The 111,551-nt window shown below is 38.1% G+C and overlaps 2 protein-coding genes across 3 annotated transcripts; one reads left to right on the forward strand and one right to left on the reverse strand.

The window, feature by feature from the left end:
* Positions 1–2,624: 2,624 nt before the first annotated feature.
* memo1 (mediator of cell motility 1) lies at positions 2,625–13,175 on the reverse strand. The gene is made up of 9 exons (XM_067421789.1): positions 12,814–13,175; positions 9,596–9,677; positions 9,442–9,510; positions 9,222–9,334; positions 8,726–8,837; positions 7,790–7,932; positions 5,387–5,463; positions 4,679–4,783; positions 2,625–4,405 (listed from the first exon to the last, which is right to left on the reverse strand). The coding sequence occupies exons 1-9, from the start codon at positions 12,872–12,874 to the stop codon at positions 4,274–4,276; spliced, it is 894 nt and encodes a 297-aa protein (XP_067277890.1). The 5' UTR covers positions 12,875–13,175; the 3' UTR covers positions 2,625–4,273.
* Positions 13,176–14,297: 1,122 nt separating this feature from the next.
* wdr27 (WD repeat domain 27) lies at positions 14,298–104,331 on the forward strand. 2 transcript variants are annotated; one of them, XM_067421907.1, is made up of 26 exons: positions 14,298–14,415; positions 15,474–15,647; positions 16,321–16,465; positions 16,651–16,775; positions 17,285–17,398; positions 18,627–18,678; positions 18,790–18,860; positions 18,957–19,083; positions 19,206–19,308; positions 20,597–20,685; positions 36,733–36,791; positions 37,227–37,360; positions 37,651–37,724; positions 41,255–41,339; positions 47,794–47,865; positions 47,967–48,076; positions 48,506–48,595; positions 49,633–49,754; positions 50,923–51,044; positions 52,427–52,524; positions 53,520–53,641; positions 60,934–61,031; positions 68,405–68,507; positions 70,073–70,074; positions 76,546–76,642; positions 103,448–104,331. In XM_067421907.1, exons 2-26 carry the CDS (start codon positions 15,492–15,494, stop codon positions 103,511–103,513), a joined length of 2,436 nt encoding a protein of 811 aa, XP_067278008.1. In that variant the 5' UTR covers positions 14,298–14,415; positions 15,474–15,491; the 3' UTR covers positions 103,514–104,331. The 2 variants fall into 2 exon arrangements, with proteins under 2 accessions (XP_067278008.1, XP_067278007.1); XM_067421906.1 differs by lacking the exons at positions 68,405–68,507; positions 70,073–70,074; positions 76,546–76,642; positions 103,448–104,331 and adding an exon at positions 55,786–55,852 and having other exon boundaries at positions 60,934–61,032.
* The last annotated feature ends 7,220 nt before the right edge of the window (positions 104,332–111,551 follow it).

The following is a 111,551-nucleotide window of genomic DNA, read 5'->3' on the forward strand; positions in this document are numbered from 1 at the left end:
GGTCTACTAAATTTTGCATACAGATGACAAGATCACCAAGATAAACTGGCTTAATCCCTTAGTTTTGTGCAATAGGCCCCTGGGGAATTTAGAGACCAAGTCAACACCCTAAACTTTCTATCAGAACCAACATTAGTTTCATGAGCAATTTGAGCTACTGTAGCTCATCTGTAACTTGTAAATATACACAAATTTTGAATTTCATGGCTGTAACACACTCATAAAAGTGAAAAGATTAATCAAGTCTGCAATAATTAGGTGTACTGGTAATAGGTGAGGGTTTTGTGATTGGGTATAAAAAAGGAGCCTCTGCAGTCTTTGCAAGAAAAGATGGGTCAAGGCTCATCACTTTGTGCAACATTTCACAAAACATCAAATCAAATAGAGAACAGATTATGTTTTTTTTGGCATGCTGTCCAGGGGATGGCTCCCGGCTCTGATTGGGATTTTATCCCAAACCCAGAGTATTCCCCCCTGATGTGATAGACATAGACTAGAAAAAGATTGCATTGTATTATGGATTGTATTGATGTCCGACTAGCAATTATTAAACTGAAGTGAGCCGATGAAGAGGTGAAGGTATACTGAAACTCAACAAACAGGTAAGTCTGCAGTATATATATTTTTTGTCTTTGAGTTGATTAACTAAATGTGCTCCACTAGTGTTTAATTGGGTTTAATTATCAGAATGAGCCCCACTTGTGTTTTATGAGGTTTAATTATCTGAATGTGCTCCTAACAAACTTTGTTAATATATATATAAAAAAAAAAAAAAATCTAATTTCTCAATGCAAGATTGCAAAGAATTTAGCTCATGATAAAATAAATCTCAGTCTGCATAGGGAAAGGCAGAAAACATCTGTTGATGTGCAAAACTTCAAGCCCTCAGATGCCACTGCATGAGAAACCATCGTTGCTACTCTGTTAAATATTGCCACATGGGCTCGGGAGTTCTTTGAAAAACCGTTGTCCCTTAATACAATCTGTTGCAGCATCAATAAATGCTACTTGAATCTCTGTTATGCAAGGAGAGAGCGATACACCTGTTCAGTGCATATATGGCTATGGGTTTTCTGTGCCCGAGCTTATTTAGATGATCCAAAACACAGTGGAAATGTGTGCTGGGGGCAGATGAGTTCATGTTTCAGGTTGTTTTTGGAAAAAACAAAAATCGAGTTCTTAGTCCTAAAGACAAAAGGGACCATCCAGACTTTCATCAGCAACAGGTACAAAAGCAAACATCTGTCGTGGTATGAGGTGCATCAATGCAAATGGCATTTGTGAAGACGCCATTGATGTGGAGTCATATTTGGATTGTACAGATATATACTTCCATGGAGATGACATCTTTCCTGGGAAGCAAGACGATGCCAGTCCTCATTCTGCATGTGCTAAAACACAGTGGTTTCATAGACACTATACCTGCAGAAGGGATATGCTTGACTGCCTGCAGCCCAGATTTGCCTCCTATTGTAAATATGACCCATCATGAAATGGAGAATCAGACAGTGACGACCACAGACTGTTGAACAGCTGTCTTGAATCAGGCAAGATTGGGCAAACAATCTTGCCTAAAACTGCAGTTAGTATCCTCAATTAGTTAGTATCCTCAATTCCCAAATGATTAATAACTTAATTTGGAGTGTGCTGAAGCCATCAAAAATAATTAAGTTGGCCAGTGAAAACTTTGAAAATCTTTTCTCTGTACTTTTGTTGGTTAAAGAGAATTGACAAATCAAAGATTCTTGATTTTATTGCATTTTACAAAATGTTCCAACTCTTCTGGAAATGGAGTTGGATATTACGACATTATTTATTCTTCAGATGTTCTTGAATTGTTTTGATTGAGATATCTTTACTAATAGGAACCTGGGATTATTTAATGGCCATTGATATCGAAGCAGTAAACATCTATCTAAAGAATAAATAAACAGGAAGTTCTTTTTCCACCGGAATTTAGCTATACAGCACACACAATTAAAAGGTAAAGTGGTCTGCCATGCAGATGCGCTACACTGCGTGCTCTTCTCATTTAAAATAACTTCACAACAATGTAACAAAAGCACGACGCTGGCAAAGCAGGTCTGTTTGCAATATAAGTGGTGTGCTTTTTTCATGGTTGTTTGATGAACAGAATGTTCAAAAGAACATATTTTGAAATAAATTATCTTTTGATATTCAATGTCCTTCATGAATAAAAGTATTAATTTACTTCTTTCCAAAAAAACTAAACAAAAAAACCTTTTGAACAGCAGTGTTTCTACATTAAACAAGTTTCAGGATTAGTAAATGGTTACATTAACAGATGTGTTGCAAAAAACAAAAACAAAAAAATCTATAATAAATACAAAATGCGAAACTCATATCCACAGCAAATATACTCTCAACATGCTCATGATGACTGTGAAAACTTTTACAGCACACAAATCATTTAATTATTTAACTTAACACTAAGTATAATGTGGTTTAAATTCATGCATCCGCTAACTTTCGATAAAAAAAGGAAATTCAGAGAAATTAAATCTTGGCAGAGAAGCACATAACTCAAATGAATCTTGCCCTTCTCTGACTTCAATAACAAATTCACAAACACCAAGACGTGTAAAAGAACCACCACAGCATAGTAACTTTTGTCAATACACTTTATTGTTTCTTTGCAACATCAGCCATGACCCTTGTCATATCTGGCGAGAGTTCTGTAATGCTTCAATGTAACCTGAGATTCAAAAATGACTCCGCTAAGGAGCACTTCAATTAATCCTGACATAGATTTGACAACGTGTGAACTGTTATTTTCTCCGCAATAATAGTTAGAATAATAATAAACGGCACTAACATAAAAAATTCTAACAGTACAAGAACAGGTATAGTGATGGCTGAAGCTGATAATTATCTTCCCCTACTTTGAAAACAGTGAAAACTGATTAAAAAAAATAAAGACTAAATCAAGTGTAGATGAAGGGTTGACAAGGGTGGAGAGCAAAGGACAAAAAAAAAAAAAAAAAAAAAAAAACATGTTTAACACTGACCCAAGGCACATCTGCATGATATGACATGCTTTGTCTGTTTTCTGTTTTTGAGATTCTGGTTTGAGACATAAACCATGGTGGGGATGTTGCCGTTTTCCTTCCGATGGTTTCCCAGGAAAAATCTTGCTGCATTGTGCTCTTTGGGAGGCTTGGAGTAGACGCGTTAAAGAGGAAAGCCAGACAAAAGGCCTACGCCGCTCAGAAAATTCACCTGTGGCGGTTCCTCATACGGGTGTGCATCACTAACTAGTAGTCAGCTGTTAAACATGGCTTCTAACTTGCATGAAAAAAATAAAAAATAAAATCTGCCTTACCATTTAAAAGGTTGAAGGGAAAGAGGTTGAACCCTTAGAGGCTGAACGGGGTCAACCTGAACCAACATTAAATCAAACATGTACTGCACTTCTGTAGACTTCATACACTACTAAATGTTTCCACACAGTTTGAGATTATATGTCCAACGCATAGTAAAACTATAAAGCTAAATAATGGTAAATCACAAAGGGAAAATAAACAGAACAAAATATAAGAATCAGACTTTAATTTGACTACAATAAATGATTAGATGAAAGAAAAAATATGTTTTTGGTATATCCAGTACAGTGGAGGGTTAGTGGGAATTGTGTAGCCCTTTAAAAACTACAACAGGACCAATGCAGTAGCTGTTACTACAATTCTCAGGGTGTACATGGGCATGTTGCAGTCTGTCAGCTTCCTTTTTCAAATGATTTATCATTAGGCGAGACATATCATTTGTCATGTAGATTATGCAGACTTGCCAAAAGAGTGAAATGTTTTATTTATTTTACTTTATTTAAACTTTAAGTGTGTCTTGCTTTTAAATTACACAAGGGCTCATTGGATACCTAAAGTCCCCGGAGGGTCAAAAGCAGATTTTGCCTCATTAAGACCCCCCCCAACAAACAACAACAACATAAACAAAACCAACCAAAAATCTGACCTTGCAACACCCAAAAAAACTGCGGCTGAACTTCAAGCTATAGCATCATCCGAGTTGCCTCACGTAGAAAACAGGATACAGGGAAAGCTGTAGGAAGAGGAAGTTAGTATCTAATGTTACATCTGGATTCAGGGTGTGTATGAGGATTCCCAGCTGGGACAAGCTTTGCATGTCCTTCCTATAAGTAGAGGTGGGAAGGGATGGGCATATGCGGTCAGGGACAGGATAGGTAGTAGGGGATGGGGTCTTCTAGGAGGCTCCGCGGCTCCTTGGAGAGTTCACCTCAATGAACGATGAGAGCTCCAGCAGCGTAACTCACAGAGCTGTCCGACCAGTTTCGGCACTGGCTCGACTGCGCATAGTTTAGGAAAGAGAAGTTCATGTCTATGCCGTTCTTTTTCAGTTCCGCCACGGCCTGGTGAAGTGAGGAGAATCATTGGAGAGTCAACACTAAAGAGATACTTAACGGCAATCTTAAAAGCTTCATGATGAAAGACTAGAAAGCTGGCAAGACATTAGTCAAGGGGGAAAAAAAACATTAATAAAAGCTCTGCGAACGTTAAGTGCTAGACTAATTACCATGCTCACGGACTAGCCATTATTCACATTATTTTGCGTCTGCTTAATTAAGTCAACAATGGTTTGCTAAATAAAATGTGCCAGGGGAAATTCATTAGCTGGTACTTACATTTAGAAGAACGCCGATGGGATGGCGACCACAAATAGTATTATGATATTTCTTCAAGTAATTACTAAAGGAGATGGGGTCCAATTGTTCTATAATTCCCATTCCCTAAAAAAAGAAATGAACATGCATGTATTTCACTGAAAAACAAAACTGCCATTAATAATGTGGCCATTTTTATTTTATTTAGTTTTGATTACTCTCTAATGATGAAATATTGCATTAAACATCTGATGTAGCTTAATTGCACAACACACATCATAATCTGAAAATTTCAACTTTCAAAAATGAAGATGGATTTTCTAGGTTTTGTGTGCTCTATAGCTAAGGTAACTAGGTAATGAATGGATATTTCCTTAAAGGAGCTCCAGATCAAACAAGATCTTTGTCCTGCAAAAGACCCTACCGAGGCAAAAGTACTTTGCCCAGTTGGTAGGCCCTTAATGAGGTTTGGGTTGCTAAGAACATTTGCTATTTGACAGACTGTCATGGGTGGAAAGTATTAAAGTCAGTCTTTGAGTCACCGACTTCCACGTCAAAGTAACCATAACAATAACTCTAGCTTGGAGAAAAATTCCTCATCTTTTTTTTCAAGAACCACCAATAGGATTAGCACATTGTGTATCCCCAGAATGGGCCACTTGCATGTAACCCTCATATGTCAGACATTAAGCGAGTTACCAGAAGGAAAGGGCATAGAAATACATTTACCATTTTGTCAAGGTGCTCGATGGATCTGTAGATCTCTCCTTGACTTTCATCGTAGTAGGTGTAACGGAAACGTTGACCTGCAGAATAGATGATAAAAGTTCAAATTAATAATTTACCCGAATGAGACAGCTAAAAACAATCCACATCGGGGATATTTCTACGAGTTCCTACCCATGTAGATCTTTTCAAAACATTGATGCATTGGTGTATTTCCGTTCTGCCAAGTCTATGTAGGAAAAAGTCTAGCACATTGACGGAGAACGAGAGTTGAGAGAATGTCTGTGCTTCTGAGATGATGTGGGTGAGAAATGAAAGCATGCATATCTTCCTGACCAGATTCATGGCGCTTTCGTTATCATTCATTTGAGCTATACTTGATTTAGGGTGGTTCGCATTAATTTTTCCTTGAATAAATGAGCACAGACCATCTCAGATGCCTGTGGTGTTGTTGCTTATAACATGCTTTGTGCTTTTGGTGTATTTTAATTTCTGCATAATTCCAAGTACATTTAGTCATAAAAGTTTGCTTTACCAAACTAATTTCATGCCCACTTCTCTTCACTTTTGGGATTATAATTTCAATTTTTATTTTGTATTTCTATATTTTTGTTCTCTAAGGCCTTAAAGATTATAACGTTTCATATAAAGTTTGTGCTAAAGAATTAGTTTTACACTTTATATATGAAAATTTAACCCCATGGTTTACACACCCTCAAGCCACCCTAGATGTATATGCCTTTCTTCTTTCTGATGAACACAGTCAGAGTTATATTAAAACGTTGCTTCAGAGATTAGCATATTGCTTTGTATCAGTAGAAACCCTGGAGTATATTCAAATGATTGTGCTTTCCCCTCTCATATCCCCCTGAGACAAGAGATTTATGCATTTTATTTCTGGAAAAGTTCGTCCTATGATGCAAATTGACAATGTTTGGCCAAAGGCTAAAGACTACAGCCAGCAGAGGGAGCCATTTCCGCATGTTTTGAATCCGTGCATGGGGGATGGAGATCACACTCAGAGCTCAGCTCGCAGCTACAGGCACTCATTTAAACGGAGATATGGTGAGCAATGTAAGTCTTTTAACTTCTCAAATTAATTTCTATGAAAGTTAAGCTTGCAAAGGCATGAACTGAAACGCGCCAGACTGAACTGGCGTTGTGAATGTATGCCGCGAGTGTAGTCGCGATACCTCAGCTCTCATCACGAGAGCTCAGCTCATTTATCTGACTCCTGCAGTTAGTTGCTCAGTGCTGTGATACTCGCGCGGTGACTCACTCATTATATTGAACAGACACGTTCAGTTTTTAATTGTAGTGTCTTCTCTAACTCAGTCACAGTAATCAAGTTGGTGGCTTTGGGAATGGCCTCACAGGGCAGCGAAGCATTCTGGGAACTGTAGTCTTTCATTCCCATGGGACAAAAATAAATTTTCTGTCTTTTCTCAGTCTAGAAGGCACCAAATTCAAAAATAATTTCACATTTCTACTACATTGATGACCCAGTTTAAATACAGATTCATCTTCCCAGCGCTGAAGTACCCCTTTAATAAATATCCTGATGCTTCCAAGCTTTATAATGGCAGTGAATGGTTTTGAGTTTGAAGCTCATAAAAAGTGTATCCCTCCATCATAAATGTACTCCACACAGCTCCTGGGGGTTAATAAAGTCCTTCGGAAGCAAATCGATTCAATTTACGAACTTAAATTACGAGCATAACTTGCACAATGCATGACGTTGGATGTAGCGTAAGTTTAAACTGGGAGAGGTGTTACACTTTCTTCGTAAGTTGAATATGCAAGGCAGTCTGGCGGAAGATTTATAATTTACTTAATAAAGATTTGAATATGTATATTTTTCTTACACTTCGCTTCAGAAAGCCTTTATTAACTCCCCAAAGCCGTGTGGAGTATGTTTATGATGGATGGATGCACTATTTTGAGCTTCAAACTTGTTGGCCCCATTCATTGCCATTATAAAGCTTGGAAGTGTCAGGATATTTATTAATATAACTTGTGTTCATCAGAAAAAAGAATGTTATATACACCTAGGATGGCTTGAGGGTGAGTAAATCATGGGAGTTATTTTCATTTTAAAGTGAACTAATCCTTTAAGTGCTGCTTTTCATATTATATGCATATATAAGCACATATGTTACGGTTACATGCATGTTGCATATAACAAAATTGGTGTGTACAATTGAATAATGCTTTTTTTTTTTACAACAACAAAAAATTGAGAATTAGCAAAATCACTAATCGACTGACTGGTCGGTGTAAACCCTAGTAGATTTACTGCTCATTTTAACAAATAGGAATTCTTCACGGATTACTGACTGTGATTGATATTGACTAGTTTCTGTTTTTTTGCCAGTTAAAAATTAAAGTGTGTGAGCGGACACAAACCCCAGTGGCAAAAGTCAGAGGAGATGATGAAGAGATTGGAGGGGTCAGCCAGGTATTTGCTTAGCAGCTTGCCATATTCCTGCTCTTTAGATTCACTCAGAGCTCCCACCAGCACAGGGACGATGCTGAATTCATCTTTATGGCTGTTTTGAAACAAAGTACAGCAGAGAATCATTTGTCAAGTCCCAGATGGAGATTTGACATTAGCATGTTTAATAATATTCATTTGCTAATGAGTTTTGCATCACTCATTGAAACACTCTGGCCATGTCAAATCAATAGCCCAAAAAGGGTTTTCAGTTACACAAATTTCAGAGGTGTGAGTATAATGTGGGGATTTTTTTAAAATATATTATTACTGTTGCTCAGCAACTAATTGCTCTGCTTGGAAAAAATACCCAAATGTCTAATCAAACAAATTGAGGGGATGTTAGCTTTTCTATTCCCACATACTGTAATGTTTTAATGGCATAATGAAAGCGGGTGGTGGCTTCTGCATTAATAATAAAAAAAGTCACACACAAAAATAACAGAACATCCATCACAGCCAACTAATTAGGAGGTGCAGTACTATGTAAACAGATCCTGACAACATAATTAAAGGATCTGGCAGAGATGAATGTGCATTAGTGTGGGACTATAGGTCAATAATGCTGTGCATGGCTTCTGCAAAGATATGCAGTAAAACCTTGATAGATCCTTGCCAAATATAACAACCAGGTACTTGTGGAAACCACAAAGAGCTAAATCAATAGTCACGCATTTGTGTTGCTAGAACACAACACACAATGTTAAAAAGCAAAGGGTGAGACTTTGCATGTAAAAGGATGAATATGTTAAATATGCTACTATGTCCAGTACCACTTATACTCTTGGTTCCTTCAACCAAAAATTCTGTCAGGTGTAATGACAGAATGTTCACTGTCTGGTTGTTACCTCTCCATGGCTTTAGCAGTATAAGGCAGGTGCATCTCAATGCTGTGTTCATCTTCGTCTGTCTGCAGACTCATCCTCTCAAACATGCCCGTTTTCCAAAGATCAGCATAAACTGTGAGAGAGAAATGGGGGAGGATTTAAACCTCTTGTGTGTAAACTCATTGGCTTTCATTGAGGAGTTACGAACTGTATGCTGATTACACAAACCCAACATGAACACAATCAAATAAAAGATCATTGCTCATATTTCTATCGCACATTTGTCTTGCTAATAGCCAAAGACAACAGCTATTAGAAAACTATTGCATAACAAACATAGCCATTTACAAGTTGAAAATGTTGCAATCTCTTCTGCAAAGCTCCGTTTGAGAGCAAATGAGCCAGAAGTAAAAACAATCTGGGTGAACACCTTTCTTTGCATTGTTATTCAATCAGAATTTAATCCTGCCAGGGTTTCCGTTTTGAGAGTGGGCAGGGAGGAAATGAGATTCCTTACCCTTCTGGTCGATCCTCAGGTCATACAGTGGCGTTCTGTAGACCTCGGCGGGGGAGAGGGCACAGCGAGACAGCGGCACATGGTGAGAGGGGCCGAGAATGAACACCCTCCGACTGATGAATAAGAGAGCGCTGCGGTTACCTCTCTCCCCACAGCAAACTCAACATTACGGCTACTTCAAGAGAATTTAAAGAAGCTCTGATGACAGGGGGACACTTACGTGATTGAGGGGTCCACCTGCTTGTAGGCGTAAGCTGCACAAGCGCCACAGTAGGTGTAGCCAGCGTGCCTGCAAAGGACAGTCGTTTAAGAATGCAAAAACACTACAGAAACAGGAGCAAAAAAGAGGTTTGTCTGGTTTCACCCCCACATACGGTGCTATTATGGCTCTAGCTGGACCTGCTGTAGATTGTGCTTGAGATAACCAGCCCTCAAGTTGTGCGTTAAGCTGGGATCCTAAACGCAAAGATAGAGAAAAATCTCATTAGCAAATATGAGATTACAGACGTCATTTTACAGGTAGTTTGTATCACTGTGTATAAATGTTTTTATTCAATCAATGGCAGTTTTACAAGTCTTTCTTTATAATCTACATCATACAATACAAAGGATCAAGCTCAAAAAATCTGTCAAGACAATGTTCAAGCTGCATCACTACAATATTAACATTTTTGACCACAGAGACATCGATCTTGGCACCTATTAGCTGGGAGAGTTTCGATTGATTTCAAGAAATAAAAAAAATTAAGCCTATTTTACAACAATTGTGATTTTTATGCATTGTTTTCATGACAAACATTGTGTAGAATAAGTGATCATGTAGAAAATAAAACATTGAATTAATTCCGTTGCCATAAAAAAAAAAAAAAAAAAACAATGCAGTAAAAAAAAAAATTATATAATATTTATTCATCATAGTATCACCTCAGTACCCCAACTTGCTAAACAATCCAGCATTCAGCTATGGATTCCTCCCCATCCCTTCAATCATTCAAACAAAAAGTCAATAGGTGAAACTGCTGTCCATGTGTATGTTGATTTCAGCAATATTTCAGGCTCAGGCAGTGCCATTGTCCCAATTCTAATGACTTTCTTATCAGAGTCCGACAGGACAAGATAACAGTTATGAAGGCGGTGAACAGATGAACTTCAGCTGATACTGTGAAAGGAATAGCAACAATACAACCAATTTTGTCAAATTATAACAACTGTTAATCAAATCTCTAAATAATGAATTGTAATGAATCATACTATTACACCACTAATAATATTCCCAAGAGCAGCCAGGTGTACCAAATGTATTCATTTTAGTGTTGGACTGATATGGATTTTTAATGGCTGATGTGGACAGTAATCTCTACAGAGCTGTTCTAATTTATTAGAATGGAATGACATTGAAAAATTGTAGTTAGTAGTGTAATCCATTAGATTACACAATATAATCTGACTACTTTGATTACTTTTAACCCAACCTCATGTATCACATTTAACTAAATAGGAAAATATTGTGCCATATTGATATAAAAATACAAAGAGAAATATATTCTTTACATTTTTTTTTTAAATCGACAACATCAAGTGCATTAAACCGTACTTCAGGTTTCCCAAACTGATTTTTTTTATTTTATGGAACTGTAGGGGGTCTGTGAGTTTACTGAAAAACGAATAATTAAACAAATCATAAAAATGTAAAAGAAATAAGAAATTATTTTAAAATACAAATTATAATATAATTTGAAAGACAAACACCTTCCAAAGACATAGTAATACATGGTTAAATTACCTCCTGGGTGATAATTCAAATAATAACTAATATTTTCGTTTGCTATGCAATGTTACAATGTTGAGAAAACACTCCTTCAAAGTGAAATTATTTCTGTGAATCCAGTGGTCAAATACTTTGTGGCCTTTCAATTTGCCATGTAATAATAGCCACCTGACCAGTGGGCTGGTCTGTGTGTGTAATTTCACAAAACTAGGAGACTTTCTGAATGCATTTAAGGTATATGCTTGTGTATGCTATGCTTTTTTTGTTTGTTTAGAAATTAAACAGAAAAAAAAAACAAGATTAGCTGCAACCTGGCCAATATATCAATTTAGTACAAATGAAGAATACCAGTAAAAATTACCAACTGTAGTAATTGTATTGTTCGAAAGCTATGAATGATGCCTACAATGTTTTGAGAGAGAGAGAGAGAGAGAGAGAGAGAGAGAGAGAGAGAGAGAGAGAGAGAGAGAGAGAGAGAGAGAGAGAGAGAGAGAGAAATTATAATTTTTTATAAAAATAATTTTTAAAAAAATATTTTAATATATATATTATTTGATAGAAATGGATCTTCTAGAATACACAAGACAAGTTTTTTGTTTCACAAAACAAGATCTCTAAATATGGTGGCAGCATGCAGGGCACAGGTTATCATGTAAAGTAAAGGCCAGCAGACCGATATCTGTACACTGCAAAAATGTGTGATCTAGTGTGTGTGTGTGTAGCACTGAGCTTTTGTCATGCTTCCTTTGTTACTGCATGAGCAACAGAAAGAAAGAAAGAAAAAAAACCACCAACGGCCATCTAAAGACTTTCATGTGCTGACTGTGCTTACTGTATTTGCTGGAATGGAACTGGACAAATGAATGCTGACGATATAACAATAAACAGCATTTCTTGACATGTAACATATGGTTTGATTCTCCATGAAAACACAACTGTCACGTACAGCTGTTATATGAACTTCATCAAATAGCTTTAGCCGTTAGCAGGGTAAATCCAGTCTTCAGAATTGCGGCAGAGGTTTGCCTATCTGGATTTACCGATCAGGCAAAGTAGGGCTGGGTAAAGTTGGTGTGGATGGTATATTAATCTGTGGTATTAGTTGGTGTAGTTGGTGTGCATAAAAGATGATTCACACACACCGGCTATAGGCTAACCCGCTAACTGCTGGCCTGTTTTTGTTCTCAGCTGCTGATACACACAGAGAAGCCACACATATACAACAGACACACACAAATAAACCAACAATAGGCATATATGAGAGGAACACGAGAGTCTGGTCGTTTTTTTTTTTAAATAATGGCCCATGGATTTAAATGCAAGTGGTTCTAGTTTACTCAATGAAAAGCAGAAATAATCATTCAAAAGCATTTCTAACATATAAACTAATTCACGAAATTCTAATTTAAACGCCAGGACCAAGTAAATGCTTTTGTTTACAGAATAAGATAGCAGAATGAAATCTATTTAAGTATATTTTCACTAAATTAAGCTGACATGTTTTGGTTTGCATTTAAAACAAAGGTGGTTCTCTTTAAACAGGATGACAGCTCAGAAAAAAAGGGTATAAATGTAAAGAAACACGCTCTTAAACCATTTTAACCTCGGCTATTTAATAATTCCCAGCTGATCACACAGGCTGTGTCAAAAAAATATATCAATGAGCTGCCTACCTAGGCAGCATTTTGGCTATCATGGTGCTGACCGTTCCAGAAATGCTGTCTAAGTAGGCAGCTCACTGGGTTTTGAGACACCACCAGGCTCACACACATTGGTGTTAAGCAGGACACCGGACCTCAGGCCCGGGCCGCTCTCTGGCTCTACCTGAGGCCGTGTACCAGCTGCCGGCGTGGCTCGCTTCTCTGCACACCATCCGGTTCGACATCTTGGTGCCCGCGCCGCCTATCTTGGTCCAATAAAACCTCGTCGGTGGGGGGAAGAATGAACTAAAACACTAGGAAAAATGCTAGCCCAAAAAGTATCTGCCTGTGTTGAAGCTGCGTGACTTAAGAAGGAGTATTTTATATCTTGATATAAAGGTGATACATACAAATGACAATACGCAAAAATATAAAGAGGTTGATAGTCTAGCAGTGAAGAACAAAGATCCAACCAGTTCATCCGCTCGCTGCCAAGTTTGTCTCTGTTATCCGGATGGGCAGGTTTGGCCCTTCTCGGTTTCCGTTCCGTCAGAAAATCTGGGTGGGGAGAGTTGATTGACCGACTACAACAATAGACTGATTGGTCGATGGAGATTTAAGGCGTGTCCATGAGCCTGCATATGTAGCTAACGCTTAGATTATTGGATAGCTCAGTGTGTTTGGCTGAGACTCATTGGCGGAAAACATTATGTGGGCGTGGACTCGCAGACCGTTGTGTTGCAAAAAACATCATTTCAGCATTTGTACACATAGGATTAAATACACTTTTGGTGTTAAAGAAATGAGTTTTTCTCCCTTGCAACGATATTTTTTTTGTGATTGTACTAACTGTACTAAATTGTACCAAAATAATCATATCTCTTTTCTATAATTGTGATAAAGACGTGAATGTGATAAAGATGTGAATATGAGGATATTGACAACATGCTAACATTTATAATTTTATATTCACAAATGTTTAATATCTAAATGTATTCCATTTTATAAAGATTTTTGTAGTGAGCTTGGATTAAGAGCTTGAATATATGCATTAACCAAACTATCCTAAATCTATGTTTCATATTTTATTGTACAAAATATAACCTGCTGTTCCTCTTTGACGTCTTACTATTGATGTTTCCTTTTTGCTTTAATTTTTTTATTCTTTTATAATTGTTCATTGCAACTCAATTTGTAACACAACCATAGACTGACTGCAGTCACCACCAGAGGGCATTGTTGCATAGAAGATTAATTCCCTGTCTTTTAAAATTGATTCTGTTTTTCCTACAAGTTTGTGTAGTTAGTTGGGCAGTTTGTGTAAATAATTAAAAATCAGAGGCAACAGATCAGCTGCTCTACGAAAAAAAATCGTATCCAAAAAAATGTATCCAATCAATCCGTCAACTGATCAGTTTGGTATTCATATTAGACTTAAACAGCGTCGTCAATTGTTATTATAGACATTAAATAATATTTGGAATAAACAAGACACAAAACTCCCACAAATCTACTGTGTCCTATCAGCATGTATTTTGTCACTGTACTGTATATACTCACAAATGATTTAATTATTAAAAATTGCCTAATCCTTCAAGCCAATATTGCAATTGTCCCTTCTGGTGTGCCGTCCTGAGAGGTTCCCGTTTCCAAAGCAACACGACGCAATTACAGGCCAAAAACTGAAACGCACAAACGTTTGAACGCCAGTCAGTTAACTTACTATTTACACATATATGAGTAAACCGTTTGTAAATACTTAACCAGCAACACAATTTCCTTTCAGGTGCGTGATGAACATAATAAACGTTTAACGTTAAAGCTGATGTCATTGGCACTTTCTGCGAATCCATTGTAACGTTACAAAAAACGGCCTATAACTCAAAAAAACGTAGAGCTAGTTTTCAACAAAAGCCAGGTCAGTGAAAGCAGGTGCGTAACCTTCAGAGGATGACAGTTGAGTTTTTAAAGCTTTCTCTAGCTAACCTTAGTTTGGGACCAGTTTGCTAATTTATAGTTTTTAATTAGCACATTTCTCATTAAATATATTTTTCTGTACAGTAACCAGTAACTTGGTTAGTATGAGTTTGATAAATACAGTCGAAATTACAAATTGTGAAAATTAAAATTTGCTGAAATTATTTACTTCCCGACATTTTCTAAATGGGTCGAATTATGTTTGTTTTTTGTTGTTGTTTTTTTTACGTTATTCTTACAGCTGAATATTACACTGTGTTAATTAAAGTTAATAGCTACATATTCCATTCATGTTTCAATGAATTTAACAGATTATGTTAAAATTATGATGTTGGAAGCTACATTAAATAATGATGGGACAAAACAAATCCCTGTTTTAAGAGAGGGATTTCTGAGTTTCAACAATGTCTGCTTTTCATGCTTGATGAATTTATTGTTATATGAATGTTTATCAAACATGGCAAATAGGTCTAAAAAACAAAAACATGTTTTCTTACCCACTGATGCTTTATAAATATCTCATGGGACGACGGAGATTAAGGTCTTAACAGTAGGCCTACCTGTTTTTGAAAAGGAAAACAAGCAATGGTAACAGGTGTCCCCTACCAGATTATTACCCCCAAATCCCAGGTAGGGTTAGGTACAGTAGAGTTAAGAGCTCATCAATTGGCTGTTTACAACCTCCATCTATAATTACTAGTACTGTATAAAATAGATTAATCAGAAAATATTTACAATAAACCCTTATTGCATGGGCCCCTAGGTTATAGCCTGGGTTATTTTATGCGTTTATCCACCCCTGCTAACCATGTTGTACTGTATTCGTACTGTTTTCTATTCAGACTTTCCCATTGTGTGTTGTTACAGGTGACTATTGGGGACTCCATGGCTGCTGTGACCTCGGAGCAGTATTTTGAAGAGAAGTTTGCTGTAACTTGCAATAAGCCAGTGTCCCACCTGCAGCTGGCCTGCTGCCCTTCCCACTTTGCTGTCCCATGGCAGGACAAGAATATAAGGATTTATGAAAACCATAACCTGGAGGTCTTTATGCACTTATATCTGTTTTAAACAAATACCACAATGAAACGTAATGTTTTTGAAAGAAGTCTTTTATTATTTGATAAAAAATTCCAGTACAAATAATAATGTGCAATATTATTACAATTTATAATAATAAAGTTCTAAAATATGTTGGTTTATATATTTAAATATTTTTTTAAATGTACTTTATTCATGTGATGGAAAGTTGTCATCTAATATACTGATTTGCTGCTCAAGAAACATTTCTTATTATTAGCAATGCTGAAAACAGTTTTTTTTTTTTTTGAAATTGTGATACTCTAAGAAGTTTGGGTTTAGTAATTTTTCAAATGTATTTTTAAAAAAAGACACGTTTATACAGAAAGAATGCATTCAATTGACCAAACAATCAAATCTTACAAAATATGTCAAATAAATGCTGTTATTTTAAGCTTTATATTCATCAAACAATCCTGAAAAATGTATTACAATTTCCACCAAAATATTAAGCAGCAACAACTGTTTTCTCATCATGTGACACAGTACATCTGTGTATAAATTACATTTTTAAAATAGAATAAAATAAAGTTATGATCATTTGTAATAATATTTCATGTTATTATAATGTTTACTGTATTTTTATAACATATATTTAGGATTAAATGTATAAAACTGATTTGAATGTTTCCTCTAGTCTCCCTTGGAACTTACTGGTCACCATTGCGATGTGTCTGCCATGGTGTTTGGGACAGTGAGTGATCGTTTCATCTTCTGTAGTGCTTCTGAAGATTATGTTATTGTCTGGGACATCCATCGCTGCTACAGACAAATCAAAGAAGGTAATAAGTGCCTGTAGGTTTAAAAAATAAATAATAAAAAATATAAAATAGATTTTATAAATAAATAAAAACAGAATAAAAAAATCTGAAATCATACAGAAATATAAATGGTTGCTCTCAAGAATGTCTTTTTTTCCTTCTTTTTCTTTTTGCCTTATCTCACAGCCATGACATCTGTGTTCCAGGTTTAATTGCCTCAGGTAGAGTTGTTGGCACATTGCTCGGCAGGGTGGTGCATCTGTCACTATGTCCACTGAGTGCAAAAGTGGCAGCTTGCTCAGGCTCCAGAGTTGTTCTATTGAATGTAGAGGTATGAAATAAGATGCACACCATTTTTGTTCAGTGAATTGAAAACAAAAGCAGTTGTGATGAAACAGTAAAAGCGAAAAAATGCCTTTTTGACCCATATCCAGATGAAACGCTGAACAAAGCTTGCATGCAGAACATTCCATTACTCAGACTGTGATTGACCAGCCCATAAAGATGAGAGATAACATTGAAACACTCAGTAAAAACAGCAGTAAATCAGTATCAAAAAAATCTGAAAAAGCCCCTCGTCGACTTCTGATTTGTATAATAGTATTAACTTAAAAATGATAGTCTGTGCTGTATGTAGTAAAACACCTTTCAATGAAATGATACAACAATATAAATATTTTTCATTAAGATAAACAAAGGCACAAAACTGAGGCTACTATATATATATGTGTGTGTGTGTGTGTGTGTGTGTGTGTGTGTGTGTGTGTGTGTGTGTGTGTGTGTGTGTGTGTGTGTGTGTGTGTGTGTGTGTGTGTGTGTGTGTGTGTGTGTTTTCTATAGAAAGAGGAAGTGCTTGGAGTGTTGAAAGCTCATCTTGGTCCTGTGACTGCATCAGAGTTCTGTCCATGGGACGCTAATCTTCTCATCTCAGTCTCAGAAGACAGAACATTCAAGGTACAGATACGATACAAACCAGAACAGCATGACTGTACCTGTACTAAATATGGATTTTGTACATTTTTGTTATATGCACACATTACTTAAATGTGTGTGTGTGTGTGTGTGTGTGTGTGTGTGTGTGTGTGTGTGTGTGTGTGTGTGTGTGTGTGTGTGTGTGTATACACCGATTAGGCATTACATTATGACCACTGACAGGTGATGTGAATAACACTGATTATCTCTTCATCACGGCACCTGTTAATGAGTGGGATATATTCGGCAGCAAGTGACCATTTTGTACTCAGAGTTGATGTGTTGGAAGCAAGACATTTGGGCAAGCGTAAGGATTTGAGTGAGACAAAATAAGGCAGAAAGGTGTCAGAATACACAGTGCATCGCAGTTTGTTGCGTATGAGGAGATCAGTCAAGGTCACCGTGCTGACCCCTGTCCACTGCCGAAAGTGCCAACACTTGAGCATCAGAACTGGACCAATGGAACAAAGTGGCCTGGTCTGATGAATCACTTTTTCTTGTACATTACGTGGATGGCAGGGTGCATGTTCCCTGCTTACCTGGGGAACACATGGCATCAGGATGCACTATGGGAAAAATACAATGATGCTTTGGACAATGTTCTGCAGGGAAACCTTGGGTCCTGCCATCCTTGTGGATGTTACTTTGACACGTACCACCTGCATAAGCATTATTACAGACCATGTACACCCTTTCATGAAAACGACTTCCTGATGGCTGTGGCCTATTTCACCAGGATAATGTGCCCTGCCACAAAGCAAAAATGGTTCAGGAATGGTTTCAGGAGCACAACAAGTTTGAGGTGTTGACTTGGCCTCCAAATTCCCCAAATCTCAATCCAATCAAGCATGTTCCTCGCTTTTACTGGACTTAAAGGATCTGCTGCTAACATATTGGTGACAGATACCACATCACACCTTCAGGGTTATTGGAGTCCATGCCTTGACGGGTCAGGGCTATTTTGGCAGCAAAAGGGGGACCAACGCACTATTAAAAAGGTGGTCATAATGTTGTGCCTGATATATATATATATATATATATATATATATATATATATATATATATATATATATATATATATATATATATATATATAATTTTTTTTTTTTTTACAGACCTTGCCTGTAAAACTGGGAGAATGTCCCCATCAAATTTTAGCATAAAAATATATATAATTATTATATATAAAATTATTTATTTTTTGTTTCAGATATGGGATGTGAGGAAGGGAGATATTTTCTTTGAATCTGCTGTTCTATCAGGTCAGTATAGTTTCTGACACCAATATTTATACAACAGAAATGGAAGTTCTTCAATCATGTAATAGCCTGTAAATGTAGAGAATATGTACTGAAGATATTTCTGTTTCACAGCGTTTCCACTGCTTAGTCTGTTCTTCATGGAGCAAAACAGTCAGTTTATCACAGGGTCTGGTGATGGACAGGTCAGTCATATACACACACACACACACACACACACTCGGCCTCTTTTGTACAATCCACATATCACTTATTTCATGCTGAAATCTCTGTGATTCAAGCTTTGGTGCTACACTCTCCCTGTGGACCACAAATGCCGCTTGGTGACAAAACTGGACATTTCGAAGCTTGAACAGAAGCATGAGAGAAACCTCAAGAAAATCAACCCACCTGAAATTAGAACAGATGGTAAGAAAAAAAACCACAAGCCACAATTCAGACTGCGTATGACTACTGTTTTTATGTGCCTACCTCACTGTGGAAAACGATACATCTGTTTCAGTGTAAGCTTTATCTGTGTGCTTTGCTAGGAACAACTCATAATGATGTGAGAGGAACAGTGGAGACAGCAAAGCCTGTTCTGAGAATCTGGGCACAGAGACCACAGTCCAGCCATGCTAGCCTGCAGCAGAGGTCTGTCTTTTGCCTGTTTTAGTTGTTCACCACTATCTGGTTGTACAGTTGTGGAATTTTTGGGGTGAGAAATGATGCAAGGCAGACATGGGAAGGTTAGATTGCACGTACCACAATTTGTTGAATTGTAGTTGCCCTATTTTCAATGTTGTTCATTTAAAACTGCTTACTGTGGCATATTATTAGTCAGATCTTTATTAGGTGGCTAAAATGAATTTCAAAAGTATAGCGTATGTATTAACAGTCAATACTGTTGATGTCACAACATTGTAAAGTTTTGGCAGCGATATAGAGCATGCTATTCCTTTCTTCAGTGGTGTACAAAATCATTAATGCAGATATTTCGACAGCCACGGCAGGAAACTTCCGAATAGGAAGTCATTATACCCCTGTTACTGGTTTAATGCTGTCCAAACAACAGTTAGAGCTATGACAAATTGGTTGGAAGCACAAGACAGCTGTGGGGTGTAGGTTATGTCATGATTTTAGCCCTGCCTTTCAGGGCCAGCCCGAGGCAATAAAAGCAAGCATCCTCAAGTTAAAGCAAGAGCACCCTCAGTTTATACTGTAATAATTGGGAAACGCGCGAGTGCGTTTGTGGGTTTGCATCAAAGGGTTTCAATTTACAACATGTTTTTGCAGCGTTGAGAAATGAAGCCATTCACAGACATGTCAGTTTATCATGAATCTTGTCATTATATGTTAATTGTAATATTATATATTAAAGGAATGTCTGCAGACACTAATAATCTTCACTATCATATGCAAGGTCACAACAACAACTTTGTTTTCCACAATATTAATACTAACCACTTTAATTTTATTGCAATATAAAATAAATAGAATTTCTACTTTTACACACTCATGTTTAGCTGTAACTGCATCGATTCTTCACATTGCCCCAGTGATTCATAGAAAACAACATGTTAACCCAACAACTCTAGTTTATTGGACTGGAAAGATGACCCTTGACCCCTGCCACTTCATGATTTGCAATGCAATAAGACAGGTCTGAATCCCAACTTAAATCAAGTTTTTCAATGCTTTAGTGCAGTTTTCCTTTAGAACAAGCTTGTGCAATATCTAATCATAGTCTGCCACTCTATTTTCGAATGAATATTACAGGCTTTCATAGATGTTCTCAATTTGAAAGACTACAGTAGGCCTATACACAATAGAGATAGTTTTCTTTTTTTCTTTTTTCTCTTGTACTCAGTGACATTAACCAGGCCTAATTTCATTGTAGTGTCTTTTGTCAAACAGTCCCTTCTTTGTACTTTTTCCATAGAGGAATTTGTTTGTGGATCGGAAGTACTGATGGGCTGTATCTGCTTGACCTGGATACTTCAGAGCTTCTCATGATTCTTCCACTCAAAGGCATAATAAGTATTCACTTAACTCTTGGAGATACTTGTTTTAAGTTTAGATTGACCAATTTGTCAATTTGTGTATTTTTTTTAAAGGGGGGGTGAAACACTCAGTTTCAGTCAATCTCATGTCAATCTTGAGTACCTATAGAGTAGTATTGCATCCTTCATATCTCCAAAAGTCTTTAGTTTTATTATATTTATAAAAGAAATATAGGCTGTACCGAGTCTCTCCAGAAAAAACCGAGCGCCTGGAGGCGTATCGTGTGGGCGGAGCTAAAGAATGACCAGCGCGCAAAGCGGTGACGTCCTCAAGCGTGGAGAAACTCATGGCTATCGAGCTCAGCTAATAGATATATGATCCAGAATCATTCGGAGGCTGAAATAAATTGAACAGGAGAAACAGCAGCAGCAGGACGTCCGTATCTGTAGTATGTACTGTATTTAGTAGCCTGTCAACATTTGTGTCTTTACTCGCAGTTTATGAGGACATGATTCGGTTTATGGACTATTGTATGCAACTAAACCTCAGCAGTAGCAAGCAAAACGGTTTTGCACATCAGACTAGTGTAACGTTATACATAGAACAACAATGGAGTCCGTTAGCGCATTTGAATGACGAAGCACGCAATCGTGTCGTTTACTGATGTTTACTCACGCAACGAGCCAACAGCATAGACATTTGAAGCAGTTTTACTCACCGGCTGCTTCCAAAGCAGGATCGAACCTTTATCGCTGGGACCGCTCCGTCAAAAACACACTTCTTTGGTATGATTTGGTGAAGTCCTGACTAGGCAGGTGCCGATATCAATTTTTCATGTTGCGATTAATTGCTGAAGTTTTATCACGATATACGTTATTATCACGATATTCAAATAAGTTGCAAAAAAAAGTGTTGCCATAGCATAACAGCTTTAAGAACTATTTTTGTAATAACAAAAATAACTGAATGTTTAAATACAATAGTGCACCAAAAATATATACAGCTCTGGAAAAAAAATTGATTTTTTTCAGAGCTGTAAAAGTACAATTTTCAAACAGATTAAAGTGCAAAAGAATTAGGCTATAAAGAAAAACAGGTAACAAATTACAACAAGGTCTCATTATTTAATGCATTAACTAAGACTGAGCAATAGCTACATTTGGTACAGAAAGTATGTTTTTGGTAATGTTAGTTAAGAAATACTGATCGTTGTTAGTTTTATCTTAGGTCCATAAAAAGTTATTTTGATTTGATTGTAATGTTATTAAACAGTAACTAAGAAATTAACATTACTTAGAATGATTCATTCTTTGTAAGCATTTTTCATTGTCAGTTTGGTAATAATGAAGTCGTATCTCAAAGTTTTACTGAACAATAACAAATAATTAGAACAGTTCTAATTATTAGGGCATGTTGTAGTCCAGATTAAAACATAAAAATGTTTAAGTTTAAAAAAATAGCCTATTAAGTCTTTAAGTATTTGTTGCTGTGATGAACAACATTGAGATTACAAAAAACGAATGGCTCTTTTAAAAACTATAGGCGTTTTGTTTTGTTTGCGGGGTTTCCAGGGTAACCGCTGCATTCTGCAGTTCATCAGCGCCCTCTGCTGTCATTGAGCGGCACTTCAGCAGCGCGTCTCCTTCACCGGTTCAGTCCCTATGGTTCAGTCATGGGCTTGTTGGGCTTGTTTATATCTGAGCGCTTCCCTTTGACGCAGAATACAGCGGTGTTGAGCATTTATACGGTTGATGGGCAAAGTATTCTTGCGTGCATTATAAAAAAAATTATAAATTGGGAATAAATTATTATTTACGATATTTTAAAGTGCCCACGATAGCAATATCGTGCATATTCATTATCGTGAAAATCGGCACATGTCTAGTCCTGACAGCAGTGAACGGTGGAGATCCACTTTTGCGATGCGACTGAAGCGATGTTGTGAAGCTTCCCGTCATTTCTGCGTTCAAATCGGGTCAAATGCAGCGCTGCCTTCCCGGAATGCTGTGCTGAAGCGTTGAAGTCACCCATAGGAATAAAGTGGAGCGCGGCGCCTAGATCGACTGGATCTGCACCTGAGTGTTTATGGGCGTGCATTTCCTCTCTCGCTCTAGTCACGCGTGCGCGCACCCTACCGGGAGAAGAGCCCGTACGGCCCATACAAGGACCTTCCGATCTATTAACGTCAAGCAGACCCATACTCGAAAAAAACTCTCCGAAACTTGTGAGAAACCGGAAGGAGTATTTTTAACACAGAAATACTCCATCAAACGTCCAACGTTAGTTTTTGAAACTTTGTCTATGTTTAGGATGGGAATCCAAGTCTTTAACAGTGTAAAAAGCTCAGTATGCATGAAACAGCATTTCACCCCCCTTTAATCTCAGTTCCTGGTATGTTTATTAGTAGAAAATGGCAACATATTAAAAATGTACACTTAAATAGCATAAATATAATACATAAATACAACAGTGGGTCATATTGATCCACTATTTTAATGCCATGCAGTGTACAACAGGGTTAACAATGATGACATCAGTAAAATATTGCTGCCTCAAAACAAAATTCACCCCAAAAATATGCATAAACATCATGGGTTTTTTTGTATAAGAAGTGGCTTCCGAGAAATACTTTTAAACAGTGAAAAAGACACCATCAATATAAATGCTTGGGTTTCTGAGGGTTAAGAATGACTGTCTTCTTTCAAACACAGTAATTTATCCTGTGGCTGTTTGCAAAAACTGCTAAGACTATTCTTACAAGTTAGTCATCAAATATTTATCTTAAAGGGATACTCCACAGCTTTCATATTAAACTATGTTATTCCCTTAACTAAAACGAGTTGATACATACCTCTCTCGTCTCAGTGCGTGCACTTAATCTCTCTGATGCGCAGTGACATTCTGATAGCATTTAGCTTAGCCCACTAAGCTCAGTCTATTTCGAACTTAATTTAGTATCAATTTATATGTAGTACTATATAGCTTATTGTACATAATAAGGGAAAAATAGTTTGTCTTAGCACTATTTTAAACGTTTCATGGGTCAAATTAAACGTTTTCGCATTCATTAATATTCACTTGTGTGTTCACTTGTATCATTATTCATTAAAAATATTAGGATACTAAGTCCTAATATGATCCATAAGTTATTAACGTTTTAAAGTTTCACATTTAAAGAAATCTAGTGTTTGATCATATCTAAATACTTATACAAATGGAAGACTGTTTTTGAGCAACTAGATTAGATATGTATATTTATTAAAGAGCCATAAAGCACCTACTGGGTAATGGCATTACAAATTAACATTATTATTATTTTATAAGCAACAAAATAACCAATTTGCCTCTTTAAATGGGAATTCTCTATTTTAACCTTAATTACTACACAAATTGAAATATAAATAATACAAATATTAGAAGAAATATATTTTAAGTGGTCATTAATTGACAATAATTATTGCAAAAAATTGTATTTTAGTAGCCTACCAAAAGATCTCTTCAAAATATTCAATAAACATTATTGAACTTTATTACACGGCTCTGTGAAATACTTGATTCTGATTGGTCAATCGCGCATTCCAGCGGTAAGTTATTTCCAGATAACACCCACCCGCTCATACGGGTACTACGGTACTACGAGTTATCTTGACCGGTCCGGTACTATTTCTATGCTTAACGCTGGCGCCATCTTGTGGTTTAAACAGCCGTGGTGGGTTACAATGGAAGACTTCAAGGCAGGTTTCCTTTATAACGTTTTTAATATAGATCTTTTTCTTACACAAACGCATCGATTCGAATCAGAAGGCTCCATTAACCCATCGGAGTCGTGTGGAGCACGTTATTTGATGGACAGCTGCATTTTTTATGGACTTTAAACACAACTACAACAACTGCTGGGATTAACGTTAGCCTGGACTTTTAAATATAACTCCGATTGTATTTGTCTGAAAGAAGAATGTCATATACACCTACGATAACTTGAGGGTGAGTAAATCATAGGCTTGGTTTCATTTTTGGGTGAACTAACCCTTTCAGCATTCATTTTCAACATTTAGCAAGGGCATATGGCAAATCTTTAGCAATAGATAAAGGCTTAAAGCAGGTTGGAACTGTTTTCCCTCGCGGAAGCTTTGCGTAAGAGCTAATAAAATATTTAATCTCGAGACAATATTTTGTGTCTAATAATTATTTATTTGAGACTAGTAGCCGTGTAATAAGCGGGATAATGTACACCCAGCCGGTTGTTATCGCAGAATAAACCCCGACAGAGTGATCAGGTCCCCGACGCGAAGCGGAGGTAACGTTATCCCTTACAAAATATAGAACACTTATTTAATTGAAAAATAGTTACGTGTATGGTCACATTTGACCATCAATGAGTATGAGTGTGACCAATTAGTTAGGAATACCTGAGGGCTAAATACAAGAATAAAATTAATGTTAACATGCTACATCTCTATCACTCTCCATAATAAAACGATCTTGTGAATATGGCTGACTTAATAATCAATGCACACTACTAAGCTGTACTGTTTAACAAAACTGGCTGCAAACATCTGTATAGTGTAAACTGTTGTATATCCGCTTAAGCCATTCAAATGCATTGACACAGCGCTAGACGTATTGAGCGCTCCCCACTTGACTGCGCGCGCGCCGGGAGATGAGAGTATGTTGCAACTCCGCTTTTCAACACCTCTGGCTTTAACATTAGCGCCTAAACGCTATTTATTGTTTGAATTTCGAATTAAAACGTAATAATATTAACAAAAAAGCTATAGGCCTAGCTTTGTTTAATATAAAAAGCAGGTTTGGCAATTTGGCGTGAGATTAAGTTGGGCAGCGTGAGAGAGTGACACAGAGCCTGAAAGATTAGGCGTTTCTCAATGTCAAGGAAGGATCCTCGGAAGCCAGAATTCCAAGGATGCTACGTCATCGACATCCGACGAAGGACTGTTCCAATGTCGAGGATCTGTCACTACTCGATCCGTACCGGCAACACGATTTGTTCTGCGCATGCGCGAAAACGTACTTTTGACGTCACTTCCTGTCATCGCCAAAGTTTTTTGCGACAACGGTGTCACTTTTTAAAAATATATATTATTATAATTTTTTTTTTTTGAACAAATACAAAAGCAAACAGCCACCGTTCAAAAAGGATTCAACAACAACAACAACAAAACAAATATAAACAAAAGACCGACAGCAAAATGAATTAAACAAACAAACAAACAAATACATAATTAAATAATAAAAAAGAACACTATATATATATATATATATATATATATATATATATATATATATATATATATATATATATATAAGGAAACTATTAAAAAAAAGCACAAAAAAAAAAAAAAATTGAGCAAGGGGTGACATGCAATTTATAGTAGCCTCTTCAAGAGAGAGAGACAGTGAAAAATATGCCAATGCCTTTTTTTCCCTTTTTACATTATAAAAAGGTATATATACTTCTTGCACCACATAGAGGACTTTAAAGCTTTGGCATTGCTGGAAGAAAAGACAGTATCTAAATTACATTTCAGATCTTTACAAAAAATAATAAAGAAAGGTTTAACAGACAAAAAAAATGCACTTGTGTATAAAAAAAACGTAGCTAAAAAAAATAGATTTATAAGAAAAGAAAAAACTTGTTTTTAAGACTTTTGTCAGAGTTATACAAAAAATACAAATGGGACATCCTTAAACTCCAAATAAAAATTGTCTAAGAGAGAAAAACATACAAACAAACTAAATTTCTTCCAAAAAAAAAAAAAAAAAGTAACTACATGAAAACAATCCCAAAAAGGTGAGGGACAGACTCATCTTCCACTCCACAAAAGGAGCAAAGGCGATCCATCCCAGCGAACATTTTTTTGATATAAATAAATTGTCCCGTGTGTTTCTTAAATGCAGACATATGTATTCTTTATATTGTAGACAAGTATGTTGAAGTAGAAAAAATTAACTTTTTCATTTTAAAAAATTAAATATTGAATGCAAACAAAAACATCTGAATTTCCCAAATGGGGTCAAGCAAGTCTAAACTTAATCAATGTAATTAGTGCCACATAATAATAAACTTGGAATATATAGTCTACATTTGTATTTTCCAAGTGAGGTCTCGTAAATATGGAGACTTAGATTCTTATAAAGATTTTATTTAACTAGGCTATATGGTATAAACGCATCAAAACAACTACTTTAAGCTTACAGACTTGCTGCTTATTTGTTGTTTTTTGGTTACATCTTATAAAGCAAATTGTAGTTTGCATTTGAATATCCCTCTACTAGTTTTACAAGGGTTTGATATCCTAGATGTTAAATGTAGCCTACAAATCAGTTTTTAAGGAACTTCATCACTGTTAGTGATTATTCAATTAAGGTTTATGGGAAATTATTAGCACTTGTATTTCACCAACTGTGTAATATTTCTGTCACTAAGGAAAGTAAAGAGCTGGATGATGTCTTAAATTTTATTTGTATGATGGGTAAATATTATATTGACAAAGCAAGATAGGCCTACCTACCTTAATTTCAAACCTAGCTGCAAAGTATTTGCTTATGATTAATGTTATGTTTAAATCCAGGTAAGCATGAGAACAAGAAATTTCCCAATTCTCAAAGTTTTATTCAGTCCACAAGCAGGACAAACAAACCAACAGTGCCAGATGGTTACGTTGACAGCAAGTGCAACAACTCTTACATTCTTACGATACCTTTTTATAGGTAACAACATGTGAACTATAGCGCCATCTCCTGACAAATACACAAACACAACAATTAACATTTATTATCAACTCTGCAAAAATCACATATTCATTGTTCTTTATTGTTTATTTTGTATTGATTTATAGTTATGCAATAAATAAAAAACTATCGCGGTACGGATCGAGTGGTAGTAATTCAAAAAACTGCCGTAAATAGCTTTGCATGTCAAACCGGAAGTAGAAACATTTTCGCGCATGCGCAGAACAAATCGTGTTGCCGGTACGGATCGAGTAGTGACAGGATCCTCAGAATTTCAACTAAGGACTGAGTCCTTCGTTCGAAAAATATGTCATATACAGGAAAGGATGCACATGAGTAGCCTTCACGCTCTTCGCGTTCTCAAATCACCCACAATCCTATGCGGGCAGCTTTGCTATCTTCAGACGTTCCCGGAGTCGGAGCGTGAATGGGGCAAATATGCTTGTATCGGGGTTTGTAGATGGGAAGGAAAGAGACGGGAACCGGCGAACGTTCAACAACTTTATAATAAAATAATAAACAAAACGAAAGTAACGCACATAATAAAACATAATAAACAAAACGAAAGTAACACACATAATAAAACATAAACTGTCCTCTGTTGTCTTCCACGCTCCTCCAATTATACTCCCGTCACTGCCGTGAGCCGAGACCGGTGTGGCGGCGATCAGCTGCCGCTCATTATCACTCCACCGGCCCGCTCTCACGGTCCCTCACCTCGCTGCTTGCCACAATGCTTTTATTTACGTTACCAAACATTTGTTATAACCATAGTAAATATAAGTAAAGTTTAATGTTTAAATGCCGGTACAAATTACTACTGTATTGATATAAAAAAATAATAATACAAATAACGTTACACATAACGTTATTGATGGCCAACGGACCTTTTCACTGACGTAATGACGCAATGAAGTGCACTTGCTAGCCTGTTCCATTTACGTGTTCTCCAAATGCTAAAGAGAAGCCTCGCCTAGCCTCTGAAGGAAGTGACTTGGAAGGATCAGTCCTTCCAAGGAAGCATCCTTGACATTGAGAAACACCTAGTGTGTGTCACGCCCATAGGTCACGCCCAAGCCTGCAGTCTCCCTCTCATTTACTCAAGGGGGTAATCTAGCACTCGGAAAGCGTTCCACCCATAGGGGCTGCCATTGCTAACCAAGCCATCACCTGCTGTTAGCATCCCATTGACTCCCATTCATTTTTGAGTCACTTTGACAGTGAATAACTTTACATCTGAGACGTTTAAAGACTCCATTTGTCCATTGTTTATTTATAAAGAAACACGACAATGCATAAAAGACTCCATTACCTTGTATCTTACACTATCGGCCCGCAGAAGCTGTTTTTGTAAAAATAGGCTAACGATTGCGTCATAACCAACGCGACTCTGTCGCACAGTTGAGAAATTACCGTATAGACCTGAGGAGACGCTCGCAGGCAATCTTTTACTGTCTATGAGGCAGTCGGGGGGACGTGGAGACATAAAGTCTGATAAAGTCAAGGGGGAAGAATGGGGAGAAGCCCATAGTGAGCCAAAAGCAACGGGAGAAAATATTTAAACAACGTGATTCAGCTTTCACTTTCCACATCTACTAGAAGACCTACCTACAGCTGTCAGACAGGAGGCTCACGTCACATCTACGTCCTCAAGCTCAGTCTGAGCCTGCGCAGTTCGCTCAGCCATCAGGAAGTGAGTGCTCCTATACTGACATCACTTAATGCCGTAGAAGTCAATGGGAACGCTCCGTCCATTTCTTTTACTGTCTATGCATTTACTGAAGCTTTCGCGCCTCGATCGCCCCCCGGTGACCGGTCCCAGTATATCCATAGACAGTAAAAGAAATGGACGGAGCGATCCCATTGCCTTCTACCATAGACAGTAAAAGAAATGGACGGAGGGATCCCATTGCCTTCTACGGCGTTAAGTGATGTCAGTATAGGAGCACTCACTTCCTGATGGCTGAGCGAGCTGCGCAGACTCAGACTGAGCTTGACGACGTAGATGTGACGTGAGCCTCCTGTCTGACAGCTATAGGTCTTCTAGTAGTTGTGGAAAGTGAAAGCTGAATCACGTTGTTTAAATATTTTCTCCCGTTGCTTTTGGCTCACTACGGGCTTCTCCCCATTCTTCCCCCTTGACTTTATCAGACTTTATGTCTACACGTCCCCCCGACTGTCTCATAGACAGTAGAAGATTGCCTGCGAGCGTCTCCTCAGGTCTATACGGTAATTTCTCAACTGTGCGACAGAGTCGCGTTGGTTATCACACAATCGTTAGCCTATTTTTACAAAAACAGCTTCTACGGGGCGATAGTGTAAGATACAAGGTAACGGAGCCTTTTATGCATTGTCGTGTTTCTTTAGAAATAAACAATGGACAAATGGAGTCTTTAAACGTCTCAGATGTAAAGTTATTCACTGTCAAAGTGACTCAAAAATGAATGGGAGTCAATGGGATGCTAACAGCAGGTGATGGCTTGGTTAGCAATGGCAGCCCCTAGGGGTGGAACGCTTTCCGAGTGCTAGATTACCCCCTTGAGTATATCCGCCAAGCCTGCAGTCTCCCTCTCATTTACTGAAGCTTTCGTGCCTCGATCGCCCCCCGGTGACCGGTCCCAGTATAGCCGCCCCTCTGTGTTTTCTAATGGACGCGAGGCAAACTAAATAATAAAATTACGCTTCAAAAAATTTTCCCCAAAGTTAGTTTATGTCACTGAAGGCAGTTATCATCACGATGATTTCATTTCAGGTGTACGTTTTAAAAATAAGTTTATTTTTAGTCAGTTATTTGATGCTATAAAAACGGGGGGTGTGACGTCATGATTGACAGCTGAGACTGGCGGCTTCTCTGAGTGAAGTTGTCACTGAGGCACTAACAGACTTTTTTCGAAATTTTTGGGAGCAGATTAGAGCTTTAGCTTTAATTTCTACATTTCCATAACTGTTTATTTCACACCAACATAATTAATTGTTCTGCATCTGCAAGAGTGTGGGCGGGCTTTTGATATAGCAGCTGTACTTTCTGCTCTACTTCCTGCACTCTACTGCGCAACTCCGGTCCCGAAATCGCTACTGCACAGTAGACATGTGCCGATTTTCGATAATGCGATTTATCACGATAATGAATATGCACGATATTGTTATCGTGGGCACTTTAAAATATCGTAAATAATAATTTATTAACAATTTATAATTTTTTTATAATCCATTCAAGAATACTTTGCCCATCAACCGTATAAATGCTCAACACCGCTGTATTCTGCGTCAAAGGGACATGCGCTCAGATATAAACAAGCCCAACGTGCGTTTGCACATGACTGAACCATAGACAGTAAAAGAAATGGACTGAGCGATCCCATTGACGTCAACGGCGAAATAATGAAGTCAACCTAGGGGCACTCACTTCCTGATGGCTGAGCGAACTGCGCAGGCTCAGACTGAGCTTGACGACGTAGATGTGACGTGAGCCTCCTGTCTGACAGCTGTAGGTCTTCTAGTAGATGTGGAAAGTGAAAGCTGAATCACGTTGTTTAAATATTTTCTCCCGTTGCTTTTGGCTCACTATGGGCTTCTCCCCATTCTTCCCCCTTGACTTTATCAGACTTTATGTCTCCACGTCCCCCCGACTGCCTCATAGACAGTAAAAGATTGCCTCCTCAGAGCGTCTCCTCAGGTCTATACGGTAATTTCTCAACTGTGCGACAGAGTCGCGTTGGTTATGACGCAATCGTTAGCCTATTTTTACAAAAACAGCTTCTGCGGGGAGATAGTGTAAGATACAAGGTAACGGAGCCTTTTATGCATTGTCGTGTTTCTTTAGAAATAAACAATGCACAAATGGAGTCTTTAAACGTCTCAGATGTAAAGTTATTCACTGTCAAACTGACTCAAAAATGAATGGGAGTCAATGGGATGCTAACAGCAGGTGATGGCTTTGTTAGCAATGGCAGCCCCTAGGGGTGGAACGCTTTCTGAGCGCTAGATTACCCCCTTGGACTGAACCGGTGAAGGAGACGCGCTGCTGAAGTGCCGCTCAGTGACAGCAGAGGGCGCTGATGAACTGCAGAATGCGGCTGTTACCCCGGGAACCAGCAAACAAACAAAAACCGCATGTAGTTTTTAAAACAGCCATTCGTTTTTGTAATCAGTTTGTTCAGTAAAACTTTGAGACATACGACTTCATTAGTTAACATGTTAATTCATTATTACCAAACTGACAATGAAAAATACTTATAAAGAATGAATCATTCTATGTTAATTTCTTAGTTACTGTTTAATAACATTAAAATCAAAATAACTTTGTTAATGGACCTAAGATAAAACTAACAATGATCAGTATTTCTTAACAAAAACATTATTTTCTGTACCAAATGTAGCTATTGCTCAATCTTAGTTAATGCATTAAATAATGAGACCTTATTGTAATTTATAAGCCTACCTGTTGTTCTTTATAGCCTAATTTTTTTTGCAATTTAATCTGTTTGAAAATTGTACTTTTACAGCTCTGAAAAATATCAAGAGACCACTTAACATTGATTTCTCAATGAGGGGTCTCTTAATTTTTTTCCAGAGCTGTATATATTTTTGGTGCATTATTGTATTTAAACATTCAGTTATTTTTGTTCTTACAAAAATAGTTCTTAAAGCTGTTATGCTATGGCAACACTTTTTTTTGCAACTTATTTCAATATCGTGATAATATCGTATATCGTGATAAAACTTCATCAATTAATCGCAACATGAAAAATTGATATCGGCACATGCCTACTGCGCAGACTCGGTCCCAAGATGTCAGCGCCGTGCAAGGCCGCCTGAAAGCTTCAAATCTTCCAAGCGGAAACGGATGATGTCGAGTCGTCCATATTTTTTTACGGTCTATGATATCCGCCCCTCTGTGTTTTCTAATGGACGCGAGGCAAAGTAAATAATAAAATTACACTTTAAATTTTTTTCCCCAAAGTTAGTTTATGTCACTGAAGGCAGATCACGATGAAATCATGATGATTTCATTTCAGGTGTTCGTTTTAAAAATAAGTTTAGTTTGAGTTAGTTATTTGATGCTATACACAAATCCGCCGCGAACTTTATGGGCGCCGCCATCTTGCCTGCCGCCATTACTGCGTGCCTGCGAAGTGCGTGACGGTGTGACACTTGCCGGTGTCCTCTAATGACATTTCAATGAAAGCGGATCCTGCACATTAAATAAAATGTCTGGTGAAAGGGAACATTGGGTAGATGATGTCAGGCATTGGCCAAAACTTACAGAAAGGTAATTTATTGACAACAGGATGTATGTATAAATGCGTCTGCCAAATGTAATGTAATTAAGACAGCAATAAAACTGAACACTGTCATTGTGAGCTGTGTTGCTAATATTAGGGCCCTGCTTTCCGTGATCACGGAATTGTTTTACACAAACACGTTTTAAGAACATGAAATAACGAACAGTTATGAGGACTTATGCTGCACTTAGAGCAGCGCGCGGCAGTAATGTACGACGCGCTGTAAATGATAACAGAAAATAAATACATACGTGCCTGTTACAAAGGGACTTTAAGTCACAATTACAAAAATGTAACTTCGTAGTTTTCTCTATTGTTACTGACATATTATGGTACGAGTCCACTGCCTGAAAACCTCACGACACTGTGATTCATACGGAGCGGCTGATCTGTGATGTAGGATGCAGTATCTGGCCAATCCATCCCGAACTCATGCCCTGTAGTTTAGGTTCTGACGCTTATCGCATGCCAGATGATTAATAAAATAATCTTATGCCTGAAGGAACATGTATTCTATTGCTACAACTGGTCGTGGCTATTTATTGCAGCTTGTGAACATATGCATGAGCACATCGGTAGGTCACGCAAGTTTACGTGCTGATTTAATAAGGCCATATTTTTTGTAACTGATCATTTCATATATGTCTAACGTTAATTGTGACTAGGTCCGTTTGTAATGGAGACGTATGCTTTAATTATTCTCTGTCTTTAAGTGGTTTTCTTTACGTTCATCACAGCGCGCCGTGCATTACTGCCGCGCGCTGCTATTTATTTATATATTAATCAATTAATTGTATTATTATTGAAAGTATCAAGATTTACAAACAAATATCTCTGCATAAAATCAACTTCTTCGAATTCGAAATAGGATACAGAAAAGATATAGCCTGAGGGAGCAGCTCTTAATATCCTGAATACAAACAGGGGGGAAAATAATAATAGTATGCATTCGTAACAAAAATAAAATTAATTTATAAGGGAAAAAAGGTAGGCTATTATAACATGACATGAGGGGAGAATCAGTCATTGTTAAGCTATTAACCTCATTTGAGAAGTGTTTTCGTGTACGCACTGCTCTAAGTCCTTAGCAGCAAGGCACGCAGTAATGGCGGCGATGCTTTACTTCCGTGTTTCGCCGGATTTGTGTATAAAAACGGGGGGTGTGACGTCATGATTGACAGCTGAGACTGACGTCTTCGCTGAGTGATGTTGTCACTGAGGCACTAACGGACTTTTTTGGAAATTTTTGGGAGCAGATTAGAGCTTAAGCTTTAATTTCTACATTTCCATAACTGTTTATTTCACACCAACATAATTAATTGTTCTGCATCTGCGAGAGTGTGGGCGGGCTTTTGGTATAGCAGCTGTACTTCCTGCTCTACTTCCTGCGCTCTACTGTGCAACTCCGGTCCCGAAATCGCTACTGCGCAGACTCGGTCCCAAGATGTCAGCGCCGTGCACCCTCGCCTGAAAGCTTCAAATATGGCAAGCGGAAACGGATGATGTCGAGTCGTCCATATTTTTTTACTGTCTATGGTCACGCCAAATGCGTGAGAGTTGGCAACCCTGCATATATGATCCAGAATCAGATCCGGAGGGTGAAATAAATTGAACAGGAAAAGCAACAACAGCAGGACGTCCGTCTCTGTGGTATGTACTGTATTTAGTGGCCTGTCAACATTTGTGTGGGTTTACTCGCAGTTTATGAGGACATGATTCGGTTTATGGACTATTGTATTCGACTAAACATTAGCAGTAGCAAGCAAAACGGTTTTGCACGTCAGACTAGTGTAACGTTATACAACAATGGAGTAACCGTTAGCGCATTTGAATGACGAAGCACACTTTGTGAGAACCTCCCCTAGGTTTATGGTTGGGTGGTTTTACAATAAACAAACTGACACCTATATTGGTCAGCTAAACAAATGTATTTAAACACACACCATAGATCGCATGCTCCATTGATAAATTAACTAATGTTATACACGATCGTGTTGTTTTCTGATGTTTACGACGATAGCCAACAACACAGACATTTGAAGCAGTTTTACTCACCACGCATCGTTACTCACCGCGCATCAACCTTTATCGTTGAGACCGCTCCGTCAAAAACACACTTCTTTGGTAACGGTTGATTTCGTGAAGTCCTGTGACAGCAGTGACCATGGAGATCCACTTTTGCAACGAGACTGAAGCGTGATGTGACGCTTCTCGTCATTTCTGCATTCAAATGGGTTCAAATTAGGGCTGTAACGATATGAAATCGAAATCGCAATACGCAGGTCCACGAACCTGTATCGCGATGTGAGAAGGCAGAATCACGACACACCCCTTCCAACTCCCAGAATTATCCTTCCTGTCCAGGTCCAACTTTTAAGTCAGCAGTATGGCAACATTTCAGCTAACCGGTGGAGAACAAGGATGGCAATCGTGTTAGTTGACAAGACCCACACAATTTGCCGTAAGTGTTTCAAGAAGCTTCCCCAACCGGCTGGCAACGTGGTGTGAGCGTGGTGTTTCTGTTGCTTGTCATCCGCGGGGCAGCTGCGTGGCGTTTTCTCTTTCTTTGCACACCAGAAGCGTGTCTGACGCGCCGCTTCTGTTGGTATTGATGTACAGGAGGCCCTATACTTCATGTTAAATATATATTGCCTATTGGTACCGCAAAGAAAACGTCGGCAGTAGCCTATTGACCATACAGATATCTGGTATTGACGGCAAAATAGGCTACAGAATACTGTACAGAATAAAACTGTTTTGTCCCCCCCATATCGAGGTTTGTATCGTACCGTGGGTCAAAAATCGTGATACGAACCAAATCGTGGGTTTGGTGTATCGTTACAGCCCTAGTTCAAATGCAGCGCTGCCTTCCCGGAATGCTGGGCTGAAGCGTTGAAGTCGCTTGATGTCACCCATAGGAATAAAGTGGAGCGCGGTGCCACAGAAGTGTTAATCAGATGACTGGATCTGCACCTGAGAGCAGTGTTTATGGGCGTGCATTTCCTCTCTCGCTCTAGTCACGCGCGCGCGCACCCTTTCCGGGAGAAGAGCCCGTACGGCCCATACAAGGACCTTCTGCTCTGTCGACGTCAAGCGGACCCATACTCGGAAAAAACTCTCCGAAACTTGTGAGAAACCGGAAGGAGTATTTTTAACACAGAAATACTCCATCAAACGTCCAACATTAGTTTTTGAAAATGTGTCTATGTTTAGGATGGGAATCCAAGTCTTTAACAGTGTAAAGAGCTCAGTATGCATGAAACAGCATTTCACCCCCCTTTAAGACACCGTCATAATGGCTATGTTGATGTAATTGGCCCCATGTTAAACACTTCAAAAATCAAGTTAAGAATATTGTAATATTGTAATCATTAAAGTATTAGTTCACTTTAAAATGAAAATTACCCCATGATTTACTCACTCTTAATCTTTCTTATTTCTGAACACAATCAGGGTTATATTAATAAATATCCTGGCGCTTACAAGCCTAATAATGGCAGTGAATGGCAGAGTTTGAAGGTCAAAAAAGTGCATCCATCCGCCATAAACATAATCCACACAGATCCGGGGAGATAATAAAGGCTTTCTGAAGTAAATTGGTGGGTTTTTGTAAGATAAATATCCATATTTAAAACATTAAAAAGTAAAATATCTAGTTTCCGCCAGACCGCCTTCCGTATTCAACTTATGAAGAAAGTGTAATGCTTCTCGCAGTTCAAAACAATTACACTACATCCGACGTCATACGTTTATTTTTCCGTCATACGTCATAAGTTGAATACGTTGGTAGGGTGGTAGGTAGGTGGTATTCATTCAGATCAGTTTCATAACAAAGCTTGGAAGCGTTAATATATATTTAAATATATCTCTGATTGTATTCGTCTGAAAAATTTAATATACACCCAGGACGGGTTGAGGGTGAGTAAATAATGGGATAATTTTCATGAACTAATCCTTTAAATGTCTGGTTATCTCTAAATCTCACTTGAATTAGTTTCAGGTCTTTTTAAGTGTTGAATGGCAAATTTTCCCCTAACAGGTGGACTTAGCATTTCAATGGCTGGATCATGGGCCATCACCCATGGACATGGTGGCAGTGTAAGTACTGTGCAAAATCTTTGGTGTCTGTAAAAAAAAATGCTGACTCTTAGGCCATCTGTGCAACGTGTATACAAATGCAATATTTTATTTGTTTACAGTATTCCATGTCTGTACACCTCTTAATAGATTTTTTGTACATAATAACTTCCCATTTTAAAGGCAAACTGTTAGGATCGCCTTCATAGAAGTCCTACTTGCTATTTTTTTAATGAATCCTGTAGTTAACCTTAAGCCGCTCTAGAGCTTACATGTATAGCACCTTTGGTATTTTTACAGCCCTGCAATTAGCAGTTTACAATTTCTGAAAGCCTGGATTATTTAAGATGTAAAGTTTTTACAAGGTTTGGCTGTGGTTTGCATTCTAGGAGGAAAGTGGTCTGTGTATGACACGGTATAACATGAGGACTACCCTCATCCTCTCTTTCTGGTTAGATGTGCTGTTTGGTGACCTCTTTATTTGGGAATTCAGTCATCCTTTTTGAGGTTAAAAATGTCTGGCTGGACGAGCTCTGCTTAAGGATGATGAAGAGCTTCCCTGTGGAAGGGCAATTGTCAGTCATACCCAGGTAACAACACTCATCATTCAGCCTATGCTCAAGAGGTGCATGGATTTAAATATATGCAGGGTATCTTTTTAAACACAATCCAAGAATAATTTACTCAGTGCTTGATTTTGGTTTTGCCAGAACTGTCTTTAGTAGACATATTGTCCGTTGTAGACTTATTCTTGATGAGTCAACTACCACAATGGAAAATTCTGTATTTTATTATTTCCAGTAATAGAAGTCTATTTATGTTGTTTTTCCCCCCTCTTGATTTTCTGCCATTTTTTCCGTTTATATTCACCATTTTTCAGCTCTCCTCTGATGACTATGTCCCCTCTGAATGCTGAGCTGGCAAAACAAGGCCCAAAACCTCAGAGAAAAATAGGTTGGAGTTTACAAAACCACACACACACACACATTTTTTGCCAAATAAATAAATCACCACCTTTGGATTAACAAGCATTTTAGTATCAAGGACACCCCTCTATGGTAAAATTTATGAAGCTAACGAATTACTGTCCATGTTAATCTTTCTGGCCTGGCAAAAGGTCTGCACCACAATATAGCTTTTCAAAAGAAATTTGTCATTAGGCACAACAGCGTCTTTATAGACTGCAGTTTGAAATACTTTTGAAATACATGGAAAGGAATCTATCTTAATAAACTGTCACTCCTAAATATTTATCTTCAGTAAAACAGTCTGATGCCTGATCAAAAATACAGCAAAATCAATCATATTATATAAATGGCCCACATATTGACCTGCGGTATTACTTCCATTCTCACTCCTATTCTCAGTTTAAATGAATGAAAGAATAATTTATAAATTACTTTTTTTCCACTTTTTGAGTGTGTGTTTTAACTGCATAATGATTCTTATACACTATATTGCTAAATGTTTTGGGATGCCTGCCTTTACAGGCACATAAACTTTAATGACATCCCATTCTTAATCCATAGGGTTTAATATGGAGTTGGCCCACCCTTTGCACCTATAACAGCTTAAACTCTTCTGGGAAGGCTTTTCACAAGGTTTAAGAGTGTGTTCATGGGAATTTTTGACCATTCTTCTAGAAGTGCATTTGTGAGCCCAGGCACTGATGTTGGATGAGAAGGCCTGGCTCTCAGTCTCCGCTCTAATTCATCCTAAAGGTGTTCTATCGGGTTGAGGTCAGGACTCTGTGCAGGCCAGTCAAGTTCGTCCACACCAAACTCGCTCATTCATGTTTTTAATGGGCCTTGCTTTGTGCACTGGTGCACAGTCATGCTGGAATGGGAAGGGGCCATCCCCAAACTGTTCCCACAAAGTTGGGAGCATGAAATTGTTCAAAATGTCTTGGTATGCAGAAGAATTAAGAGTTCCTTTCACTTGAACTAAGGGGCCAAGCCCAACCCCTGAAAAACAACCTCATACATTAACCCTCCCTCCACCAAACATTACACTTAGCACAATGCAGTCAGGCAAGTACCTTTCTCCTTACAACTGCAAAACCCAGACTTGTCCATCATATTGCCAGGCAGAGAAGTGTGATTTGTCACTCAGAGAACATGTCTCCACTGCTCTAGAGTCCAGTGACAGTGTGCTTTACTCCACTGCATCCAACGCTTTACATTGCACTTGGTGATGTTAGGAAAGTTTGCGACTTCTGCGCACTGTGCACCTCAGAATGCGCTGATCCCGCTCTGTGACTTATTTGGCCTAACACTTAGTGGCGGAGTTGTTGTGTACCACTAACAGTTGACTGTTGAATATTAAACAGCAAAGAAATTTCACAAATTGACTTATTCCACAGTTGGCAACCTATCACAGTACCACGCTTGAATTCATTGAGCTCCTGTGAGCGACTCTTTCTTTCACAAATGTTTTTAAGAAGCAGTTTGCATGCCTAAGTGCTTTATTTTACCTGTGGCCATGGAAGTGAGTAATACACCTGAATTCAATGATTTAGAGGGATGTCCCAATACTTTTGGCAATATAGTGTATGTCTAATAGATGTAAAAGCAATCCATCATCATCATTTCTCTCTCTTTCCCTTAAGGGAGGCTCTTCTTCCATCTCCAACTGGGCATTGTTTCTCTTCTTTCCTAGAGTTACATATCCTCAGAGGTTTAAATGTATTTCATAGCTTTTTCTGGGGCCTAAGTCAATACCATAACTAGGACAACTCATTTCCTTCACGCTGCTGGGCTTTGACGTGCTGTAGTCAGGCTCCAGCAATTTAGGGCCTGTGTGATTAAAGGTCTGATAACAGGCTGATCACTGTTCTCAGAACAGTGTAATATTCTTAAAGCATGGATATGTCAGGATTTGGTTTGTTGACAATAACCCGTAACCACTACTCTTTGGTACACTGTTTCAGAAACATTGGCCAATGTAAAATGAAACAATTTGGGATACCACAGTAATAAGGATGAGCTATGAATGAATACTGTACTTTTTTCTTTTTTTTTAATGACTGAACTCATTACAGGAACTTTTTATGATGTCCACAAATATATTTTTGCTCAATAACGTATTTTACTGATTTTAATTCTTATCCATTTGATGCCTTTAGTACAGGGGTGTCCAATCTTGCTTTGGAGGGCCACTACACTGCATAGTTGAGCTAAAATCCTAATTAAACATATCTGAACTAGCTTATCAAGGTTTTCAGGATTACTAGAAACTTCCAGGCAAGTGTTGTCAGGACAAGTTGGAGCTACACTGCTCCTCCAGGAGCAGGACTGGATGAACCCGCTTTAGGAAGTAGTTGCATTTATAAGCCGCTTTTCAGAATATACATTTAGTCTGAGGTTGACAGAGGAACCATTTTTTGGAAAAGTTTGCATTAGTTTTAATGGAGCTGGAAAAAATTAGTTCACTGAAGAGAAGGAAACTTGGAAAAATGTCAGTTCTTCAGGTTGAGATTTGTATCATATGGCATCTTTTTACTGTAATATGACTTTTTATTTGAATAAGTTCCTATTAGTATACATTTTGTGGTCTATAACTCTTTAGTCAGGTACAATGTACAGTCAACCACTCAGTATCATAAAATAAACCCAAATAAAACCGTGTGTTATCCCGAAGGGGTATGTTTTGACATAATAACTCTCACTAACTGACTACAGTATCAAGCAGAGCTTCTTACCAAATAAATAAATATATGGGCAAGAAATATTGATTAAAGGTGAAATTATTTTATTATGTGAACAGAAATAGCCTGACAAGCCAGACCCACATCAAGATGTTTTGTCTGGAAACTCACCATTGACAGGGCTCAATCCGAGGGGCGGGATAAACGGTTGTCTTTCAAACTCCCTCTGCACGCGATAGGATAGCGCTACAACCAACCAGAGCAAAGAAGGTGAAACAGAGCTTGTTGATAGATTAAACATTTGCCGTATCCGGTCGGCAAAACTCTGAAAACATCTTCCCTTCTTAAGAATGACTTCAGTGCCGTTCTTTGTTCTTTTCTCAGAGAAAAGCTTTACTCTTAACTAAGCTGATTCGAAAGACCGCCGCCGTTCGCCAGTTTCTGTGTTTACTAGAAGCACGCAAGCGCAACTCGGCCGTCGTCATTATGGCCCCGCCCACCGCCTCTATACACGATGTGATTGGCCCGCCAAGAGTTTGGCGTTTACAGCTCAGAAGGGTATTGAGAGTTGCTAGATGACACTCGCGGGCAGATTAGATTTGCTGCTGCTAGGGTGCGTCTAGATTTCTAGGCTAGAACAGAAAGAGACTGAAGAGTGATATGAGATTTATGAAAATAGTTGCATTTGGGTTATTACATTCTTTAGTAACCATTTTGCATATTATCTATCAAACATATTTCAAATTATAGTGCTAGGGGCACACGATTATGATAATGTTCAAACTACATATAGGTAGATCTTAATTATGCGAATGAGCTGTTCTTTTTTGTCTTCTAGGTGTGAGCTGTCAGAAGAGTGTGAAGGATCGGGCTTTAGTTTTTCACACACAAGTGAAGTCATCAGGATACAATGCAGCTCCTCAGTAAGTCAGTAGACGACACAGAGAAATGCATTTCAGGGTCAGAACTTTAAAACAAACTTTACGGGTTTAGGTTTACATGCATATAGTTTGCATAGTTTCAGGCTTTGAAAGTTGTAAGCAAGCACACTGTTGAGTACAACATCTAGAAAATGTGTGAAATTCATCCCTACAGTGTGTGTAATGAGATTTTTTGATATTTATAAAAGGGTGCATATGTCAAAACATTCATTTTCTTCACTAAATTAAAATAGACAAAGAAGTTCTATAGAATTATAATAAAAGTATTACTCAGGCTGTGTTCTGGTAGCTTTGACATGTGACTTACAAATTACTCTAATTGTGCTCATACCTAATATCTTCCATGCTGTAACTTCAGAGTTTAATCTGAGGTCAATAGCATAATATTCATTTAAACACTGTTTAATTAGGTTTCCACGGAACATACAGGCCTGCTCAGACTCACTTTACTGAAAGGCTTTTATTGCCATAAGATTTTTTCTGTTTCAATATTATGTAGTGAAGGAACAAGAGGACCTTGGAGACCCTAGTGAAAAATAAATATACCTAAATGTGTTATGAAATACATTTATTTTATGCTAAGTATACTAAAATACATTTACATATGTATTTACTTAGTATAAATACCCTGCAATTGTACTGTTGGTATACTAAATTGATATACTTTATGTATGCTAAATTGGAACTAAACTAATTTTGTTCTTAATGCACTTTAGTTATCCGGAAATAGTGCCAACTAAAGATCTACTTAAGTATATTTGATTGTGCTACAGTGGAACTATTGCAAGTATACTTTAGGTACACTTTAATCATCTTGCATTTAAAGAATGATATTACAGTGATCATACTATTTTTCCTAATAGTGAGTGATATTAAAAACACATTTGTAACGGATTCACAGAGGCAGGATTCAATTGCAAGTAACTCAGTTTAATTTGACAGATAGTGTCACAGAAGTCAAAACTCAGAACACTGAAGAAGTCCGGGTAAGACGGAGCAGTGAGAGAGGCTCTGTTGGCGACACGGGCAGGCTGTGAGCAGCTGTGACTCGGGAGATCGGTAGAGGTAATCCGGGAAGGGATCCAGCGTTTCACGGAAGGGGGAAACGACAACCAACACGGAGACACAAGGGGAAACATCCAACAACGCTCTGACAAAGACAAGAGAGAAACAGAGAGACTAAATAGGGTGAAGGTGATGAGTTGCAGCTGGTGCAGGTGATCAGCCACAGGTGCGTGATGAGCCAATCCCAGGCTCCGCCCTCACCTACATTCAACACGCACCCAAGAGTGAGACAGGGAATCCATGAACCGTGACAGTACCCCTCCCCCTAGGAGCGTCCCCTGACGCTCCCAGCCGACCTTACCTGTTGATTGTAATCATCAATAAGGGAGTGATCCAGAATGTCCCTAGCAGGAACCCAACTTCTCTCCTCCGGACCGTAACCTTCCCAGTCCACCAAGTACTGGAAACCGCGTCCCCTCCGTCTAGAATCCAGAATGCGATTAACCGAATAAGTTGGTTCCCCATCTACGAGTCGCGGCGGTGGGGGAACCGGGACTGGCGGATTAAGGTGGGAGTGAAAAACAGGTTTGATTTTGGATACATGGAAGGCGGGATGAATCCTCCTGTACGCCGGAGGGAGTTTGAGGCGGACTGTCACCGGACTAATGATCTTGGTGACAGTGAACGGGCCGATAAATTTGGGAGCAAGTTTATTAGATACGGAGCGGAGAGGAATGTTCTTGGTAGAAAGCCACACTTTTTGACCGACGACGTAAACGGGAGGCTTAGACCGGTGGCGATCGGCTTTAGCCTTGGTGCGCGCTCCCACCTGGAGCAGAGTCTCACGGGCTCTGGTCCATGTGCGATGACACCTCTGGATAAAGGCGTGAACAGAGGGGACCGCGACCTCGGAATCCAGACTAGGAAAAATAGGTGGCTGGTAACCTACACTACACTCAAATGGCGAAAGGCCCGTAGATGACACTGGCAACGAGTTATGAGCGTACTCAACCATAGAGAGTTGCTGGCTCCAGGATGAAGGATTCTTGGATACCAAACATCGCAACACTCTTTCCAGATCCTGATTGGCTCTCTCGGTCTGACCGTTGCTTTGGGGGTGATAACCCGAAGACAGATTAACCGTGGCTCCTAGTAATTTACAAAACTCCTGCCAAAATTTGGACACAAATTGGGAACCTCTGTCGGAGACCACGTCCATCGGGAGGCCATGTAACCGAAAGACGTGGTCTACTACAGATACCGCTGTCTTCTTGGCTGAGGGTAATTTGGGCAAGGGAATGAAATGTGCTGCCTTCGAGAATCGGTCCACGACGGTCAAAACGACCGTCTTGCCCTGGGAGGGGGGGAGGGCGGTAACAAAATCTAGAGCGATGTGGGACCAGGGTCTCGAAGGAACAGACAACGGCTGAAGTAACCCATGGGGAGGTTGGTTAGATGTCTTACCAACCGCACAGACCGAGCAAGCCAAAACAAAACTGCGAATGTCGCGAGCCATAAGTGGCCACCAAAATCGTTGCTTTATTAAACTGCAAGTGCGGTTTACCCCTGGATGACAAGCAATGTTGGAGCAGTGACCCCATTTTAGGACCTCGGATCTTAACCCCTCCGGAACGAACAAACAACTCGGTGGGCCGCCGGGCGGGGGCGTTACCCCTTCTAAGGCCACTTTGACCTTCGATTCGATCTCCCATGTGAGTGTAGAGATAACTATCTTCTCTGGCAAAATACACTCGGGAGTAACCGGGCGTTCGGAAGCATCAAAAATACGAGATAAAGAGTCGGGTTTGATGTTTTTAGACCCGGGGCGGTACGAGAGAACAAAGTCAAAACGTCCGAAAAAAAGTGCCCACCGAGCCTGCCTGGAGTTGAGTCTTTTAGCAGATCTAATATATTCAAGGTTCTTATGATCCGTCCATACAATAAAAGGTACCCCCGACCCTTCAAGCCAATGACGCCACTCCTCCAACGCTAACTTGACGGCCAACAACTCTCTGTTACCAATGTCATAATTGCGTTCGGCAGGAGAAAGACGATGGGAGAAAAACGCGCACGGGTGCATCTTGTCATCTGAGGGAGAGCGCTGTGAAAGAACCGCTCCTACCCCCACCTCTGACGCGTCGACCTCTACCACGAACTGACGTGTGGAATCAGGGGCGACTAAGATGGGAGCCGAAACAAAGCGGCTTTTGAGTTTGGCGAATACAGCCTCGGCTGTATCGGACCACCTGAACGTCGTTCGGGGAGAGGTCAAGGCAGTCAGAGGTGCGGCTAGTTGGCTGAAATTGCGAATAAAACGCCGATAGAAATTGGCGAACCCCAGAAACCTCTGTAGGGCCTTACGGGAATCTGGACTTGGCCAATCCATCACAGCCTTAACCTTGTCGGGATCCATGCGCATTCCCTCCGATGACACGATGTACCCTAAAAAAGGAACAGACTGTGCATGAAAAGCGCATTTCTCCGCCTTGACAAAAAGCCCATTCTCTAGCAACCTCTGAAGCACTCGTCTGACGTGTCGAACATGTTCCTGGAGAGACGAAGAAAAAATCAAAATGTCATCCAGGTAGACATATATGAATTGGTCGACCATGTCTCTCAACACATCATTGACGAGTGCCTGGAAAACCGCTGGGGAGTTGGAAAGGCCGAAAGGCATGACCAAATATTCAAAATGCCCCCTGGGGGTGTTAAATGCGGTTTTCCATTCATCCCCCTCCCTGATGCGAACCAAATGATAAGCGTTACGTAAGTCCAACTTCGTGAAGACGGATGCTCCCTGTAACCTCTCGAAAGCTGAAGACATCAACGGCAAAGGATAGGTATTCTTTACCGTGATGTTATTCAGCCCTCGGTAATCAATGCAAGGTCGCAGAGAACCATCCTTCTTCCCCACGAAGAAGAACCCCGCCCCCGCTGGAGAAGAGGAAGGGCGGATGAATTTGGAGGCTAGAGAATCAGAAATATATTTCTCCATGGCCTCCCTCTCTGGAATAGAAAGAGAGTATAGTTTGCCCTTAGGCGGAGACTTACCTGGGAGTAAATCTATAGCACAGTCATAGGGACGATGCGGAGGAAGAGAAGCAGCTCGGGACTTACTGAACACTTCCTTCAGGTCGAGGTACTCCGGAGGCACGTTAGACAGATTCACCGTCTCACTCTGAAAAACAGAACGAGACACAGACGAACAAGCAGACACCAAACAAGACTCATAACACTTATCACTCCATGCAGACACAGAGTTTTGTCCCCAGTCAACCCTTGGGTTATGTAACTCCAGCCAAGGGTGACCGAGGACAATGGGAGCCAAAGGGGAGTCCAGGATAAAAAATGAAATGAGTTCAGTGTGGTTGCCAGACGTGATCAGTGTAAGTGGTTCTGTGGTGAATGAAATGTCAGGGAGAACTTGTCCGTTGAGTGCGTTGACAGAGATGGTGTTCTTAAGTGCAATGGTGGGTATTTTGAGTTTGTGTGCAAGGGCAGAGTCAAGAAAGTTACCCTCCGCTCCCGAGTCGAGGAGTGCTGGGCTGGAAAATTCCTGGGCTGCCCACAGCAATCTCACCGGAAGGAGAGTGGAGGATGAGGTCTTTTCCACGGAGATCCCGCCCGACAGTAGCCTTCTCCTTACCGCCGGGCGTGGTCCTCTTACCGGGCAGGAGTCTAGCAGGTGTCCGGTCCCGCCGCAGTAGAGGCAAAGACCACGGGATCTCCATCTCGCTCTCTCCTCCCGGGAGAGCCGAGCTCGACCCACCTGCATGGGCTCCGGGTCGAAGGTGTAGCTGACCGCATCCGCAGCGTTGGCCTGAGGGCATTCGACACTCTTGTGCTGAAACTCCATCCTGGATCTCAGCCGACTCAGACGAGTGTCCACCCTCAACGCAAGTTCGATCAGTCCGTCAATCTTCTCCGGAAGGTCGATCATGAAAATCTCTTTCTGGATGCGGTCAGCCAGCCCATGCAGGAACATGTCCCACTGTGCCTCCTCGTTCCACTTGCACTCGGCGGCCAGGGTGCGGAACTCGATGGAATAATCCGAGACCGAGCGGTTACCTTGACGGAGCTCTGCGAGTTGACGTGCCGCTTCTCTTCCGGTTACCGCTCGGTCAAACACCCTTCTCATCTCCGCCGCCAGCGTCTGGAACGAAGAGCTGCAAGGATGTTGATTTTCCCACACCGCCGTTCCCCAAAGTGCGGCTCGTCCGGAGAGCAGGGTGAGGACGAATGCCACCTTGGATCTCTCCGTGTTGAAAGTCTGCGGTTGAAGAGCGAAAAACAAGGAACACTTGGTAAGGAAGGCTCTGCAATAATTGCTCTCACCGGCATAACTCTCAGGGGTAGGCAGACGTGGTTCCGGTTGACGCGATGCAGATGGTGTGTGGGGGATCGGCGGTGGGTCGGGCACAGTGGGACCGACGAGTTGTTGCATCTGTTGGGTCAGCTCGGCCACCCGTGCCACCAAGGTGTGTACTGCCTGTCCTGTGGCAGTTAAGTTCGCCTCCTGCTGGTCCAGTCTCTCGTTGCAGCTGGTGCAGGTGATCAGCCACAGGTGCGTGATGAGCCAATCCCAGGCTCCGCCCTCACCTACATTCAACACGCACCCAAGAGTGAGACAGGGAATCCATGAACCGTGACAACATTTTAGGCTTAATATTAAGAAATGTTCATTGCAATATTTATATCAGTAAGTCTTATCCATTATGTCAGTAAATATATGAATGGTTTTGTAGTATACTTAGTATGTATTAGTATGTAAATAAATGTATTTTAAATTGTGGTATAATTTTTTTTACTAGGGGAAGTATTTTCATGATGTCTTAAAGGTCTATATTGGTAGAATCGCAAGCTGATCACAAATGTGACCCTGGACCACAAAACCAGCTATAAGTCACACAGGTAGATTTGGGGCAAAAGCTAACAGTATGGGTCAAAAAGTAAAGGTCATGTTCCATGAATATGTTTTGTACATGTCCTACTGTAACTGTATCAAAAATGTTTTATTAGTGGTAATATGCGTTGATGAGAACTTGATTTAGACAACTTTAAAGGCGATTTTCTCTAGTGAGAGAGATTATTTGTTGAGTATTATATCTAGTATATATATCTAGTATTTAGTTGTTGTTGTTGTTTTTTTGCACCCTCAGATTCCAGATTTTCAAATAGCTGTATCTCGGCCAAATATTGTCCCATTCTAACAAACCGTGCACCTACGGAAAGCTTATTCACCTTTGATATTCACCTTTCATATTCTAAAATCCTTATGAGTAGTTTTGGGGTCCAGAGTCAAAAATGTTGTTGCGGCATCTGTTAATGGCCAGGTCAAGTACCTTATATATATGAAAAATTAGGATATGTTATATTGTTTTTTTTTCAGGAATTAGACTATAAACTATTACATAATATATCTCTTTTATAGTAGGACAATGTTTAGACCAAAGACCAACGTTAAGAAGAAAACCAACTCTGCCTTAACAACTAGCACAAATGCGTAAGTATTTTGCCAGTTTCAGTACAGAGTCTCAAGAATGCAATATTACTTAATAAGATCATTGTAGCTTCTGCTGAAATCTGTGTGCTGTTTTTCAATAGGAAAGGCCTCTTACATGAGTACCCACTGCACTTTGAAGCACCAAGTATGCCTTACGCTCATTTGATGGTTTCCACATCTCCAACCACAGTCGACTCTCTACAGTACTCAGGTGGCCAAGTAACAGTACGATCTCACTAGGTTTCAAGCATGTTTTTTTATGGCCAAACTTCTTCTACACAATGTTTAGACCTATAACACTGTAGTAACCAAAATTTAGTTGGCTTAACATTGCATAGCACACAGTTTCATTTCCAACTTTATGCATGACCAACAGCACTTAATAGCAGTGGCTAACAATCATTTGCCTGTTGATTATTTTGGTTCTCCTGTGGTCTCGCATAAAGATGCAATATACTGTTGCAGCAGCAGCAAGGCAGAGTAGACTCCTGGAGTTAAACACAATAAAGTTGTGTACGCTTGTTTTTTAAGAGAGCTGTAGTGCTTTAGTTTTTTTTTAGACTTTTGCCTAGGGAGCATAATTTCTTAACTAATTATGCCTTCATTTTTTTGTCTGTTAACTTTCTATTTTTGTGTCTAGGAGATGGAAAGCAGCTTGTGTGTGGTCTTGGAGACGGTTCAGTTTTGTTGTATAACTCTTCACTCACCGGCAAACCAGCTGTCTACACAGGTAGTGGGAGAGCTTCAGATCTTTAGTGTTTATTTTTGTAAAATTCCTTTGCATGTCTCTTATTTTCATTTCCTGAATGAGTGGCACAAAGAAATTGATTCAGGATTTGAATATTTTACATGCCATTGTGACAGCACATGACGCTGACAGCCGAAACTGACAGTTTGGGAATTCTGATATTTCAAGGCACTTCCTGTCGCTGAAATAGATTGCTCTAGATAGATCTCATTGGACTAAGGATTGTTTTAGACAAGGAAAAGCGTAACAATGGTTCACGGTGTTGCAACTTACATATATGTTCATGTATAATATAGTTTTTTTTTAATCTTATTTAATCTTTTATAATGTAATATATCTGCCTATATTAGGGTGCACAGTATATCGTCCACCATATCGGTATCAGCCAATATACACATATCAGGTTAAACATTATGACCATTATGAAGTGAATAACACTGACCAGTCAGGGTGCCCATACTGACCCCCCTGTCAACCACCGAAAGCACCAACAGTGGGCACGTGAGCATCAGATCTGGACCACGTGTAGTGGAAGAAGGGGGCCTGTTCTGATGAATTTGGCCGATATATCGAAGCCGATTGGTATAAACCACAATGGTTTTGAATTGCTTGAAATATGATTGAAACCACTTTGAAAAGGAAAATACAGTTAAGTGCAACATGTGCAGAGCAAGTCTGTTATATAAGCTACATAAAATTATAATGAGAACATTATAATTCTTTGCTTGGGACATGGCTTTTAATGGTGAGATTTTTTTTGTTTTGTTAGCAGTTTGTCAATAATTATATAAAAATTTGCATTTAGATTTATCGGCCAATAATATATTGGTTATCAGCTTTCAAATAATTATTTGTTATCAGTATCAGACAAAATGTTAATATCGGTGCTTCCCTAGCCTATATAGTTTTAGTAGGGGCTTCCTTGCAATGGGATTATTTTTGGGGACCTTGGCATCAGAAGTAGAGAACTCAATAAGTGTGGCGATATGTTGTTCCTCAAATGACTTTTCTGTTTGCAGGACACAGTAAGGCTGTGAACACTGTATGCTGGAGTCATAGTAAGCAGTGGTTTTTGAGTACGTCTGAGGACCCCACCCTTTGCATCTGGACTGCAAGTTCTTCTGAACCTGTTCTGACCATGGTAACGTATCAACAATTAAGCCAAATACAGTCCTTGCGCTGACATGAGCAATTTAGGAATCTAACTAAGGTTATATTAGTTCTGAGATTCTGCAGTACCTATAATTAACGTCAAGCCCAGCTCAGAGTGAACAAATGAGCAAAGTATGTGAAGAAAAGTTTTAAGATTTAAGAAACGAATTTGCATTTGAATGCGCACTCCTGTGAGAAGTGTTTCTATTGGCAGTATTCCTCTGTTTTGACATCAAAGGCAACTTTGGAGTCCCCTGGTCCAGCACATCAGTGTTCTAAACACTTGCAGACCTCTCTAAACCCTAATTTCCCCCTTTCCCAGAACTCCCAACACAACTGAAGTTCATTCAAATCAGTTTTCTTTAGTCATATTCTGGCTTACAGTTTCTCTCTGGTGTCTTCCCACCCAGTCTTCGAGACCTGTGCACCTGTGTGTGTATATTTGTGGAGCCAAATATGACCCAATGCATAAGTGTTTGTGTCATTTATATTAAAGAGAAAATCCTGAGTCTGCAATAATAAACTGAAAATAGTAAACGCTACTTCAAGTTGAAAGCTGAGTATAAATACAATTTAGACATTTTGGCCAGAAATACACTCAAGTAAATATCCAAACGAAGACAAATGTTTGGCAAGCACATTGCAGACAAGGGGTCAAGGTTTGACTGGTAGCATAAAAATAGGTTAAAAAATTATATTTAAAAATAGCTAAATAAAAGCAGCCAGTTTACACTAATGTCGCACATGTCATAATGGGGCACATAGTTGAACACATTTCTGAAGGCAGAACTGCATTAAATCATGAAGCTAGAAATAATAGAAATAATACAATAAGTACACTAAAAATCCAATAGCACTCATATTCCACTCACCAAATAATCTCTCATTAACTTTCAATAATCTCATATTTTCCAGACAGAAAAAAAAACATTCCTATGTTCCACTATCCTCATTTATATCTTCACACTCCATCTTTGGTAAAAAAGAGAGAATGACTGAGATCTTGATATTTTAAGATGATATAGTGCTGTAATGTATACACTGTGACATATAAATGCACTTAGCACTTATTTAAAGGCTATTAATAAACTGCAATGTTGATGTGACTTACTGAATGTCTTTTTATGCGCTGTTTGTTTAACTTCATGGTTCTCCAGTTCACAAAGCCCATAAGAACGACTCAGTTTTATTATCTGGACAAGTTTTTACTGCTGGCGTCAGGATCAAATCTAATGCTGTACCTTTACCATCTGGACACCACAAGAGATGACATCAAGAGGTACGACACACACACACACAAACAGTTAATAGACAATGAGCAAGTAACAGTAAACGCAGGGTATTGATGACTGTACAACAACTAGTTAACACTGTTTAATATAATATACTTAACTTAGGTTAGGATGCTGTGTTGAATTTCTGTGTATATTTTGGTCATGGTCATGATCATGGTCACAGTATGGATGTCTGTTCTAGAGGGGTGAACACTTATCAGTCGAGAATCCATGAGTTATTTCTGAAAAATAAGAGAAGAAACCCTATCTTTATATGCCTAAACACAAGTGTTGGGGAATCCCTGGAAGAGATGCAAATGAAACATGGGCCAGCTATTGCACATCATATTCTATTCATGATGGAACAGCTTCCAACCTTCTTACAGAGAATAATTATGTGCACGATACATTTTTTTCAGCATTATGTAAGGCGGTAGAAAATCTCTACTCGAATAATGACTGTATTTTGTCTTTTTTTTCCATATTTCTCTAAAATGGTCCATATGGTGTCACAGTTTAGTGGAGTTCTGTTAAAAGAAGTTTGGGGTTGGAAAGATTTTATGATATTTTTGAAGCTTTGCTGCATTTATTTGATTAAAAAATCAGTAGTTCTGTGTAAGGGCTATGTTTTTTTGTGTTTTTGTTTTTTGGTAACACTTTACAATAAGTTTGTATTAGTTAACATTAGTTAATGCATTAGTTAACATGAACTAACCATGAACAACCCCTCTGTTTTATTAGTTAATCTTTGTTAACGTTAGTTAATACAAATCCAGCTGTTCATGGTTTGTTAGTTCACAATGCATTAACTAATGTTAACAAGATTTAATAATGCATTAGTAAATGTTGAAATTAACATTAACAAGATAAATAAATGCTTTATAAGTGCAGTTCATCATTAGTTCATGTTAACTAATTTAGTTAACTCATATTAACTAATGAACCATTTTATTTAAAGTGTTTTTGGAAGTTTTGGAAGTTGGTATTGGAAAGGTGTTTTTCTTACCTGCCATAAAATATTACAATTTATAATATCAGTTTCCTATTTTTATATATATAAATTTAATTGAATTGCAAAACTGAATTGTCAGCAACATCCATTACTCCACTCTTCAGTGTCATATGATCCTACAGAAATAATTGTAATATGCTGTTTGGTGCTTTTTCAAGAAAAGAAAAAAATATTTGTATTTATGTTGAAATCAGTTTGCTGCTTAAAATAAACTTCTGAATGATAGTATATTATTCCACGTCAGGATTAAAAGGAGTGTGTTTGCACATCAGGCTCATGTCCACACTTCTACTGCAATGCTTTGTTATTATCCATATAAACAATTCTGAAATTGAATGTTTAAAATGTTTTGCTCTTCCTTCTCCTAAAACACAGGTATAAGCAAAGAAGCACATCCAAACTGGCCAGTAAATTAAGCATGAAGTCAGGAACGGACATCACTTCAATGTCAGCGATCAATGGCTTCTACTCGTGTATCCTAAAAAAAAAGAAAGAATTAAAGAATCCTTAAAAGTGTCTGAGAATTAAAATTTTACTCAAAAAGCGATAGCGGAAGGGGGCAAAAGAAGATTCATGAACAACACAGATAAATTTCACCCTTTAACTTTTACATTTTTTTGTCTATATAAAAGATAGTGGTCTGTAACGTTTGTGGTCTGTAACGCCTCACACATATGATCTGCTCTGCTATGTGGCCTCTGGACCGGAGTAGATGGAGGTTCACGTGACACTAACATGAATCCAGATATAATTTGCCTCAATGGAAAGCATATTTACAGTGTGAATCGTTCCCTATCCCCTATATAGTTCATGGTGCCATTCACCATGTAGAAAATAGTATAAATTTGTAAACAAGTGACTGATTTTAGCCGCAGCTTCAGCATCTATTTGGGGGTGGGATGCTTCAAAATCTAGGGAGCATTTGATTGGAAAAAATCTGATGAGAAGCTGAAGTGTAGTGTAATGCCATCAGAATTATTGATCCATATCGGAGGAAGTGAGGGACTGTAAGCCTTCTTGTCATTGTTCTGGAGCATATAACAGTAAGGCTAATATATTCATACTAAAAGCCAAAAAACTTTTAAACCTTTTCCTAATTAAATGTTTTAAATTTAATTTATTGAGTAATACATATTCTAAACACTGCAGTTTGTTAATAATTCATTCAGTTCAGCCTGTCCTTATGTAAAGTAATGTGGATCTGATTTTGCTATACATGCAGATGAACACACAGCGTAATGATACAAATGTGTTAAACTTTTTCTGCATGTACTTTGGATTATGAAATAAAGCTATGTAAGCAGTTTGTTTACTATTACTAACATTACCAAATATTACTAAAGTAATGTTTGGTAGTTTTATAAAAATCATGAACTATTCAGAAAATTGGATTTCTTTAAGGGCAACAGTGACAGGACTCAAGCTACAGTGTAAGTTCAGTGTTCCCTCTTTAACCACAATGTATCAGATATCATCTTGGCTGCTGGTGCTGACCGCTCCATCCAGGTGTTCGATATGAACCAGGGCTGTATGGCCACTCAGATCCCTGATGCCCACAGTAGAGCTGTCCACCATCTCACCCAGAACAAGGTAGGAGAATAAAACATGTAATGTGTAATTTTCCTTGTCCTTTTGAAATTAGGGATTGTTGTACTATGTAGAGCACTGGTTTTCCATCATTGTTTCTGAAGGCACCACAAACAGTACACATGTACTTCACTCCCTAAACAAACACACTTGATTCTACTCATCAGCTCATTAGTAAAGCTTTAGTAAAGCCCTAAACTTTGTGTCAAATAAGGGAGACTTAGGGCCTGTTTATACCTGTTCATTTTATTTGTTTTCTCTTTTCGAGAAAAGACCAGGGGTAAATGAGCCCCACCCCCAAAACGCATTTAAAACTAATTTAAATCTGATCACTCAAATCACTTCACGTGTTGTTCTGACTGAGACATACTGCAGGACGTGTTATAAAGCTGTATGTCAAGGTGTAAGCACTACTGCAACACATATTGCCGCAGATGAGTAGCTGAGTATCTCTTCAGCCGAGTATCTCTTCGACATGCAAACTGACGCAAAAGAAGCTAAAAGTATGCCATTGACGTTAAAGGGTTAGTTCACCCAAAAATGAAATTGATGTCATTAATGACTCACCCTAATGTTGTTCCACACCTGTAAGACCTCCGTTCATCTTAGGAACACAGTTTAAGATATTTTATATTTAGAATAGAGCATATTCAAGTGTATGCACACTATACTGTCCATGTCCAGAAAAGGAATAAAAACATCATCAAAGTAGTCCATATGAGACATCAGTTAGTTAATTAGAATTTCTTGAAGCATCGAAAATACATTTTGGTCCAAAAATAGCAAAAACTACGACTTTATTCAGTATTGTTTTCTCTTCCGCGTTTGTTTTCAAATCTCAAATAAAGATTCAAACGGTCATGAATCAGTGGATTGATTCATGACTTGGATCGCGTGTCAAACTGCTGAAATCACGTGACATTGGCGATCCGAATTCAATTCCTGAAAAACAATTAACACAGTTTCCACAAAATATTAAGCCGTTTTCACCAAATCAACATAGAATGATTTCTGAAGGATCATGTGACTCTGAAGGCTGAAATAATGATGCTGAAAATTCACATCACAGGAATTCATTTAAAAATACACTAAATCAGAAAACATTACCGTTAAACATTACATTAACAGAATATTACTGTTTTACTGTATTTTTAGCAAATAAATGATGAATGGTGAGCATAAGAGACTTCTTTTAAAACATTATTTACTAGCTAACCTTTGAATGGCCATGTATATTAAATCAATGGCAAGCATGTACACCCAACCTCTAACACCAGCCTCTAAAACCTTTTGTCGTGACTGTCTTCACCATTTTAAAAACAAACAAAGCAGTGATGCTCATACTGCAGAGAGACCAGTGCTCTTTTCACTCCGAATTTTCTGGCCTCACTGGTCATTTACAAGGTGCACACAACTCAATACTGGTGAGCGACCCTTGAGCTACAACACTAAAACTGGAACTACAAACCACTTAAGCTGTTTGTGGGTTGTGTATGTATTTTTATTGTGAGGCTAGACTGCTCTGGGTTTGTTGTAAAACCAAAGTAAGAAACTTAGCTTCTGACTCACTTTGCTCTTGAGTTAACCTCATATCCATAGCAACCACGATGAAGTCACTTTCAGAAACAATACCAAGGAAATACTGACTGAGCCCTCATCTTAAAGATAATTATAGTTAATAAAGCTGATTGGATGAGTTTTGTTTGCTGGGAAATCATAGCGAGGGGAAACGGGGCCCATGCTAATACTACTACACCCAGATATTACTTTATTCCGGCTGCTTTGAACAGTAGCTCAGTGTAGTCAGGAAGAAGTAGATGATTCCGACTATCCAAGTTTAACCTCAACTTTGATGTGTGGCATCCTTGAAGGGAGTGAAAGATAATCAGCATGTGTTGGAGTTGCTTAACGAGTTCATTTTCCAAACCAAATTTTCTCTGCAGTTTGGCACTCCCATCCTCTTTTTATATAAGGCCTTTCAGAACGTTATGCAAGAAATGATGTCTTCTTATTTGAAGGATAAAAGTTCACCATTTTAGTTGGGATAATCCAAACCACAGTTGTGTGAGGTTTTCCAAGGTGGGCCTAAGTTATAGGTCTCACGTGTCCCATTTATCTTACTGAATATCTTGGTCTAAATCCCTCAGGTTTACAGATTAGGACGGAAACATGAAATAAGCTGAGGGAGGATCTTGCTTAAGCCAAGCAAGTTGGGTAAGCACATTCTGTAGAGGGTCATGTTTTATGAATGTCTGCACACTATCCCTTTGCATCTGTAAAACTGTTGGACCCACATGGACTCCACTATTGCACTCCATTCATCTGAAAGTGAGATTAAGTCACTTCTGCTCACTAATATGAAAGGCCAAATAAGACATAATTATTGAAAAACTTTTTACAAACACTAGTGAAATGAAAAACGTTAATCAACCTTAGTGAAATTTTATCTTAAAAACACTAGTGAAACACATTGATCAATGTCAGTGAAATTCATTCATACACAAAACTGAAATACATTTTACAAACACTAGTGAAACACATTGATCAATGTCAGTGAAATTCATTCATACACAAAACTGAAATACATTTTACAAACACTAGTGAAACACATTGATCAATGTCAGTGAAATTCATTCATATGCATAATTGAAAAACCCGTTTACAAACACTAGTGAAACAGCATTGATCTACCGTAGTGAAATTTATTCACCTCCATAACTGAAAAACCTCTTACAAACACTAATGAAACACATTTGTCAGAGATTGTAGAGGGCCCATATGCAAAAGTGCTGGACAGAAGTGTTTATTAAGTCACAAAAGGAAACTTAGGCAGATAGCCGATCACAGGAAATGGTGATGCTGATCTGGAGCATAACACAGGCATCAAACAATAGAAACGGTCCTTAGAAACAGGCCGATGTCTTGAGATCTTTGCGGGAAGGCAGGCGAGCGAAACAGCCCTAGAACAACGCACTCAGCACCACAGAAAACGTCCAGGTGGTTACTCACGTACAGCAGGAGACTGGACAGAAACACAGGTGAGACCGAAACGACAACACAGGTCCGATCAGACTAGATAAGATAATTTAGAGACGTGAACTTGAGCGAGAGGCATACAATAACAATCTGGCAAAGAAGCCACAAACAGGAGTCACTAAATAGCTAGAGAGATGAATGCAAAGAGGAATGTGTGGTCCCAATCAGAGATCATGCTGATTGCGATAGCAAAAAGGTGGGAAAGAGGAAGGAGCCAAACCTAACTCATGACAACATTGATCAACCTTCGTAAAATTCATCCATACACATTCCTGAAATGAGAAAATATTTTAGCTAAGTTAATGTTAGCAAATTTCACTTGAAAAGGAACCTGTGTCCACACTTCAGTTTAATTTGGTGCATCTCACAAACTGCCTTTACACCAGCGGTTAATGAGCGATGAGCGCCCACTGATGGACAGGATCTCACAACTCCAAAAACGCCAGATCAAGTTTTCAAATAGGCACTCTCTTTATAAATAAACCACAGATCTGAGTTTTAAACAACTACAACTACAAAAAGTCTTAAAACTACATTTTGTGACACAATAAGAGTAGTATTTTTAAATTACGTGGGGTTTGCCGATGACATGTCAGCGCGTATCGACAGCCAATTTTTTTTTTTGCTATGCATATAAATATATTTTGACGACACATGACTGTTACATGTCCAGTCTGTGTTTGTTGTGTTTTTGCCCCTGTGCTTCGTTTTCTCGTCACATGTTCCTTTGTTCTGTTTCCCGCTACTTTTCTGTTGTCATAGTTACCCTCCTTAGTTTAGTCCCATTCAGCTGTGTTTAGTTAATTGTCATCATTGTCACCTGTCCCCCTTTTTTAGTTAGTCATCAGTAGCTGTGTCTCATTTCGTTAAATTTCGAAAGCTGCGTTCTCCGGAGGACACGTCCTGTGTAGGATGCAGTATACAAAGTGTCCTCAATCAGAATTAAACGAGACGTCCTTTGTAGGACACACAGGCAGGAAGTATCACGTTGCTATGCCAACACGTTCAGCCTCGTTGCGCTCTCACGCCAGTTATATGAATGAAAATTATTTATAACTTGAAAATTACTATGAAATGTTTCTTGTCTTGACAGCAATGTACTGTAAACAGTTGTAATCCCGTTTACCACAACTATCTGTTGGAGGTAATAGAGCTTTAAAAAAAAAAAAGTTTAAACTACTTACATTTAAACACCATACCTACACTTGCATGTATATGGCGGTGGTGCCGTTTTTTCATATAAGATATATTTAAAAAATGATGGTTGTTAACGGCGACGCAAAGAATTGTGGGTTATCTCCAGCCGTGAAGGCTACACCTCATGCACACTCCGAATACCTGTGAAAGAAGGACGCATTCGAAGGTCGCATTTGGAGAGTCCTACTCACTTTTTTGAAATGAGACGGCCTTATGACGTATGCACCCTTCGACTGCGACCTCTGGAGGACGCAGCCTTCTGAAATGAGACACAGCCAGTGTTGGTATTTAGTTCTCCCCAGTTCAGTCACTCTTTGTCCAGTCTTATGTTGTTATATGTCATGTCATGCCATGTTACTCTGAGTTAAGTGAAGTTTGTGATGTTCTTTTCTGAATCATCACAATTGATGTGAATTAATATTACTTTTTTATTTATGTAACAGTTTTTCATATTAATATTTAAAAATCATCACTCCAGTCTTCAGTGTCAAATGATCCTTCAAAAATTAATATGCCAATTTGATGCTCAAGAAAAAAATTCTCATTATTATTACAAAATGGAAAACCATTGAAAATGGTTGTGCTGCTTAATATTTTTGTGGAAAACATCTTTACAAATATACATGTATCTATCATTTGACTGTTGCGATGATTGCTACAAAATGTACTGAAACATTATTTTATATTTGTATATTTAAATAATGAGTATCAAAAAATGTAACAGGATGAACCAAGGCTTTTGTAGGGCATATTGCCCTTACTGACCTCCATTCTTATGCCTTGTATGACGTGAGAGCAGTGTATCACGTGTTTTACAGATTTATTGCCCCAGATAGTCCCCAGTTTGAGAGGGTCAACTGAGATTAGTTGGGTACACAAGTGGACAGTGGACTGGAATAACTAATCTAACGCAGTATAATGGCTTTAGCTAGCGGGCACTCTCCCACGTTCTCTGAACGGCCACTTTCCATACCAGCATACCAACCTCCAGTCACGCTACACATTGTCTGCTGTTCTTGTGAGTCTGATCTCTTCACAATAACCTGGCTCTTACATACATATGGGATCCTCCAACAAGAAGCCAACGCATTAGAGATGCCTAGAGGGATCAAGAGAGCTGATCACTGGGAATTCCTGCCAGCTGTAAATGAGCTACAACAAACCTTTTCTCTTCTCAGCTACTCTACATTCTCCTCCATAGGCAACATGTTCCTCTTTCTAAAGCTACATTGAAAGAGAATATTTCTGATGAATGTCTAATTGTGTGTGAGTAATCAATCAGGAAACTATAGCTATCTTTATTTGTATTAGGGGAGGAGAGAGATGGTTTCACTGGTCTTCCACGATGTATGACAAACATTTCCATTCTGTGGACTTTTCTGGCTGTTCGGTAGAACCTTAGTTCTGGAAAGTCTGCACACTTTCAGCGTGCACGTGCAGCTTGTTTGCAATCTCCTTCCAAATTCATATATCTTTTTATGACCAATCAATATCTATGACAACTAAATTTAGCAAAGATGCTGCAATTATGCATTTATTTAGGATAGTAGTTTTATATGAATGAGATACTTTAGACCGGTGTTACTGCACGGCTCACCCAGCTTAATTTGCGGTGGTTTGCATGGCAGTAAATAATATGCTGAAATGATCGTGCAGTCAATACATGTTTCATAAAAACAAGCAAGGCTATAACATAACCCATTAAAAGCTCAAACTGTATGCTATGTTACAAATAATTAATATTTAAAAAATAGCCAAAACAGTGGCATTACAAGATGAAAATATACTAGAAAGGATATTTAAACTTGCTCTGCTCTTACGTCCATGACTCACTGCGGAGTTACCAGTTTGGTTTCCAGCTTTTAACTTTGAATGTGCTCTTATAGATCAACACGTTTTCATGAAATGCATATCTATAACACAAATTGTATTTATCGTATGATTTACACGCAAAATGGCTTTTTACGTGCATATGCATTGTCTTCTCTCTTTTTTTTAATCAATTGACAGCACTAGAAGAAAGTTTACATTAAAAAATATATTATGCATACCCACTACCTTTTGTATTTATTACTTTGCATATTATATATTCAAGTAGGCTATGACAGATTGACATGCTATGCTATTTATGACCTATGTAACTTTCGATACTTTGCAGTAAAAGTGGCCCTCCTATTGATTTTGTCCTATCAGTGCAGCTCTCCTGAAAAAAATAGCGCAGACTGCTGCTTTAGAACAAATATATTATAATTTAATATATTATAATATAATCTTTCCTGCAATTCAGGTACACTTTCATTCTTTTTTTAATAATATCATCAGATATATTTTTATTTAGTAAGGATGCATTAAATTGATAAACTGACAGTAAAGACATTTGTCTAATAAAATGTTTTACGATTACCACAAAAAAATTAAATAGCGCATTTATGGTATTGTTGATAATAAGAAATGTTTCATGAGCACCAAATCAGCATTTTAGAATGATTTCCAAATGATCATGTGACACTGAAGATTGGAGTAACTATGCTGGAAATGTAGCTTTGACATCAGAGGAATAAATTACTGTGGCAAGCAGCGAGGGACTGTGAGAGCGGGCCGGTGTGTTAATGAGTGCCAGCTGCACGCCACACCGGTCTCGTCTCACGGTCCCTTGCCTTGCTGCTTGCCACAATTACATTTTAAAATAGAAAATTGTTATTTTAAACTGTAATATTATTTCACAATATTAGTGGTAATTTGATAAAAATAAATGCAGCCTTTGTTAGCATAGACATGGTTAGCTTCTTTCAAAAACTCAAAAAATCTATTGACCCCAAACTTTTGAACATTTGTGTATATTTAAAGACTAACATGATATTGCATCTCACAGATTAATTCAACATATCAGGCTAATTACAGGCTTTTATAAGAAAATGGGCATTTGACCTTTAGTATCTTCTGTAGGTGTTGATGTCCTCATTGTGTCCTTGTTAGTTATTGGCAGTTTTCGGAATGTTGATTTCCTTTTATTGTGCCAATTTATTTTGGTGTAATTCTTTTCTCTGTCTTTTTTATTGCAGGGATCCCCATTCTGTACACAGGCCCTGGAATCGTATAATCTCTTCCTGAGCAGTGCCATAACGGACGGTTTGAAATTGTGGGACCTGCGCACAGCAAGGTAGGCCCTTGAGCTCCTTTCCCTGGCTTTCTGAGACTTTAAGAGGGCATAAAATTCACCCCATTTACCAAGACCTACATGTTGAATAATGCAATTATCCTTTGCATTAATATTACAAACCCGATTCCAAAAACGTTGGGACACCGTACAAATTGTTAATAAAAACAGAATGCAATGATGTGGAAGTTTCAAATTTTAAATATTCTATTCAGAATACAACATAGATGACATATCAAATGTTTAAACTGAGAAAATGTATAATTTTAAGGGAACAATAAGTTCCCTTAAGGCCATGTTTACCAGTGTGTGGTATCCCCTCTTCTGTTTATAACAGTCTGCAAACGTCTGGTGACTGAGGAGACAAGTTGCTCAAGTTTAGGAATAGGAATTTTGTCCCATTCTTGTCTAAATCAGGATTATAGTTGCTAAACTGTCTTCTTTGTCGTATCTACCTCTTTATGATGCGCCAAATGTTTTCTATGGGTGAAAGATCTGGACTGCAGGCTGGCCATTTCAGATGTGTAAGCTGCCCATGCCACACACACTCATGCAACCCCATTCCATCAGAGATGCAGGCTTCTGAACTGAGTGCTGATAACAACTTGGGTTGTCCTTGTCACCTTTAGTCCAGATGACATGGTCCCAGTTTTCCAAAAAGAACTTCAAATTCTGATTTGTCTGACCACAGAACAGTTTTCCACTTTGCCACAGTCCATTTTAAATGAGCCTTGGCCCAGAGAAAATGCCTGCGCTTCTGGATTATGTTTACATATGGCTTCTTTTTTGACCTATAGAGTCTTAGCCGGCATCATTGAATGGCACGGTGGATTGTGTTCACCGACAATGTTTTCTGGAAGTATTCCTGAGCCCATGCTGTGATTTCCTTTACAGTAGCATTCCTGTATGTGATGCAGTGCCATCTAAGGGCTCGAAGATCACGGGGTTCCAGTATTGTTTTCCGGCTTTGACCCTTATTCACAGAGATTGTTCCAGATTCTCTGAATCTTAGGGATGATATTATGCACTGTAGATGATCATAACTTTAAACTCTTTTGCAAGTTTTCTCTGAGAAACTCCTTTCTGTTTGTGCCACTATTTTTCGCCACAGCATTGGGAAATTGGTGATCCTCTGCCCATCTTGAATTCTGAGAGTCACTGCCACTCTGAGAGGCTTTTTTTATATCCAATCATGTTGTCAACTGACCTAATAAGTTACAAATTGGTCCTCCAGCTGTTCCTTATATCTATATTTAACTTTTCCAGCCTCTTACCTGTCCCAACTTTTTTGGAATGCGTAGCTATCATGAAGTCCAAAATGAGCCAATATTTGGCACGACATTTCAAAATGTCTCACTTTCAACATTTGATATGTTACATATATATATATATATATATATATATATATATATATATATATATATATATATATATATATATAATGTCTACTTTTGTGACATGTTAAAATTTATGATGATTTAAAGTTGACTATTGAGTAACTGGCCTTGTTGCTCAAGTTATGTTTTTTCCAGTCTAGCATACATTCATGCCTCACCTCAGTAAAGTAAGAAGTGAATAACAATCAAATCCCAGGTTGTTTATAGGTTTGTGGGATGCTACCATTACATAATGCCCTCAAGATCGTTCAGAACAACCAGGATTAGGGCCAGTCAGAAAGGTACATATATCATATAAATGGAGAATCCAAAATTTCCAGATTCTCTAGAAGCTGAGCCTACCCGGACCTCAGCCAAATGGACTCTGGAAAGAATTCCCTCCCTGCAGTTGACCCAACAGTAACCACTCTGCTTTATGTGGAGTGAATTCAGCAATGCTGTTTCTTTCACAGTCCCTTGTTTGTCTGTATAAGACCAAGTTAAATATATAGATAAATAGACACTGATACCAAAGCTATCTGAAAAATAAACCTTCTAGTGATTCTAAATTGAATCTTAATTCAAAATGAATTGTATGCTTGTATACTGTTTGTGTTTTCTTACCAATTTATCACTTAAAAGTAATAGAACAGGAACTTGACAAATCCTCCAGTCACCGTCAGTTTTCATTCTATGGAAAAGAGTGGTCAGATTGTTCTTATTATAAAAATCAAAAAAAATTCTGCTGTTCCACACTGGTTTGGAAAAACAGATTAGTGATGGAGCGGGAGATTAATGATTAATGATGACAGATTTTCATTTTTGAATGGCCTGTTCCTTTAAGAACACTCTGTAAATGCATCAGGGTGGAAAAAGCATTTTGGACTCATTTGTCCTCCTGTGAAGGGAGAAACAAAACAGAGACAACAACTGCAGGTACAGGAATCAGTGCGGAAAGTTCCAGACTTTGAACATATTTTTTCTTTTATTTAGTGATATTTCATGTCCATATAGATATTCTGCACCTGAACCTCTCCATTCAGTTTTATTTCCCTTATAAGGACAATTGAAGTAATTGATGAAAGTCTTGTCCTTCTTTTAATTCCTTTACTTTGTGAAATTGTATGAATTGCTTCAATACTTAAAGTATACATCCTTCATTCTATTATGCTTTGATCTTAGATCTTCCTGCTCTTACTTGCAGACTCCAGAATTTGTCAAATACTTTTTACTTGCCTTGATAAATATTTGCACCAAGTTCCAGGTCAAGTTCTGGTCAGGAGCATATAACAACTTCATCCATCCCTGCAGAAACTAACATCTTTAACGAAGCATGAATTCTCTGCTTTAAAATAAGAGTTTGATATGTTATGCAAACATGCTGTACGTTTCACAACTGACACTTTCCTCCCCAAGGAGGTCTGTAGTACCTAGAGAAAGCAATCTAAATGCATTCCCATTCATATCAATGGCAGTTTTTCTCCTGTCATATGACCCCCCTGAAGTGCAAATTCTGCTATTGCTAATTAAAATTCTACCATTTATGCTAATAGAACCAAAGAATGTTTTTGAGCTAATCACCTTAGTTGTACAAAAAACATGTGACTAATCATTCTTTAACCATAGGAAAATGGAGTCATTACATTGATTGCCTAAAAACAACCTTGCAGGACAGCATATTTTTTCACTTCTTTGAAGGATTAGTTCCAGTGGAAAAGAGAAAGGAAAATTGTCAGGGAGGAAATCATGGAAAACACTTAAGACAAAATACTAAAGATAAATGCAGGTCAAACACGGGAAACATGGACGGGAGCATATGTGAGAATTAGTGACATCATTTGCCTGCAGTCATTGACAAACTGAGGTCTGGCAATTGAGTCTTTCGGCACAGGCCATTTTATGTGTATTTTCCATTTTTCCAGTGGCTGGCTCTTTAACATTGCTCCAACTTCAAGCACGTGAAATAGATTTATCTCCCCCAAGACTTCATTTAAAGCACAAGTGACATCATTCCACAGGCCAATACAAAACCTTCAGCCAAAAGCCAAAGAGCTCTGGAAGACTGAGGCTTGTGATCTTCCACATCACTCTTCCCTGCCTGTTCTGGGACTGTATGTTTTGCAAATGACAATGAAAATTCTTCCTTTATAGGGATACAGTAGTATATTGAACTTCAGATTAAGAGGGGAGCAGCAGCCCTCTGGATTTTGAATTATGTATGAGAAATACTGGCAAGAGACTGAAGTGCTTCATGAAGACTTTCTAAAAACTCTTTATGAAGCTTCACTCTGTCTTCAGCTGCACAGGAGGTCAGGGCACTGCCGGTGGGACTCAGTACTCAGTCAACACACACAGTGCATTTTTCAGTGTTTGTACATCCTTCTTTTATTTCTCTCATAGCTGCCATCTTTAAAAAAGCTTCTATTTCATTAGTTATTAATTGGTGAGTTAGTGTTGGTACAGTGTAAAACAATGAACGGTTTAAAACCAAAGCAAGTCTGCATGCTGCCTTAGAATTTTAAGTTTAGTCAACTTGAAATGTGGAGTTCTATTAAATGACAACTTGGATATTTGAGTTATCTTAAGTTAAATACAGGAAAGTTGTACTAAATTTTAAGTTGTTATAGATAAATACAGTATTTGTTATTTTTTACATTTTAAAATTAGTTACATGCAGTATGATGTAGCCTACATAAAGAATAGGGAACAATTGCAACCTTTAAAATGTACTCTTGTGCCTCAGAGAATTAATTCTTTTTGGGATTGAGTCCACTCCAGCTCACTCAGCAGCCATCATGGCAATGTCCCCAGACAGCTTTTTTATAGTCATTCACCCCTTGAATAACCAAAGTCAGAGAAGATACTGTTATGTGGTTGTTAGCACGCTTATATACACTAGGTACTTGCTAGTGTTCTAGGTGACTGCTTGGTGGTTACTGCTTGGTATTTTCATTCTGATTTTTAAAGGTGCTGGCAGAGTCTGTGGTGGCTCTTCGGTTGGGATTCTGTTTGTTTCCGCTCTGGTGGTTGACTAAATGTGAAGAAAATATGTGGGCTTTATACAATAAATTTGTTTATTCTTTCTCTTAAAGTATAATCTTCCCTCGTAATGAGAAGCAGATTAACCTGGCTTGTACAAAATGTGAATTGAGACCCAAACCCTTAGAAAAGTACTCTAGATTCATACAGGCGTATAAAGCAATCAGAGTCGACATAACCAGACCGACCACATGTGATGAGCAAGAACCATGATGTTCCATGATTCTTTTCCTGTTGTAGTGCAATTTATTTTAACCTTTATATTAATATCTTTTGAATGGTTGCGTCTATGCCAGTTTTTTTCTGAGTGTTTTTTTTAATTGCATGGACAGGAACAGCTAGCTTTGGCAGTCTATGTAGTCTCATTAAAAGAGTTAATTTATTATATGGTTGGGCTGCTCCATAAAGGCTGCTGCTATGGCTGTAGCATTAAATCACTTTATATGCCTCTTTTGTGACTTCCTTAATGGCATAATGATCTCGTTAGGCACAAATCATTGGTTTATGTTTATTTAAAAAAAGCTTAGGGTTAAGCTCTAAGCATAATTCCCTATCTGTGATTTTTAAAATAGCACTTTTTATGCATATTTGTGTATGTTGTCATGGCTGGGTTGCAAAGATGAGGTGAATGGATCTAATTGCAGCAGCTTAACTTTATTTACAAGAACTTAAGAAACAAACTCTTCGACATTTAACAGAACAAACATATGATGATAACGGACATCTAAACTGAACAAAACACATGGGCTTAAAGGGTTAGTTCACCCAAAAATGTATTACCACCCGAAAATTCTGTCAGTAATTACTTACCCTAATGTCGTTCGAAGCCCGTAATCTTTGGAACACAAATGAAGATACTCGTGTTGCAATCCGACGGCTCAGAAAGGCATTCGTTGACACCAATGTCATTTCCTCTCAAGACCCATAAAAGGCACTAAATTCATCAATTCAGGATTCGTATCGCCAATGTCAGTTTGGCACACGATCCGAATCATGAATCAATACGCTGATTCATAACTGTTCGAATCTTTGTTTTGAAACTGGCCCATCACTCTATAAGTTGCTATTTAATTGTTGATTTTTTGCAAATAAAAAATATTCTCGTTGCTTTATAAAATTATTGTAGAATCACTGTAGTGAGATGGACTTTTTAACAACGTCTTTAGTGCCTTTTATGAGTCTTGAGAGGGGAAATGACATTGGTGTCAATGAAAGCCTTTCTGAGACATCAGATTTCAACAAAAATATCTTAATTTGTTTTCTGAAGATGAACGGTCGTCTTACGGGTGTCGAACGACATTAGAGTAAGTAATTAATGACAGATTTTTCAAAAGCTAAGTGACCAAAGCCCAAGACGGTTCCGGTTGAAGCAGAAGCCCGACAGACTTAAAGGGGTGGAGAGACCTTGCACAGCTGAAGTCCCAGAAGTCCGTGGTGCAGGCAGAGCAACGACTGACTGAGGTGAAGCTGGCAGGACAGGGGAGCCCTGGAGCTGTGCTGTAGGGATGATGGTCCCTGGTAAAGCTGAAGGAGCCTACTGGTCAACAGGCCGAAATGGAGTGACGGACACAGAAGATCTGGGCAGAGCAATGCAGTCGACACTCCTGCGCTGTACGGGCGAATCCAGACACAGGCAGAGCCAGTGTGGAAAGAGCTAAAGGGCTTGCAGGCAGGGCAAGAGAACTGGCCAGTGTAGACAGGAACTTTAAAATACATTTTCTAGGACAACACAGGACACAGATATTACTGAGGGATACACTCTTGACAGACACGGAACAGGCAGATCGTTTCTGAACAACCCTCTTGGCCAACATGGAACATGCATACAGTTCTTATTAGGCAGACTTGAAACATTCAGAGGTGGGAGTGAGAGGCAGAGCTGAAACATAATTTCTGATAGTTTAAAACAGCCTGGGGAAACAGACACGTGCAGGGACACAAAACAGACTGAATACAGTTACCTTCAAAGTAAATCAAATCTCCACATCAGCCGCTGTATAGGAGTCTGGGCTCCACGTCAACCCCTCATGCTCCTCATGCAACCCCTCATGCTCCTCATGCAACCCCTCATGCTCCTCTAATCCCTGAATTCCATGTTGTTACATCTCACCCACAGTGACCCAGAAAGCTGTCCAATGTGGTTGGCCTTTAAATCTATTTTATATATATGTATATACGCGTATGTATCATTAAGCATAAACTAAAAGAATGCAGGGAAATGTGGTCTAGGAATTGCAAACACAGCCCCCAGCATGGGAGTAATGAAGTGAAGCCTCGTCTCATGTGCTTTCTAAAGTTTCTTCCCACATCAGTTTACATAGTCCCTCTGGACCACAAGATGAAACATGGTTCCTGACTTTTTGATAGCACCTTCATGAAGAAATCACTCTAGAAGTGTTGCCCTACTCCACTGAAAAGTATTGTGTGTATTTGGACATACTTGATGTTTTCCTAGTTATCCCTGTGTTCTAGAAGATAGTTTCTATGTGCTTTATGTTGCTTTGGATGAGTGGTGTCTGCTAAATTAATATTTACATTCTAAAGGAGGTGATGTCTACAGAGAGAGCTAAAAGTAGGCCTGGAAATGAAAAGCTGATTTTAAACAGATCCACTTTAAGGGATGATGACCCTTTTGTTTTACATGCCAAAGAATATCCTGGGTGTTCTCTTTTTTCAGATAATCATTTCTGACTGGTCAAGTCAAATGAGAATATTGTGAGTGTGTACAATTCAAATGTTTTCAAATTTGGTAATTGTCAATTATAATGTATATCCTTTTTAGCCTAGACATGCATTTTCTAGCTGCTTAATAGACAAATAAGTGGATCCTATTGGATACATATTTGAATTAAAGCATGAAGGGCAAATTTGGGCCACTTTAGAATATTATATTTAATGTCAAACTCTTGCAAAGCTCCCACATCTGTTTAAAATCTCTTTCTTTCTGTCCATCTCTGTCAGGTGTGTTCGCCGCTATGAGAGCCATGTTAACCGCTTTCATCACTGCACTGCGGCCTTTTCACCCTGCGGTCGTTTCATAGCTAGTGGCTCGGAGGACCATTGTGTAAGTATTTTTAATGCATCTCTTGCTACAATGTCCTGTAACCCTTGTCTCTGTTTTTTAGTTAATCCTCTCCCTGTGTTTATTGAAAATAGTTTCTCCTTGCTTAAGTTGGGTGTTATATGGTGTCATGATGAGCACAAGGTGTAATAGAAGTCATAGGACCAATAATTCATGGTACCTCTACATTTTTCACATGCATTGTACAGAATGTTCAGCATAATTGTAAATCAGATAATCCGGTCCTGGCTCAGGGTGAGCCTGTGTATCTTGACAGTGGTAATAAAACCGCCATTCAGTTCTACTGAATACCACATTTCTCACATGATACTGTAGGTAAGAACAGGTTTTGTAGAAAGAAAGACTTCATTAAAGGCCCAATATGTAAGATTTTTGGATTAAAATATCCAATAATCACTTGAACAATGTTATGTATTTTTTGTTGACTTTTGGTCTTACTAGGGATGCTCATTTGGTTAATATTCCCGACTGACAACCACTGCTTATTATCTGATTATTAACGGTTAACTGATATGATTTTTAATATTGAATTGGCATTAAATAAAAAATAAAATTGACGAGTGTCTGTGACCCGTTAAAAATATATATTTTTACACGTTTATTTTACCGTGCAAACAGCAGCATACAGAACATCAACAACAGAACCTGGTTTCACATAACATTTTCATGCAGAGTTTCTGACAACAGAGAAAAACTGAATAATAATATATAAATAAAAAGCATAAAATAAATAGGCCTACGCTAAATATTTTCACTTAAATAATTACCTAATTAAGATAACAAAATTAAAGTTCACTGTCCGTTTGAAGCTTTGAAGAACTGGAATAGTTTTTTTTTTCCGTCAGAATAGTTTTTTTTTTTCCCGTCAGAATAGTTTTTTTTTTTTTCTGTCAGAATAGTTTTTTTTTTCTGTCAGAATAGTTTTTTTTTCCCCCGTCAGAATAGTTTTTTTCCCCGTCAAATAAAAATAGCAGGCCAACCTTAATTGTAGAGATGTTCTGATACCTGAATAGAATATAAATAAAAAGCATAAAATAAATATGCCTAAATATTTTCACTTAAATAATTACTAAATTAAGATAACAAAATTAAAGTACACTGAATCCATTTGAAGCTTTGAAGAACTGGAATAGTTTTTTTCCGTCAGAATAGGTTTTTTTTTCCGTCAAAAAATAAATAAAAGGGCAACCTTAATTCTAGAGATGTTCCGATACCCTTTTCCTTCCCGATACCGGGGCTCTAAATCCAGTGAATTTTTACCATGACATGGACCGTATTCGCATTTCGCCTATCAATTTTTATTTTGTAAAAACCATGGAAACACCAAAAATGGTTTAATATAATTTGAGCTTTATTAGACAGGTAAGCAACTGTTTGGATATATTAATCGACAGAAAACTAAATTGTTATATAGCTCAACACAGTTAGTCTTATTGTATAAATAAAATGTTCATTATTTACTCCAAGTACCATGCCTAATATTGATCTTGTCACGGCTCATGCGTTCATTGATTCATTCTCTCTCTGTTTGTGTGGTTGTGTTGGAGGCGTGGTCTCTGATTGCCAGTCTCATTATCCCTTCTAGCTGCACATGATTACCTCTCCCTATTTATTCACCTCTATCACACTCACCTCTGATCAGTTCGTTCTGTCAGGGAAAGAACACAAGATCCACTTGCAAGTAAAAGGTATTTATTAAATACTCAGAGCACACAAAGGAAGATATCACGAAGATGGAAGTCACAGCAGAGGATCAGACTCTCCAGGCAGACAGAAAAACAGGCAGGCGGCATGCAGGTTAGTGACGCAGGAATGCAAGGGGCAGATCCACAGTGAAGGAATCCGGAACCGTCGCTAGCAGATTATCCCAGGAGAACAAAGACACACACACACACAACGAGGGCTGCAACGAACTGACAATGATGCTGCGTCCCAATTCGCTTACTTATACTAAGTCCTAAAAGTATGTACTCTTTTTGTGAAGAAAAAGTACATACTTTTGAGTGTGTAGCAGAAAAGTATGCAAGCTTTGGGACATACTACTTCGTCATCTTTAACAGACTCTGTCGCTTAGTTACGAGCATCCCGTCACCGTTTATCTGCCCTGTCAATCATCGTCAGATTCGTCACAGTTCAAATCCTCCACATTCAGTTTAATCTCCTACCGTATCAGAGAGAAATGTAGCCGCTCGTTGATCTTCCATGTGTGGGTCTTTGTGGGTCACAGACTCTCATGTGTTTGCAGTTTAAATATAATGATGCATTTAAAAGTTAATGACCAAACGTGTCATTGCAAAAGTTCACAATGCTGCTGCAGGTGAAAAATAATGTGGACAACACTGAATAAATATTTTTGTCGGGTTAAATACTGATAGTTGGTCACTCAAACACCCTTATCTAAACCCCTCTACTTAATCGTCAGACTTGCACATCTGTCATGTTTATAGTTTTTTAACGCTTTTTATCTGCGTTTGTAGTTCTAATCGAATCCTCGTCCAACTCACAATGGGTTGTGGGCAATATCAGCCTTTAGAGTGCGCTTCGATCCATACTTCGGATTCGGACCGGAAATAGTAAACCATCCGGGTATCTTTGGAATACTCTTTTCAACATACTACGATTTGGGACATACTAATTCTATTTTCAGGTACTATATAGTATGCTAATTGAGTGTGTGTGTGATAGAGGTGAATAAATAGGGAGAGGTAATCATGTGCAGCTAGAAGTAATAATGAGACTGGCAATCAGAGACCACGCCTCCAACACAACCACACAAACAGAGAGAGAATGAATCAATGAACCCATGAGCCGTGACAGATCTAGCTTAATGCAATGTGCAACTAGTGTCTCATAGTAGCCACAAAGCAAACACACAGAGTAGCATTATAACATACATTTCAAAACACCATCTAATATGATAAAACAGCACTGCGTTACACCACAGACACATGACCAGAGGAAACGGAAGTAGACGCATGCGACATCATAAATGCTCCACTGCTCTCAAACCATGTGTCACGCTTGTCTTTTATTAGCAATCGCTCCAGTGGCCTCATTCTGCTCAACCGATTTTCAGCCCTGTTTTATACTACCGTAACGTTAATAAATCTTTAATAAAATGTAAATATGCTTTCTGCCCGAGACCCGTCAGATCCCAATGATTCTGCTAAATCAAGGAGTCACTCTATAAGTGACTAATAAATGACCTCTAGTGGAGAAAATTACATATTGTGCCTTTAAACTGTGCATTAAATTTACACCACAAACGATATGACAGGGGGGAGCTTGAGAGGAACATGCAATTATCTAGATAGATACACAGACATAAAGACAGACAGATAGATAGTCGGCATTAAACTGCATTATATTGCTATCTAGAAGGAGCTTGAGAGGAACCTACAATCATCCCCATTTCACTGGACCACTTTTTCCGTTGACCTCTTTAATTCTCTCTCTCTGAGTATCTCTTATCATATCCAGCAGCTGCATCACATTTACTGCTGAGCTTCTCCATGTCTTGTGTCCTTTGCCAGGATTGTCAAAACAATTCACTCATATGAGGAAAACAGTGGGGTATCCATACTTCCATGGTGTTCTGATGTTAAAAGAGCTCTGAGAAAAAAAAGTATCTTTTACAGAGCTATTGTCCCATTGACCTTGGAAAAAAAAATGTGAATGTTACTCAAACTTCATGAAAAACGACTTGCGATACTGGGTTTGGCTCATGCTAATGCTCATGAATGACCTAGATATAGGATTAACAGCAAAAATATTTAACATTAAGCAATATTTCTGGGACTCATTAATCAAAATTTGATTAGTTTAGAATAACATTGATTAGGAACGTCATTATACAGATGGTCAGATGTTCTTGCTTCCAATGAAGCACAAGATGCTCTTTGGTTTATTCCCAAATAAAGCTGCACAGCATGATCATCAGGTTTTACACAAACTTGCCTTTTAAAGCAGCCACTTTCTTTTCTTCTTGTAATACATATTTTGAACTGAATGTTTATTTTTGTCTTTTTGAATCAATCAAATAACTTTTCCATACGTGTCTCTTTGCCAGTGTGGGAGGACGGCAGTCTCTGCTCTGTTTGTGTATGTGTGTTTAGTCTTTGCTCAAGTCAGTGGAACAATACGTGCGTGTTGATAGCTGTTATTAATCGCCGGCACTGGGTAAAGCAGGACAGTTTTGAGAAGATCTCCACAGCACCGTGTTTCCTGGAAGCCGAATGGAGAGAACAGTAGTATCTGTCTTGAGACCTCGATAAGCCAGATTAATTTATTAAAGCAGTTTTTTATATTGCACAAGACAATCACAGAAAAAGAACTTCAGTGCCACCTCATTACTTCATTAATCCCAAGCATTAATATTTTAAGCTTTAAAAACATGGAAAACGTGACAATTTGTGCTTTTTAACTGTGTTGCCATTATCTGTCAGAAGTAATTTAAGGGAGTGGTTTACTCAAAAAAAACTTTTACCCAAACTTGTGTCACTTTGATTTTCTTCGGTGGAATTTTTTTTTTCTTGTGTCCAAATCAATACTGGACCCTACTGACTTTCATTTTATGAAAAAAAATGAACACTGAGATGTTTTTCTTTCACGTTCCACACAATAAATAAATGTAAATTGAGGAATGTCAAGAAAATATAAATAAAAGCCAGCCATTGACCAAATGCCATTGGCAGGGATAAAATCTTTAACATGAATGTTGCTTTGTCCCATTGCGCCCGGTGTCGGCAGATCTCACAGGCTTCCTATGTGTTGACCACATTGGTTTTGCATGTGAAGCTGAAGTTGATTTGTAAGTTGTTCTAGATAAGACCATCTGCTAAACGCCTTAAATATACACATAATTGAATGTTACAAAAACCTGTTAGTGATCTCTGGCTTCTTTCTGGCACTGAGACCTGTCTTCCCTAGAACACTCAGTGTATTTCCTTAGAGGACTGAATAAGAAACATATGGAGGAAGCCAACCAGTCTGCTATGATACGTCTCATGTTTTTATCTGTTAATGGCAGGTTGTTGTTTTTTAATAGCTGGTTTTCTCTGCCTCATCTATAGTATTATTTACCTTTTCATACATTTGTTAATGATGTAAATGATGCTTTAAATCCTGCTTGAAGAAAATTACACTAGTGTTCAAAAGTTTGGTGTCTTAAAGACATATATATTTATTAAAGATATATATATATATATATGTATTTGTAAAAAAATTTTTTTGAAAAAAGTCTGACACAAATTTCCTTTATTTGATGAATAAATGTTGTATTATTTATTCCTGTGATTGACAGCATTTATTTTAAATTAAAATATTGTATAACATGCTATATGTCTTTACTGTAAGTTTTGACCAGCTTAATGCGTCCTTTGCTAAATGTTGAAAAAAAAAATGTTTAAATCATACTGACCCCAAACTTTTGAACAATAGTGTACCTTTGTGCTACAAACACATAGAACTGAGCTTGGAAAGTGCAGATCTGCTGGTGACTATTGTCTTTTTGTTTTGTTTTTTTAGCTATAAATACTGCCAAAATGCTATCAAAAAGATTCCCTAGTTAGATATGCATCCGTCTCTCTAACAGTAGTTACAAATTATTTTAATGAAAAGTGCACTTTTAAATGTAATTTTCTTCCATGTTTCTTACCCCTGGTTTCACAGACGAGGCTTAAGCCTAGTCCCAGACTACAAATGCATGTTTAAGATGTTTTAACTGAAAATAACTTGCTTGAAATCTTAAAATATGTCAGTGCAATTGTTTTGTCTTAAAATGCACATCAGTAATGTTTTCTTTTGTTCTAAATCCTTTTTATAAAACCGACTTAAATGTCCTAATTGAACGAAGGCCTAATCCTGGATTAAGGCCCTTTCACACCAGACAGAAAAAGTGAATATTTTGCGACAGCCACGACACAAATATGCAAAGTTTTAGAGCTCCAACATTCCAAAACATTTGCGCCGTTAGCCAGCTGAGAAAACACGGACACTTCCTCATTCAGTGAAGACAAGCTTTTCATTTGATTTAAAAGAATGAAAAGAAGGTTTTGGGTGCACCCAGTCTTAAAAGAACAAAGAGTCTGAAGGGTAGTATGCTGATCTTGTACAGGAGCTGAAACTTTATCATGGCCGGTTCCGCACTTACTTTCGAAAGTCCATGGGACAATTTGAGGAGCTTCTCCACAGACAGTATTGTTAGCAGCACATCTGATGAGACAAACCACACACTTCAGGGAACCAATCAATCCGGAGCAGCTGTTTCCAGCTGAGTCACTCACAATGTAGGCCTAAACATTTAAGTGCCACAGACGTACTGATGGCAATACGTTCACTTTCCATAATCGCGGACACAAGGTTTAGAATTTTTTTTTATTTTACTCAAAAGGTTAAGTTATTGCTGACTGTAGCATACAGTGGGCAACCACAGCTCCAGCTGTACAGCTGTACAGCTTTAAGTACAACTACAGCTGTAATCGCATGAGAAATGTGATACTTGGCAAAGGTTAATGTTGATTGAATAGCTTGTGACATCAACTGGACATTTCGTCACCTTTGTTTCCTTGTGTATGATTGGTTGAAGCCGTTTCTTTCGCCGCTAGTGTACAAAAAATCGACATCGAAACGAAAAAATGCCGCAGCATATTCAATTTTGGTGTGGAAGCACTCATTACAAGCACAACTGATCAAAAAATAAAGCCATTGCGCAAATAATGCGCGCGTCAAAATCGCGTCCAGTGTGAAAGGACCTTTAATCTAACCCCTGATTCTGTCATTAATTATTCGCCCTCATGTCATTCCAAATCCGAAAGATCTTCGTTCATCTTTGAAACACAAATTAAGAATCTAACAGCTTTCTGATCCCACATAGACAGCTATTTAATAAACACTTTCAAGGTCCAGAAAGGTAGTGAAACCATAGTTAAAATAGTCCATGTGACAACAGTGGTTCAACCTTAAAGGAGTACTTCAGCGCTGGGAAGATGAATCTATATTTAAACTGGGTCATTAATGTAGTAGAAATGTGAAATTATTTTTTGATTTGGTCCTTTGGTCCTGAGACAGAAAATGTATTTTTGTCTCATTGGGATGAAAGACAACAATTCCCAGAATGCCTCGCTGCCCTACGAGGCCACTCCCAAAGCCACCGCTACTAGATTACTGAATCACTTTCACTTTCCCACTGCGACCGCATTCATTTTCATAAAATCAGTTCAGTTAGAGAACAGACAATTAAAAACTGAATGCTGAGGGAGTCTCACAGCCCAAAACGCTGCAGGAGTCAGAAGGAATTAGTTTGAGAAGTTGAAAGACTTACTTTGCTCTGCTGGCTGCACAGTTTCCATGAATGCCTGAGGCTGCAGCTGCGAGCTGAGTGCTGTGAGTGTGCCTCTGCCATAGAACTGGGAAGCGCTTCACTATTTACACTGACAACAGCGCAAGAGCAATAATTAATGATATAATTCAATATTTTGGGTGAACTCACTCTTTAAGTTGTGTTTGATGTTTGCTACATTCAGGAAGTGTAATGTCTCAGGGTAGATAAAGTAAAAAGGGAGTTCTAATATCTGACTGCTTGTATTTCATTGACAAAAACATAGCCATGTGCAGTACTTTTCAAAATTGAGGATGCAACGTCAATATACTGTCTGAAACTTTTTACATTTCTGTGTGAATGATTCGATTTGATATGGAATCGAATCTGACATAATTGTAATCGCATTGAATCGTGAGACCAGTGACGATTCACATTCCTAATACTGTTTATATCTTTGTTTCCCGGATAGTTAGGCTTCAAAATTTCGCACAGTATATTTGTAAACCCTGGATGAGGTCGCATGTTTGGCCTCATATACGCTGAAGCCAGTGTGTAAAAGTGTTTTTTTTTTGTTTTTTACAAAAGTGTGTGAATGTGTAGTAATTTGGCAAGAATTTTATATTGATGTTAATAATATGTGCTTTGTGCTGATACTTTGATCATTTTGATGATACTTTGTCCATTTAACCTTTCTTCCAGGCCTATATATGACACACGCAGCAGCAACTTTCTCCATAAGCTCCAGAGACACTCTGAAACGGTCTTGAATGTGGCTTTCAATCCTGCCAATCCAGAGGTAAACGATAACTCTAAAACAGTAATTTCTACTGAAACTATACCAGTGCTGACAAAGCAACTAAAGCTTTGTTTTATTTTTGTGTACATGATTTGGGTTAAAGTAAGTATAGGATTTATTTATGAGATTTCAAAGTAATAGGTAGTTTAGAACATTCCCAGACGATACTGATAAATATCAAATTTGGCAAATATCCATACAATGCTTCCTTTCAAGCACTACTTCCAAAACCAAGTGAACTGCATTGATGTGCATTATCTAGATAGGCAGCTACCTATAAGGCAGCATCCATTAATAATTTCATTATTAATGTTTGACATTATGCTATTGGGTAAAATAATCCATTACTACATTATTTTTATCAGTATTTTTCAGTACTTTATTAAAAAGTGTTTAATGCAGTTCTTTCGTCAAGTCTATTGCTGTGCAGGGAGGCTTTCCAACAAAGCATACATGCTATCCTGCCTTAATTACAATTAAGATAAGGTTACATAAGCAGATTTTTGCTGGCAAAAAAGGTCCATTGTAGTCAAGTCACTTTCTGTCACAGAACATTTGCGAGACAATCTTGAACCCAATGTTATATATGTGTGGGGAAATGTTTCACTCTCATGAGATATTCCATGTGGATTCCTGTTGAATGACTGGGATTGTTTGTGTGCTTGTTTTTTGTATTGTAGGGTACAACAGGGCTAAAGGCACACCTTAAAAGTTTAGTTCACCCAAAAATGTAAATTATTTCATTAATTACTCACCCTCATGTCAACCAAACATTGGGACCCAGCAGGTTTAACCCAACGACTTGAAATTTGAAACTACCCCATGGTGTTTAAAATGTGATCAAAGAAACCAACAAAAATTACCCAACAGTCTTAACTCAGCATTTTGGGTTAAAAAAAACAACCCAGCATTATTTAGAGTGTGGAACTCACGCGATAGCGGCGCTCCTCCTCTTCTGGGTCATGTATCCGAACGGCGGATCTGCGTCATATTCTCGCGCATGCGTCGAGTTCACGTCAATAACTTGGTGGATAAAGTTGTTATTTTGATTTGTGCGCACACTAACTATTTTCGTCGCATCGTAAAATTATTGTACAGCCACTGTAGTTAGATGGACTTTGTAACGATGTCTTTAGTGTCTTTCATTGGTCTTGTGAGTGGGAATGTACTAATGTACTAGTGCCAATGGAGGCCTTTCTGAAGCCTTTCTCAGCCATCAGCTTTCAACAAAAATATCTTCATTTGTGTTCCGAAGATTAACGAAGGTGTTACAGGTGTCCAACGACATGAGGGTGAGTAATTAATTAAATTATTTTAACACCTTTTAATTATTGTGCCAGTAGCCCCAACAGCAGGACCTTTTACTCCAAATACCATACTTTTATATACTGTATGTATTCATATAACTGTCGCTTTAATTTCCTTGAACAAAACTGAAAATCATTAATAAGACCTTTGTCTCAAAATATATTAAACCATTTTATCGATTCTCATTTGCTACTCAAATCTACAACATTTTAAAAAACATCAAATATTAGATCAAATTAGCGCAGAATAAACTTTGCGATCACGTCAAGTATCAGCCGAATTTCCACATGCATCTTGAAGAGTGGATGCTTTGGAAAGTGATACGGCAGGTTTTTGTGCCATCTAATATAAAGGAAAATAAAATCAATGCGACTTTTACCCCGGGGCACCTTTCGCCCCTTTGTACCTTACTCTTGAATTTTGCTTCTAACAACAAAGACTATAAATGACTGAAATTTCCTTTCAATCTCAAATACCTCATGACATAGATTATAATAACATAAGGTATGAAGGTACTGAAAAGAAGAATCTCTTGAACAACTGAATGGGATTCTTTTATTACAGCCTTTGTCGTTGAGTGTAGCCGAATGTGTTTTACAGTGTATGTTTTGTCCCGCTGCCTTACTGTGGGACATATGAGGAACCCAATCTTCCTTTCACCGTTAAATGAATCCACAGAAAAAGCTTCCACAGGGGGGTTTCAAACAGCGGATCAAAGGTTGTGTGGGGAGATCGCTGTGAGACACAGCACGAGCCTCTACACCCCTCGCTCGGTCCAGTGTGTCCTCACCTCAGTCCCTGGTCTCCAACACAACTCAACACATCACTCGAATGGGCCTGTTACAGCCATCATACTCCTGTTTTAAATAGTCCTCATATCGAATGTTAGTCAAATGCACTCCAAAAAATATCTGTTTCGTTGTCATGTTCACATGAACGATTTTGCCAACTGTGCTAAAGGTATGTTTTGAGGAAGAATCTGGGTTTTTTTTTTTGGTTTTTTTTTTGGGGGGGGGGGGGGGGGGGGGGGAGATATTATATGTTTTGTTCCTCTGTGTACAGAGGGCTGTGAATCAAGTATATGTACTCTGCTAAGGTTGTTACTTTAGGCACAAGAGAGCTCTAAAAATACTTTTTTGTGTTGCCATGGAAATCACAACAATTTTAAGAGTTCAGTGAGTTAGACCTGATATAGTAAAAATGGAGTGAGAATTAGAGTTGTGATGTTATGGAAGTAGATCATTTCTCCTGTATTGTGATGTACATCCAAGTGAAACATTACTGAATAGAATAAATGTAGAATAGAATAAATGGACTTGGTTCAATCCACCGGTTGTTGATTGGATGAAGGCAGAATGTGAGCTTGCTTTTAAGAATTATGCAGACAAAATGATTGGAGAATTTCACAGGCAGGTTGAGTATGTAATCTACATGTAATCTCAATTGAAATATTTTTAGTACTGAAAGCTTGGCTAGCTTTAACTAGCTAATTTAATAAATGCTACCTTGCTAATTGGTATCGCAATGCTTTGATAGCATAGCAGTTGCTGAATGAGTATTTTAAGCATTTAACATATATCTGTTCTCAAACTAAGCTCCTATACTCGTCACCATGATGGCAGCCCCCAATATAACAGAAACTAGCATAAAAAAACATTAAACACTACTTAATCTCCCACTTAACATTAATCTTGCACCAAAATATTATATGACACTTAATTTCAAGTGTTTCCCTTTTGAGTGTAATGGCAAAGCATGCTGGGAAATAGAAATCCCAGCCCAATTTCAGTTAAATTTGTTTAAATTAAAAGAAACAAGTTCATAAAACTCAAAATAATTAAACCATTCAGATTACTTTAAATGTGTCTTACTTTAAAAAAAAACTCTATACCCTATACTTGAGTGTTAGGGTTTATAGTGTGATATAGAAAATAGATAGGGTGAAATTCCATTTAATGTCTAAGATTTTAAATTATACTATTATTTACTCACCTTTGTATGACATTTTTCAATGCAATTAATATGAATCAGGACTGAGGCTTTAACGTTTCTAAAAAGATGTAAAAACCGCCATAAAAGAGTCATAAAGTAATCCATATGAGTCCTACTATTTAAGACGTATGAATTAATATAATAGATTTGTGTGACAAATAGAAGTCGTTATTTGTATTAAATATATTCCTTATTCGTTATAATGTAAATCAGAAGAAAAAGTCATGAGTTTTGGACAATATGAGATCATGACAGGTCTTTTATTTTCGGTTGAGCTATGTGTCTGAACTACAAATTAGCAATCCCACTAATCGTTTTTGATCAGCGGTGGATACGAACGTGCTGTAACCTTGGACAGTGGAACGCAGGGAGGAGTGAGTTGTAATTTACAGGGCTGTAAAATGTATTCTTTGGTTTAGTGCTACAGGACGTTTTTGTGAGGGAAAGTGTGATTCATGCATTGCAAATGTGTGGGATTTATAAAGCGTTTTGGAGTGAGCTCAGCATGTGCTCACATCTCTGATTCTCTGGGCCATGAGAAAGAGACTTGATCGGCAGGAAGATCTTCCTTGATGGGGAATAGATGCTCAGTCATCATCTGGTCAGTATATCAACGGAAGAGCTGAAGCTGTCTGATGTCTTGCCTTGTCTCTGGCCCTTGAGCAAATGATCCTCTGAAAGACTTGTGCTTTCCATTAAGGGATTCGGTGCATTGAAACCCCAGGGCTATGACATCTTTGGCAGATGAAATCTAGTGATTTAAACAATCAGATAAAATACTTTACCAACATCTACAGGTACATCTACATATTTTATATTGCACAAACTTTCTGTTAAAATAACGTTTTAATCTTGTATATTTCAGATTGAGACTAGAGTGAAAACGCCACAATTACAGTGCATTAATAGCAATTAGATACACTGTAAATTAAACTAATTGAAGTTGACAATTCCACATATATATTTTTTTAATTATGCATGGTTTATTAAATAATTTTAGAGGGGTAGTTCACCCAAAAATTTAAATTAGCCCATGATTTACTCACATTAAAGCCAGTTTATATGACTTTCTTCTTTCAGACGATTATAATCAGAGTTTTATAAAAAATAAAAAATAAATGAAGATTGATAATGGTAGTGAATGGCTGTTTTTGTTTTAAAAATAAAAGTGCATTTATCCATCATAAGTAATCCACATGACTCTGGGGCTAATAAAGGCCTTCTGAAGCGACGGGAGGCAATTGTGTAAGAAAAATATCCATATTTAAAGCTGCAGTCTGTAGTTTTTCCTCTTTGTTGTCATCTCTGTTCGAAAACTGCAACCGCATTTATTTGCGGAATTATTAACTTTATGTGAGTTGTGCCTTGATCGGCACAGCGCGGAGAAATCCAATGTTTAGAGGAGAATGTGCAGCTGTGTGCAGAATGTGCAGAGCTAGCACAAAAGAATTGATGTTTACCATAACACACATAGCAAAACGATAAAGGCGCAACAAAGAAAACTCTGTAATGGAATGAATTATGCGGAAAAAAAATGTGCTACTGTTACATAGCCTAATTCAACCATTGAAATAGCTTGCCTGTCCAGTGGGAAAAAAAGCTGAAAAACCCCTTCAAAACACGGAAGTTCACACCACCTTTAATCCCTTTTTATCTGTTTTATGTGAGTTGTGACGGTGGGCGGGGCCATAATGACGACGGCCGAGTTGCGTTTGCGTGCTTCTAGTAAACACAAAAACTGGCGAACGGCAGTCTTTCGAATAAAAAAAAACTGTATTTTTTACACAATTTACACAATTTACTTATCTGTACAGCGCTGTTTTCTCTGTCCTAAAACGGCCTGATGATTTCCTTGTTCTATGAAGTCCCTCCTTCAGAAACTCGTAATGAGTTCTGATTGGGCCACCGCTTCCCGTGTTGTGATTGGACAGCAGCTTAGCGCACTTTGCCCGGAAAGGTCCTGCCTCTTACCATAACGGGGAGATGCAAGCGCTGAATGTGCGCTCTTCTCCACGTGGGAGAGCAACAAGACCACGCCCCCTATTTTGCGTGTACTTGTGGGCGGAGGGTTAGTCAACAAACGGTTCTAGTGACGTCATTCCTGCAAGGAAGTGCGAGGTGTAGTCCAAACCGGCCATTCGTTGTAGGCTTTGAAAGGGAACTTCTGTTAATTAAAATATCTCGCTTGGCATTGAACTTTGAGCTTTATAATTTTACAAGTTTTATTTATGCTCTAACAGCAACATTACACACTAACTAAAGTTTGAAAGATAGAATCGCGAAGAACGGGACCTTTAATCTTTTCTCTGAGAAAAGAACAAAGAACATTGAAGAGCATTTGTTCTTGCATTTGAACTTGTTCAAAGAACAAGAAGAGCATCAGGCTCAAATTGTGAAAGAATGGTTAGGAGGAAACATAAATAATCATTTTCACTCATGTGTTGGAGTAGACTTTACAGAGACTTGTGCATTTTTGTCAAGATCTTGTATTTACAATGCAAGAGTCGAGTACTCTGTAAAGTCTACTCCAGCACATCCAAAAGACTTTCAAATAATGTAAGGCCTGGACTCAGAGGTGCCAATTCATGTGTGAAAATTATTCTTTATGCTCCCTGCCAACCTTCACAATTTTAGCCAGATGAATCTTGACATTGTCATCCTGGGATACGGCCGTATCTTCCTATGCGAATTTGCTAGGACTTTTTTTAATAGTCAATCTTCTCCACTCTGGCTGTCTTATGTCTTGACCTCCTGGCCTTAGCTCAGCTCCTTTATTATGACTTCAACTCTTCCTCTGTTCATGTCACAACTTCCCAAAGTGTCTTGCACTCAGACTGACACCTTTTGGATCCCCAGCACTAGTTGTGGTGCCAGTACCTCTGCTCCATAACTCAACTTTCTGTCATCTTCAGAGCATTCCTTATCAGAGTGGAAAATGTGTGTGCTCATATGCTCCATTTATGAATAAGAAATGCAGAATCTTTGAGACATGAGCAGTTGTAGGATCAGAATAACACACAGGCTACATCATTTTATATTAAAGTAGTTCACACCAATGTAAAACCCATTTACTCACCTTAATGTCGTTTTATTAAAACTATGCCCTTCTTTCTTCTGTGGAACAAAAGATGATATTACATTTAAAATGTTTTTCATCCTCTGGCTTTTATGGAAGGCATTCCAGAAGACTGAGGGCATTGAGATATTTTTTCTTATGTTACCCCACAAACAAGAAAAACAGATAATATTTGTACATGTCCGCTTTATGGTTTTGAATGAGATGTAAGAGAGGATTTATTGTAAATGATTTAAAAGCCTGTTTTTTATAGTTTCATCATTCCCTAAGGCATGTTGTCCTGCAAATTTCATTAAAACAGAAGGATCATAGTCGGGTGGGTCTAAGAAAGATAATGAGGATAGAAAATCAAGACCAAATCTGGGTAGAAATGTGTCTGAAAAATTAAAACTTATACTGTCCATCAATCAGGCTGAAAAGGATAAACTGTTGAAAACCCCCATTAATGATTTACCGACATTGTGGTTGTGTAGATGACATTAATTGGTCACAGCAATCACAGCTTTCTGGGGAGTCTCTATTGTAAATATAACTGCGGATCTTGTACAAAGCCACATCATGTCATCCTTCAGAGATCCCCAAATGATTTATCTCAGTTTCATGTTAGCACATAGAAAATATAAAACTGAATTACAGGTTTTTACAGTGCATGCTCTGAATGATCCATTGGCGCATCTGTTTATACGTTGGAGTGTGTGTAGGAAGTCAGGATGTAGCACTTTAACTGATCAGCCTGAGCTTTTGACAGAATTACTTGTCTGAGGCCAGAAACAGATGCAGGATCATATTTCGTAGAGATGGCCTTGAAAAGCCCTTCCACACTGAAGTAAGAACTCTAATGTCATGGTTATGTATTAGCCCTGACAAAAGAGAATGTCATGCACCTGCTCTGCATTAGGTGCTCATCACCACAGTATGTCTTTCTGGAATGATGTGAAAGGACATCAGCTGGAATACAGACTTTTAGAAGATTGAATGGCTCACCATTAAAAAACTTGCATTTCTTTAGGTCGGGGGTCTTCAATAGGGGTCCATGGTGGTGCTGCAGAAGGTCCAACAATTATTGTTTGAACCAACTTTTTTGAGAATTTCACAAAAAATGTTAAGAAGCGCAACTGTTTTTTAATTAAATTAACTGGTTCTTCATAATACCAAATCAGCATAATAGATTGATTTATGGTGCTGTGACACTGAACACTAGAGTAATCAGCCGCTAATTCTCTTATACATTATACAATATATTAAAATCAGAGTTGTAATTATAATAATGTTTCACAATATTTTATTTTTGATCAAATAAATGCAACATTGGTTGCATTTAGATGAGAGACTTCATTAAAAAACCTAAAAATATATACTGTATATATTACCTGACTTTATTTTCGAGCAATGCAGTGTATTCTAAGTATATTGATTATTATTTTGAAGGCTTTCTAATTTAACCATTACAAATATGTAAGTGCTTTAATGTATAACTATATTCACATTATTATAGGACAGAATTGAAATGAGCCCCTGCTCAGTTTTTCTATCCACTCTAGGGGTCCTTGACGTGAAAAAAACATTGAAGAAGATTTACTATGAGCCCAAAAAAAATCATACATTTTTATTTTAGATTTTTAATGCAGTCCTGTTGATGGTTCTGTATTTGAGCATGTATTGTCAATACCAGTACATGTCTGTAGTGTCATCTTTTACCTAACATGGTCAACTCCTTAGCTGTTTTGTTTTTTATGAGTCTGGATATCATAGCTCTTGGCCATGGCTGTTCACTACAATGGCTGATTGGATCATTATGTGCACCATAAATTAGCTTTTTTTGCTATGATAGTACTCTTTATTTTTCAAGTACACGCAGCAGATGTTCAATTGCAGCCTGTCTGTTTTTGAGAAGGAAACGAAGTGTCCTCTGGAAGAAGTCTTCAGCCACAGCTCCAAATTTATCACGTAAAGGAATAATTTGCCCAAACTTTATATCTGCCTCATATTGTTCCAAAACAATATGATTTTTTTTTCTTTCTACAAAACGAAAACAAAGACTAGACCATTTTTTTCCATCTCTTCCATTGCGATGAATGGGAACTGAAGATTTCTGCCTTCAAAAAGGATGCAATTGCACCATAAAAGTACCATCGATTATACAACACAATATAGCTCTCTTCTGAAGCAGGTTTACATGAAAAACAAACCAAAATTAAAGTATTCATTTAGTGAATCCTATATTCTACCCTAGCTCTTCTTGCGTTTTATGAAAGGGGGACAGACCATTTCATAAATGAATCATTCTTTTAAGTTGACAGAGATGCTGACAGAAGAGCAATATTGTGTATCTTATAAAGCTGAATGGCTTTAGAAGACTATAAGACTTATTGTGCTTTTGAAGCTTGAAACTTAAAAGCTTATTTCCCCACCTGTTTTTTGGGGAAAACATAAACATGCATTTTGGTTGTCTTCTTTTTTGGCAGTCCTCTGATCCACAAAGTGGTTTACTGTTCATATGCTTTGATAGGTGTAATCACATCCAGTCCCGTATTATGTCTTAAACTCTCCAGTATGAATTAGTCTTTGTGCTTTGAGCTGGTATTGATATGCACATGGCCTTAGGATTTGCATGCACTGTTTTGCTCTTTTTCTTTGTCCTGTTCCGAGCTCTTATTCATTCAGATTTCCAAAACGGGAAGTGGAAAGACTTAGTGGTCGCTGTTGTACTGGCTCAGATACAGAGATCTGTGAAGTTCAGTTCATAAGTCAACAGGCATTCACGCGTGCAGGTATCATTTCATTCGGACACAGTAGACAATTTTAATATTTACTCCATCAGTACAATCTGCATTTATTTATTTTATGCTGGAGTGTTTACTGCAACTTGACCATTCTTATGCTTATTTTAACATGCAGTGGTCCTAAATATTCTGGATACTAAGGTCACATCTAATATCTTAACGTCATTGAATTGAGTGCACTTCTCAAGCTAAATATTTTCTATTACTTCAGTTTGTTAGGATTGATATATATGCACATTGTTGGGATTATACCTGTGTGAATTCATACAGTACGTCCACTGAAAATCACCAGTTGTGCCCAAAAAATGTAACTATAAAAATGGCTCAGAAAAGGGAATTTAATATTGAAACCATGCAGAGCAGCATTTGGTTGTAATGCCACTTGCTTTGATATTTTGTTATATAATACAATGGTATTCAGACATTTTTATTTAACTTAAGTGACCAAATACTTTTTGAGGCCACTGTATATTATTTCTGCACATTCAGCGGTATTTGTCTTTAAGTTGTAGCACATGGATTTTGGAAGCTATGTGTGACGAGAAAGAGTTATATCCTTAGGCAGAGGCCGAATTTTATTGCATAAACAGCTGTAGCTGTATCTCTTGGCTGCTTGGTGGTTATAAGTTTGGAGAGATCCAGTGCTATGGAAGCCATGCTGCATTAAACGGACTTTAAGGTCATTATTTCAGTTCTCTATTCTTTCACAGTTTAAAAATTATAATAATATATGCTTTAAAATATGCACTCTTACAATAGGCAAGCACTTAGTGATGTTGACATGACATGTTTGTAAAATACATTTATTTATTTATTTATTTATTTATTTATTTATTTTTAATTCCTTATTTTATATATTTTATTAAATTATATTTTAGAAATACTTGGTCCGCAGTGGTTGGTTGGGCACTTTATATAATTCACAATGAGGTTTTAAGTCCATTTTACGCTGCAGATGCTCTCTGTAATGCCTTACTGGTCTCTGCCAAAGGAGATGTCATCCTCATTCCAGGACATTCCCCAGATAATGTATTTCAGGTGTAAGATTCTCCTAACACCAGGTTTTCCTCAGCTTATTTAATTATCTGTCTTGCTAACTTTTGTAATATGTCAAAAAGTAGCCTTTTGTTTTTATATTTGACCAATTATTCACATAATAACATAAGGGAATATATTGCCTTGGTCGGTCTCTGTAACTTACTTTTGCTTGCTATTCAGCCACTTACAGAAGTTCCTATTGTGAATAGTCGCTGTGTGTTATGTTTAACTCAATTATTCAAGTTAAGTTCCTCCTTTCAAAACACTGGCTTTTTGTGTTATTTGGACATTTAAGGATGAGTCATTGCTGGCAGATAAGAACAATGAACTTAAACAGTGGTTCGCGCACATGAAGATATCAGTGTGTGACTCACACCTTTGGCCTCTCAATAGCACAACTACTATAATTCTGAAAGTAATAGTTGGCCTTCATTTCCCTGGCTTCAAATGCTTAGAGTTAGACCACCTAACGGGCTTCAGAGAGAGTGAGAGAGACTTTCCGTTCAGGCAGACAATCCTCACAAGCCAAGTCTAAGACGTTCCTGTGGAAGTTAGTGCAGAGGTGTGACCCTTCTGTGACATTCACAGATGTCTTCTGTGATATCGTGCAGGTTCTCCAGAAGGGTTTCTTGCACCTTACCTCTGCCTATTAGGGAAGAGCAACAATGAGAAAAATCAATGCAGGTCTAAAATTATATTAAAGGCGTCATGAACTGGCTTTTTTATTTTTTATATTGTTGTCTTTATTTTTTATATTGAGGTCATCTAATGACGTTTGTGTGGTTTTTACATTCAAAAACATTGTAACTAATAAGTAATAGGCTATTTTCTACACTGCTTTTGAGGCTCTCTCCTGAACGCTGGGTTTTGATGGGCGTGTCACTGGAGACTTGGAAGTAAACGCCCATGGCTAGGATTGGATAAGATTTGCATATTTAATGAGCTTCAGCTCCCCTATCAGTTCACATGAGGGAGAGATTGTTTTGAAAGCGGAAACTGGAAGGATTCTCTCCACCACAGGGCTCATAAACGTCTTTATCAAACAAACACAATGATTTATTTCTCATCCACTCGCGAATGATTGGAATATTATTTTTGTATTACATGGCCCGTCTGATTGGTTGATATAAGCATGAACACACACACGATAAACGTGTGTGCACACGTACCCAGATCAAGAAGGGAATGTTATTTCTGCCGATGGGCGTCCGTTTTGATAGCCCGTCTGGAAAACACATAGCCCTGGGACTACCATTACATATAAAAAAGACGTTTTACTCACATAAGTTTGTTGCACCATTTCTGTCAGATCCAATATAGAAGTCACAACATTGTGTCTACAAAATCAGCACCTAAGACTTGTTTACAAACGATTCTGCAGTAAATGAAGCAACACACGTGAGCTGGAACTTTAAAAATAAATGAAGTGTCACACATTCCTTATATTAGGATATCAGAAGGAAGCTTATGCAGTGACTTCTTCAATACTGAATAACAAATTAGAAAATTCTTCACTACTGAATTAGACGTGCTTATTATTCTGTAGAGGCTGTTTTGTCACGCAATAAAAGCTTTTCTTTGACTAAAAAAGAAGTTTTCAGCTCTGACACTTACAGGATAATTTTATATTACCATGACCTTTTATATATCAAAAGTTTATTACACGTTTGAACTTCTGCAAGAAACAATGAGGTTCATTCTGGTGTTAAACAGCACATTTGAGCTCCAGCAAAAACCAATGAAGTGTATTTTCATGTTACGCAGCACGTTTGAGCTTCAGCAAGAACCAATGAGGTTCATTCTCATGTTAAACAGCACATTTGAGCTTCCGCATGAACCAATTAAGTTTATTCTCATGTTACACAGCACATTTGAACTTCAGCAAGAACCAATGAAGTTTATTCTCATGTTACACAGCACGTTTGAGCTTCAACAAAAGCCAATGAGGTTCATTCTCGTGTTACGCAGCATTTAAAGTCCCTGTAAAGTCCAAATTAAATGTGTTTTGAGTTTCTCACACCACAGATACATGTTATTAACCACCCAGCCAAATTTGAATCATAAAAAAAATCCGCCAAGTTTATCAAAATCTTGAAAAAACAAGCAGCATTCTTTGCTCTTAAACGCTGGAGGTGTGTCCGCTGTCTGCGCCGAAATCACGCCCACTCACAGGAAAGCTGCCATAAGACAACACTCACGTACAGCTCACAACGGCACCAGATGTCGGTGGGACAGGAGGATGAAGGCCGGAGCAGGAGATAATAATAATAATAATAATAATGAATTTTATTTGTAAAGCACTTTATATTTTTACAATCTCAAAGTGCTACAACACATCTAATGGTAGTAAAATGCCACTTTTTTAATAGTAAAAAAAATATATAATAATAATAACCTTATAAAACACATTTATTTGAAAGCTTGTGTAAAAAAAATATGTTTTAAAGCTACACTGTGTAACTTTTTTAGTTTATTCTTAGCTAAAAACACTTAGTTCTTTCAAAAATATGTGCCCATTAATGTATATTTACTTCTTTCAAGAAATAAAGTATTCTCGTAAGTTTAAAATATGCCATTGAAAATACATACGGGTGAGGGGTTCGAATGCTAGTCGCCATGTTGCCCCTCCATCTTGAAAGTATATTAGCCAAAGAGGGATATACCTGTAAATTCAAGCTTCGCTTTTTGCGTTTTAACACTCGATGGCACCATGTCAAATGTGAAGAGGGGGATTGCCAAGGTAATCTTGGAATAAATCGGCCACCGTAGGAGTTCAAACTAAATCAGATTTGAGAGGAACAGAAACTATTATTCACTGGATGGTCATATACTTTTTCACCACTAGATGGGGGGAAATATCACACAGTGTAGCTTTAAGGTTTCGTTTAAAAACATCAGTAGTCTGTGGGGCCCTCAGGTATTCCGGGAGGGCATTCCACAGCCACGGAGCAGCCGATGAAAAGGCCCTACCACCCATGCTGCAAAGTTTTGTTCTCGGAACTTGGAAGGTGTTTGTGTTTGCCGAACGAAGGGTGCGTGAAGAAGTCGGGTAGGTGAGGAGTTCCTGTAGGTAAAGGGTAGCATGTCCGTGAATAAACTGATGGGTGAGGAGGGAAACTTTATATTCAATTCTCAACGGGACAGGTAGCCAGTGAAGAGATTTCAAGATGGGGGGATATGTTCATGCTTGCACACCCTCATCGGGATTCTGGCAGCACTGTTTTGGATGTATTGTAGTCTCTGGATGCTTTTGCCAGAGATCCCAATGAGGAGTGCATTACAGTAGTCCAGCCTGGAGGAGACAAAGGCCAGGCTGAGAGTTGGACGGAGTTTGGCGATGTTCTTGAGGTGGAAGAACGAAGTCTTGCTGAGGTGTTTGATGTGGGTGACAAAGGTGAGGTGAGAATCCATTTTGACCCCTAAATTATTGACACATGTGGAAAGGGTGATATTATGGCCGGAGAAAGTAATGCTGGTGATGGTTGAAGAGCGAAGCTGATGTGGCGTACCAATTAAGATAGCATCAGTTTTGGAACAGTTTAACTGAAGGAAATTGAGTTTCATCCATGTCTCTATCTCCTCCAGGCAGGTGGTCAGGGGAGCAGAGGAATTAGAGGTTGTCCATAGATCAGAGGTGGACAAAGTACACAACTCTATTGCTTGAGTAAAAGTACAACTGGTCAAATATCACTCCATTACAAGTAAAAGTTGTAAAAATAGATTTTTACTCAAGTAAAAGTACAGAAGTATTTGTTTTCAAAAGTACTTAAGTATCAAAAGTAAATTTCCTTTTTTATGCCAATGCATTATTTTATTATTGTTGTATAAATGCACACTGTCATCATGGTTTAAGTCATTCAGTGATGCTCCATCTGACGTACTAGCATACGACTAACTGAAACTAATTTAAATACTAGTATAAAAGTTACAAAGCTCTTCACAAAGCTGCTGTCACTTTAAGGCAGAAGGCACGGATCCAATACACTATTACACATCTGATATTCTCCCAACTTTACTCTTCTCTTTCTCCCAGACGTTTATATTTTTAATATTTTTTAAGGCATGCACCAAGTGTATGCCAACTAAACTAATCTTGATTTTTTTTTTTAACTGAAACATACTTTCAAAGTATGGCTATGGGTACACACACTTGTGCCTAAGAACCCTCTTCTTCCATTTTGCTATGAACTGGTGGATCAGTGTTCAAAAAAAGTCGGGACAATGTATATGTCCCTATAAGAGTGATTCCTGACAGACTGTCTGAAACAACAACAACAAAAAACCTTTTAAAGATGGAAAAAATCATCCTCCGACATTCAGAGCTGCTACAGAAACGACTTTCGACCTAGATAGAAATGTAGTGGAGTAAAAAGTACGATATTTATCTTTCAAATGTAGTGAAGTAAAGTTCATAAGTTTCCAGAAAAAATAATACTCCAGTAAAGTAAAGAGACTCAAAAAGTGTACATCAGTACAGTACTCAAGTAAATGTACCTAGTTGTCCACCTCTGCCGTAGATAAAGCTGTGTTTCATCAATGGAACGATTTACCATGTCTGCTAATGATTTTTCCAAGGGGAAGCATGTAAATAGAGAACGGTGTGGGACCCAGCACAGAGCCCTGAGGAACACCGCAGGCCCTAAGGTAGGCGGTTCGGCCCCATTTTGCAGCAGATTATCAGTGAATCCCAGTTGTCGCTGATGAAAGTTTGTAAAACTACCCGATGTAAAGTCACTGCAGAGGCAGGTGTTGGTGGTGATCCTCAGCACTCTATCAAGGTGGCTGTTCACAAAATTAATCCACCTCTTCTTGATATTGTTTTGTTTTTGTTTTGTAGGCTGTTTTGTTAGTTGTAGGCTGTAGTATCTAACGGTACTGACAGTATCTCACAATCTAACGGGTGAACTGATGCAAAATTGTGAATGTGCTCTAGTTATGGGGGAGGGGCAATATGCTCAGTGGCTCCAGTACTTCATTGAACCACCGTTTTAGCCCCGCCCAAAAACACATAGCGATGGTCCGGAACATAGCGATGGTGAAAAACTGCTTAATTATTAAATGTTCATTAGTTGGACTGTCATGCCTGTGTACTATCGAGTTGTTCATAAGAACGGTTTGTGTTTTTGTGATGGAAGGGGTGACTTTTTCATTGAATATTCGACCCGGATTTGTAACACACAGATTCTGCCATAGTCGTTGCCTAGGTTACGTATGTGTTGGGCAGAGCTATCAAAATAGGGCTGAGACCCTTTTGGGGATGGGGGCGTGTTTGTTTTGGTGAGTTGAAATAACAACAATGGTTACCAGAAAGCACTTACCCCACCTTTAAGCTTCCACAAGAACCAATGAGGTTCATTCTCATGTGTTACGCAGCACATTTGAGCTTCAGTAAGAACTAATTAGGTTCATTCTGGTGTTATGCAGCACATTTAAGCTTCAGCAAGAACTAATTAGGTTTATTCTGGTGTTACGCAGCACATTTGAGCTTCAGTAAGAACTAATTAGGTTCATTCTGGTGTTATGCAGCACATTTAAGCTTCAGCAAGAACTAATTAGGTTTATTCTGGTGTTACGCAGCACATTTGAGCTTCTGCAAGAACCAACGAGGTTAATTCACGTTTTGCGCAGCACGTTTGAGCTTCATCCAGAACTGATGAGTTCAGGCTCAGTTGAGCTTCTGTTTATGTTCGCTGATCATTGTTTATATGTGAATAAAAGCCTAGAAGTCTGTGTGACTTGTGTGACTCAAGCTGGTCAATTGCTATTGTCACAAATATAGAAGGATTATATCAACCCAATTTAAAGGTTATACCATAAATATTATCCAAAATAAATGTTTAAAATATCATTATTTGACATGAAATATAGTTATACAGGTCCTGGTCATATAATTAGAATATCATCAAAAAGTTTATTTATTAACTAATTCCATTCAAAAGTGAAAATGTTATATTATATTAATTCATTACACACAGACAAATATATTTTAAATGTTTATTATTTCTTTTAATTTTGATGATTATAACTGACAACTAAGGAAAATCCCAAATTCAGTATCTCAAAAAATTAAAATATTGTGAAAAGGAATAATAAAAAGGAATATAAGAAATAATTTAAATCATCTTAATATGTAGGAGAATAAATTTGATGTGTGTGTGTGTGTGTGTGTGTGTGTGTGTGTGTGTGTGTGTGTGTGTGTGTGTGTGTGTGTGTGTGTGTGTGTGTGTGTGTGTGTGTGTGTGTGTGTGTGTGTGTGTGTGTATATGTATATATATATATATATATATATATATATATATTAGGGGTGACCCCTAATAGTCGAAGATTCAATGCACCGATATGCAGGACCTGATTCGACCATTGATCTCATGGTCGAATCTTTGCGGGTGTTATGAAAAGAGAATCATACCATATTGGCAATATGGGGGTGCTCAATATTAGTGTTATAAAGATGTGTCCTTTAAAATTCGAACACATACACCAACAGCGGCATTCGACGCCTGTCCGCGGCGATTAAATGTATATTTCCCTCAAATCGTGAATGTACATACTGATTTCACCCTGTGCTACAAGATACACTCATCGTGCAGCTCTTCTGTCAGAAGTCGATTCAAAATTGAGCTCAAGCGTATATAATGTTCACGTCTGCCTGAAGTGAGATAACGTTACCTGAGACACGGCGCTGAGCTTCAGTCCGGTGTGCGATATATTTTATATATTTGTGTGATGTTCTGTGTTTCGATTGCGGCTTTTAAATGTTATGAGAGAACGGTTAATTTACGAATGTGTAGTGTAGCCTAGTTTTGATCACTTTATTAAAAGTGGTGCCGTGTGTAAAGTAAAATAAAAATAGTCTTAGCCTCCGACTGACTAGTGTCCTGCCTTTCCCAACCCGTTTATATCGGGGGTTTTTTCCAGTCTATGGTTTACACACACACAGATGATTCGACTTTTTGTCGACCATAGAGAGATTCGAAAATTCTGATTCGAATGTGTGTTACACCAAACTGAATGTCAGAATGGGAAAGAAAGGTGATTTAAGCAATTTTGAGCGTGGCATGGTTGTTGGTGCCAGACGGGCCAGTCTGAGTATTTCACAATCTGCTCAGTTACTGGGATTTTCAGGCACAACCGTATCTAGGGTTTACAAAGAATGGTGTGAAAAGGGAAAAACATCCAGCATGCAGCAGTCCTGTGGGTGAAAATGCCTTGTTGATGCTAGAGGTCAGAGGAGAATGGGCCGACTGATTCAAGCTGATAGAAGAGCAACTTTGACTGAAATAACCACTCGTTACAACCAAAGCATTTGTGAAGCCACAATACGCACAACCTTGAGGCGGATGGGCTACAACAGCAGAAGACCCCACCGGGTACCACTCATCTCCACTACAAATAGGAAAAAAAGGCAACAATTTGCACAAGCTCACCAAAATTGGATAGTTGAAGACTGGAAAAAAGTTCTGATGGTCTGATGAGTCTCAATTTCTGTTGAGACATTCAGATGGTAGAGTCAGAATTTGGTGTAAACACAATGAGAACATAGATCCATCATGCCTTGTTACCACTGTGCAGGCTCTGAGTGGTGGTGTAATGGTGTGGGGTATGTTTTCTTGGCACACTTTAGGCCCATTAGTGCCAATTGGGCATTGTTTAAATGCCACAGCCTACCAGAGCATTGTTTCTGACTGTCCATCCCTTTATGACCACCATGTATCATCCTCTGATGGCTACTTCTAGCAGGATAATGAGCCATGTCACAAAGCTTGAATCTTTTCAAATTAGTTTCTTGAACATGACAAGTACTAAAATGTCCCCCACAGTCACCAGATCTCAACCCAATAGAGCATCTTTGGGATGTGGTGGAATGGGAGCTTCGTGCCCTGGATGTGCATCCCACAAATCTCCATCAACTGCAAGATGCTATCCTGTCAAAATGGGCCAACATTTCTAAAGAATGCTTTCAGCACCTTTTTGAATCAATGCCACGTAGAATCAAGGCAGTTCTGAAGGCGAAAGAGGGGTCAAACACAGTATTAGTGTGTAAGACTGAAAAAACTAGTATATGCCGAAATGTCTGAATGAAGAACAAGGACTCTCTGAGAAAATAAAGGAAATTAACATCTGAACTGTCCCTCACACACCAATGGAGACGCAAGTCTCACCTCACTATCAGCTAATCTACATCTTTCCCTTTTGACCCACTCTCCCCCAATTCCTTCCCACTTTCATGCTGAGATCACTGAAAATACACCCCAGAATCTCTATATTACAATGTCAATCCACACGATACAGTATTATATGTGTTTGATATCGTTTGAAATGTCTCAGTGCGACTGGTACAAAGATCTCATCCTCACAGAAGTTAACCAAAAGATAATCAATGTTTTAAGAGTTTAAAGATATCTTGTCTTAGTTTGGTGGGTGTGGCTTTCAGCCATTTGGCCTTTGCATCAATACAAGTCTTGATCAATGCAAATTCCCATTGTGAACTCGTGTTTACATTTGAAAGAGTTTCTACATTTGTTTCTGGGTATTTAAGGAAATGTTGCAAAGAGCTCAGGGCTTGACACTTTAAACCGGTCAGCCCGTAATGTTGGATGTCTCAAGATAGCCAGCATTATGTAGTTTTCAGAAGTCAGGTATACATTTCATTCTTTACTTCAGAGTATTTGATGTTATATATGGATTACCTTTGAATTGACTATGTAATTGGCTTTATACATTTACCTGACTGTTAAATAAATTGTTACACTTTGATTGATTCTGACTTGCTCTGGAATTATTCAGGTTGGGTATAATTTCAACAAAGGGTTAAACGGAATAATTAAATGTGTAGTTAAACTATTAAAAATGAATGACCAAATAACCAATTGGCATTCTAACCTAAATTCTAAATTATCATTAAATGGAGTCAGATAACGAGGAATTGGAATAAAATCCCCTTTTACCCCGCTGAAAAGACGAATGCGCAGCGAACTTCACCCGCCGATCGTTAGCCTCCATTGGGACGATTTGGGCGGCCTTACAAGTGTGTGTTCCTAATAATCTTTTAGATGTGTGTGTGTGTGCGTGCGTGCGTGCGTGCGTGCGTGCGTGCGTGCGTGCGTGCGTGCGTGCGTGCGTGCGTGCGTGTGTGTGTTAGGGTTAGGGTTAGGACCGGGACAACCAGGGGACGACACAACTGGGAATATAAGGGCGGAAGGAAATAAGCGACAGGTAAGGGAATTCAGCTCGTCATCAGAACACACCTGCGCTGAATCTCAGCGCTGATTGCCCTGGCCACGAACTGCCGAAAATGACAGGACAAAACAGACAACAGGAGGGCCGATGACACACCCTGAAACCGTGACACTTTGTTCATGTTCACTATGGTTTGTTGTTGTCATAGACAGTAAAAGAAAGGTTGTTGTCGTGACTCGGGAACGCTAGTTGGTGTTCCAGTATAATCGTTCCGTCGAAACACATTCATTAAAAAAACGTTCCGCGATGCAAAAATAAGTGTGGTTAAAATAGTTGGTTTTTTTGGCGTAATTAATCTTAATTAACATGTAAAAAGTCCCATAATTAATTAATCTTAATTAATGCGTTAAAGTCCCGGCCCTATATATATTTCTTCTTTTTTTTTTTTTTCTTTTTTTTAGAATCCACACCATTCAATGGCTTGAAGGTGAGTAAATCATGGGATAATTCACCCAAATATGAAAATTCCCAATTTATGTTGTTCCAAACATGTATGGGTGAGTTTCTTTCATCTGTTGAAGTAAAAAGAAGAAATTGTAAAGAATGTTGGTAACCATCTTCTTTTTTGTTCAACAGTAGAAACAAACTCATATAAGTTTGGAACAACATGAGGGTGAGTAAATAATCATTTTGGGGTGAACTATCCCTTTAAAGAGGTCTGTCTTATGGTTGCATTTGAAGTTGTGTCTGGAAAATTTGCTATTGACAGCTTTGGGGAGCTTTTGGGCTGTAACTGTAATACAGAATTAAGAGGCTGTCACGCCACATGTTAACAGTCATTTATCTTTGGAATCACAGTGAGTCATGACAACAGTTGTTAACTCTGTAGAATATATATTATAATTTGTATATTATAAATAGTATATTAAATAAATACACTCTCCCAGTTTTGCTATAAATCACTACACACTACACAATAATCTGGTAGATTTTGGGCTTAATTATCTTGATGGTTCTACAAATGATCTTATCAGATATTCCTGTGGTGTGAAGTGTGTTAAGAGTGACTGAATCAGCTAGAAAGAACATTTGAAAAATCTTTTAGTATGGGCCAGTGTTAAGAAGCTAATATCCATGGTTAAAAAAAGTGTGTGAGCCAGCAGGATGGCATATTTTCCTTCTTGTATAACTCTTGTGGCTTTGGGCAGTGGCAGTGGCACTGTCAGTTTGCTTTGTCTCTGTTCTCAGCTTTTCCCTCTGAAGGTCTACACATTTTTGGAGACACCTCTCTATATACTGACACAGCCCAGTATATAGAGCAGCCAGCTTTATTCTTCAATGCAAATAATTTAAAGCAATTCAGACTATTATGCCAGGCTATTATTTGATAGGAGAAGGTTTGTCGTGTTATACTGTATGTTCTCATAATAATTTTTTATTCAAAGACAGGTTTAGAGCAACTGAGCAATTAAATTGAGTAACTGAGTCTTCAAAATCACAGCTTCGGCTTCAATAATGTTCCCTGTGACTTCAGGGTAATCTGGGATTTAAATGGGATTTAAATATAATACAAGCTTTCTTGGGTCACTGCAAACATAGACTAAACGACTAAAAGCTTTATATTCTGAGGAGGCTATTCTATTTCTAACCATATTAAATGATCCCCCTATGAGCTAAAAACAAACATGTGAATATGTCTACAAGTTATTTATCCTTCAGCTTTCTTTTTGAAGACTTGATTTGTGTTTCTTCCTTCCTTAGCCTTCAGCCAGTGAACTCTGCAGTAAATCCAGTTATGAAACTGCGTCAGAAAGTATGATATTTTACATTCTGATTTATCGTCAAGTTGCTTGTAAAACCATTTAGGCTAAAGAATACTCCTATGGTAGAAATACTCAATGAAAAGAAGATTAGGATACATGGGAAAGGGAATTCTTCCCTAATAACTCATTATTTTTTATGCAGATTTTATGACGGAAACTTGTTTCTGCTTTCTTCAAAACATCCAACTCATGTTGGATATTATTTCCAACTCATCTTCATAAGCAATAATAATTAACTTTTTTATTTTGCTTTAATATCTTTTTTCATTTATACTTAAAGCTGTATTTGTTTTTATATATAGAACAATTTTCTTTCAAAAATGAATAATATTATAATATAATATTATATTCATTTTTTGAAAGAAAATTGTTTCCAGGTCTGGAAATTTAAGAAAATCAATAGAATCTTTAAAAGTCAGCGGTAAAGTCATGGAAATGTCTGTGGTCAATTTAATTTATAGCTCAATTTGTTAGAAATTGTTATTGTAGTCTTAAATTGTACTTAAGTGTTTTTAAATGTACAAGAACAATGATTTGTGGATGAATGTATACACCACAGTAATTTATGGATATTCATTGCTGAAAGGGTGTGGTAACATGATTAATATGCATGATTACCAGCAGAGCTTGGCATAAACATTTTTTCCCAGCAGCCACTCTGTCTAGTGGTTTTCCAAAGGTACTAGCCACTCAGTATTTTCATTGGCCACAATTTAGAGATCAATACAATGGGGACAACTGCCTTTTAGATATTTTAATATTATGTAATAATTTGGCAGCAGGTACACTATATTGCCAAAAGTATTGAGATACCCCTCAATACTTTGCTCTTTGCAAAACGCTCTTTTTGGACATCCACATGAATCCCATTGTTTTGTGACTAGGCTACAAAAGCACTAAACTGCTCATGTACTGGAAAAGCAACATGAACTTTAAATTTGAAGGGAGGCTTTGAAGAAGTCTGTTGCTACCTGCACCTCTACAATTTGTTGTTAAAACAATATAAAGACAGCCAGATGTGCAATAATTCAGGCAGGGAAATTGGAAGTGTGCATGCCGATCTATTGCGCATGTGTGGAACACATCATCCGCCGAGCGCAGCCCAGCATACACTTTCAGTAGTATAAATACAAGTAGTCTGAGTCCGCGCTGTCCGCAGTAGTCCACGTCTAAACTGGAGTAAAACTAAGTTTTTTGTGTTATAACAAAGTGGAAGCAATTGGGAACAACAGCCAGATAAAATCACAGCGGGGTCAGCGCATTTTGAGGCACAAAGTGCGTAAAATGTCTTCAGCATACCAAGACATTTTGGACAATTTCATGCTGCCAACTTTGTGGGAACAGTTTAGGGATGGCCCCTTCCTGTTTCAGCATGACTGTGCACCAGTGCATAAAGCAAGGCCCATAAAGACATGGATGAGCGAGTTTGGTGTGGAGGAACTTGACTGGCCTGCACAGAGTCCTGACCTCAACTCAATAGAACACATTTGGGATGAATTAGAGCAGAGCCTGAGAGCCAGACCTTCTCGTCCAACACCAGTGTCTGACCTCACAAATGTGCTTCTAGAAGAATGGTAAAAAAAATCACATAAAGAAACTCTTAAACCTTGTGGAAAGCCTTTTCCAGATGAGTTGAAGTTGTTGTAGCTGGAAAGGGTGGGCCAACTCCATATTGTCATTTAAAGTTCATGTGCATGTAAAGGTGATCTTTTGATCTTTTGGCAATATAGTGTTGTATTAGGCTGCTGTCACTTTAAGACCTGACACACCGATCCATTATACTGTTACACATGTGTACACTCTGTTCACGTTCACTTAAAACATAACTGACTGTTTACTTTAATACTTGCCAAGACCGGCATTTTGGCATACATTTTTGTGTACTTGACTGTTTAAGTGCAATATGGCAGTGAAAACGAACTCAAGATGGCTCTTTGATGGCATTTTGAGTTGCATGCATCATATTTCAGATGCCTTTCTAAAAGACTAAATGTATGGCCTATATTAAATATATACAATTTAACTAAGTTTAAAGGTGCCCTAGAATTAGTTGAAACAATATGTTAAATTGTTCTATGATATCTACATACAGGGTATGTGGTTTATTTAAGGGCAAAAATTGTCCAGATACAGTTTTACAGGTCCATTTACAACCCTAGAAATTGTCCCTAGGATGTAATGCTCTGTTTTTGCCTTATTTGGAAGGGTCATGAATAATAATGTTGAGCTCTGCTATGATTGGCTTATTTCAGCAGCTCACAGCACAGCAGTTCAGCTGTTCGGCAAAGCGGCTCGTGAGTCCTGACCGTCCTGACAGAACATAGACCGACTGAATGACACTTTAAGCAGAACATCTCAAATGGAGATTGATAAAATCCAGCCTACTTGTTTATTGGTGTTTTCAGATCATCCGCGCGCAAGAGAGCTCGTGTGCTTGCAGTTGCCAGATTTCAGTAATTTAAATCCCCCAAACAGAGCTTTTCTGTGAAAAGAACATGTATACTATCCGGCATTTTACCTAAACATGTCCAATCTGGCAACCATATGCACGCGAGCTCTCTCTCGCGCGCGGATGATCTGAAAACACCAATAAACAAGTAAGCTGCATTTAAGAAGTCTCCATTTGAGATGTTCTGCTTAAAGTGCCATTCAGTCTACATTTTAGACTTGTCTTTTTTTGTCAACGATATTGCATGTTCCTATTGTTACTGTACTAGCATCTTGCGTCATCTAGACAATGCGGTCTCTAAGAAACTTTCAATTTAATCAGAAATTGTTTAAACAGTCAATAAGTGGATAAATCACTACTTACTGCTTGCAGGAATATAGTTGCCCATTTCTTCAGTGTAAGACGCCGAGTGAAGCTTCTTGAAATGGGCTGAACAAACGAACGATTTTGAAAAAAATTGTTTGTGGTATCCGATTATAAACATTAACCATGACTGTTGACAAATGAAAAGTCCTCACGTCCCCTGCTCAGACTGAACATGACTTGTGTCATGAGAGTTGCCGTTTTTGCTATCCTCGAGTGTCTTGTTTACCTGCAGTCCTGATGATTCGGCTCCGTCAATTCCGCCTGACAATGCACGTTTGGACAGATGTAAATGTTGGCGGCGTGCATATAAATGATCCCCAACGCTTGCGTCATGGTTGGCCTTATGTTGAGAAGCACTTATTTTTCCGTGGTGTTTTTGATTCACAAGATTTACATAAGAAGAAGAAGGCAATGATTTTTGAGAGTATGTGATGTCCATGTATTGAACTCTTATTATTTCACTATGGCAAGGTTAATCAAATTTTTCATTCAAGGGCACCTTTAAAAGGCTATTTATAAAAATAAATAAATAAAAAAAGCATTATTTTACTTTGCCTCAGCTGATGAAGAGACATCCAGTCATCCATTCTGGGGGCGGAGCAATGAAGTGAGGGTTGTGTTTGTTTGGGTTGATTTCAAATATCAACAGTGTTTCTCAGAAATCACGTATTGCCCCTTTAAATGTACAAGTATAATGTTTATGGGTAAACACCACAATCAGAGTTTAAAGGGGGGGGTGAAACACTCAGTTTCAGTCAATCTCATGTCAATCTTGAGTACCTATAGAGTAGTATTGCATCCTTCATATCTCCGAAAAGTCTTTAGTTTTATCATATTTATAAAAGAAATATGGGCTGTACCGAGTCTTTCCGGAAAAAACCGAGCGCCTGGAGGCGTATCGTGTGGGCGGAGCTAAAGAATGACAAGCGCGCAAAGCGGTGACGTCCTCAAGCGTGGAGAAACCCATCTATCTCAGCTAATACAGATAATGATCCACAATCAAATCTGAGCGCATTTATCGCATTTGAATTACGAAGCACGCGATCGTATCGTTTACTGATGTTTACTCATGCGACGGTAGCCAATAGCAGAGACATTTGAAGTTGATTTACTCACCGGCATCTTCCAAAGCAGGACCGCTCTGTCAAAAACACACTTCTTTGGTATGATTTGGTGAAGTCCTGTGACAGCAGTGACCGTGGAAATCCACTTTGCGACGCGACTGAAGCGATGCCTTGAAGCTTCCCGTCATTTCTGTGATCAAATCGGTTCAAATGCAGCGCTGCCTTCCCGGAATGCTGTGCTGAAGCGTTGAAGTCGCTCGACGTCACCCATAGGAATAAAGTGGAGCGCGGCGCGACATAAGTGTTCACGGACGACTGGATCTGCACCTGAGAGACTGTTTACAGCTTGCATTTCCTCTCTCTCCCTCTAGTCACGCGTGCGCGCACCCTACCGGGAGAAGAGCCCGTACAGCCCATACAAGGACCTTCCGCTCTATTTAACGTCAAGTAGACCCATACTCGAAAAAAACTCGCCGAAACTTGTGAGAAACCGGAAGGAGTATTTTTAACACAGAAATACTCCATCAAACGTCCAACATTAGTTTTTGAAACTTTGTCTATGTTTAGGATGGGAATCCAAGTCTTTAACAGTGTAAAAAGATCACTATGCTTGAAACAGCATTTCACCCCCCCTTTAAGATTACAGTAGTTTAAACACTATTATGAAATTATTTAATTACATAATGAAATTATATCAAATGAAACTAGCAGTAATTGAAAAAATGAGTTGAAAGGAGTTTAATATATTGTGAAAGGTGATTGCTCTGACAGAGCATTTGCTATGTAGAGATGTTGTATCTCTAATCTTTCTCAGATCAAATGTGTGACTGAAAAAGTTTGGAACTGAACTTTTGTCCCAATAAGATAATATATGACAAGAGATCAATTAATTTTGCCTTTAAAATGTCTTTATCATGCCTTTTAGAATACTTTACTACAGGAAAGGCAGGTATCTAACATTCTCTGATCAGAACCCAATCCAGGCCACTGCCAAGACAGTTTCGTGTCACTCTGTAAAACCTGACTGGACAATTTCCCACCACCTATGAAAAAGCAATGAGTTCATTGTTGCTACCCCCAGTCTGTCACCCTCCAGACACCATGTGGTGATTAGATCCTTCACCCTGCGGGACTGCATGTCATAACACACTTCTAAAGTTTTGCTTCTGATTTATGTCTGTCAAAACTTTAAAAGATATAGAGAGTCAGTAGAAAATCCAGTTGGTGGGATTCCAGTAAACAAACTGCTGAATAAATGAGGTTTCATAATTGTCTTCAGGAGAGTACAATTCAAAGTGCAGGACATAAAAGTTTCAGAACATTTTTATTGGCATATATAAATAAATGAAAACCATCAACCCTTTTACTTTGCCATTAAGACGGCAGATGTGTTGTTATGTTGCTGTTTTGTCTGGGCTTTGTTTTTAATATTTGATTACGAAAACTATGCCATTGGTTATGTGAAATGGCACTTTTGGGATTAATAAACTGCAAACAGGGCCGGATTTACCTCATATTGTGACATAGAACCCCCTCCCGCCTCCCCCATTTTACCATTTTGATGGTAAGCGATCTTACATTGGTTCCCCATTAGAGTGAAATAATAATCATTTAAAAATATATAATTTCTATGTATGTACCACAAATGTACCCCCCCCCCCCCCCCCATTAATTAATTCACGCTGCAACAGGATGTTTCATGAGTGAAGTCTTTTTTTGTTCACAGCTGTTGACTGGAACGCTCGATGGAAAACTGGCTTTGTTTCATCCGGCCGAAACTCTTCTCCCTTAAGTGTGGAATTTACCCTATGGCTCAGTTCTTGCCCCAAGTCCACCGATGCTGCAGAAAGTCTTACATCAGTCAAAGTCTTACTAATGAAAGTCTTACATCAGTCACGTTGAGATGCTAGCGCACCACCTCTGAGACCTACATCATGGACGGATTTCATCATTTCAGCCGCCATTGACAACCTACAGATGTGACAACATGCTCACGCCCTCAACCGTTAAGCCAAAGATGCACCCTCAGAGAAAAGCCCCTTTGAAATTTACATAGCAACTCGTTCCCATGCACGGATACACATATACACACTAGGCGGTATTATGCTCAGATTCATCAGATGTGTATTATTCTTTGCAGGAAAATATTAAAATAGACCTTTAATTATGGCTCTAATTCTTATTTTTAGAGACTTAACAAATTAAAATCTCAAATACTTTTTTATATATACAATTTCAGACCCAAAATAATAAAGCAATTTAATGTTTTAACTGTGTGTTGAATAAAATAGCCCTTTTGCAGCAGTTTGTAAGGTGCTAACCTCTCAAATGAAAATGGATATAAGGATTTCATTCTTAGGTAAGTTTATTTTTTAGGGTTGGTTTTTGCATAAATGAAATGCTATCAGAGCCATTTTAGCATTCTCGGGTAACACTTTAGTTTAGGGCCGACGCATCCTCATTATTAACTGTTGCTTATTAGCATTCATATTACTTGGATTTTGGCAGTTTATTAGTACTTATAAAGCACATATTAATTCCTTATAATGCATGATCTTATTCTACATCCCTTACCTACACAACTACCTCACTAACTATTAATAAGCAATAATAATTTATTGAGTTTATTGAGGCAAAAGTCATAGTTAATAGTTAAAATGTAACCCTAATTTAAAGTGTGAACCATTCTTGTTAACTTGTTAACTGCAAAAATCACTGCAATATATATATATATATTGAGGGGGGAAATGGTAAATTAAATAACATTTATTTATTTGCAAAAGTAAACTCAGTTGTAAATATGTATCTTTGATAAAACATTATCAAATGAAGTATCAGAGCAGCGTTTTTGGTTTGTTTCGAATCGGACATGACCGTAAAGTGACTTTCAGCAATGGAGTCGCTGAACATTTCCATGACTGAATAAGTCTGATTCGAACTGCTAACGTCAATGTTCTGTGACTCTTATGACTGACTCATTGAAATCAATACGTTCATAAGAGTCATTTGTTTGGGAATTGTATATCATGTCTTGCTGGTTGGTTTTCTGTGTCCGAGACTAATGCGCATTTTACCGGACACTACCTCACGAGATTCGGCGATGGCGATTTGATTTTAAATCAGTGCCAATTGAATTTTTTGTTGCACTTGCACCCATTTTAATTGGAATATTACGTTTACCAAAACAAAAATGGACAGCAGACCTTAGATTGAATTTATCTGTGAAACAAAGTTTGAGTGACCTCTGAATTCTTTGTAGAGGTTTAAAACATACAGTTTAGAGTTTAAAACCAAAAAACTTGTTAAAAGGAAAGCTGAGCTTTTTCAATGCAGAGACAGGATGCTCATCTGAAAACAATACATGTATTGTGTCTATCTGGCGCCAATAGATCTTCATAAGTGATAGAGAATAATGTTGGGAGTCTTTAATGATGGGTGGTGTCCACTATAACAGCTGGCAGCATTTCTGCACCAATAACTTTTCTGAGGTCATTCTTTGCTCTGCCCATTTAGAAACGAACTTATCCCATGGAGGGTTATCTTTAGCAGAGCATTTTCTACAACAGCTTATATTGACTCTCACGGCTGTTAATGTTATACATTATCTATCTAATAAGTTTGCAAACAAATGGCAAGATATACATTCGTTTTTATGCTGCTTTTTTTTTTTGGGTGGTGTGGGTTGACAATGTACCAATGTCACAATTTGATTTCAAAAGTATAAGAAATAACAAGAAAAAACTGCTAAGAATAGTAACATTTTCAGTGTTTTATTTTGGCACAAGTTCTAAGTGTGAATGGAAACAGTTCCGCAGTTTTTGTTCATTGTCATGAGCCATTACAGGAAAACATTTTCACCCCACATGACTTCAAGCAATAGCTGAGGCAGTAGTGGTTTTATGTTTGATCTTTACTTTCGAATTTTAAAAAAAACAATAACGCTTCAACTTCTCTCTTATAATTGGGTTTGGCTGCTTTTCCTAAACAAAGAAGCTGTGCACTTATAATGGCAAACAGAGTGATGTCAAATATGGATGCACTTAAGTACCTCATGATAGCCTATTTCGGTGAATAATAAAGTTTGTGTACAAGATACTTTCAGAGACCTCATCTAAAAAAAAATAAAGAAAATGTTCTTAACGGCTCCAAGTTTATGACAGGATGCTGAAATCTTGCTTTGGCATTGTGTGAATGAGCTGTCAAAATCAAAATGGAGAATAAATTGAGAGTACTGAATTGGCCACAAAAAAATCTCTTCGTGTTAGAGCTGCCAATGTAACTTGTTAATTTAGTACAATTATTAAAACTTCAAAATGACGATAAACCACTTCTTCCTTCGATCAATTGTTCAAGACCTCTGTTGTCATATGCAGCTGGTCATGCCTTAGTTGGCACTCTCAGACTTATATTTAGACAACCCGGGTCCAATAAAGTCTTTTTGTTTTGTCTACCTCATTGTCCTTTAAGATTGTTCCAGGGCTATGTGATTCAAAAACATTTTTGTGTTATTTTCGTCACCAAGTATAACTCAAGGGTAAACTTTCCAACATTAGCTTTATATCTGAAAGTTCATTCAAAGGATGTCCCTTCAGTCTGTCAGAACAGGATGTTATTCCTTTATTTTAGATTAATGGTGGAGAGAGGAGTGCTTTATCAAAGAAGCTGTACACATAATAATGATGAGAGAAAGACGGATTTATATGTGTGGGTTTGCATATGCATGGCTCTGCCAAAGATAAACGCATTAGTTCATTTTTGTGCAAGGTCTTTGACTGTCAGATTGATTTTATTCAATGCTTTTAATTATATATATTAGTATTTTTTATAGGCGGCTCCGCTATTTTACTTTATAATGAGTTAAATATGGAGATTTTTCTTACACAAACCCATCGATTCATTTCAGAAGCCCTTTATGAACCCCCCAGAGCTGTGTGGATTACTTTTATAATCGATGAATACACTTTTTTGGGCTGCAATTCACTGCCATTATAATGCTTGGACATTTCCGATTGTATTCGTCTGAAACAAGATCATATACTCCTAGGATGGCTTGATGGTAAGTAAATCATGGGCTAATTTGCATTTTTGGGTGAACTATTAAAGGCTTTAAGAAAGCAAAGTGATGCTGTAACAGTATCCAGGAACCAGGAACAACGTGAAGAAACTGAAGATGAAAATCCTAACTTAAACTTTAATAATGTTGCTCAGGAACAGACAAACGACCAGGGAAACGGTCTTAATGTAACAGAGACAAGACAAAAACTGAAGGTGATGGTGCAACTTAAGTAGTGAACAGAAACTAGATAAGAAAGTAGACACAGCTGGGACAAATGCACTTAAAAGGGTAAGGGGGAAACTAAACAAAGGAACACAGGAAAAAGTCCAAATACAAGCTGAAAGTCCAAAACAAGGTGACAAGGTGTGTTTGTGTAAGAAATATATCCATATTTATAACTTTATAAACTGTAATCTCTAGCTTCCACCAATTATGCACTTTTTTGGTCTTTAAAATCTCAAAAATGACCCTAAGCGTTTTATAATTATATATTTTTTTAAATCATAGCTTAATCGGAATGGTCCAAAACTTGGTGAATTTATTGGTACTTGGTATGTGAACACCCCCAAATTTGAAAAGTCTAAGTGGTCGTTAAAAAGTAGTCACACTCAGGACCTTCGGGTCAAAAATGACCCCCATAGGAAATGAATGGGAAATTGGCAAAAAATGCACACAAAAAAAGTACTCCACAGAGAAGGGTTGAATTTCTAAAACATCAAGAGTGCAAAAAGACACACACACGCACACATTGGTTCTGTAAATCCACTCTAGTGGTAAAAATGTGCTATTGCATGATAAAAATGCTCAATGTGTCCACCAGATAGCACCGATAAAATTGAAAAAAATGTTTTCATGAGGCCTAGGCTTGACTCTAAAATAAAATACAGCTTTAATAAAAATAAAATAAAAAATATAAATGTTCTATTGTATTCAATAGGAAAAAAGGGGTCATAATTATTGCATACATATTAATTATAAATCATACAATTATTTCAAAACACCAAAAAAGAAAAGAAAAAATATAATTGAACAAAAATATATTTCATTGATTGTCCTCATTCAAACACTTTTTTTATCATAATCAGGCCCTCCGGGTCATTTTTGACCCGAAAGTCCTGAGTGTGACCCATAAATGAAGTACCCCAGAGGGTTAAGGATTTTTTTTTTTTTTTTTTTTTACTGAAAATTAAGACAAAAATACTAATTAAGACAATTATGAGTGGTTTTACAGGACAAGAGTCAAGAGTTCAAGACCTTCACTTCAGTTATTGTTCATATTACACGGAAGGCAGCCGTGAGCCGTTTTTCGTAAGTCATTTGATTGTGTGACCTCTGCCACAAAATATTTTTAAGACTCTCGCTTTAAGATTCTCTCCACCAACAAACAATATTTACTGCTTGTCAGTTCTAACACAGTCCTGTTTTGATATTTTAGCTTTGTACTGCATGCAACGCTTTGGAGAGAACTCTGAGAACTGTCTGAACTCTCTGAAGTCTGGATGCTGGGTTACATTGATAAAATGATCGCTTGGCCAAACGGAACACTGGATCAGGCCTTGCTTTCCCTGCAGACAGTGACTGACACTGAAATTAGGAACAGATGGACACAGCTGCTGAACTTGACATGTGGGAAGTCAGAACAAAGACATAACCGTGTGTGTGTGTGCCCTTGTTTATATTATATTGTGGGGACCAAATGTCCCCATAAGGATAGTAAAATCTGAGATTACCTACATTGTGGGAACCAGACAGCGGTCCCCACTTTTCAAAAGGCTTATAAATTACACAGGATGAGTTTGAGCTTGATGAGAAAGTAAAAATGCAGAATGTTTCCTGTGATGGGTAGGTTTAGGGGCAGTGTAGGGAGATAAAATGTACCATTTGTACGGTATAAAAACCATTATGTCTATAGAGAGTCCCCACAGTATGTGTGTGTGTGTGTGTGTGTGTTGTAATGACACAGACCACCAGAATTTAAAGAGGTAATTTCATTTTTCTTTTTTCTGAGGTCCACTGATGTATATTGCATCAAAAAAAACATTTTTCATTTTCTACCCAAACACCTAGATTTATGCTTTACCTTTAGAGTTCTTTGGAGTTTTTATATGGAACACAAACGACAAACAAATATTGACCCCTTTGACTTTCAATGTATGAACAATAAAATCCTGCAGGTTTACAATGACGTGAGGGTGACTAAATGATGATAGAATTCTCATTTATGGATGAACGATCCCTTTAATTTTCCATTATTTCCAGGTTTCAATTACAATCGAGACTTTCAATGTGGTCCCCGAAGTTTGGATCCCACTGTAAGAGAAAACAGTCAGACCCTTAGATTCTTTATTGCGCTTTTCAAATAATAGCATGTTAGTTTAGGGTGGTTTTACATCGAGCTGTTTGAGGTTAGGTCATCCATTTCCCAGAGTTCAAGTCTCTCACTAGACTAACAATGAAAATTTCTGTTCTTCTTATTCATATTGTCCATATGGTGAGGGAAACTGTCCGGTCAGTGTACGCGGAAGGCAGCTGCTGGATGTTTCTTGTAACTGAAGTCATTTGATTGTGTGACCTCTGCCAGAAAATATTTTTTAAACTTGTCAGATTCTCTCCAACAACATACAAGTTTTATTACTTGTCAGTTCTAATTCCAATTCTATGAGAAAGGAGGGAAACATACTGAACTTTGAAAAGAAGCTGTGCAAAATATAATTTATATCAATGTTTAAAGACATTCCTGGAATTTTTATCAGGCATAATATTATGACAGGTGAAGGGAATATTATTTCTTCATCACAGCACCTGGTGGGTGGGATATATTAGGCAGCAAGTGAACATTTTGTCCTCAAAGTTGATGTGTTAGAAGCAGAAAAAAATGTGTAAGGATGTGACCGAGTTTGACAATGCAAATTGTGATGGCTAGACGACTTGGTCAGAGCATCTCCAAAACTGCAGATCTTATGAGGTGTTCCCAGTCTGCAGTGGTCAGAGATGGGATCAGTGGGATCTGATGAATCACGTAGATGGCCGGGTGAGTGTGTGTTGCTTACCTGGGGAACACATGGCACCAGGATGCACTATTAGAAGAAGGAAAGCCAGCGGAGGCAATGTGATGCTTTGGACAATGTTTTGTTGGGAAACCTTGAGTCCTGCCATCCATGTGGATGTTACTTTGACACGTACTAGACCATGTACACCCTTTTATGGAAATGGTATTCCCTGGTGGCTGTAATCTCTTTCAGCAGGATAATGCGCCCTGCCACAAAGCAAAAATGTTTCAGGGAATGGTTTGAGGAGCACAAGTTTGAGGTGTTGACTTGGCCTCCAAATCCCCCGAATCTCAAACCAATTGAGCATTTGTGGAATGTGCTGAACATACAAGTCCGATCCACGGAGGCCCCATCTCGCAACTTACAGGACTTAAAGGATATGCTGCTAACATCATGGTGCCAGATACAGATACCACAGCACACCTGTTTTGGCAGCAAAATACCAACACAATATTAGGTACGTGATCTGTATATGAGACAATAATAATAATAATTAATTTTATTTATATAGCACTTTACATTTTAAAGAAAATCTCAAAGTGCTACAAAGGGAGGAAAAAATTAAATAAAGCAGTTTGAGCAATTAAGAATGAAATTAAAATGACAGAATAGTAACAGTTCTATTTAGAACCAAATTGTCCTGAAGAACCCTTTATACGCTGAAATGTTTTTGTGTGTGTGTGTGAGAGCCTGTGTATGTGGTTTATGAGGACACAAATTTGTATAACTACATGGGTATTACACTGGTATCTTCAAATGATAAGATATTTCAAATAGCTTTTAAAGTGTGTGTGTGTGTGTGTGTGTGTGTGTGTGTGTGTGTGTGTGTGTGTGTGTGTGTGTGTGTGTGTGTGTGTGTGTGTGTGTGTGCGTGCGTGCGTGTGTGCGTGCGTGTGTGTGTGTGTGTTAGATTGTATGGTTCTTTATTCCCGCCTTTTTATTTTTCAAATCTGCAACTGTCACAGCCACCTCATTATGATTTTCTGGAGCTCAGCTATACAACTACAAACTGTCAGAACACTCTAAGCAGGTATGATTTATTTCTTAAAATGTCTAAAAAATGTAACTTAAATGGTAAATGGTTTTCTACCATCATGTATTTTTCTCTTGTAACAGAACGTGTGAGCAGCTCTGTTCAGTTCAGGATACTTATCTTTTCTTACCCACAAGTAACAGAGGTATTGAATTTATGATCCATATTGTATCTTTTTTATTATTATTATTACTTTATGCCTAACCATACCCAATCAAAAAAATAATAATAATAACAATTAAAGCTGTCCCATGACTTTATATCACTTTTTCCTTTTAACACGGTAAACCACATACTCTTCTTTTTTTCTTTCTTATTTTGGCCTTGATAAACATACTTGTTTTTTTTTACATAATCAAATGGAAGAGACAACTCTAAACTTAATTGTGTATTTCAGATGCTCTCCCATAACCAATTAGAGGCAAATAATACCTGGCCCATAGAGGACTAACTAAATAAATATGTAGTAAGTAATATGTAACAAATAATACTAATAATATGAAGACTACTGAAAATAAAATATTATTAAGGTTTAATAAGGTTATTTATAACACAATTAAGGTCATATAAAACACTTTCAAAGCAAGGTTATACACTTATTTGAAATGATTTTTTTTCCCAGTTAGGTGAATTTTTTTCTTTCAAAACAAATCTCTGTAGCTTTATGTCTTATATGCTTATATATTTATAT

This window comes from Pseudorasbora parva, chromosome 17 (assembly GCF_024679245.1).
Source record: "Pseudorasbora parva isolate DD20220531a chromosome 17, ASM2467924v1, whole genome shotgun sequence".
Taxonomy (NCBI): Eukaryota; Metazoa; Chordata; class Actinopteri; order Cypriniformes; family Gobionidae; genus Pseudorasbora; species Pseudorasbora parva.

Coding starts and splice junctions, on each gene's coding strand:
- memo1 (XM_067421789.1), bottom strand. CDS start 12,874: ATGTCGAACCGGATGGTGTGCAGAGAAGCGAGCCACGCCGGCAGCTGG. Junction 9,511..9,595: donor GCTAGAGCCATAATAGCACC/GTATGTGGGGGT, acceptor TGTCCTTTGCAG/GCACGCTGGCTACACCTACT. Junction 9,335..9,441: donor CAGGTGGACCCCTCAATCAC/GTAAGTGTCCCC, acceptor CTTATTCATCAG/TCGGAGGGTGTTCATTCTCG.
- wdr27 (XM_067421907.1), top strand. CDS start 15,492: ATGGCTGCTGTGACCTCGGAGCAGTATTTTGAAGAGAAGTTTGCTGTA. Junction 19,084..19,205: donor ACCTGAAATTAGAACAGATG/GTAAGAAAAAAA, acceptor GTGCTTTGCTAG/GAACAACTCATAATGATGTG. Junction 51,045..52,426: donor ACAAGAGATGACATCAAGAG/GTACGACACACA, acceptor CCTAAAACACAG/GTATAAGCAAAGAAGCACAT.